General features: G+C 39.3%; 2 protein-coding genes and 1 pseudogene across 6 annotated transcripts; all 3 read left to right on the top strand.

The window, feature by feature from the left end:
* The first annotated feature begins 13,797 nt into the window (after positions 1–13,797).
* LOC118563363 lies at positions 13,798–15,408 on the top strand (annotated as a pseudogene).
* An 854-nt stretch (positions 15,409–16,262) lies between these two features.
* On the top strand, positions 16,263–38,060 carry rb1cc1 (RB1-inducible coiled-coil 1). Its single transcript, XM_012876229.3, is given in 24 exon segments — positions 16,263–16,607; positions 19,776–19,908; positions 19,992–20,118; positions 20,224–20,394; positions 22,981–23,183; positions 23,334–23,733; positions 23,839–24,009; positions 24,107–24,291; positions 26,194–26,380; positions 27,085–27,166; positions 27,268–27,332; positions 27,459–27,562; positions 27,704–27,830; positions 28,987–29,889; positions 29,891–30,912; positions 31,521–31,707; positions 32,734–32,842; positions 33,018–33,306; positions 34,613–34,661; positions 34,755–34,802; positions 35,443–35,501; positions 35,714–35,841; positions 36,106–36,176; positions 37,159–38,060. Coding segments are annotated over 23 exon segments (4,836 nt in total). The 5' UTR covers positions 16,263–16,607; positions 19,776–19,837; the 3' UTR covers positions 37,237–38,060.
* Positions 38,061–48,699: 10,639 nt separating this feature from the next.
* Positions 48,700–99,510, top strand: st18 (ST18 C2H2C-type zinc finger transcription factor). 5 transcript variants are annotated; one of them, XM_036138277.1, is made up of 23 exons: positions 48,700–48,768; positions 49,821–49,995; positions 75,230–75,345; positions 77,872–77,923; positions 78,808–78,838; positions 79,012–79,199; positions 82,644–83,366; positions 84,047–84,181; positions 85,617–85,707; positions 85,812–85,904; positions 86,451–86,659; positions 86,802–87,001; positions 89,420–89,665; positions 91,364–91,476; positions 92,087–92,149; positions 92,423–92,491; positions 92,760–92,822; positions 94,061–94,141; positions 95,535–95,756; positions 96,667–96,755; positions 96,843–96,946; positions 97,072–97,215; positions 97,338–99,510. In XM_036138277.1, the coding sequence occupies exons 1-23, from the start codon at positions 48,715–48,717 to the stop codon at positions 97,476–97,478; spliced, it is 3,402 nt and encodes a 1,133-aa protein (XP_035994170.1). In that variant the 5' UTR covers positions 48,700–48,714; the 3' UTR covers positions 97,479–99,510. The 5 variants fall into 5 exon arrangements, with proteins under 5 accessions (XP_035994170.1, XP_035994169.1, XP_035994171.1 ...); XM_036138276.1 differs by having other exon boundaries at positions 97,069–97,215; XM_036138278.1 differs by lacking the exon at positions 84,047–84,181 and having other exon boundaries at positions 48,715–48,768; positions 97,069–97,215.
* Positions 99,511–105,407: the final 5,897 nt, after the last annotated feature.

Raw genomic sequence — 105,407 nt, 5'->3', positions numbered from 1 at the left:
CACATTCGTTATCTCATAAAATGTGTCTGAGTTTTGATTTTTCAGCATTCCCATTCAATTTTGGGTTTATTTGATGCTGTATTATATGTAGGCCTCTTAATATAATGTGTCAACACTGAGGGAATTTTTAACGTAACCATTTGGCTTCCATGTGACTTCATGCAGGTCTCTAACTGGTTACTTAAAGATCTCCTTGGGGTGCAACTTTCTGCACCCTTGGCCAATCAGTCATTTATGTGTCATTCCTCATCCAATCCGTATAAAGGAACTTTGACTGGACAAACCAGTCTTAAAAATCCAGCAGCTGGCCAGTAACCATGGACAGATATTCAAGTAGAGTATATTGTGTGTGGTAATCTCCAACCTCTAGTGCACGGGTTCCCAAAGTGGGGGTCAAGACCCCCCGGGGTTCGAGAGATAACATCTATGAAAATGTTTGAACACTTGCAATTAAGCAATATCTTAAAAAAAAATATTTTAGATTTCTGACTTTGCAATGTCAGAGATAACTCAGTTTTAACATAACAAATTTATGCCTTTAATCATGGAAAATAATACATATTTTCTCGAAAATGTATGACTTTTCAACATCAAGGCAAGTAAAATTTATTTGTATAGCACATTTCAGTACAGAGACAATGCAAAGTGCTTTACATGATTAAAATACAGGAAAAAAAGAAAAGAAAAAAAAAGACCAAAAAGCAAGTGGTAATAAAAAGTAGAAACAAAATAGAACATGGAAAAATAGAAACTAAAAGCAAGCATTAAAAACAGTTGGACTACAAAGTTAATGATGTTTCAGTAAAACAGTTTAACTAGAACAGTCAAAGGCAATCCTAAACTTAATTTAAAGGAACTCAGGCTTTCAGCACTTTTACAGTTTTCTGGAAGTTTTTTTCCAGATAAGTGGAGCATAGGAACTAAATGCTGCTCCTCCTTGTTTAATTCTGGTTCTAGGTATGCAGAGCAGGCTGGAGCCAGAAGACCTGAGTGGTCTGGAGGGTTGATACACTGATAACAAGTCTGTGATGTAATTAGGTGCTAAGCCATTTAGGGATTTATAGACTAACATAATTATTTTAAAGTCTATTCTCTGAGATACAGGGAGCCAGTGTAAGGACTTTAGAACTGGGGTGATGTGCTCTACTTTCTTAGTCTTAGTGAGGACGCAGGCAGCAGCGTTCTGGATCAGCTGCAGCTGTCTGATCCACTTTTTAGGCAGACCTGTATAAACACCGTTGCAGTAATCAATTTGACTAAAAATAAACGCATGGATTAGTTTTTCCAGATCCTGCTGAGACATCAGTCCTTTAATCCTGGAAATGTTCTTCAAGTGATAAAAGCCGACCTTGTAATTGTCTTTAGATGATTTGGAAGTTCATGTCTGAGTCCATCACTACTCCCAGATTTCAGTGGTTCCTAGCTAAAGCGACTGAAGCTGTGTGCTAACATTTGATCTCTCCTCTATTGGTCCAAAGGTTATTACTTCAGTTTTGTTTTTATTCAATTGAAGAAAATTTTGGCACATCCATGCATTGATTTCTTCTAGGCATTTACTCAGAGCTTGAACTGGTTCATAGTCACATGGTGACATGGTGATGTAGAGCTGCGTGTCGTCTGCATAGTTATATTGAACAGGAGGGGACCCACATGTGATTTGTTTTTGGAATCTATGATGTAAAGTTATCTACTGACACAAAAAATTCTTGGGTACTTGCATCCTTCTCAGAGTGCAAGCGTGCTGCTCTAACCACTCGGCCAGCAGTCCCCCGTCGAAGCGGCTGGTCATTGTTAAGAACAGGCCAGCTGACAGCTTTGCTAGGGCCTGGGACAACACAGTCTTTTTGCCCCCCCCTCTACACCTGCCGCTACCACACACACACACACACACACACATACAAACACACACACGTACAAACACATACAGCAAAAAAAGCTGCTGTAATTACAGAACTTCTGCTAGTATGAATTTTTACTTCAGTCAATGTTCAGTTTGACACCAGCCCTCATGTTTATCAGCGTGTAGCTAATGCTTGACTTTTCAGTCCAGACACAGCACTACAGGTTGCCGTATCTCACTGATAGTTTCCAGCCCAAACCAGCATAAAACCTGCCCAACTAATTAGAAAAAAAAACAAGTCCAAATCTCAAACTCTCTCATGTTAAAGGCACAGAACTATTAAACACATAAGACCATGCCATTAGCGCACAACTGCGCTGAAGCAAAAAAAAAAAAAACTTTGCGCATACGGGCTCCGCACAAAATGTGCAATCAGACAACCACATAACACACAAAACCACTTTAACAATCATATTTCAACCGGATAAAAAGAAAACTTTTATCAATAGCTTCCCAACATGAGTTGTAAATCTATCTTAATATAAACTTAATTTCTCTTACAGAATATAGCTCAATCAAACATTTCTCTTTCACACAGCCATGAGATATTTTTAAGTTGATCAGTAGAACTCAACCCCTCTTGGGCGTTTAAATTAACCAATACAATTTCATAGTGACCCTTGATTAACCATTATTCTTTTCTTGTTTTATTATAACAATCAGTATTATTCATTATTACTATTATTCGTTGATGATGTCAGATTCGACAGTTTCGACTTATTTAAAAAATAAATTGACCAGTAAAATGAGTTGAAGATTCTTTAAAAAATTCTCATCCAAACTAAGCCCTCTTTTAAAAAACGTATATACCGAAGCTTTGGAACGCAAGACTCTCCCCCCTACAATGACACAGGCCACTATTTCAGTCCTTCTGAAAAAAGGAAAGGACCCCCTGAAATGTGAGTCATTCAGGCCTGTGAGTCTACTCTGCTGTGACTACAAGATCTTGACTAAGGTTCTGGCTAGTAGATTAGAATCAGTTATGTGTACAGTGATTCATCCAGATCAGACTGGTTTTATTATAGGGCGGCAGCTTTATAGTAACGTACGGAGACTTTTTAATATTCTTTATTCCTCGGAAACCTCACCTATAGCAGAGGTTTTGCTCTCTCTTGATGCTTACAAGGCATTTGATCGGATTGAATACGAATATCTTTTTGCAGCTCTGGAAGCGTTTGGTTTTGGTCCGGCTTTCTGTTCGTGGGTAAGGATTCTATATGCTACACCACAGGCCTCTGTCCGTACCAATAAAATAACCTCGAACTATTTCCCTGTGTGTAGAGGGACAAGGCAGGGCTGCCCATTGAGCCCGCTTTTGTTTGACCTAGCCATAGAACCACTAGCGGTTGCACTGCGGGATGCGAAGGAGGTCGTGGGTGTTGTCAGAGGTGGTCAAACTCACAAATTGTCACTATATGCAGACGACTTGCTACTTTACTTGTCCGATCCTTGCACCTCTATTCCCAAGGCTTTAGATATAATCTCTAGTTTTGGTGAGATCTCAGGCTATAAGATCAATCTCTCTAAAAGTTTGCTCTTTCCTATTAACGACCAGGCTCAACAGATGTCTTTTGGGTCATACCCACTGAAAGTAACTCGCAACACTTTTACATACCTTGGCGTATCAGTAACCCAAAAATATAGTGACTTATTTAAACATAACTTTAAGCCTGCCCTGGAGAGGGCTAAACTAGACCTTACCCGTTGGTCAGTGCTGCCTATATCGCTGGCTGGCAGGGTCAACTCTGTGAAGATGATAATCATGCCCAGGTTCTTATTTTTGTTTCAAACAATACCTGTTTTTATCCCGAAATCTTTTTTCAGAGAGCTGGATAAATTTATATCAACATTTATCTGGAATAAGACCATCCCAAGAATAAGGAGAGCACATTTGGAGAAACAGAAAGAGGCTGGAGGCCTAGCTTTACCAAATTTTTTGCAATATTACTGGGCAGCTAATATTCATAAGTTAATATACTGGGTCTCTTCTTTTTACGAGGGGAATGGACCTGTATGGGTTGAAATGGAACAACATTGTGCTTATCCTGTGTCCTTACCTTCTTTAGTATGTGCACCATTGCCACTCAGTAAGCAGCGACGCACAAACAACCCTATTGTAAGTGACACACTTCGAATATGGTCCCAATTCAGAACCCACTTCAAATATAGACAGGCTATGCCTTCTATGCCGATCTCGGCCAATGCACTCTTCCCACCCTCACTCATGGATACAGCATTTAAACAATGGTCCAGGAATGGATTGAAACGGGTAAGGGATCTTTTTAAGGATGGTGTGTTCATGTCATTCGAGCAACTGTTAAAGGAGTATAATATCCCCAGTTCCCAATATTTCAGATATCAACAGGTGCGCGTCTTTATTCGGAAACATTTTCCTTCCTTTCCGTTACTCCCACCAAATGACTGGGTAGACAAGTGGTTGGATTTATCCAGATGTCGATCCGACCTGCTCTCGATGCTGTCAGGCTACAGCTACCCTCCACCATATGTTCTGGGCATGCCCAAAGCTGAGACAGTTCTGGTCTTTAATTTTTGACACATTTTCTTACATTTGTGACAGAGAGATAAGCCCTGCCCCTGAAATTGCCATATTTGGTGTGGCCCCCGCTGAGATGGTGATATCTGGTCCACAATCAGATGCCATTGCATTTTCATCCCTATTGGCCAGACGTCTCATTCTGTGTAATTGGAAGTCAGAGAGGCCTCCCACATATAGACGCTGGGTCGAGGATGTAATGGCTCATTTAAAACTCGAGAAAATCAAGCACAAGATCAGGGGATCAACCCGGAGATTCTACAAGGTCTGGCAGCCGTTTCTAAATTATTTTCACTTACAATTCCCTGCTGGAAACACTGGAACATAATTAAGTCATAGACTCTGTAACCCTACTGTAACATGTCGATATATTATTATTTATTTATTTTGTTATTTATTTATTTATTTTTACTTTTATTTTTATTTTTGCCAATGTTATTGGAGTTTGTTGTTAATATTGGGGTTATTGTTTGGCTGTTATTTTATGTGAAGAATTCAAAATCCAATAAAAATATTTGAATATATAAAATGAGTTGAAGGAGATGGCATTTTATTAAAATGCTTTTAGTTTTCTTCCAGACATTGACAACTATTTTGATATATTTTGTTAATAATTCTTTCTAAAAGCCCAACAAAAGTTGTGAAAAGCTTCCTAAGTCTTTACAACCTGCCCATAAGCTATTTTTGTTCCAGCTCAATGTATTCGAAAGAAGCCTAATTGGGTGGAAACCTGCCCAATTTGGCAACACTGACTACACCATTGCTTTTTGTTTGTTCGATTTGTTTAGATTTTGTGATTTTATCGATAGTTTATTTCTCAGCACTGTAGGAGTAGTCACAGAGCCACTGTTCAGCCTGAAGCATATAAAATGTTTTTCGAAAAAGTGTGCTCCCCTGAAAAAATGGAATGCCCCCCCCCCGTAATTTGTTTCTGCAGCTGGGTCTGGCACTGGATTTTATTTAGGTGAATCATATGAAGAAAGGCTTAATGCACTACTCTGTGTGTCCTTTTTCTACAACTTCCCAATCATGCACAACTTTGAGTTGGTGTATCACATACAACACATGAAAGTTTGTGGTTGTAAAGTGACAAAATGGGAAAAACTTCACGGTGTATGGATACCTTTGCTATGCAATGTACCTTCTTCTAGATCCCAAAAGGTTTTTGCTTAGAATATGATATTTCCAACCCCTTGCTGGCTAGTTTTCTTCACTTGATATGTTAAGTAAGCATTTTCCCTTTCCATCACCATGCTAATTCTAGAAACCTTGCAGACACTGACTTGACCATGAACTACATACCAAAATACTGCCAGATCAAACGAGAGGCCCTCTGTTTAACAGATGAAGTCTCACTAAAAATAGATTATCCAACAGAACAATGATCTTGCGCACATGTACAACGGAGCCAAAGGCTCCAGATGTTTGCAGCAATTGATTTGGTCCCCAGACTTGATTGAATTGCTGGGATAGGACCTCAACAGAGCTATGTATAAGCCATAGAAAGCTTCAGTAAAATGGTGCAACATTTTTAAAAGAATGGGGAAGTTGCTTCACAGCTTTCTAAAAAAAAAAAAAATCTTATGAGATCATATAGAAAACGATTTCATTGGATAATTGTGACTAGAAGTGGTTTTAAGGCACTAAAAGACATAGTGTACTTTGTTTACACACACTGTTTGTACATTTTAGCTTAGTTCTTTTTTTACATAAATGATTAAACTGTGTAATATGTCATGCGTTGTTGTGTATCTGAAGTTTTACAATTGTTATTTTTAGACCAACTAAGGCTAAAGTTATTTTTATTGTGCTTTGATATGAAAAACCATATATAATAGTTTTAAACATATTTAAATTTTTACCATGGGCAAAGAGTGACTTCAGCAGCACTTGTTTCTTTTTCCCCTGTGGCACACCAAGTGGAGTCAAGCAGTCCTACACACAGCGGAGGCGAGAAAAAAGAGACAAGAATAGAAGTGTTAATCCACTGAAACAGAACCCTTGCTTCTGGAACCCTCTAGTTGACAAATTAAGCACAAGGATTTCCCCTTCTGATGAAAAAAAATAAAATAATATATATATATATATATATATATATATATATATATATATATATATATATATATATATATATATATATATATATATATATATATATAGGCCATACTACAGTGGTGGTGACTGGCACTTTGTCTCCCTCACTGGAGCAGCATAACAGATTTCTTCACATCTGTCAAAGGAGAGTGGGAAGAGCTGCTGGCAAGCTGAAAAAAGTAGACCCAGATCCAATTTGCATCTTCAAAGTTCATCACATACTGAGTGAGGCGAAAATGTTAGGTATAAATGGGTTATTTCCAAGAAAAACAAGACCTTCCAAGAGGTTTAATCACACCCAGATTAAAAAAGAAAACACTCGGAAAAGCGTTTGAAGATTTACAAATTTATACATTTTTCCAATGAACGTGATATCACCATCATCATCATCATCATCATCATCATCATCATCATCATCATCATCATCATCATCACCATCATCATCATCATCATCAACAACAACAACTTTATTTATAAAGCGTTTTAAAAGCCACAGCTGACACAAAGTGCTGAACATCAAAAGCAATAATATGACACCAAGGGATAAAATGGAAAAACTAAGTATACAATAATAAATTACGATATGAGGAACTGGCTTTGTATGGCATTGTAATAAAGAATGTATTGTACCGTATGTTGGCTTTCCTTTCCACTGTTGCCACGTGAACGCTAAGTATGAGGGAGTGTTACAAACCGCATGCTCACCCATGAGGAAGTATCTGTGCAGTCAGTGATCAATGCAGTTGGTTGGGTTTCTTAAGATATAAAATATTTTAATCAACGGCATAAAAAAACTGAAAATGACTGCATTTTTATAGAAGTAGGGTTGAACTGAAATTTGTGTAATCAACTGAATTTGTTTATATGGCTGCATTGAATTGACTATATATTTCTGTATAAAATGGGATTTGTGGGGTTTCTATTCCAACAGAGGTTAGGTTGGAAAAAGGTCACTCACAGACAGTGGTGTCCAAAGTAAATCTTCAAGGGCCAGTGTGCTGCATGTCCTTGGTGCTTCTCTGGCTTATCAAACCTAAATCAAAGACACTATCCAGGCAACTGTCCACTGTGGCTCCCTGCTCTTTCAGGATGAGTAAATGCTGCAAGTCAAAAACTCAAAGACTGCACAATCTTCTGGGTTTCCTTAGAAGGGATATTTTTTAACCAATATGTCTCTATGATTTGATTGAATTGATTTTGTAAAGTCAATTTCATGTGTTGCGAATTGTTGCCATACGAATAAGCTGAACTGAAATTAAAACATGCAGGATAATGGTCCTTGAGGACTACACTTGGATACCACCGGCTATCAAATGAGAGAACTTGCCAAAAAGCTTTTCTGGGTTAGGGTTACAGAGCCACTATGATTTGTTGAAAAACAAAATCTCACTCAAAAACAGATGTCCGTCTCCGTCCGTCCGTCTTCTTCCACTTATCCGGGGTCGGGTCGCGGGGGTAGCAGCTTCAGTAGGGAGGCCCAGACGTCCCTCTCCCCGGCCACTTGGGCCAGCTCCTCAGGAGGAATCCCAAGGCGTTCCCAGGCCAGCCGAGAGACATAGTCCCTCCAGCGTGTCCTGGGTCTTCCCCTGGGCCTCCTCCCGGTGGGACGTGCCCGGAACACCTCACCAGGGAGGCGTCCAGGCAAAAAAAACAAACAAACAAACAGATGATTGGAACAAATAGTCGGGAAAAAAAATGAATAAAACATTTGACATCACTGAATCTCAAAAGAGTGATCCATCTTTTCTGATCTAGTCAATAAAGTTGTGTTCATGATAGATTTAAAAGTTATGTCTGGGTATTGGCATTTATGGTTAACAATAGATTATGTTAAAGCTTTCTGGATTTCCAAATTAAACAAACCTTAATGTAATTGATTTGTCTGATCTTTGTAGGAGGTTTTCATGTCTGTTGGCATATTCCATTTAAACAGATGAGGCAATGATTGCGAGTAAGGTTGTTTCATTGAATGTGACTCACTAACTGTGGGAGCGAGAGTTTATCTGGAATCCAAAGAGTCTGGTGAAGCCATTAACAGTGATCTGGAAAAAAGAGAGATCTTGTAGGTGGAAGGTCAACTCTGTTTGTGCACTGAGTGGATACTTTTATTCAATACTTCTAACTTAGCTTTGGTGCAACCAAGTATCACAATTTTTTAAACCTTGACAACTGTGAACTAATTTTTAACTGAGACAAAGGACACCTTTAGGACAGCTTAGACCTGTATAAAACTGGAAGATGAAAACTAGGCTATGAGGCAGAGTGGTGGATTGGCCACGTGGAAAAAGCCTGTGCAAAGAAACTTTTGCCGTGGAAAACAAGAACTAAATCACAGCAGGTATAGTGGACAATCTTTTTTCGGGCTCAAACTCCGGGGGATAATCTCATTTACACGTTAATCATTGTGACACACTAATCTAACGCCAATGTGCGCGCTTGTTCCTTGTTAGTTTCTTCTTGCTGGCAGCACATGCGCACTTCTACTGTTTACGTATCCAGTGATCTTCGGTGTTGGCCGTTCACTGTTGCTTTGCTGCTCTCACCATATACTTGAAAAATGGCCGAAAGTCGCAAGAAGCAAACTGTTGTACAATTTTATTAGAAGAAGAGGAAGGCCTCTAGATAGGCATTCTTTACATGACAGAAAAAGACCATTTAAGTGAACTTTGAGAAAACCTTCATTTTAAAAAGTATTTATGAGTTTTGTCATTAACTGTATATGGTCACATTGCAGAACGGTAAAAAAAATAATCCAGATCTTTGCTGAAATGGGTTTGTTTAGGTTTACCAAAAATTTTCTCTGAAAAAAATAAACTTTGAATTCTCCCTGACAAAACTGAAATGTGCTAAGGTTCATATGGATACGCTTGGTAAAAGCAAATGCATGCAATTTTCTTTCCAATGAACACTGCTTTTCTACTAAGTTCAAACCATAAAACAGTGCTACAATAAACTGAACATCAAAAGTTACCAATTAAAGTTCGCCTAATTTTCTCATAAAAAACAACATTCTAAATCAAACAGTAATCTCTTGTGAGCAGAATAAGGCAACCTTTAGATCTTGTTGTTCTCTATTAGGTAGATTATTGAGGAGGGCTAAATAAATGTTTTTAAAAGATCACTCAATACTTTGGAACAAGAAATTTCCAAAATTATGTCTAAGATAGTAAAGCTCAGAAACGTCTAAAGTGGACATCAGAAACGTGCGTAATCCAAAAGAAAGAAATAAGACCAGTGTGTATTTGGTAGATTCTTTCACACGATCCGCCTGAGGAGCGGAAGAGCAAGTAAGATGGTCTTGCGCCATTATTCAAAAAGGGACTTTCTAACCCACATTTCCGAAAAAAATCGTACACTATACCTTTAACATGATTCCAATTTATTGTGAGAATGTAACATGTTGTTTGAAGTAAATGTTCCTCGGGTACCAGTAAAGTAGTCCCAGTATAGGGAAAGAATGAGATATTGAAAATGTGGATAAATTCAAAGAGAAACCTTTCTGATATCTAAGAACACACAGAAAAATAAAAAGGTTGGACCATAACCTTCATGCTTACTTTTGGTGAAGGCTATCTTTCTAAAATAAATTATTAAAATAAAATAAAAGGCCTACCACCATGTTTCTTTAATTATTTTTATTTTTTGCATTATTTTGATATCTTAAAGGTTGAATTAAACAGATTAATATAATTTTTTAACAGACGGATAGAGCAAGAGACAATACCTTGATACAAATTGGGATTTTTTTTGTATATTGCCACTTTGTTAATATCTTACTATATCTCATGGTCTTTGTAGAAAACATGTAGAAAAAACATTTATTTTGCTAGTGTAATGCACACAAGTTGTTAATAACATTACTTAATAATTTTAATTGCCAAGCAATTTCTTTAACAGCACAATAGATAGACGGATGGAAAACTGGTTCTGATTCACATGATATTGAATCAGGAGCGTCATTAAAATTAATCTTGGAGTCCACATTAAAACACTGTGCTGAGGCTTCTGTCTGTAGGGAGCTAGAAATGACAGGGCGTTTCAAACTTACGTATGTTTTAGGGTTAGAAATATTTTTTTAAAATACTTGTGAAACAGTGCCATCTAGGGGATATTCGATTATAATAACAATTTCCTAAACTTAAAATGCATTTTAAATTTTAAAATGTCAAAGTGCTAAAGGAGGAAAAAAGTGAGTATAAGGCAAGGCAAGTTTATTTATAAAGCACTTTTCAGTAATGATGATTCAAAGTGATGTACATGAACAAAAAAAGAAAAAAAGCACTACAGAATAAAGAAAACATTACAGAGGGAGGAAAGCACATTGCACTGAAATAGTAACAGCAGAGATGTAAGACAAGTTGGACTACAAACTTCAACTTAAAGATGTGTTGTCTTATCATGTCCCTTTGGCTGACTGAGTCATTGGAAATGATGCTTTCAAAGGTAACAGAAAAGTGATCAGATAAGGCAACATAAGACCTCGGAAATGTTCAGACCTTTAGTGATGATCAAGTCAAAAATATGTCCCTGTGCATTGGTTGTTTAACATGTTGAGTTAAACCAAAGTTTCTAAGTGTGTCACACAGTTCTTTTTCACCTCTGTCTTCAGTATTGTCAATATGAATGTTGAAATCGACCACAATAATTAAACAATGATTAATGACCTGTCCAGGGTGTACCCCGCCACTTGCCCATTGACAGCTGGAGATAGGCACCAGCACCCCTCGCGAACCCAACAGGGATAACCGCGTAGGAAAGTGGATAGATGGATAATAATAATAATAATAATAATAATAATAATAATAATAATAATAATAATAATAATAATAATAACAATAATAATAATAATAATAATAATAATAATAATAATAATAATAATAATAATAATAATAATAGATACACACAACCTTTATCTATCTGGACATTTAGATTCTATAAACCACTTTTTAGCAAGATTAAGTATCCAGGTTTGAATTAGAAATAGGGATGACTGACAACAGCCTAAGGCTCCATCTTAATACCCTTAATAGCCTGTTTTCCATTAAAATCCCCAGGATTTAAAGCCCCAGACATTGGTTTCCCAGGGTAAACCAAAGTCTGGGCCTTTTTGGGTTTTCATGTTTACATTTGCTGGGGGCCATTTATGCAAAACAGCCCCAATGACGTAAAGAACGTTGTGAGGAAAAACTGTAGTATCACTCCGGTCCAGTGGGCCGCAGCAAGAAGACAGCAGTCAACCATAAAAATGCAGAGAAGTTGTGTCCATATCCTGCCACACAGGCTTCCACTCATGCGGACTCTAAAGAAACTGGAGGACAACGTGCAACTGACAGCGTTACATCTCCATAGCTTCTTTTACACTGGCCCCAACCCTATTTCTTACCGCCAGGCTCCATTCTATTCTACTTACTTTGGTATAAATATATTAAAATAAAGCATACCGGACCATAAGACACACCGGATTATAAGGGGCACTGTGAATTCAAAGATTCAGTGATTCTTTATTGTCATCCTGTGTTACGGTGGTGAAATTTATTTTTGGCCACTCCGGCTAGGAGTACACATAAGAGACAAAACAAACAAACAGGCGATGAACAAAGGTTACAGTGTTTCTTTTAATTAGTGTGTCTATGTGAGTCTTTGTCAACACATAAGCCACACCGGATTATAAGGCACACTAAATATTCTTCCCAAGTGTGTAATATCATTCCACCCCTTCACCTGCACAACTCTCTCCTAAGAGGGAGAGCTATCCGTCTCTGCCGGGGGGACAGAGTAGTTGGACGACACAGCCCTGTTTCTAGCGTAAGGCCAAAATAAACGTAACTTTTATATTGAATTAACTTACTAGGTTTATTGTTGCTAGCTTGTACTCAGGGTGCAAGCTGCCTAAAGGCTCCCACATACCTGGGTGTACTGTGCGCATACTCTGACTTGCGGCGACTCCACGCTGACTATCCGTGGACGTTTTACCTTTCATAGGCAAGCGTACTGTTGCCTATATTTCGGGGACAAAATGTACGGGACGAAGCTGCGTATTGGATGGTAAAATGCGTCTTTAGCTAGCTGAGCACCCAGATCTGTTTATTTTCCAGTAGGCCCATCACACATCCGTCAGTGAGAACAGAGAGGGACTGTGATGCCCCGTTTTCTTGCGACTGCCTGCTTGGAGCAGCTCAGTGTATCGAGCTCAGTGTCACATATAAAACCGTTCGATGTAAAGACTTCTTACCACCGAGAAGTTTATAGTGTGACACAGTGTATGCGGTCGTAAAAAATGAGCTCTACACGTACCTGTATCCGCGGAGTCTGCACAGATTCCGCTTTGAGTACACCTCAAGTATGCACGGATCTCCACGGAGTGAAGTACGCCCGAGTATGTGGGGGCCTTTACATGAATGCACTTCTAGTTTCGACATTACAGTCAGGCAGTCTTGTAGACAGCTCACTGTGGTGACACAGTGTACCGTAATGCTCCAAATATCCATTGAGAGGAGCGGCTTCATTGCTTACTAAAGTCATACTTACACATTTTAACAGATTTTTGACCACATTATACCACATAAAGTCGTCAGTAAACACAATGTAATGTAATGCCCTGGATTATAAGGCACACCATTAATTTTTGAGAAAAATTAACGATTTTAAGTGTGCCTTTGGGCCAAAAAATACGGTAGTTTCTTTCTACCTTGGCAGCATGGGATTGCAGTTGTGTTAGGTGTGTGACAGAAGTGGAAGGAAGACTAGACTGGTTTTATAGCTTTATAATAATCATTTTTCTTCAGCCATTCTTCTAGGATTTTTAAGTGAAGCATTGTAGACTTTTTATCACAGCAAAATTATTTTATATAGGTTAAAGGCTGTACACGCTGACAAGGTCTGCTACTCCTCTCTCTGTACCCACACACACACACACTATGTTTGTGATTAATTAAGGTTATAAAACTGATAGATTTGTAAACTCCTCATCTCCTTAGTGCTCCTTGCTCCAGCCTTGTGGCAGACAATTTTTATTGCTGCACGCAATCTTGCCCCTTCAACACCCCTAGGAAAGCAGAGCAAAGTACTGGGTCGCTTGAGGGACAAAAAGGAAAGTGAAATTAGCTGGGTGCATGTGTAGCAATGGAAAACGGGCTAACAATAGCTCCTGTTCCATAACCTTTCACAGGGTCAACGGTAAAAACTCTCTCATGGGGAGGAATGAAGCATTGGACTGCTGTGCTGATTTAAGACAGCATTTAATTCCGACATGGACCATATGAGTCAAATCCATGCCCACAGCCTTCTAAACATGAACTACAAAGTCTGTGCTCTCATCTCTCCTAACATTTTTCTTTATTTCCATGAGGGGGCTGTGCTTATACGTCATGTCACGCAAAGGATTGTGGGATACCTTAAGGCTTCTTAGCACCAGTAAGTGACATTGCAACATTTCTAGGCAAAACTAACCATTAGGGAAAGCTTATAGTATCATTTTCCCACCCCTTGTCTTCCAAGAGAAGACATTCCATGCCTATCTGGACCTCCCAAAATCCAAAAGGAAGGAACACCACTCAGACACATTGTGAGCAGCATTAATTCAGTGACTTACAACATTGCTAAACATCTCGCTGGTATCTTAGCCCCTCTGATGGGAAGCACATCACATCACAGAGAACTCCACAGATTGTGCAAACACAGTCAAACATCTAAGTATGACACCAGGAGAAACTTTTGTATGTTTTGATGTCACTTCACTTTTTCACTTGCATACCCATATCAGAGGCGATAGAAAGAGTCATGAAACGTCTTCAACAAGATGATAACAGGACTAATTTCACTCCGGACCAGATCTGTACCCTACTGGAACTTTCTCTTTTAACAACCTTCAAGTTCAATGACTTTTACAGACAGAAGCATGGTTGTGCTATGGGATCTCCAGTGTCACCGATTGTGGCCAATCTTTACGTGGAAGAAATGGAAAAGAGCCACTGGTTCAGATATGTGGACGACACGTGGGTCAAGTTCCAGGCAAAAGAAGTAGACGCTTTCATGAGGCACATCAACTCAGTGGACAACAACATCAGGTTTACCAGAGTGGATGCCAACAACAACAAGCTACCTTTTCTGGACTGCTTGGTGAGCATGGAAAGAGATGAAACCCTCAACATTGAAGTCTATAGGAAACGTACCAACACATACCAATATCTTCTTTTTGATTCTCACCATCCACTGGAACACAAACTTTCTGTCATCAGAACCTTACACCATCAAGCTGAACATGTCCCTACTAAAACAGAAGGGAAGAACAAGGAACAGGAACAAGTCAAAGATGCTCTCCAAACCTGTGGGTACCCTAACTGGGCCTTTATCAAATCGGCAAGGAAATCCAAAATATATGTTGCAGAACAGAACGTAGAGAAGAACAAGCACTAAAACACTGTCATCCCATACGTTGCTAGAGTCTCTGTAAAACTCAGGAGGACTTTCTCTTAACACAAGATCCCAGTACATTTCAAACCCAACATGACCCTCAGACAGAGGCTGGTCCATCCTAAGGACAAAACCCCCAAACCTAAGATGAGCAGAGTGGTGTATGCAGTTCAGTCCATTGAGGAATGTTCTGATCTTTATATTCGGGAAACCATACAACCTCTCCACAGAAGCTTGGGTCAATACAAGAGAGCTACTTCCTCAGGACAGGACTCAGCTGTCCACCTGCACCTCAAGGACAAAGGACACTCTTTTGAGGACCAAAATGTTCACATTTTGGGCAGAAATGACAGATGGTTTGAGAGAGGGCTAAAGGAAGCCATTTACGTAAAACGAGAAAAAAACAACTTTGAACAGAAGAGGACTCAGGTTTCAACTTTCGAAAACTTACAACACAGCAATAGGTTTGATTCCTGACAAGTTTCATACCAATTCACATCACCATGCATGTGACCACAACACTCCTCCTTTGGAGCCAGACAAATGATTAGCCTAACGACTCTCCATTGTGTGGGGCGATCAGTTCCAGGTGAATTTGACATTTTGAATGGGAAGCGATGGGAATCGAAACGTCTTCAGCTTCAGAATAGAAGTCCAGTTGGTTTATTTTTTAAACCCTTTTTGGACCCACTTCCTTCCTCACTGACAGCACTTATCATGATGACTGCTGACACACTTTTAGCCTTACATTGGCTAAAAAGTCCTTACTCAATAAGTGTATTCGAATGGAGCCTAAGTTCATCAACTGTGGTCAGCAGTCATCTAAGCATAACTGCAGTGAGAAACACTCAGGGATGAAGCATAAGTGTTTTTTTTTTAATAAGTAATTGGTTATCAAAGTCTTTATTTGTAGGATTATCTCTTTATTTTGTAAACAATAATTACCCATGTAGCATATGATAGTGAAGTCTAAATTTCACTTTTATGCAGTGCAATTGCACAAAACATACAATAAACACAATGCAAATATTTGTTAAAATATGCTCTGTTAAAAAGCACAAATACTCACTATTAAGCACGAGTAAATCTCCAAATAATATCGTTCAACCAAATGCCAAGAACGGCTAAACAGTACAAGCCCTAATCCACGATTAAACAAATTATTAATATTTTACGTTTATAAACGCAAATAACGTCAGTCTTTACAGAGTAAAACTGTGAAACTAATTGTTATGAAGTAAAAAAGAGGAGCGCTTCTTTAACAGTTTGGTTCCCCGTCAGTGCGTCTTTTCTGAGCGGATCGTTCGCGGACCGCACATCAGATGACAACAACAAAACAAGCCTACTGACAGAGGGTGTTAGCCTTAGTTAGCTACTTGGGGTGGTGGAGTCTCTGTGTTACTTAACCCACCGCGCGTGAAGTTTAATCACTTAGAAATTCACAAGAATATACGCAACCCGTACCACTAGCTATGTTTGTTAGTCGGTGCCTCGGTTAGTCAAGCTGACATTAGCTAAGTGGCTCTCCAGGCTACCTCTAAGTATGCCCAGCTTAAACGGGTTAGCCAGCTAGCTCTGGCGCTAGCTTGGTTAAGCTAGCCGCCTCGCCTTGGCGAAGACCAAAAAGAGAGATGCGAGCAAAGTGAGGTAAGAAGCAACACACCGTATGCTAAGTTGCTTTAGTGTTTAGCGTGATCTTTAAATGTGTAAAGTGACGTTAAATATCCAGGAAAGTCTAACAGTATTTCTCCGATTCGTCGACATTAGGCATTACTGCCCTGCATTAGCCACACAGTCTTGTTAGCCGTTAGCTAGTTAGTGCAGACAGCAGGTTATTAACGACTGTTTAGCTGCTAGCGGTAGCTGTTGGTGGCTTCTTCCCTGGCAACATCTTCACGACAAACTGGAGGTCGTCAGGTTGATTCAAAAACCCCTGAGTTCATTTGTCATAAACATCTACCCAACCCTAAGTTTAAATTGCGAGAGGCCCACAGAGACAGCCAAAGCGTAAACGGAATAACCGGGAGAGGGGGAATTATCAAACTATTGTTTATAAGCCGAAAGCTCACAATAAACCCGTAACAACATCCTTATAACAGCACGTTTGTTTTATTAGCAACGTATTCGGTCTCGCTGCTGTCTAGGTAAGTGTCAGCCAAACTTTAGTGTCTAGTTTAGCCTATTATTTTGGCAGATTGTCGGTCTGTCTCTAAGGAGACCAACGTTTTGTAACCACTGGGGATATCCTTGAGGCTTGACAGTAAACAGTAGTTTAACCCAATCTCCCCGTGACTCGGCTGGTGTTGTTTTCGAAAGAAACCAACAATTACAACTATTTTAAAAGTTTAAACAGACGATTTTATCTTTAAAGCGAAGTTCGGTTTAAGTAAAGAACCAAAATAAATACCCACAGAAGGTTGTTGTTGCTCTTTCGTTTAGGCATAAACAAAGCCTAGCCCAAGTTGTTGCACCATTTTACCATTTTAAGTCTTTTTGAGCTTAAGCTAAAAGAAATAAACCACCGTCCTACTAAAAATGATTATTACATTTTTGGTAATGTTGTCTTTTTAAAGCTGTAAATTGTGTTTTTTAGGAATATTTTAAGAAATATAGTAAAATATTTTAAGAAAGATCCACATATTCACAGATCCACATATTTCTGTCTAAAATCATATCTTTGATATAGTAATTGCTCATCATCACACCATACGCTGATAATAATATTCTTCAACTTACAAACACAACACTTGGAGGACATGGAGTTTGCCTCACCAGAGGTGCACTGTCCACAAGGATCAAGAATCCTTGTAGACAGGACGTCTAAAAGTGCAGATAGGTTGCTCCTTTGCTGTGGAAACGAAACTGTGTCGGAGTACACATAATCTCCGTGTATCAATTTTCTTTTTTTGGTTGTTATATGTTTTGATGAATTGTGGAGACAAGTATTCATAAAAATGTACAAATATATTTAAAACCCAAATTGTTGCTCTGAGACAGTTTTTTTTATATAAAAAAATATGCAATCGTTTTCCTTGAAGTCTTTATTTGAGTCATATACTCACATTTATATATACAGGAGACATGTTTTATGATCATCAACTACCAGCATGTAAAAAGTGACCCAAATGCTTGTACAAAAAGAGGCAATGGACAATAACCTCATTATCTTTAATACTTCAAGACTGTACTTTCTCTTGCATTAGAGCTTAGATCTTAAGTGTTTTGTCTTTCCAGTTGCTCAAGTTCATGAAATTTAGTAACATGCTTTTTTTAAACAACAACTTTTAGTGTCTAGTTCTGATGCATTTCATGAAAAGGAATACAAATTTAGTTTTGGTACTTAACCTTCCAATCCTTGCTCAGATTTAATCCAGAACCAAATTAGACTATTTCAATTGTTGCCCAATTGCTTGGTGCATCAGTAAATATATAATGGACATTTAAATGTCATTAATTAATTGACATGAATACCTAGAATAGATTATTTTTTTTTACACGTCATGTCAGTCTGACTGAAGTAGGTCTTTTCAGCTAATTATCAATGACGCAATGATAAAAAAAAAAAATCACAAATTTGTTTTTATAGATTCTTACTGTACATTTAAAAGCATACATTGAAGTTTAAGATAAAAAAAAAAAACTTGTAAAGAAGAGAAGGGATAAAGCCTCTACCAGATTATAAAACTCGCATTTCTTCTCAAACACAAAACATGTTCTGGCATAAAAAAGTTGGATGTTTTAGATGCTGTAACAGGCTGAATCTGAATAGTTGCAATATTTTTGCAGTCCCACCTCCAAGTGTTGAAAAGAGTGTTGTTGTTTTTTGGTTAATTTTGTTGAAATTATTAATGGACAACATTGCAAACCACTTTGATGTGAGCTGTGTTTTCTGTCATTAACGTTTCCTCTACAGGGCTGTAAATTATGTTCGCCAAAGCAACTGATGCTTTGGCTTCTGAACTTTATAACATTCTGGGTATCGTGTTCTGTCTTTGCTTGAAAGCGCCCAGCAGTGACTTTTTCGAAAAAGATCTGTAATACTGATTCTTCTCACCATCAGAAAATGATGTGATTATTTTAAATAATAATAATAATAAAATAAATGTTTTCTCAGTAGTAAATTCTAAATAAAGGTTGTCTCAATAAATTGTTTTCCTTTGTTGTTATAAAGTTTTGCTTCTTTGCTCTGTATGCACCTTTTTCCTTTAGCTTGATTAAATTGTTAAAATTGCACACTTTAGAGACCGAATTATAAAAATACCCTTTAATCTCTCTACTAAAAAAAACGTTTCTGAACAATTAAATGAGTTTTGTGACTAAATGTGGATCCTGAGTGCATTGCTTATCCCCATAGATTTGCACTTCTTGTGTATGCGCTTTAAAAAAATCTTTAGTTACTTTGCCAAAAATTGAGGAACTGATGGACATTAAGAAATAAAATGAACTTCAAAATGCAAACCAGTGTAATATTATGATCTAAATGCTAGTTTAAGTAAGATCCTGGAGTATTACACTGGATATCCTGCAGTAGCATCCAGTCGGTAGCTCTGTGGATGTCTGTTGGATCACAGAGAGATCATCAATGACTGAGTCCCATTCATGGAAAAATGGTAGAAATTCAGCCTTAATTGTTTAGCCAACTTCTGCTGTTCTGCAGAAGGCTCGCGCTGTGCCGCGTCCAGTCTAGATGTCCCCTTCTGTCCCCGTGGCCAACCATTGGTAGCCTTTGGCTCAGATTCTGGGACGCAAACACATGTCGGTAACTGAAGGACTTAATTGTTAATGACCCTCTTCCCGTCTGGTTTTATTTTGCAGGGGCCGTGGTGTATGACTAATGAACGAGAAAGGCAAGGTTGACGAACTCCGGGAGACTCACCATGAAGCTGTATGTGTTCCAGGTCAACAATGGCAGCACACTGACATTTGACACCGACCTTGCTGTCCAAACGTAAGAAGCTCGGATTTTACTGATGAAATTCAGAAACAGTGGCCTGTGCACCCTGCCCATTTAGACCCGCTTCTTTCTTTCAGCGTACTGGAGCTTAAACATGCCATCCAAGCCAAATATAAGATCGCAGTTCAGCATCAGGTCCTCGTTGTCAACGGAGGGGAATGTATGGCTGCAGACAGACGGGTCTGCAGTTACAGTGCTGGCACTGTAAGTGTATGCAAACTGCAATTTTTGCATATGTCCTTCAAGCATTTCCAATTTTCTTTTGTACGGCTGACATTTGAGAACCCCCGTCTTATTATACGTTTTCAGGAAACCAACCCCATATTCCTGTTCAACAAAGAGATGATCTTATCCGACCGGGATCCAACCATCCCAAAAACCACCTTCTCCATTGAGAGTGAGATTCAGGTTAAGGTGGAAGAGTCGCTACTGATGCCAGCTGTTTTTCACACCGTTGCCTCGCGAACACAACTTGCTCTGGTAGTTTTCCAATTTTTTGTTATTTAAATTATTTAAAAGTAATAATAAATAAATAAAAAGCTTTAGAGATGCACTAGTAAGTTACTGGTGTGCGAAGGATTTATGCTGTGTACGATGTAGCTTGCACATTCACATCAACTCTGGGACCGCTCGCCAGGGGTGTAAATCACCAGTTTTAGCACGAAACAATGTTGTATCGATTGGTTTGGATGACGATACGATATTTGCTGATATAACAAATTATTTTACAATTTCCAATTAATGCGATTGATATGATACAATATCATCTGCCCATCTAACACTATTATTTCATGAGATCAACTCATGAAAAGAACAAAATACAAATATGATTTGATAATTTCATTTTTAAGCTCATACAGGCATCAGGCATTTAAATCATAAACAGCATTTGTCTAATTTTGAAATAATAATAGGTGACCTGTTCACTATAGTATCATGCCTGAATTTAGAAAGGTATGTCTTAGAAATGACGATATGGGTCGATATTTTAATTTTGGGTCATTAGCCATTTAATCTGTCGATGTGGATAGATGTGTTATTACACCCCTACTCCTCGCACATAACTACTTCTAACACATGCACCTCCAAGAGTGTGTGTTTTATTAAAAAGTTTGTCTATTTCTGTAACTCAATAACTGTAACCCATTATATAGAATTATTAATTTATTTCTGTGAATTGTGATGATTTTACACATACAGCTAATGAAAACACGGCATTTAATCTTTAGAGTAAAATATTGCATCAGACCACATAATTTTTTTTTTTTAATACAGTAATGCTTTCTTAATCAAAATAATGATAAACACCTTCTTAAAGGAGCAATAACGATATTTCACCACTAGGTGGCGCTTAAGCACTGTCTGTAGACCAAAACAAGATGTGTATAAAGCCACTCGGCAACCATTTCCTTTCTCACACATAAGCTGGTGTGCCCGTATTTGCAAAGGATAAAAACACAGCAGAACAGCATCACCTTTTGGAGGAACATGTCTAGTGAAGAAGTAAGTAACTCAAAACTTTATAATGCTGTTAGCAAGAGAACAGTTTGAGCCGATGGGCGTGCTTCTCCGCCATTTTGTGCCTGGCGGTGCCATTTTATGGACTGGGAGTGGGTAAGCCCTGAGTGGCAGCTGTTCACGTACGTGGACGCATGGCCGGCCCGGCTACGTAAACAAAAGATTGGAGAACAACACTGAGAGATGGTTTGTGACGTTTAACCATAGTCCATCTAAAAAGATACCTTTAGTTCTTCACAAAACTGTTTTTTTTTTTAGTTCTTTATATCTAAAACAATGAAATTTCCCTTATTGCTCCTTTTTAAAGGTGGCTTATTTTCAAAAGGTACATCTAGGAGGACAAACGAGCCTCATTAGGATGGCGTAATCTAATTTACTGAGATGTACCAGTGAATGGTGTAACAATGACCTGATTACTTAATCTCAGGCTATGCTGCACAGATGGTATTTCTGCGCTTATGAAACATTCATCAATGCTGTCATCCAACTGATGGCTGTCTGTGCTGCTTAAAGAAACATAGATTGAATGTGCCTAGTCCCTTTTTTAAATGAACTAAACTTAATTTTTTGATCAATAAAGTTAATATTTATGTGACCACTTGGTGGCAACCATGAAGCCTTGAATCTTCTTTCCGAGTTGGTCAATTGATCCTAAATGGCAGAAAAATTAAAACTTCTGCACCCTTCATTTCTCTATGCATGTACCACACCAAGCAATGGCACACCAAGGGCTACACGCATGCCTCAAAGATCTGACAAAACCTGATTTTTCCATTAACCAACATGCAAGCAGTTTAATGTTTTTAATTTATTGTTGCCTGCTTTATACACGAGCCTCCGGAGTGTTTGACCTCATCACACAGAGTAATAAACAAAGGTCTGCGATAATGTTGCTGTGAAAGGTTCTCACTCCAATGGATTTAGCATGGCAAACAATGGATTCCAGAGATATGGCAAATGGCAGCGTGCAAGTGTAACGGTGTTAGTGTTTAGAAATGGCTTTTACAAAGTAAGCAATGCTTACATATTTCGGCTTCCTCAGAAAGGACAGCGAGTCCGTACAAAAACAAGCCCTGCGCCCCTCGATAAGCGGGACATGATCAGTGTCAGCTGGAGTATATGAACTTATTCAAGCGTTCTATATGGACAGCCTCGTATGTTTATGGAAAATGTTTGAACAGTGTCTATTTTCAGCCTCAGCGAGGTCAACGCTAAACTCACAAAGTACTTTTTTACCAGCACAAGCTATCCTTTGAGCTAGACAAATAACACTGGTCTCGGTGACCCTGCAGCGACACACAGGTGTGCAGCGACAGTCTGCCACCGTGGAACACAAAAACAAGATACCTGTGCTGGCCGGACACATAAAAAAGGGATTTACCGCTTCCACTGCATCCGCCGTGCTGCTTTAATAACCTCACAGCATATTTCCTTTGCATCTGTGTCAAAAAGAATTATGGAAATCGTGTGTCTTGAAGTGTAGCGTAACATTATTTAATTTTACTACCGAACCCTGATCTTGAAATGTTTTTTTTTTTTTCTTTCTAGGAAATGTTCGAAGTTGCCAAAAAGCTTTGCTCTTTCTGTGAACGTTTGGTCCACGATGAGCATCTCCAGCATCAAGGCTGGGCAGCTATCATGGCTAATCTGGAGGACTGCACCCTGTCTTATCAGAAGTTACTCGTCAAGTTCAACACTGCGTACGCAAATTACCAACAGGACTTGGAGGAAATCAAGATCAAACTTTCAAAGTGAGTATAAAGGCTTGGTGTCTTCCAGTTAAAAGGAAAATGGACCTGTCAATAGATTACCCGCTGTAGTTCGTTTATAGGTCACAAACCTTTTTAAATGAGCGTTTAATTGAAGACGACGTTTCGGTTAACATGATTGCGTGACTGCAGGTTAGGGACTTCGGTTTCCGTGATGGCCAGGATCCCTCTGCTGGAGTGTCTGACGAGACACAGTTACAGAGAGAGCGTCGAGAAGTCCAGCTCGACCCCGGAGAAGGATTCGGATGAGACGGAGGAAGAAAAATCCACCGACTCTGTGCTCTGCTCCCAGACGGCCTCCAAATCGCCGTCGTCTGCTTCGGGGGCGGCCGCCCGTCAGCCTGGGTCAGGCGAGGAGACAGACGAGATGACCGAGAGCGGCGGCTTGAGAGCTGCGCTTTTAGACGATGACACTCCAGAACTCGCCTGCCAGTCTTCCTTCAACGTGACACTACTGGACTGGATCAACGTGCAAGACAGACCTAACGACGTGGAGTCGGTTGTGAGGAAATGCTTCGACTCCATCAACAGGGTGAGCAGCGGGTCTACAGACGTCTTGAGATTGCGTATCTAAACGCTAGCAACAGATAACGTCAGCGGGGAGACGTGGATCTATGGGTGTGCTTGTCTGTTTCAGCTCGACTCTCGGATCATCCAGCCCTTCCTGGCAGATTGTCGGGACACGATCGCAAAGTTAGATAATCAGAACATGAAATCCATCAAAGGGCTTGAAGACAGGTTGTATGCTCTAGACCAAATGATTGCAAGCTGTAAGAAGTTGGTGAACGAGCAGAAAGAACTCGCTCAGGTATTTACAAAAAAAGGCTTTTATGAACAAAACATTTTCTTTTGGTACTGATTTAAGTCTATTTTTATTAACTGTGCTTACACGCTTTTGCTTTCAGGGTTTTTTGGCCAATCAGAAGCGAGCTGAAAACCTGAAAGATACGTCCGTTTTGCCTGACTTGTGTCTGAGTCACACCAACCAGCTGATGATTATGCTGAACAACCACAGGAAGCTGCTAGAAATTAAGAAGAAGTGCACCACTGCCAAACAGGAGCTAGCAAACAACCTTCAAGTCAGACTCAAGTAAAAATCGACATTTTCTTCTCCCTAATATTTGTAATACGGTTCTGGTGAAAGGTTTATGCATGCCCACTCACTGTGGGCTTGCACATCTTCAATTTAGGACTTTTAATACTGTACATGTCAATACATTCGTCATTTGGGATGACATGATTGTGATGCAAAAAACTTTTGTGAAATTGAAAATCAAGAATAGGGTGCTTATTTAAATTGTTTTCTTGTTAAGATCGTATCTTATAAACATGATCCATATGTTTTCAAGTTGGTTCAGAACTGGGAACAGAAATATTGTTTTGCTTTTATTCATTCCAAACCGGTATGGATATCGGGTTAGGACCTTTTTCCTGTCAGAACGTCCTGTTCTGTCCATGCTTACACTATTTAGGTGTTGATTGCGGTGGTAGATGAAGAACTGGGAGGCCATCGTCCATCCTCGTTATTCTATTATTGTTGATCAATGCCAGAATACCTCTGATAGTTTAACAGGTCCACATTGTAACTCAACAACCAACGTCCCTCACAGCTGCTACAGGTTTGAAATTTCACCTTTACTTCCCCAAAATGTACTTCTCACTACTGTTGTCAGATGACTTGGTCTTTATTACCGCCGACCATCAAACCTTTTCTCAGAAAGGCACTTGGCCTCTCCATGTGCAAATGTTGAGCTTCAATGTTCTCCTGGTCTGTACCCTCCCAGACTTTGAGGATGTAAAACCTGCTTCACAACCACTATCGGGCATTTTTCTTATGGATAAACCTTACGTACACAAGCGCACTCTCACAAACACCTACAGGTGCTTACAGATTCACTTCTATACAGAAAACCCCTGTTATTATCTTCAGCTGTCCCTTTACACATATTGTATTAAACAATACTGTATACTCTTCAGTGATAGTATCAAGGCATTGGTTGTTTGTACCTGTGATACTTTTTTGGTTGGTTTTGCTGTTATCTTTGTCTCTGTCTGCAGGTGTAGAAGCAAACTCCAAGGTTGTTATCTTGTTTTCTCTTTTTCCTCTCGTCGTCACCTTTTTCTCTCTTTTAGAATTTTGTTTAATCTTTTTCTCTTCCTTGCTTTCTCTTTTACGTTCCCGTTTTGGTGTCCATTGGATGGGCAATTCAATGGATTCAATAAAATCTAATAAAGCTTTTTGCATATCTATATCAAGTGGAGCACTGTGGAGAAAGCAGTAATGCTCCACTTGTTAAAGTAAAATCTGTTGGGCTCTCTTTGGCATTAAGACAGCAATTCTTAATGCTAGACTGCCAGACAGGGCATGTAAAAAAATAAAAACTACAATTAATTGTTATAACAATGATTCCAAAGACACATCAAAAGCAGTTTCCTAATGGACAAATAAAGCTTCTGATTAGGCCTTCAAAAAGACCTCATCTCCACTATATTAAGACTTGTGCATTAGGCTTAAAACTCAGTTCTGTCACAGAAAAAACAACAAATTTAAATTAACTTCACCAGTGTAGCCAAAAACAAGGTACATTTTCAGGCCATATAAGTGCCAGAAGCTTGCTGATGGCTACAAAATGAAGGGGTCAAGGTGAAACTCTGATATATATTATATATAATATACATAGGTCAGTGTGTATATTTGAGCCTTTATTTATATATGTGGTCATTTCTGGATTTGGAAAAAATGTAAACTAAATTTAAATAATTTTTGTTTTTGAAATCCATTGTTGTTGTTTGATCTTTGCACCCAGAATGGTTCAAATATGTCCCTGAAGGGATCAACATTAATGACGTTAATACCCATGCTAAGACTTTTGCATTATAACTCTGTGCAGTTCCTTTTTTCCATGCCTGTTACTGTGATGCTTTCTGTTGAATATAAGATCACTGGTTTAGAGGATCGTTGTTGAAACTTGAATTTTGCTTGCGGTCGCAGATGGTGCTGCTACGTGATGCTTCACGCAGATCAGGATGGGGAGAAGCTCCAGGCTCTGCTCCGCCTTCTGACGGAGCTGATAGAGAGGGTGAGGGTGGTGGACGCCCTCAGTACCGTGCCCCAGATGTACTGCTTGGCGGTTGTGGAAGTTGTCAGGAGGAAAATGTTTATGCAACACTACAGAGAGGTCAGTGCTCATTATGGCGTGGTCGTTTCAATCGGTGTTTGTCGACGCTTTCTGCCGTCAGACACAGTTTAGTTTATGTATACCCTTTCTGTAACTCAGATTGAGTTTTTCACATCATTTGTTGCATTAATATAAGTTAATCCCATTTAAAGATGCGCCAGTTACAGTTCACTGTGTTTTATTTGCACATCTTTAATGTAGTCTGAGACTTTTAGCCCTACACTGCAAAAACAGAACTAGAAATAAGTAAAATATTCTTTAAAATGAATGTATTTGTCCTTGATTTGAGCAGGTAAATAAGATGATTTGCCAATGGAATAAGATGTTTGCACTTAAAATAGGAACAATTCATCTTGATCATCTTATTTCAAGTGCATGATGTCTAAATATCTTATTTTAGGGGTCAAAATACTCATTCCATTGGCAAATAGTCTTATTTACCTGCTCAAATCAAGGATAAATACAGTAATCTTAAGAACATTTTACTTATTTTTAGATCCGTTTTTGCAGTGTAGCTAATTTAATTAAATGAACAAAACCCAACATTCCCCGGACTTTCTTAACAAAAAAAACGCTAGAGGAAGTTTAGGTGTCTAAAGAGTTTTATTTTTCATGTCTGCACAACTAGACTACCGCTTTACTGTCAGCTCAGAAGGTTAATATTTCTTGATTTAATTTCTTGATCATGTTGTCATTCTTGTCAGTGGGCCAACGCACTCGTTAAGGACGGGAAACGAATGTATGAGGCAGAAAAGTTCAAAAGGGAATCCTTTGGAAAGCTCTTCAGTAAGTCCAAAATTCATCAGCTGATGTTTACCTCTGAATATCATGTACCTCTAAAGTCGTGCTAACTCTTTACTGCTCTCCTTTTTTTTTTCACTTTCAAGGGAAGTCCTTCCTCCGAAATCGATTGTTTAGAGGACTTGAGTCTTGGCCTCCAACTTCATTTTGTGTATGTTTTAACTACAGCATATTTTTTGTTCTTTTATTCCCCGCCAATAGTATTCATTGTATTTTAAGGGTTATGCATTTGTTCTCTCTGCACAGTGACCTTAACCTAATTGCTTCACTGTTACAGACGCGAAAACCCAGAAGGTTTGATGATGAACTTCCCGACATCTCCGTTGATGACCTGCAGTACTTGAAATCCTGTTGTCCTGTTGAGGTGCAGCCTTTCCTAATGTGAGTCACCGTCGTCGTCAGGCGCCTAAACTGTTCTCGCTATAAGCACGCCTGTTGCAGAAAGTTTGTGGAAGAGCCAAAATGGGTAAAATGACACGCTTTGGGTCTGTTTTGTTTGTTTTGTCTTTTTGTTCTCTGCAGGATTCCCGCCATGTGTGACTTTGAGCCCTTAAATCACCACGTAGAAACACTTCATAAGCTGGTCCAAGCTGCACAGAGTGTGGACGAAATGTCTCGAACTATCACTGACCTACTGAGTGAACAAAGGGTAATGTCTTTTTTTATCAGTATTAGATTTGAAACTGGAAACACAGCTGTCAGAAATGAATTCTGGTTTCCTGTTTTGGCCAGTTATGACTATTTCTTTAGGACTTTAGAAATATGAGCATTCATGTTTTTTCCGGCCTTCCTGCCATGAGCACTCATCAATCACTTTTATTAGATAAGCTGATGTTGCGCCACGTAGGACAGAGAGCAGAATTTTACTATTTTAAAACAAAGACAGAATGATTACCTTTACATTTCAAAGTGTCTTGATCGTCTTGAATTAGAGATTTGCGTAACTAGTGTGGCAGAGACAGCAGTAGCCCTGGGTGTGCCTGGGAGATTGTAGATTCTTACCTAAAGTCTGAGATTTCCAAAGGATGGCAACTTTTCTAAATTTATGATGTTCCTGACAGACAGAGGTTGAAAGCTCAAAAGCATAAAGTATCATATCTGGTGTAATACAATCCTTTTAGCTGCTGAAAGTCTTGGTTTTTCTCACTTTCTCACAACCTGACCTGTTGTAAAACCTGTTTACAGTTTACTTTTAGATTGCTTCTCTTACTTTTTTTTGTTGAGGACCTCACCGATGCTAAAAATAGCTAAAGAGTTCTTAGCGCCAGGGCCGGACGATAATTCAGTGACTATATTTTGATCGATAGACATTTCATCAGGCTCCTCCCCTTCAGATTTCAGAGAGCACGAGCTTTTTTCTTTAAAAAAAAAAATAGCAGTTGTGGTAAACAGTTGAGTTTGAATCCAGTGTTTGTGTGTGCCTTATCTAACACCAGGTCATTAAGCAACATCATAAAATGGTCAGGGCTGCACTAAAAATGTATGTTTAGAATTTGTTTGCTAATTATCGATATCGATCATTATGATTTATATTTTATCAGTATGTTTTTTTAAAATATTTTGTCAGCCCCTGGTTAGCGCTACCTGTTAGGGTTAGGGTATGCTGCGTTCACTTGTTGGAAAAACAGAAAGGTTTTTGGGTTTTCAACCCACCGGTCTGAAAATTGTCCAAATCTGGTCAACAGCCAATTTCGTTGTGCCTTTCTTCGCTTAACAAATTTATTTTACAGTCACAGCTTTTTGTGTTTCTCCCCTTTGTCTGTCTGCTGCACGTAAAACATTTACATGCGTTCCGTTTTCTCCAGGCATCCTACAGTCAGAGCTCCCAAAGATCAACGGCGCAAACTCCGACGTCCGAGAGCAAGCCTGGGAGCGCGACTCCGGCGCCCTCCAAAACGCCCCTCTCTCTTAGCCTTCAGGGACCCGGCTGCCAGCCCCTCCACGTACCCGTCCCGGCTCCTTTAGAGGACCTGTCCCCAGACAGCATTGATGCACAGACATTTGACTTTGAAACCATAGGCCATCCCAACATGGATCCGGTGCTGCAGCAGGGCTCCCTGGACTTGGATTCCCTCGCCGAGAGCCCCGAATCCGACTTCATGTCCGCCGTCAACGAGTTTGTGATCGAGGAGAACCTGGCCTCCCCCAATCCCATCAGTGACCCCACTAGCCCCGAAATGATGGTGGAGTCGCTATACTCCTCGGTCATCAACGCCATCGACAACAAGCGAATGCAGGACACCACGACGCTGGAGAAGGAGAGCTCGAGGATCGCTGACCTCAAAGAGGTTCTGGAGAAGTACCGGTGTGCTGCCGAAGAGTCCCACTCCGACCTAAGGAGCGTGAAGGATGACCTCCATTACCTGAGAGGTTTAGTCTTAAAAGAACAGCAGGATTTCGGGCTGGCTCTGCGCGGCATGAGCACAGAAGTGCGCAGCACCGTCGAAGCGATCCTCCAGAGCCACAAAGCGGAGTTAAAAGAGCAGCACAAAGGGGAGCTTCTCGGCGTCCGGCAGGAGCTGGAGGAGCAGGTTCAGGCGCTGACCGAAGAAAACCAGGTCAACCGGAACATCGTGAGAGACGTCCAACGCGCCATGCTGGAGCTGGAGGGGCTCATGGAGCGCAAGGAGAAGGAACTCACCCAGCTGGAGAATGAGAGAGAGCGGTGGGTGGAAAGGGAGAGAAACCTGGCGGAAAAGATCCAGAACGCTCGAGCAGGTCAACTGTGATCAGACGGAGGAAATCAAGACGCTCGCGTCCTCAAAGGACTCTTTGACAGATCAGCTGGAAAACCTGCATTTCGAGATCGAACGCAGTCAGCAGAAGATCCGGCAGGAGCTGGAGGCTGTGTCTCAGGGCCATCTGAAGGAGCTGGAGGAGAAACTGAAGCAGGAGCACAAAACGGAACTGGATAGCCTGAATAAGAGTAACGCGGAGGCGCTGGAGCGTCTGGCTGTCGAAAACGGTACAAAACTAACCGAGGCGGCCGATCGCTACGCCAGCGCCATCAGCGAGAAGGACGCTGAAATGAAAGAAATGGAGACTCGGCTCACGGAGCTCGCAGAACTGCGTTGTAGGCTGGAGGTAGAGCTGGCCCTCAAGGAGTCGGAGACGGAGGAGGTTAGGGTCTTGTTCGAAGAAGCCAAGACGCAGCAGGCGGAGGCTGTGAAGACCCAGGTGGAGGCGGAGACCGAAGTCCTTAGACATGAGCTGACGGACCTGAAGAGGCAGCTTCAAGCTAAAAACGAGGAGTACGAGGTGGACCTGGCCGAGCTGAGGACTCTGATGAGGATAGAAAAGGACCACTGCATCTCAGAGCTGGTGGACAGGCACGAGGAGGAGACCATCATGTTGCACGGCAAAATCTCAGCCCTGCAACAGCACTCCCAGGACGTCGAGAGAAACCACGCGGAACAACAGGAGAGGCTTAGGGAGGAGTTGCATCAGCAGCTCGCCGCTCTGAGGGAAGACAAAGACGAGCAGCTGAGGAGTCTCCAGGAACTGGAGCTGGAGCTGAGGACTGTTATCAACAACTTGCAGGCAGAAAATGACCTGCTCTCTAAAAACCTAGAGCGGGAACGACATGCAGCTCAGGAGCAGGAAGCCTCCAAGGTTGTAGCGCCAGATGTCTTTAAGGAGCTGGAGAAGCAGAAGGAGGAGATGGAGAAGAGACTTTTAGAACAAATCAGGCAACTGGAGAAGGAGCTTCTAAAGAAACAGTCTTCTCAAAGGTAAAAGCTGGCTCTTACTGATCACAAATCTTAACTTGTTCAACAGACGCCGGCCAGGGTGAGTATAATTTTTAGTCAAAGTACCGTGGTTTGCATAATAACAAATGAGTTAAGTTACCGGCTCCTTTAAATCCTGCTGAGCTTCCCTATCTGACATTCAATTGGTGTATTTTTAGTGCAACTTGTGGCGTGAAGAAAAGAAAACCCCTTCTTTTGTTTTCACAACATACCTGACACTTTTTCATGACCAGAAATGTTCTCAATGATGTGAAATCACATTTTTTGTAAGCAAGTGAAAGGTGCAATAACCTCCTTTCAGTCAGCTGGCCGGCAGTGCTCAGTAATATGTGGAAAATCTGTGATCTCAAGTCACCGTGGCTCTTTCTCTGATAACTCATTAAAAGAGTAAAAAAAAAAAAAACTTGGTTTGCCACGATACTTGTAACTGACCCATACATGATATATAATAAAACTAACAGCTTTTTCTCAAATGTAATACTTCTGTATTAACTGTGCTATACATTTAGAACAATATATCCTCTTTTATGCATTTACCCTCGTAGCCACACGGTTGTTTCACCAGGAGTGACTGTGGCCGTGTTTTTCAGCGGTGGAGGGCTGTCGCCGCCTGCTGAGGGCCGTGCAGATGCTGCAGCACCTTTGTCCCTGGACTCAGCCTTACAGGAGCGCCTGCAGCAGGAGAGGGCGTCTCTGCAGGCCCAGATTGAGCTTTTGGAGACGAAGAAAAACGAAGAGATGCAGAACCTCAAAACATCACTGATCGCAGAGCAGCAGGTTTGTGTTTGAACTTGAAACGGGCTTTAACAGCTTTGTGGTTGGGATACTTTTTGAAATGCACCGATTTGTGGCTGTCTTCCAATCTCCTGTTTGTTTTAAAGCTTTGACCTGCTGATTTCAATTTTCTTTTGAAAAACTAAAAGAAATAAGGACAGCAATAATATATTTTTCTTTATATTGGCGGCAGAGATAACGTCACATCATGTGTGGGACAACAGTCTCTGTCAAGCAGGACTTTTTTCCCCTTATATTTTAAACCAAAGACTAATTTATCACAGAGATTAGCATCTTATGAGAGAGTTACTAAAGCTGCAGTCTCTGTGTCTGCTCCCTAGAGATTGTAAATCTTTAAGGGTTTGTCAGTGTTTCCAAATCCATTGTGATCCATATTAGATGTCGAAAACTGAACACGCATTAAATGAAACAGGTTCCTGTACTCTATTCTGCCTTCCTGTTATACGCTCAAAATCTTGCTCTCTCTTAGCTAACTGCAGCCATGTTAGTAGTTTCTTTAAAAAAATGCTTTTGACATCACTCCCCTTCCCCTAATTTCATTTTTAAACACCTCACTGACACTGAAAAAAGTCAAGCTTTGCATTTCCTCATTCAGTAACAGTGTCAACACTGAAGAGTGTTATTGTCAGTGTAACCCGGCATGATGTGTTTACTGGTTCTAACATGGTTGGATTTTCCATTGCTGACTGATTAGGGCTGATAAAGCTGGAACTGGGATAACTCTGGTCACCAGTCTTTTTTTTTATTTATTTGGTACATCTCTATTAGTTGTGTTTTATTTGTGAGAGGAGTTTGAGTACGTTTTGGTTCCCAGCGTGCTAAATAATAAAACTATTTAATATGATAGGATTTAAAGAACATTTGACACATATGTCTCCAAGCTGATAGATATCCTTCAACCTAGCAGCCAAATATCCTGTTGTAAGCTCAAATGTATGTTATCATTTCACGTTTCTTTGTTGTGCCTAAATTTACTAATTTAAATCCTAACCTTTTGTTTATGTCCAGACAAACTTCAACACCGTTCTAACAAGAGAAAAGTTGAAGAAGGAGCAGATTATCAACGACCTCACAGAGAAGCTACGAGAAGTTACCCAGCAGCAGGAAAAGGACAAAGGTGAGAGCCCAACATATTGTTGGGTTCAGGAAGCCTGTAAATATATTTTGTGTACTGAAAAAAAAGAAAAATATTGAAGAGTTTCAATATTGTAAGAGTTTCTGCCGCTCATCTTTACATTTACGGGTTGCTTTTTTTAGAAGCCGCTGTTTCATAATCAGTTTCTCTATTCCAGCCCTGATAGAGACTCTCTCTGAGGACCGAGCAAGTGTGATGCAGGAGAAAAAACAATTGGAGGAAGAGCTGAACCGGCTGCGCAGCTCTGCGCTGGTCTCTTCAGCCTTCTTCCCCTCCAACTCGGCTCAAGATCTCTCAGAGGCTGGAGCAGCAGCGAGGGCGCTGCCTGTTGCAGGGGCTTGTTCTCCTGAGACCCCGGCTGAATCCGACCGGCTAGCCTCCGTAGCGGCCTTCAGAGACGACGAACACGTCGAGTCAGCAGTGGAAGCCAGCTTGGTGGCTGCTGAGTAAGTTCGTCTCGAATAAAACCTTCTTTGAAACACGACACAAGTTCCATCTGACATTGTTGACAGGGGAGTTTCAGGTTTTCCGCCTTGTGAAGCCGTGTTGGTTGCAGGAAATCAGATTAATGCCACGCACTTGTGTTGCCAAGCTACAAAAATTGCGAACCCGATATGATACCCTGGAAAATATTCCATACTATTTTCAATAAAAAAAAAGACAAATATTTAATGGTATAAAAAATATTTTCTCAACATAAAAAAGATCTCAGCATGGACCATGCTTTCTCAACAGAATCACAGATGCTAGTTAAATAAGTGTGCAGAGAAATGCTAAATAAATAACCCAAATATAACACATGCCTAGTAGCATGCTAGCCCCAGCTAATCACACTGATCAACATTGATGCGGACCACCGGTCGCACTAACGTCAGTAATACGTTTAGTGTATTAAATAAAATTATGAACGTGAACTTTAATTTACTAACCTGTCGGAAATCACCATGAAGGCCAGGGAGTCGGCCCTGGAGATGTTTGGCCAAGTTTGTTGTGCTGTTTGACTTTGTTGGCGCTTTAAAGCGCTGTTTGCACTCAAGCTTGCCAAGATCTTTGGGGTTCCCTTCTTCGTTTGCCCCGTATTCAAAATGTTTAGTATCGATACCATGCCAAGTTAGTTATTTTTGACAACCCTAGTACACACTGACAGAAAAAAAGTTGAGTGTAGTTAGCTATACACTCCTTCAAACACTTTATCCTACATGTCCTTATGTGCCCTATCTTAAAATTAAGCCCTAACATGGTTTAAATGAAATTACCAGAGGAAAACGTGGTTTTAAAAGTGATAAATGGTGTTTACTTTGGTGTTTGCGTCGGTGCGACTGTTCCACTGTAATGTCAGGTTTATTAAGGTTGCAGTTCCAGCAGAAGTTGGCCTTTGAATTATTTACTTATAGAGACATCCTCTTATAAGTGGTAGGAGATTTTGATTTCACCAGCCTGGTGGTCTTGCATTTCTTTCGTCGTCGTATGCCTGAAGAAGCCTTAGGTTTTATCAGAAGGTCAGCAGAAGTAGGGCCCTCCGTAGAATCCGTTGCGGTACTGAAGGATTGCCAGCGTTAACCAGCCAGATTCAGACGGACAGAGACACATTTGACAGCGGACAGAAGGTAGGGTAGGATGAGACCGAGCAAGAAGTTTTGTTTTTAATAGCACCAAGTAGGAACAAGATAAAACGTTATGCACATTTATTGATCTTTCTGTTTTCCCTCCTCTATCATTCATAAAGTAAAACATCTTTCCTTTTACTCACAGTGACTCGATGATGTCGGAAGAGAAACAGCGGATAATGTTACTCGAGAGGGTAAATATGCACGTTCTTTCCACATTATTGTTCCTAAATGCATCGAGAGCTATTTCTTTTTACGATGTTTAATTCATGTATTGCATGTCGCAGACTTTGCACATGAAGGAAGAAGAAAACAAGCGCCTCAGCCAGCGACTGGTGAGTTGATTTGTCGCGCAGCATAACGATTTCCTGTTGCAGGGTTCCTGCACAGTCCTGAAAAGTAGAATTTAAACTTATTCCAGGTCTGGAGAAGTGTGTGAAAGGAGAATAGAAAAATACTATTATTTTCATACTTTATTTCCTGTTTCATTATCAACATGGCAAATATCTGAAAGTAAAAATAAATAGCTTTAACTAGTGTCTTTTTTATGTTAGATATTTAATAGGATGCATTTAGAAATTGAGCTTTCCTGGAAGGAACCTTGCCATAAGGATTGTCATAAGCTGTCCACTAGGTGGCAGTAGCATCAAAGAATAAAACGTGCAAAGGCTGAAGCCTTTCATAGGTTGGAGAAATAAATGGTTTAAACATTAATGCCATTTATTTATTTATTTTAGTATAAATGGTTATTGCGTTATCAAAATTGTCAAACCAAAACTCAGACTTAGCGTTTTGAGAGTAGCCTAAAAGTAATACTATAATGATTAAGCTAATTTTAATTGAACGTGTTTTGATGGCTTGAAGGACAACTCCTTTTCTGACGTGTTCCGCCAAAAACAGCCCAAACATTCACCGTTATTAAATGAACGCGGGATTTTAATGGTTGGTCTCATCATTGTTGGTCTTTCTTTGCAGATGTCTCAAAGCATGTCCTCTGTGTCATCGAGGCATTCAGACAAAATCGCCATCAGAGAGTAAGTGAATACTAATAAAACGCCGCATGGCATTAGCATGTCCTTACTACCACGACTTTTAGCAGTTTCAATATTGGCTAAAACCGACCCCGGTTGCATTCAGGATAATTATACACATTATTGTATAATTACCGTAACGGTGTTGTTTGCACTTTGCTGAAGTCTGGGACATCATCTCTTTGTCTCTTGGTCCATCTTCTTTGTGTTTTCAGTTTTCAGGTCGGCGATTTGGTTCTAATCATCCTGGATGAAAGGCATGACAACTACGTGCTGTTCACAGTTGGTCCCACCCTCTACTTTCTGCACTCAGAGTCTCTCGCTGCACTGGACCTTAAACCAGGTCAGCTCCCGTTAAAACCTCCTAAAATCACATGCAAACCTGTAGCTTTCAGATTAAATTTTTTTTTTTTTCAAACAATTCATCGTAATAATAAGTAAGACATCTAAAGAAATGATTAAATAACAGTAATGGCTATTTTAGTTTTTATGTGCTCTGGTAAGCTTCACAGAGTAAAATTCTTGTGGAATCTTGCTACTTTTCATTTTCATGACCAGTTTTCCTACGCGTTCGCTGCTAATCATAAGTCTTTGTTTCTATGTTAAGCCTCAGGGACCTCAAGACGGCCATGGGTGCTTGGAAAAGTGATGGAGAAGGAATATTGCCAGGCAAAGAAGGTGCTTTGAACTTTTAACATGTCTTGTTTTTGTATTAAGTGTAAAATATTCCTTATTCAGCTGACGTTTATTTTATTTTTTTTAGAGACAATAAATTACTAAAGTACTGTTACTTTCGACATTCAAGCTCTCTGTGCATAACTGAAATCTACTAATACAGAAAATTCACCAGATTATTGGACACAGATATTTTGTAATAAAATTCCCCTAAAAAGAAAGTCAACACATATCCTTTACAGATATTTTTACCACCTGTGAAAGATACATTTAAAAACAAATAACAGCTCAGTCCAAGAGGACAAAAGCTTTGATTTAAGGATTTGTGTTAGATGGTCATTCTTTCGTTTATAATATTTATATAGTGGCCTTAAGAAGCTTGCCATGATCAGCCATGGATTATTTATGTGAGCAGAGGCAATGTCACACGGTGTATAAGAGCCTTTTTTTACTTAATTACCAGTTAGCAAGATTATTGGAGTTAGCTTTGCAGATATTACCCTCTGTGTGTGTCCCTGTAGAGCAAGTGGACCCTTATCTTAACTTTTCTTTTTACGTACAGAAGTTCTATGTTTAATTTTCCTTAGAGAAAATTATTTTCCCTTTCTAGAAAACCTATTTTTCTTTTTCTAACTTCTGTTATAAACACCTTACTGTTAGCACACGATCACACCTAGCTAATACTAGCTAACCAAATTTTTTTCACTCAGTTATCACTTCCACTAGGAGTCTGACCTAGGATCACTTGCACATGGTGCATTCAGGGATCCGAAACAGATTGGACATTTGAGTTTCTAACTGACCGATCACCCGTCAGGGCCAGTCGAGCACGAAATCAGCCGATTTTTTTTTTTTTTTTGTCACCAGCCAATTCCTCGCCGCTTCTCTAATTCCCTAACTTAACTTGAGACGTGTTTGTTTTGCTGTTTCAGTCCTGAGAACTTCATTTGTTTCTCACAAAACTCTCTGTGTTCTTCTCCTGCAGGCCCAGAACAGGTTCAAGGTTCCTTTAGGAACCAAGTTCTACCGAGTGAAAGCTGTTCCATGGAACAGAAAAGTCTAATAGCCAAGTAATGAGCTAAAATGTATATTTATTTTAAGTTTTGAACAGAAACATCTTAATTGATAACTTTAACATCAGAAGACGAATTGAGGATCGCCTTGCAACATACATTTCTCTGTGTGTTTCAGTTCAGAATCCTGTATGTTATCATATTTTCCTTATTTTAAATCCAGATTTTTATTTTATTGTGGACCAAATGCTATTAACCTAATTAGGGCGCTGCCCTAAACACTGTGGCATTATGCCCTCTGACTTGTGTGTGAAAAATGAACAAAATTTGGATGTTAAATATTAGTTCTCATTGTCAGCATTTGTCCTCTTGTGGAAAATACTGTCATTATCAACACAATTAAATAAAAGATATACATTTATAATTAATGTTAATGGAGGAATGTTCATGGCATGCATATTGAAATATTTTTCTTTGATTTACCTAACAGATAAATGTTGTAGTTGGAAATGTAGTTAATGCTGTATGTTACTCACAGTCAGTATGGCTCTCTGTCAGCACTGACATGTACATTATGACTGCGCGACTGACTGAAGGAAGCAGTCCTCTTTGCAATCCTCGAAAATGCACTTTGAAAAACAATGCTTTTGTTAATTTGAAAAGGGAAGTTAATTGAGCTGTCAGAACTAAGTAAATATATCAGCACAAACTTCTCATTATCATAGAATATGAATATGTAGAAAGGAAAACATTGTGACCATGTTTCATTATCGGGAGACATTGTATATGACCCATAAAAATCACATGTAACAATAACTGACTGTATTGTAAAGGATAGAGTTTTGAAACAATAAAGGATTGATCCCCAATTAAATTGGATGCTTTTCCTCTTTTTTTTTTTTGTTTTTCGTGTTTGGTGATCCCCTAATATGCTGTCACATTTTAGGAGTTGCCTTGTTGATTGAAGAAGGAAGAAAAAAATGATTGTTGGGTAATAACAAAAAAAAAAAAAAAAGGTTTGGGAAGCCGACTGTTATATATATATTTTTTTACTTGCTGATAATTAGAATAGCTTTAGTGTCTGGGAAATGACATTTTGCTTGACATGTGTCATTCCACACAGAAAATAGCTTGTTTTTGTGTAATTAGTGCATATCTTGTAAAATAATTGCCATTATGATTTTCAGAGCGTTCAGGAAATCATTGTGAATAAGCACAATATAGTGTCCTCTCTTGATTTAGCTTTTTTTTTTTTTTTTTTTTTTTTTTTTGCTTTTGTGGAAACATAAATGTTGGCACGCTGCGGCAGGAAACAGACTTCAAAAAGGCTTCATATCGTGGCCCAAGAACGATGCGGCCCTCATGGAGGAGGAAGCCCACCAACATCACTTTCCCAGTTCACAGCGGGGAGCATAGCAGCTCGCCGTCGAGCGCTCTCTACCATGTGGGTCTAGGGGTGTTTTAACAATGTTTAGCTCTATTTTCTCCATTTAGCATAAGCCTGTTGTCACATTTGGATGGCTCCTTCATAAATTGATGGTGTGATTCCTACAATTTCGGGACAGGCCTGAACGACAAAATATGCAACACAACATTCGATACCGAGGTGGCTGGCAAGCAGCAGCCATGTGCACTGGACAGGCTCTTAGTGTAAATGTTTACAACCCCCCACTGAGCTCAGTGCTGCTGGGAGTCAGTCTCCTCAGGCTGAATGGGATTTAACATTGCCATTTGTAGTCTGGAGCTACTTATACCATTAAAACCGCCTGTCTGATTTAGTTTTCTAACAGCTGATCACCTATTTTCAGTGCTGAAACATCCAATGTAAAGACGGATAATGTCAAATGTTTTTCTTTCTTTTTTTTTCCCCTCAGGTAGCAGCGTTGTTTAAAAAAATGATTTAATAGTCGTGACTTTTTGGTAAAGGTTTTCATTAGAGTAATAAAATTAATTTCACATTGTAAAACTTTTCTGAAAAGAGAGGCAATATACAGATGGCCAAAGAATGGGGAAGATGCATTCATAAACATACATGCATCTTTCACACGGTCATATTTAGATTAGAATATGTGCTCCAATGAGGCTTGTTTCCCAGATTAAAATAACCTTTACGTAGGTATTAAACATACTTTTCCCTAAGTTCACATTTCTGTGTTTAAAAATGTTTTTTTTTAATTGATCTGATCAAATATTCTAATCGCAAATGTCACGTTTTAATTAGCTGTAAGCATAAAATCATCATAATTAGCAGAAAGAAAGGCTTGAAAACATTAGTCTGTGTGTAAATAATCTATATTAAATGCTTCACTTTGTGTGTTAAGACATTAAAACAAATTAACCTTTTAAATAATAAGCTAATTTAATGATCATGGCTGTATATTCCATACGCATGTAGGTGTCCATCTGCAGACAAATCAAAAAAGCTGCAAAATTCCCAAAGATAACTGCAAACAATTTTGCAATCTCATAAAGACAATCAGAGTGCTCATGCAGTTTTTTTGTAAGACATAATATTACATTTTAAAATAATGTCAGCTACTTATTGTCCACTTAATTAATTTAATTCTAATTAGCTTTAAAAGGTAAGTCACAATACATGCATTTAATGTCCATTATTTGGGCGTATAAGTGAGCATACATGGTACAATTAGGGAAAAATATTGAAAAGATGAATTAATTTATATATCATTTTATAATTTCATCACTGAGAACCCTTATAGATGCTTCAGTCATAGTTGTGGCAGAAAGGTTATTTAACTTGCTTACAAAACTAAGTTATATTTGGGATATAGAACAAAAAGAATGTAAATTAATTATCTTTAAATAAATGATTTGTTAAACAATATATATTGTCTTCTTAATTCTTTAAATAACCTTCACTCCCATACTAAAATACCCCATACTGCTCTGTTATCTGTTAAGCTCTTTGCATAAGCTGAATATTAATTGACTTTATTACCAACTTTAAAAAGTAAGTTGCATGAGCTATTTTTCTGAACAAAAGCAGAACAATCCCAAATGTATGTTAATTTTATAGTCATAAAAAAGTTCAAAGACAGACGTGAATATAAATATTGTTGTAATACAACCTGGACATAAATTCAATCAAACAATTTTACAGTATTTTCATTAGGGAAATTGTCCAAATAGCTGTGATCTTTTTATATGAACAATTCTTATCACAGTTTTAGAAGAAAAACAATTGGTCATTTAACATAGTTGGAACAAATATTTAAACTTTGATTGTACAGTAGGACTATAAAAGGAAAACAAGACTTTTTATTACCCTTAGGAAAAACCTAAAATACCCTTCAAATGCAAAAGTTTAACATTAATTTATTTTGTAGCAAACTTTAAACAGTAATTATCATGAAACATATTCCCGTAAAGTGACCAAATTCTGACAAAATACTGAAAATATAGCTAGATTTATTTTTTAATCTGATTTATCAAAAGATCTTACCGATTTTGCTAGTTCATCATGAAGGACATTCTACTATCCATTAGGTTTTATAGTCTCATAAACAGTTGCAGCAAAACATTTTTAACTTAACATATTTAGAAAAAATATTTATCTATGTGTATAAAATAAACAATGAAGAGAATCAGAATTAATATTACATCTGAAAAAAGTTTCATAAAAAAAACATTAAAAAAGGTATTGTCTACAAAATTCTCAAAATAGACTTGACACCAGTAAAATTAATAACTAGTATCATACTGAAATAATATTATTGTAGATTCATGCTAAAGCAGATTTTTCTTTTTCAATTCTAAATTCAAAGTGATATGAATTGTTTTAGTAGGGATTTAAAATAAAAATACAAGCAGATATTCAACAAAACTAAGTATTTTAAGTAACAAATAATAAGTAATACCTTAAGAAAGCAAACAATTCTGAGATTTCAAAGTGAAGGACATTTTTCTGCTGTCCAGGTAGTTTTATAGTCTTGTTGCAATTGTAGCAGAAATGCCGTTTTTATTTTACACGCTAAAGGAAAAATAGTTTAGGTTCAGCGTTTAGTTCCATATAGAAAGTTGACCTGTTAAGAGAGTGTTATCTTGAAAATCTTTTTTTAAAAACACTAAACTTGTGTTATTTATCTCCTGATTATTGACCTAAAAATATCATAATAGTGACTTAATATCAAAAAAGTTTAATGTGAAATCTGAATATTAATTTATTTTGATAACTAACTTCAGAAAGTAAGTCACCTGAAGCATTTAAATTCTTGGGGGAAGGGGAAATGAGCAGATCTATCACAAACATACTTTATGATATTATGACAGGTCCTCTCAGGCAGCTTTCAGACATCTTCAGATGAAACACAAAGACACAATGGAAAGCCTTCCTCTTTGCTTGTCAATGCAACCTGAAGGCACTAAATTAAGATTTAGATGAGCAAATGCGAAATTCAAAAAACAGATGTCAGACTATTCGCAGAGCGCCTCCTCCAGTCTGAGATGGTGGCCTTTGTCGCCGATAAATTCTCCGTTGGAAGATAATGCACAAGTTGGAATTCGATATTCCGGTATCAGCGACGGTATTTACAGATAGACGGCGCCGCGAATAAACAGGCATTATTCGTGCCGCAAATGTATGCGCGAACTTCAAATGATGGATAAATGAAAAAATAAATAGGAAAGCCTTAACATAACAGTTATATTTTTGAAATCTAAATGGAGCGAGTGTGTTGAAGAAGAGCCAGGAGGCATTAAGGCTGAAACTGCAAACCAAGGAGTAAATCGACTTAATGCCATCACATTTCCACCCCATTCATGCCTAAGAAAAGGGTTCGGGAAAGAGATTAGGTTATATATCTGCTGTCAGGGACTGAAGAGACCAAGTAGAGAACTTCACCTAAACAGGCCGATGATCAAACAGACATGCTTTAACAGACATGCTTCATAATCTCATCCGTTATTGTCCCCCCCCCCTCTCTTCTTCTCGCTGCCTCGACAACAGGTTCAGTGGCAAATCTGAGACAGGGGCAGATTAAACGTGTGATGAAATGTCTGAGAAATATGTGAGAATGCGCAATGCAAGAACGCTTGATTTTCTACCCACATGACGAACATAATCACTATTAGTAACACATATCTACATAAATATGATAATTCAAAATTTAGACACATTCATTGGGTTCAGATTGGAAATCAGAAGCATCTGATGGCATAGTTTTATGGATAATTACTGCCACAGAGATAATGCAGCATGTGAAAGGAAGGCTTTGAGGTATCTCCACTCGCTGGGAAGAGGAGAGTGCGTAGGTTTCAGTTGTGCGTCTGAGCTGTACCCAAAAGGCAAATGTGTGGAAAGTTTGGTGACAAGCATCCAGGCGTGCGGTTAACAAGATTGCATCTGGTGAGCAGAAAGTGGAGGATATAGCCGCTACTGTGTGCTTAAAGAGCAAATTATTTTCACATTAAGTTCAATGGCGTCAGTAATCCGCCCAAATATAGACACAACTATTTCATTTCCAGTGAGAAAAATAATTATTCAAATACCCTGTAGTGCAAATCCCCTTAATTTAGTGCATGACACAGTTTTTTTTTTTTTTTGATTTCCCACCGCCGAACAAAACGCAAAAGAATCCCGGCACAACATTAAAATCTGTTGTTTTATTCGGTAATCTGGCTGCTTACTGACAAGAAAATAATCAATACAAATAGTTCTGAAGTGTCTGAAAATAGACGGGCGATTTAAACTGTAACTAACAGCCATGCATTTTCCAGCTGCATTGCAGTGTTGAGGAAATGACACCAGCTTTGATGGGCTGTATAGCTTTTGAGATGAGCCTCTTTATGCCGCTTGCAGTTCCATTATGGCTTTGTTCGAAAGCTTGTTTACCTGCTGATAACATACACTGGTGGATTCAGGAGCACCGATCCAAAATCTGCTGCCAAAGTCACTCAAGTCTCATTGTACTGCGGGAGGGGAAGAATGAAATGTTTATGCGGAGGGGAATGCAAATGCTAAATGTGAAATCAAACTATGGGACCAATAAGGGATCAGAATAACTTTGCCAGGTTTTATTTTTAGCCCGGTTGCAAGAGTCGCTTTGTGGAACACTCTTCACTTTAGCCTCTGTGCATCTGCGCGCTTTGGTTTCTCACTCAGACGTAGAAACGTTATTCAAGCGAGCGCTAAAACTGTGTGATTATTTCCAAAAAAACACACACACACACATAAAAAAAACAAAAAAAAAACTGGTTCGGCAGAACAATCTTCCACCCCGCTTTGGATTAGACAAAAAAAGATCCAAACCGACTGAAGACAGCCTGAATACGGTCCTGTTTTTCTGTGATAGCGCTTGATATCAAATCACCAGCAGATCAAAAACCGGTCATCCAGTCTCATTATTGTACATCACTGAAATATTTTTGGATTTCACTGTTAGGGGGAGAGAGAAAAAAAAAACTATGGTCTCAGGTCAGAGGAATATCCCTTTAGTTTGCATATTAAAGGGGAGCCGATAGACCCCTGTTAGCCACGCATCCCCGTGCAGGCAGGTCTCCAGGGGGCCAGCACGGCCCCACAGACGGGAAACTAGGGGGCCAGGTGACCCTGTCTCTGAGGTTAGCAGGAAACACTAAAGAGGGATGGGCAGGGAGCTGAGGAGCCACTGAGTGCGACTGTGCAAGGCTGGTGATGGCAGCTGTCAATGGTTTGGAAGGAGAAGCAGACAGATTGTGCGTTCTGTTGGTGCAGCCAGTTCGCCACCTGGCAGGCTTTTCCTTGTTAGAACTTCTTGCTGTTTCTGTTCTCATCAGAGGAATGATTTTCCTCTTATCCTCTGTGTTCAGGGGAAGTTAAATTTGTTAAAATGTTTAAAGATGTTTAGTTAAATTGTTCAAAGTGCGTTCTGTGCGTTGCATCAAGCTGCTGCTGCTCATCGCGCCGTGTTCCAAATGCTATACGCAAGGTTCCCAGGCATACCTTTCTTTGTCTAATTAACTAATTAACTGCTCATTCAAGGGATCCCACTGTAGTCTTGACCCCGCATTACATTATCTATGAGTTTTTTTTGAAGGGGTAGGATTTGCTTAGAAAATAATCTTTAACTTTCCAATCCCATCATAGCCCTAAATACTGCTCCATGTTGTTTGGTTGTTATGACAAAAAAAAAATGCAAGCAGAAAGCATGAATAGCTTAAAAGTACATTTCAAAAATCACATTTGGCAGTCAGTCCATGTTCCAACAGGATTAAAAAAAAAAAAAGTCTTTCATTTGATATAAATATATGCAAAGAGAGTGGTGTGGTGATCTGGGTGCCAGAGGTGGCGCTTTACTCTGGATATTCTGGCTTGGGCCTGTAAGGGACATAAATTAACATGAATTAACACATGCATGCAATAAGAAAATAATTAATTCAAGTTATCAGTCACCTTTTCCATTCCAGGAATCTGATTGACAAGATAAAGTAATGTGCAAACTGCTTTTCAAAGCTAACAGCCTGGAGCACCCCTCCTATTAGTTAGTCATTCCCTCAGTATCACACCCGGAATCTGTCATTTCACAATTTTCTCCTATAATGCATATGTGCCGCTCTCACCACTCCACTACAGCAACTGCCATCTAACAAGTTGACACAGAGAATGATACAATTCACGTCCAGTATTCAGTTCCATATACAGCAAGCATCTGAGGCAGACGGGTCAAGAATATGGTACATTCTGTTCCCTCTCAAAATTGCTTTTCAGGACTCTCGAGGAGCTGGTTAAACATCCCGTTTTTTCCTCTAAATGCGTAAGAAAGATTTTAAACTCCTTTGACTTGAGTTGGTTGTGTTGAAATCGTGTAATGTTATCTTTAACAAGCTTTAACTCCGTCTAGTCTTTTTTTTTTAAATATTTACATAAATCTCCCTCTCCCTCTATTGTAAACAGCCTTACAATAGATACACGTTTTTTTTTTTTTTTTTTATGTCGGACGCAAAATCTCATACTAAGATACGCAGAAAAATACAGCCTTTACTAGGGCTGCGGCACATTTATTCTGTAGGGAAAATATTCCCACATTAAGGAACAAATGTTTTTGACCAAAAACACAGTTGTTGCAAATATCAGCATCTCTTACAATTACTTTGAAATTGAATAACTGGAAATATTTCTAATTTATCATTTACATTTTTAGATCTATCAGCGTTAAGGGGAGTGGCGGCCTTGTGGTTAGAGAGCAGGATGCTTGCATCCCGCAGAGCTCCGAGGTTCCTGGTTTGACTCCCTCAGACTGCCACTCTGTGTCCATGAGCAAGGCGGAGGATGCTCCCCGGGGATCACGCAGGGGCAGCCCACTGCTCACTAAGGTACGGGGGGGTCAGGAGAAACCACGTCGGGGTTCCAAGATGATGCAAATTTCTGACTTTATAATGTCAGAGAAATACTTGTTTGAATATAACAAAATTTGCCTTTAATAATGTAAAATAAAAATAATTTTTTTCTTGCCAATATATAAAATTAATCTCAAAATTGCAGTTTTATTTTGTTAAGACTTACTTTTCCATGGCCAATGATTTATTTTCTTCAATATACAATGGTCCCAATCCAAATTTTCTTGTGAATAATGTAATAATATTAGGTGTACAACAATAAAGAACATTATGAGAATTAGGTCATTATATTATGAGAATAAAGTTGGAATATTACAAGACTAAAGTCATGCAGTCGTTTGCACAATCGTTTCAAAGTCCCAACACTAACAATACATGGATTCTGATGTGATAAAACGATTTAGTATTTTCTTATTTGTGAAACTGATACCGAAGTATAACTTTACAAGATGGTATACATTCGTCATACTAACATGGTGAGGAAGAGTGCGCTTTGTTGTAAGAGTTCTCATAAAATTAATACTTTATTAATTTGTTCATGTAATTTCCAAAAACAAAAAAACAAAAAAACAAAAGAAAAAGCCTGCACTAAAAGGGGGTCTCCGGTCTCTGGCACTGGTATTTTGGGGGTTGCAGGTTGAAAACTTTGGTAATGCCTGGAATGTATGTTGCAATGACAATAGAGATGATTATCATAAGTATAATAAGTATTCCACAACTTCCAGTTTCACAAGCAAATAAACAGGTCATAATACTTTTTCAAAACAGGAATGACTAAAGAACATGCCAGTCAATTGAGCCAGATGTATGTTGATCACAATGAGGAAATAAATGGATACAAAAAACTTTCTGACTAAACGCAATAATAAGCTATTTAAAACAAGCAGAACTTTGACAAACACGGCTGGATGAGGAACCAACTTTTATGTGACCATCACACACAGCGAGGACTTCAGGTCACCAATTCAAAGCTGTTTCTTTTAGGATGTTGCACACATCTTTGTAAGTGTTGCCAATAACTGGTGCATACCAAAAACAATTTTTTTATTGTCTGGTTTAGATCTTCTGCCAAGCATCTCTTCTCCCAAGGAGTCCTGGTCATGAAGACAGCATTGCTATAAAAGTCTAAAAGTAGAAGAAAAGATTATATATATATATATATATATATATATATATATATATATATATATATATATATATATATATATATATATATATATATATATATATATATTATTCTTTTAATCTCTTATTTGTTTTTCTTCTCAAGAGTAAATGTTCATACTTAATGTCTGATGGCTGTGAGCATGTGAAGCCATAGTCACATTCCTTTCCTTTGTGCAAACAATCTTGGCCAATGAAGCTGATTCTGAACAAGAATAATAATGAAGAAACAAAGCATTTACAGAAATTAATCCTAAATAAAAAGAATAGGTATAGGCTCAGTATTTAAAACCGTCGCAACTAATCCAACATAATTCATTAACAATAAAAGACCAAAATAACACATTTGTGTCTTTCTTTAAGGAGACCCTTAGAAATCTGAAGAGGGGGAAGTGTCCAAAGATGGATTACTTTAAAATAAGGGGCCACTAACATTACCGATACTTTTAAATGCTAGTTTGGCATCATAAATGCTAGTCTGATATGAGAACATGTCTGAAATAAAAGTCGGTAAATTACCTAATGAATGTAAAATGCCTTCAACGTCCACACATCAGTTATGACAGGAGGTGAACATGACTAATTTTTCAAACTTTTACTTTTCCCTGAAACTGGTTCTTAATGTTGGATTTGAATACCTAATGGGGAGGGGGGAGGGGGGGGGGGGGTCTTGTGTGAGTTTGGACACAAACCTTTAGCGCACAAATTAGTCCTGCCAGGTTTCACAGCTTTACGGAGATCCAGCAGGTACAGAACGAGGTGTGATTATTGAAGTCTTTTTGGTATATTTTCATGAATTGGCATGTTTTTTAATGTAAACACATTACTTCTCTCTCCTAAAATATACCAAGCTGTTTGGTGTGTAGAAACAATTTGTTGTCAGATGTTTTCATCTTCTATCAGTGTTACTTGCTTATTTAAGTCGTAAACACTCGATCACGGGGGGAATTATGTCCAAAAAGTTGGATGTTACCAACAGTGTGGCTTTATCTAAAACACTGAAATATATACATGTATTAGCTGCTGATATGCCTATATATATGAAGCTTTCAGAATACGGGTGAGGTGGTGGATGGAGAGTCTGGAACAACAGCCGTGCAACAGCAAACAAAAGACTAATTACATTTAATGGACAGTGTAGGGGCAACCAGATAAACACAAATAAAATTCAGATGGCACAACGTGTCATCAGCACAACATTAGCCGAATCAACTTATTTACAAAATCATCATCAGTGTATGGTGCACAGCATGTTTTGTATCCCGGTTATTATTATTATTGTCATTATATATTTTAACGGTCCTTCTACAGCTAATATTCAATAAAAGATGTAAAAAAAAAAAAAAAAAATGTGATCACCAGAACTGCTGGGAATGAAAATGAAAGTTGAAGTTAGTTGTTAACTTGGTGAGTCATTTACCATGATGCATTTTGTCAGGCAGATTCGGTTTGGTTTATTTCAAGCCTCTTCGGGTTTAGTTGACTTCAGGTGAAGTAGTCGGCTTAGATAGTTAGTAGCAAGGTAGTTATTTTATGTCAGGCTGTGTTTAGCTCTATACAAATGAAAATAGGCTTTAGTTTTTCATAAAGTGACTGTTTTATTTAATTTTTTTAAATTTTTTTTTAGATGTTTCAACATCTGAGGTAGAAAAAGGCTTTCACTCAACGCAGCAGACATGTCTGACGATGGGAATAAATGGGACAAAAATTCTCCAGAAGAGGACAGAGTGCACAACAGTGGCTCTGTTGCCTGAATGTGGTGTCAGCCGGTCCCAGTCCCCGCGGCTCTCACCGCGCGCTGTTCAGGCCCGACGGGAAGCTGACTGCAGCTCAGGACATGGCCTCGTTTGTTCACGGTTCCCCCCCCCACCCCACCCCTCCCGCCTCCCCAACCCCACCCGTCTGAAAAGAGTTATGCTGTCAGTTTTGAATGGACAGCGTTTTTCTTTGTGTGGCCGATCAAAACAGAGGGCAAAGTTAGTCAGCAAGTTGCATAGCTCCTGCATTCTGGTTCTTCGAGCCTCTTTTGTATGAAGTTTAGCACAATGTTTTACACTGTGTTCGACCTGAATGGCACGCTGGAGGTAGGAGCACTTTTGCAACCTACAAAACAGAAAAGGGTAGAAAGCGTTTTTGTGTTATCTGATTGTTCTCAGTCATGTTTCTGTGGTACGGCGGAATAAATGTAATGACTAAAGGGGAGGAGGGGGGGTGGGGAGGGTGGTGGCGGGTGGGGGGGTTAAAAATCTGGGCTATAATGCAGAACATTACAAAGTGCAGGATTTCTGAAATATTTATATGCTTTTATCTGATCTATTTCCTAACCACAAGGTATTTGCCTGAGAATTCCTGGCACTTTTCATATTACCTGAAGGCAAATGGTGTATAGATTTATACAAGTTATTTACAACAACAGCCAGCCATTTCTCTGGAAACTAGGCTGCAGATCAAAGGATTGTTTTGATCTCTACTTAGCATATTTGTTTAACCTAGCCAGTGATTCTGAAAAGTGCACAAGCTTTTTGGTGATATGCAGAGCACCCTTTATCCGTCTTTTTCTTCTGTTAGCTGCGGATTTAAGTACTTTCTGTATTTAGGAGACAACTGGATTTGCCAGCTTTTGAAATTTAGTTGCCCACTGCTAGCAGTCTTGGCACTCAGAAATAGATAACTAGGTATGTTCCTCTGCTAATCCTGATCGGCCTTGTAATAGTATTTGTGGACTGTAGAGCACTCAATTAGGGCATAATGTGCTATTTTTATTTCCTTTAAGTTGGATTAAATGTGAAAACATGTTGGGTATTTTTTTTTCTATTTCCATCCACTGTTTACTGTGTTTTTGTACTTTGCAAAGTATTGTTTCATACAGTTTCAATCAGCACGAGCCTCTCAGCACTGAATTGAAAAATGTCAGGAGAGGAAAACAATGTCCAAGCGCTCTCTAACAAAAAGATGCCAGGGCAATCAGGAAATTTTCTGGAATGCTTAAGAGAATGCATATGCACACAATGCCCTAATTCTCTTTTACTTTGGGTTTGGGAAAGATGAGCCCAGGTTTACGGGGAGCCAAAAAAGGGGGCAGATGGCTCACAAGAGGGATAAACCTGGGAAGTCATGCTGTAAATGTGTTTTACAGAAAACAATGAAAGGAGCGGACAAAGCGATTGTGGCAAAGTCCTTTGGAAAATGGAAAAGCAGCTCTCTAAGGTCCAGGACCATGGAGAAGCCGGATGAGCCGTCCGAGGAGAGTAAGGAGGCGAGCCTTTCCAACTGCACCTGTGAAGACCCCCAACTCGCCAAGAAACCAGTTGGTAAAGAGAACCTCATTTCTTATTTCCAGTTCAGCTACACTACCGAATCACCTGGCTTTTTTTTTTTTTCTCTTTCCCTGGCAATTTCAATTATTACTGTGGTGACTTGTTTTTTTTTTTTATATATATATTTATTTTTTGCTTTGACTCTTTGGCCTGCCATATCCGGTGAACAAACAAACCACATTGTTGGGCAGGAGAATTCCTTTTGAGAGAAAGTGTGTCTCCGATGATACAGTGTTGCCAGAAAAAGACAAAGCGAAAAATAGCAAACACAAAAACAGTCACAGGTGCATGGGAAAAAGAGAGGAGCGAGTGAATGGTCACTGCGGTCCCCAGGAGGTCTTTCAGTGTTAGCCAGTGCGGTGGGTGGACTTCTGACAAGGACGCTGGTTTGCAGCCAGGTGGAGTGTGTAACTGAGAATGCTCCTGTTTATTCCTTTCACATGCTAATGTGGCTCCTGTGCGACTTAGAAGCGGCAAAAAGTTTTTCTTGGAGCGAGCATTTTTGTTGCTCTTGTATCACAGCAGTGGTCTGATTCAAAGACTCAGCACTCCTTTTTATATGCGTTTGGGACTGTGCCAGGGAGGGAGAGAGATACACTAACTGTGGTGTACATAAAGGCATAAAAATGCATTGGTTGAATATTCGAAAAGTGCCAACAGGTGCAACCATTTAACCTTTCAAACAAGATCATGGCATAATTGTGTTAAAAGTATAATTAAATAGTGCAGGACTTTACGCCATAGGCGTTGCCAGACCTATTATTGAGGCACATGACTCAGGATATATCTTCTGTGTCCCTGTAAAATTTAAAAGTTAACAAAAATCTGCACCTGTCTGCAGCAATGTGCCAAAGGTTTGTCCAGGAATAAGGAAACATTAAAGAAAAAATGCACAATACTGCTCCCCAAGTTAAGACTTCATTATGAAGCAAGGAGTATTTATAAAAAAGGCTTTATAAAAGTGCTGAACATATAGGAAGTTCTGCTTTCACATGTCCAAACCTGTTGTCAGAGATAACCAATAATTTTGTTTTACCTGTAAATGGGAATTATATTTTACAAAACCTCCTGTTGTAGTAAAGACGAATTGGAGCTTTTTATTTAGATCAGGAATTCATTAGGAAAGAAGGTAAATTATAATGTTAATAGTATTGCTCTGTTCCACTGTCATGTTTGGAACACATCGATAATACCAGACTATTACACAAAATGTTTGCTAGTGAAATATGATTGGGAATTTTCTGTTGTAGGCATGGAAAGAGCAGGCTGTCTCATGCTCTGCTGAATTCTTGTTTATTATAGAAGGATCTGTGTATAGTTGTTTAGTTTTTTCTCTGGTGGTCGGTTAAGGTGCGACAACATTGTGAGGTAAGGGTCCATCCCCTAATGAGCTCCTAGTTTATGTAATAAAAGAACACATGGAGGGCTTGTGATAGATGGAAAATAATAGATGGGTTATCTATCTATCTATCTATCTATCTATCTATCTATCTATCTATCTATCTATCTATCTATCTATCTATCTATCTATCTATCTATCTATCTATCTATCTATCTATCTATCTATCTATCTATCTATCTATCTATCTATCTATCTATCTATCTATCTATCTATCTATCTATCTCTATATATATATATAGATAAATAGATAGATATAAATAAATAGATATAAATAGATAGATACATAGATATATAATGGATTTTATATATAAATCCAAATGTATACACAGAGACCAAAGTTCTTTACGAAACAACCCACAAATATAAATAGCATCAAGTTCAGTAATATTGTTAAAAACGGTGTAGGTAAATAACCAGAAAAAATATCAACAAACAGCAACATCCACTTGAGAAATAAAAAAACACAGACAGACAGACAGACAGACAGACAGACAGACAGATAGATAGATAGATAGATAGATAGATAGATAGATAGATAGATAGATAGATAGATAGATAGATAGATAGATAGATAGATAGATAGATAGTGATATTCAATAAATTACAATAATATTGTATTTATTTCAGCAACTTGATTTACTAACTGAAATACATTGTTATGTTATGAAATACATTGTTGTAATTAATCTACACACTGTAGATTGATTACACAAGCCTTTATTTCCATTAGTTATTATGACATTTAAAATTACTCAGCTGACCTAATTAAAAAACAATTCAAACAGAAATCTGGGCTTGATGGAAAGTATGTCAAATACCCTAATAAAGGTTTTTCTTTCCAAAAAGTATTTTAATCTCACAAATGAGCCTCACTGGAATGTATATTCTAGTTAACTGTATATGACCTTAAACATATACAGTGCAATTAGGCATGGGTCGGTTTTAGAATGTATTGGTATGATCAAATACACAATCTGGCAACTTCAAAACACTCTCGCGACCAGCACAATCCCCAAGCTGTCTGCCTCAGTAACACAGTGATAGAAATGTTTCACTAATGCCTGACGCTAATGCCAGCTCTAACTTTACCTCGAACTTTTAGCAAATATCAATGGGTGGTGCTCCCATAGACGCGATGAGTCTGTTGCCTCCTCTGCCTGCCACAGTCTGCAAGCACATTCAGCATGTAGGGGAATCTTCTTCCTCCAAGCTGTTGTTGTCCGTCTTTTTATGGTGGTAGAAGTATAATTTTAAATGGGGGAATGGTTTGGGATGCTCACCTCCTTAAGCCATAATAGAACCTCAGCAGGGGGGGGGGTGTGTGTGTATATATATATATATATATATATATATATATATAAAACAGGCTAGCCTCTTTTTGTCCAGGCCTTCTAAATCATTCTAAATGTGACAACAGCACCCCCTGCTGTTTAGTCTATACCTGCGGATAGTAGTATGACGAATAATCTTAATAAACTGAAAATATTTTCTTATTCAAAGGGGCCCATATCAGCAAACATTTAAAAACCACTGCTTCATAGTAAGTTTATTTAGAAATTCATCTTTATTAAGTCTGTGTTAATTTTAACTTATGCTTCATTCTCACATTCTTACACTACCCAGTACTATTGAAATCACAAAAACAAATATTTCAAAATGATGTTTTAGCTTAAACTGACTGTAAAACTTAGTTTTAGTTTAGTATTTAGTTTGTTTGTTGTTTAGTTATTCTTGGGTTAAAGAGACGTTCTACTGATTCTGTACACAGTGTAATTTTATCTCCTGGGTAAATACGTCAAAAGAACAAAAACACCTGGCCTTTCGCAGGTAGTACTGAAAAACCGCATGTGAACCAGAGGAAATGCTCCCCTATGTGGACAAAATCAGTATAGTGGGCTATCTGAGTGAAATAAAAATGCGATGTAATGCTTAAAGGTTAAAGGTGAATCCATACAAATTTGCCAATACAATTGTTTGTCATGATGTGGTGTCTGTATCCCTGTATCCTTACAGTACATACGCTGCATTGTTAGTATACGGTATAATTGAGAAGCACACTAAAGTAATATGGCCTCACACCAGGGGTCTTTCCGTACCTTGTTGTGCACAATCTGTAAACAGCTTCAAAGGCATTGCATCTGCCATCTGCACTTCTAGGAACTCTTCTGCATAGCCATTAAAACAAGCTGTCTCAAAGGACATCATTCGTATTTCAGCCTCAACCCTGAATTACTGTGTGTTCATTATAATTATAAGGGAGGAGTGTTGCCAGGCTAGTCCACAGAATGCCAGGTGCACACTTCCATAATCTACCATTTTAAACAACTCCGAGCATCAACAACAGTATCTCCATGCTATTCAGCCATTAGTCCTCACTGGCTTTTATGCTGAAACTCCACATCAGTCAGTTGAGCAAATATTTTTTTTTGTCTGTGTGTGTGTGTGTGTGTGTGTTTGTGTGTGTGCAGTAAAAAGACATGCGGGGAAGAAAGTGCAACACTTTGTTGTGTTCCATTTTCCTAAGCCTGCTTAGGTTATGTGACTGAGCCATGCTGCTGTGTGAAATTTTTATCCCGATACTGGCACTGGATCCTTGTGAGGGAGTCTTGTAAAATAGGTTTACTTAGCGCCTTTGCTGGCATTTTCCGAAGATAGCAAATGCACACACACTGTCCATGATCGGATTAACTGTTCTACAAAAATGATGTAACTCTTTGTCTTTCTTGTGTGGCATAGGTTTCTCTGCTTAAGTTTAGTGGTCATCCGCAGGAGAATAGACACACTTGAAATCCAGTCACAGCATTATAATCCACATATTACAAATATAACAGTTGACAGGCTTGGTTAATCGCTCTTTGTCACACAAATGTGATGTGTGGCTGCCCAAAGTGAATCACTCTCCCCCCAAAAATTTGATTTTTTTTTTTTTCTTCAGATGTACTCCCTGAAACAAAACCAACAACCCGTAATTAACACAAATTCTGATTTGTAAGGCATTTAATTTTGAACTTTGCCTGGTGTTTCTCTGTCATGTCGTGATTTAAATCGCATGTGATAAGTGTGAAATATTTTTTTTTAAGCATCCGATATAGTATAAAACATGCAATGCCAAGTACACAGAGAGGAGGCATTTGCACCTGAGGACATGTAAGCTATTCATTCAGAGCCACAAGGTGTGTCAAGACTAAATGTAAATTGCGCAAATTATGAGAGAAATCAGTTGAAAAATCTCCCCGAATCTCACTTATTTACATTTTAATTACGACTATTACTTATTCTTATTTTTCTTTGGATGTGACCAAAGCGAGCCCAGTCCCCCCCCCCCCCCCCCCCCCTCTCTACACTAGAAAGAAGAGGCAAAATGACTGCTTTTCCACTGGAGGTTTAGATGCTTGTTTATCACTTTTAAATACCATCATCTTTGCTGAAATCCCCTCTCAAAAGAACCTTTCACTTGCTGGAATAAATTCAAATTAAAATTTAAATCCCTCTTTGCATTTCTTCAGCCTTTTTTAAAATAGCTCCCTCCTTTTAGAAAGCTGTTTATGTAGTGATCTGCTCATAATCCAGTTTGTTTCTCAACAGCGCAAAAAACACAGAAATCGTATTATCACTATCTTGGAGAGATGATGCGAGAAATCGGGAAGTATAAATGTCTGGATCTGTGGAAGTTTTCAAAGTTTGAAAGCTGGAGGAAGAAAAAAAAAATCCTCTCAATAATCTGGTCTGTAACACTGCAATTTGACTTGCAAATATACAGAAATATGCATGAAAAGTGCATTGTGCTGCGGTACCCCAACAAACATTTCCCCTCACCTTTTGCTTGTGCGAAAATCACTCTGAGCTCACTCTGTGAACACTTTTTGGCATGTTTCACCCGACAAGGAGACTGCGTTTGGCATCATGAAAGATGATGTATGACTGGGGGATTAACTCTTATCACAGACAAGTCAAGCAGGATCTCGGCAAACAAGTACTCTGATTCTTAAAAAGGGCCCCACCTTCCAATACACTGAGAAAAACAATATCTAATCAGAAAGGCAACAAATATAAACAGAAACAGCAGACAGCACGCCGTGCCTTTTGATAACAACCAATTTCAGATGTAAAACAACACAGAAGAGGCCATACGGAAGTTTAACACGCTCAAGCCAAATTAGATTTATTGTTTGGAAACAAATTATAATTGTGTATCTAGAAAGTTAACCAAGATCCTAAACAAAAGCAAATCAATGACCCGCCCCCATTAATCACTCAACGGCGGCTACTTGTGCCGGAGAAACTTACTTCATAATCAATTTCTTTGTTTTGTTCAAAGGCCATTTGCATTTTGGTTTATGTCACAAAGCTTCCTGTATCTGGTGCAATCAGAAATGGCAAGCCATCCACATTAATGGTGTTTTTATTTATTTATTCAAGTGCATATCTCCAAATACTTCAGATAATTTGAGCTTATTATACAAATATTTTGAGTGATAGGCTTAACTTTTTTTTGATGCCCCTTGTGCTTGTAGTATCATAGAAAATCATATTTCCTTGAAGACATTAGGCTAAGACTAGTTTCATTTCATTTTCTTTAATTTTTATTTTTAAGGACTAAGAATCTCCTCCCATGTCTGAGCGTTTTTGCAGCGAGGACCCCAGACTGAAATGCTTACATTTAGTTGTGTCTAGACATACTATTATGGCCACCAAGGTCATTATCAAAGCACACATTACACACACCTGTTACCATTGTTTAAATGCTCGTTTTTGGCCAAGCACCCAAGCTCCTATCTCCTCGCTCATAGGCGTGTCCGCTGCATTCTTAGACTGAATGGGTTAGGGGGAGGTGGGGACCCCCAGAGACACCCAGATCTGCACCACACCTCTCAATGACACAACAAAGTCAGCCCCTCGCTCATAAAGGGGAAGACACTGACTGACCAGTCAAGCATCGATTTGTTTATTGTAACCAATCAGATGCTCTCGGTTGAAGACAGTAATTTCAGGAAACCAGCTGTGACCCACTGCGGCTCGGATTCTTAAAAGTAAGACCTGCAGCCAGAAGCCTTTGTTGGCATTCAATGTAGTCCAAGTTTAAAAATATAGTTATCTGATTAGACGAATTAGACTTGAAGTTTCTCTTCTGTGCATTCAGTATGTATCTTTTTCTAAGATTTTTTTCAGTCACAATCCTTCCTCAAAAACCTCCTCTTTTGGAACTTCGGACACTTAGGCTCAGCCGAAGCAATTTTCAAAGAACTTTTGCCTTGTAATGGAACTTAAAGGGCAAATATCTTACACCCACACATTGGTTCACATAGTCACATATATCTTGTTTTAGGATTTCACAAGTATAATTTCTAATCATGGTCGGGTTTGGAGAGATGTGGACACTTAGTTTAGACCCCGCTGTTATTCTCCAGTTTCTTTTACACATGGAAATTCCAGTACATTAATAAGAAGATTTGTTTTTTAAAAAAAATAATGTATTCAACATTTCTTAAAGAAGTCCCATTAACACAATTTTAATTCTAGAAACTTCCTCACCCATGCAAAACAAAACCCTAAATTGTTACCCCTCACAGCTACATAGGCATGCATCCCTTTGGTAACTTAGAGAATATCATGTTTGCAAAACATCAATTAGTATAGAGGGGGGGGGGGGGACACTATGTCAGAGCCCTCAAAATCTTTGCTAACACTGTTGCTAAAGTCTTGGCAAGTATGCAATATGTTGCTTTTTTTTTTGCTGTACAGCTCTCAACGTTTGCTCGATGTTGCATGTTTTATAAAACTTGATCTGTGTCTTGTCGGTTCCAATGCAACGTTAATATCTGAGAGCATCTACTAAATAATAGAACCATGTATTTATAGTTTTAAGGACCGCTGGTCATTTATTCCTCTTAATCATTTTGTACCTTAGTAGTTTTGCTCTGAAATAGATTGCTCTGCCCAAAAACATCTTTTGTACTGACCATTCATCAAAATGTAACCAACGGGGGGGATGTTTCGTAATATCAACGTGCAGGACATCGCTTAGAGTAATTTGCGTTTGATGAGGGTTAGCTATTGGCGTGCCGTTGGTATCAAGATAATCAATGATTTTTTTAAAAAAGTTCCGCAATAGTTAGAATATTCCTTCATACTGTTTCTGCTGTTCAAAGTCTTTCTAATAAGATGCTAACAGATGGGATTGATCCTTGGCTGTTTAAAACATAGACTGCGAAAACTGATTCTCCTCCACCTGTTTCTGTGCACTGGCCGAAGGCCTCTATGCGTAGCCTTTACTCACAGGGACGACAAATTCTGACGTTTGAAAATATACCCACTCATACGGTGGAGACTAAAGGAGCGCCATCCATAATAGTTGATAAACATTTTTACAAATTGTTTTACAGGTACAGTTAAGCCCCTTTTAAACTGGCTTGGTTTGGCCGAGCTCTACTCAGCTCTTCCCACTTGCGAGCATTACAGTAACAATTTATTTATTTCCTTCCCTGCTCAAGAATGGGGTCGATCAGAGCAGATTAGAGCCAAGATGTTAAGTGAACACACTGCAGTTCACTAATAATGTTTTTCTTTAAACTTTATTTCTACTGAGGTTTTTTTTTTTTTTACCAGTATCTTCCAACTATACTGATATAATGAAAAAGAACACAAAAACTAGAGGAGATTCAAGAAGTTGGCCCAGACATCACATTTAAAGGTAAGTAGATTCAACATTAAGCAAATCAAATTCAGGGTCTCCAGGTAGGTCAGTGAAAGTCTCATGTGTGCTTGCCATATAAGTGATATGGATATATACCCAGTTATCAATTCCAAGTTGCTTTTCTTCAACATCGCAGCCGCCTGTCCAGTAGTGGTGCTGGTTTTAGTAGATGACCTGAGCCCTTTGGGTGGAGAGATCAATGCCATTAAAAGGGTGTGCCACCAAGCACACACATATCTACTTCCTCCCTTCTGTCAAAAGACCTCATTTCACCTTAACATCAAGTTTTGGATATTATCAATCAATCAATCAATCAATCAACTTTATTGTCAATTTCTTCATATGCTCCAGACATACAAAGAGATTGAAATTACGTTTCTCACTTTCCCACGGTGAAGACAAGACATATTTACCAGACTAAGTACACAGACAACATAACATTAAGATAAAAGTAAATAAGAGGGCACATGCAGTTAAGAAATAAATAAAAGCAGCAAAATTTGGTTTTTAAGTTGTACATGGACAGTCAATAAAATATTAGTGCAAAAATGAAATATTAGTGCAAAAGTTCTGTTTTTAGTATTAATAGGAGTCATTATGTAAGAGCAGCAGAAGTGCTGTGTTTTCTGGACAAAAACAACAAGTTTCAAAGTGCACAAGTGTGCAGGTGGAGTAACGCAAGGCAAGGCAGCCATCTGTGGGTTCAATGTTAACTACTGCCTGTCATGGTGCCCCAGTGTTCAAAATTGTTTTCTCATTCCCTCCAGTATTTTTTTTAACTGTTCAGGTTCAAGACAAAGTTAATCTCTCCATTTTAAATATTTCCTTTACTATTTCTTTACTATTTCTTAATACACATTTTTTTCACTGGAGTTTTTTTTTTTTTTTTACCAGCTGCCAACAAAATACTAATTTAGTATCGGTCACTGGAGGAAACCGATGTCGGAATAATTCCCAAGTAAATAGTACTAAAATCGTATTTCAAACTAAAACGTATCACATGCGTAATTACTGTTACAGCTTCACTCCAATATGGCTGAATAGCAGGGCAACCCCAGATAATGTGAAAATGATCATCCACTAGTTCTCCATACGATCCAATAATCGTACTTAGCTCGACCCTTCTGCTTTTCATACATAATGTTTTAAGAAAATGGGTACAGGAAAATTTGTTTAGTGATATGAAACAGAATTAGGAAGGGATATAAGGACTATGCCTGGATATGAAATAGTTCAGCAAAGGGAGAACTTGACCTGTAGTCTGTTCTTAAATAGTTATAGGCTGTAGTATTTTAGGATGGTAAAAGTAAGGAGAGTCCCTCACTAAAAAGGGTTATATTTTTACCAACCAAAACCTTTTTATTCTGGTTTTTCGTAGTCCGGTTTGAAAAGTAGAGTTGAAAAAAGCAAATAACCCACATTTGTCCAAAATTGCATTAAAGCATCTTCAAGGAAAATTAAATAAATACGCTGTAAGTTTGCCTATGGTCGCATGCAGTTTTCCTCCCAAGGGGATTCCTGCTAACAAATCGCTTCTGTTTTTAAGATGAAACAAGCTGACAGATAATGATCCCCATGAAAAATGTACTGTATTTTCAAAAGGAAATGTCCCATCTTTTGACAAATAGCAAAAATGTAGTACTACATCCTGGAGCCATATCAACATCAACGTGTACTTATGTTGGGCTCATATTTGCATATGCAAATAGGTATTCTCTTAGATGTAATTCAGCCCCTTTTTACGTGACTTTGTGGGATGAACAAGCAGGCATCAAGTGGTTACACAATGAGGGTTCAGCACCACCAAGAAGAATCTGTCATTTCAGACCAAGGCTTGAAGCATCATAGCGGAAATTAACCACAGTTTGATGGAGATTTGTACACATCTGTCTCATTGAATGGCAGGGTGGATGTGCATTGTTTTTTTGGCTGCACGGGCTGCCATGTGAAATTAGTCATGTTTGCTTTGTCGAAATTACCGGGCAGCGTGTTTGGAGTGAGAGGGTTTGCTGAAGTTACGCCGCTGACATTTTGATCCCGTCGTGCATTAGAAGAATCGAGTTAAACCTATTTGTGTAGGTTTCACAGGAGGAAGGTATAGTGCTCAAAAACAACAGGGTGCCGTGACACTTCGCTCTGCTTACATAATTTGCAGCAGAATGCAAAAAGCTTTTAGACACAGATGTGACCCATTGTAATACCTTTCTAAATGCAATCAAACACTTTCTACAAATATGAGCAGGACTTTTTAAATGTGAACCCTTGTTTGACATGTAATTTTGTCCAACCCACTCCTCTTTCATTTCTCCATCAGCTCTCTCCAGTTATGCCCACATTTTCAGTGGATGAAATAGCTCGACAAAACACTAGTTTATGTTGTGCGTCGGCTCTGAATGAGTTTTTCCGCTCTCTCTCTCTTTCTCCCTCTCTCTCTCTCTCTCTGTCTCTCTTTTTAGATTTGAACAGATGTTGGGGCTAAAAGAAAATGTAACATTTTGTAATGGTGTTGTTGTGTAGTCCTCAATATGTAATTCTCTTCCAATGTGTCATGATTGCTTAACATAAGTTGATTTCTTTTGCCTCAAACAGTCCAGAACATGAAATAATCATCCCTCGAACAAGCTGCTTGTGAGATTGTCTGCGTTCGCAAACAAAGAACATGCTATTTGATAAGATTCTTGGATAGATTATTCCTCACTTTGATGTGTTTGTACAGTTACAAGACACAAACGGTGGGAAAAGAGGGTAAACCAGAGCGCGTCTGCTCTCTTTGTATGCCTGTTTCGCGGTGTAGCATGGATTGGCTCTCGAAGACAGTTAAAAATTAGACTTTCAAATGAGGCATTAAACAAGGTGATGATCAACTGCCAAACCTTAAGTAATGATATTCTCTGTCCTCAAGTCCCCGGCCTTGCATAACCAAGTGCACAAATCACAGAAAAAAAAAAGAACTGAAAATTCATTATTATTACATATTGTGTTCTCACGTCAGTCCCCTGAGGACAAGGGGTGGCGATGGTGGTGACGAGGGGCAGGGGGGGTGGGGGCATCCCCAATAGAAATTCATGTTTGGGTGGCCCCTCACCATCAGCTGGGGGATCTTGATAAGGGGGGGTATCACTCATTTAAAACTCTGAGCCGCCCCTCCTTTGCCCCCACCCCCATCCGCCACCCCCAGGCTCCACCCAGAAGTGTGGTTGCCTTTGTCATTGTAATCTGGCCCTGTTTGCTAAACGCTTCCACTGTTTACTCTGCGCCGTGGGGGTTTGTATGAACAGGAGTCAGCAGGACGCAGGGTGACATCACTTTTGGGTTGGGAGGTGTTTTTAAAAAAAAAAAGATATCTGCATTTGTGTTTTTTGCTTGTGCTTTTTAGTCTTCCCTGTTCAGGCCTGTCGAAGGCATGTAGGGGGGTGGGTGGGGGGCTAATGTGGCTTATGGGGAGGAATAACACCCAATTACTTGTATAAGGGCTGGGCAGGAGGGTTTGTGTCATCACCAAACAACTCCTGATTTTTAGTTGAACTTATAAGGTAAACATTTTACACCTGCTCGACTTGCAGTAATAATAAGAATATCCACATATATGCAGGTCATTTTGCTGATTTAACAGTTACCACTAAAGTTTATTTCATGTCATGTAATGTATGTGGTCAGATTTAGGAAGATGCTCAAGTGTTTCCAAGACAATCTCCGTCTTTTCTAGAAAAGATTTCCCCGTTTTTAAAAAGTTAAGTTAAAAACACGGCATCTGTCTTTCTTTATACTATTTTCTTTTAACGGGGGAGGGGGGAGGGGGGTTGTTACCCAAAATGCTGCAATGCCTATGCCTGGCCTGTATGTGAGGATGTGAATCACTGAAATGCACAAAGAAGTAGTTGGATTATGGCCTTGCTCAGTAGTGTTTGGAAATACTTTTATTTTTAAGGTGACTAGCTTTAGTTACATGTAGTATGTAGATGTGACTTTCTTGACTCACATTTAAATGCTGTTTTTCTGCAAAGAGTGGAAATAACGTTACGGAGCTGAAACCTTCAAATCAGAAGAATGATGTTGACGTCCAACTGTTAAATAGAGCAACAGTTACAAGGTTCGCCATGCTTGTTTCATCCAATGGTTACATCTGAGTTAGCCCTTTCCCGTCTCTTTCACACGCGATTCACATCTGGCCCAATTTCGCCTGCAGTGTGAATATAGCCTTAGAGCTGTTTATTTTTATTTATCAGCAGACTCAAATGGGTATCAGAACCAAAATTGATTGGAATTGAGTGCAATGCAAAGTCTTTAGACAATAGTATACCATTGACTTAAACTACATGTGAGCTTTAAGCATTTTGTGGTAATTTGACTCCATAGGTCATGAAGAAATATCTGACTTCAACAAAAATTACACTGATTGGTTTTAGTACATGCACATGAATGGGTTTGTTTACAGGTACAAAATGGAATTAGGGAGGGGTGAAATGTTAATGCGTGGCTGCAAATCAGAGGTACCAATTGGCAAAGGGGTGAATTGACCCAGAGTCTGTCAAAGTCCCGCCCAGTAGGTAAAATCCCAGGAGGCTTAATGCTGCGGTCACCAAAAATCATTTCCAGGTCACTTTACACGCGCCCGGCAACTTCTTAAAACAGAAAATCTTCTTCTTGATGTTTAGCCATGACCAAGTGTGAAAGAGTTTTAAATATGAAAAAGGAGGGAGCTCTTTCACAACGCTGAATCCCACTTTTCATGCCATCTATTTTTGTTGTTGTCGTAGCGATAAAGTCATAGACACTGAAACTGGTCTGTTGAGCCATTGTTATCGTCCCTGGCCATCTGCTGCTGAGGAGTGACATTCCCTCTCATTTGCATGATGAGTGATGTATGAGGAGCATGGGAGGGCATATGCCCCGGTCTTACCACAAAGCAAGTGAAAGTTTACTCGTTTTCAGCACACAATAGGAACTGATGTACATAGGGAAAGCTGATAGAGTTGGAGGAAGTGGAAAAAGAATCACCTGTGCGCGCTAGCCTGGGTGTAAGTTTTGCCTTCAGTAAGTTCACATAAAAAAAACCCAAAAAAACGGTGGTGTCTGTGGAAGCGTCCGCGCGCCTGAGTGGAGGCTAGTGCGCGCATCTGCCTCCTTGTGTGCCTGTTTGTGTGTTGGGTGTTTTTTTTTTTTTTTTGCGGATGTGGGAGTAGAGCGAGGAGGGACGGGAGGGGAGGGTTAGGGGGAGGAGGGGGGGTTTGGTGGCTGTTGATGTGCAAATGTGCATCATGTTGAAGGGCTGTGAATGGGGAGGTGTGACGTAAAAAGGGACCCGAACGCAGGTGCTTATCTCGAGGCTGTCAAAGGCACAGTATGTCATATTCCTGGGGACTACCTTTCAAAGCCGCAGCACCAGCTCAGCTATCAAGAGACTGGGAGAAAATCTAACTTTTTGGATCACAGCAATAGGTTGGTGTCAAAGTTCTTTTTTATTTATTATACTGTCAGTTTGGTCAGCGTTTAATATCACTGATCCGCCGTATCGCGCGTGTAAAATGACAAGGCATTTAGCTCACGCTGTTGTAGACGCTGTCTGGTCAAATCTAAAGCGGGAGCTGATATATAAAAGTGTTGGGAACTTATTCAGATTCGCAGTTAGATTTTAGCCATCTGCTTAACTTGTGCTTTGAAAATTCCAAAAATAAATAAAAAAGGAGAAAAAGAGAATAGAGCTGGCAATTGTTTTGAACCATGTCAGGGGGTATTTAAGAAATCTTGCACTGATGGTGAGAGCTGCATGTCTGCTGAAAACCGGCATCCTCAAAATCTTTGCTGGAAAGCAAGCGCAGCTTCTGTTCAGGTTTCAGACAGTTTGAGAGGAGATTAAATGGCTCAAACTGCTTTTTGAGAGGCATGACCTATTTTTGATCATCCAGATAGCATGAGATACTGTCTCCCCAGATTAGATCCGCAGCGTTTGTGCGGAGAATAAGCTTGTCTTAGAAGAACACATGTTCGTATTGTGTGTGGAGACAAAGCGTTGTCAGGTTGCCTGTGGCTTTGACAGTGACAGCTGTACATACAAGACCACTGAGCCTAATGCACTTAAACATTTACTCTCTGTTCCAATAACATGTTTGAGCAGTCAGGCAAGTGTTTTATTGCCTCTTGTTCTGCCTTTCAAATAATTTGTGTTGTAAGTTTGAAAACTATCCAAATTGTGACAGAAAAATAAATCACAAATCAGCTTTTCTGACATGTTCCAAACTACTCAGCTGGGGGCGAAGCAATGCAGAATTTCTGCAATTATTTGCTTTGTAACTGTTGTAAAATTGGGGAAAATGAGATATGCTAATGCTTAACCTCTAGTGGGGATAATTGTTGTCCAGAGGTTAACTTTTAATGTCAGACATGGGCAACACCTAGCTTTAAACAGGAGGGGTCGAAGCACTCAGTAGTCTCCAGAGCAACTATTGATTCAGGAGGCTGGATGCTAGCAAGAAAAGTTCATGATTTACCAGTAACTCGCAGCTCCCTAATGGCTCCTAATCTACCCCATATGTACCATCTTTAAGTGGACTCTTGTTTAGCAAAAAGAGGAGTTTTTGAAAAAACAAACAAAAAAAAAAACAAGACAAAAACAAGAAATTATTTAGTTTGTAACTTTAAAATTCACCAGAGGTTGTCGCCTCTATTTCTACCTTTCACACGCACACTTTTCGGCTATGGATATTCAACATTCGGTAAATTCCAGTTCTTTTGATATTTTATTGGTTTCAAATTGTTTCCAAATTCAAACCAACATTCACTAATACAGCTTGCGTAAAAGCTCACATCTGAAGCAATTCTTGAAAAAGTTCAGCCAGTTATTCAAGAAACATAAAGAAAGTGCTTTCAAAGTTACACCTCAACACTTTGTTTTAATTATGAAAGCAGCTAAAGGCTGTGGCAGGTCTGTGTGCTCCAGCAGTGATAAGTAAGAGACATTATTCCTCTCTCATCCATACCCCTTCTTCTTCAAAGCACAGGGATGTTGGTTGCTACACAACACATTAATGTAACCAGTGTTTGCCGTCCAGGAACTGTCCATGGTACCTGCTGTAAAAGGAAAATTGATTTAGAAACTTACAAACTCCTCCACACTCTTGGACAACACACCGCAACTGTGTTGGAAATTTAAAAAAGGCTCTTAACATAAAAAGCCATTTGAGGTATATTTCCTTATTGTGCTACATATGTTAAGTGATGTGTCTTCAGGGCAGCCTAACCAAACCGCACAATAAGAACCGATTCATCACACATCCAGTTACCTGTTTTCGCCCCCAACTCAAACTTCAGCGAGTTAATCCCGAAAAATGAATTATATGGATTTGATTCAACTAAGGTTTTCAGAAACGATCCATCTGCTGTTGAGCAGCTGGTGATCTGAATAAATGTAATTAATTGCTCAACTTTTGCAAAAGCACTGCAGTAAAAACAGTGTTGTTTGTGCAACAGAAAAAAATAACTCCTGCTTTTTTTTTATTATTATTATTCTAACAGTACGGTTATGCTGACATTTTAGGTAGTGATCCAAAGTAGTTGAGGTTCTGTGTAAAACTGGTGATATCACATAATACTTGCTAAATACATATTTACAAAAACAGCTACAAAGAAACCAGCATGGTAAATAATATAGATCTTAATAACATCCTCCACATCAATAATAAATGTAATTAAAAGTTGTGTCATCCCAACGAGATACTCCGAATTAAGTATTTCATTATTAATGTAAGATTGTTAAAAACGTGAAAAAATGTTTAGGTTGTGCGAACATAAACTATATTTTCAATCTGTTTAGTTGTGATGTAAAAATGTTAGAGTGATTAATGAAATGGGATTCTCCTCAAAACATCATATAATAAAAACAAATCCTTTTCCTTGATACATAAATTTGCTTCACACGGCAAGACTGTAAAAGCCTTCCAATTAATAACACTCAGGATTTTTTTTTTATCAGGATTTCTTTTTAAATTCTAAATATATTTCAGAATTTACCTTGATTGTAATGTACCTCATTGGCTGCGGTTTTGCTTGTTGGCCTAACTATAAAGGATCTGCTTATACCCTCGTGGGTTGGGAAGAATTAGGATTTATGAATTTATTTCCTCTGTTGTATTGTTTAAACAGCTTTGGTTTAGTTTTGATCCCTTCCTCTTGCCTTTGAGGCTGTTCCACGGTGTCAGCTGTTGACTGATAGTAAGAGAACTGCCTCACAGTGTGAATGAAAGAAAACTAGCGGTTGGTAAACACTGATAAGGGATAAATAGAAAGCGGTCAGGCAGAGATAGTTCTGTGGGAGCCCAGATTGTGTGCGGTCTGTTAAAATGAGATTCTGAGCCTGTCCTTTTTATTCTTCCTCCCCTCCCCTCCTCTGTGCGGCGTTTGTCTGGAAAATCTCCAGTGACCCGGCTCGGCAGTCCCAGGCTGCAGTATTCTCTTTTTGTATTTGTTTTGTTTTCTAACAAGGGTCAAGTTGGCCAATAGACATGTCCCTTATGCTTATAGACAGCTGTCATGACTTCAAGTTCTTACAATGGCTACATTTTCTAGACGTTCTGCACCAACAGGCACAGCAAAAATAAATAAATGATTTAAAAAAATAAATAAATCTGTGCACAAACTATATGGACACATTTTATACTTATTTTCATCTAATTCATTTTTAAAAAAAATCCTGGAACCTAACTTTAACATCCTGCTATTCTCTCTGTGTTATTTAAGAATTTTCATCTCAGGATTGCATGTGAATGCTAATTTGTTTTAATAAATTTATATACTTACACTTATGAATTTTTAACAGGGAAATTGCTTAAGTAAAAGCGGTGATAATAACTGTTGCACTAAATTCCTTGTTGGGTGAAACGGGGCTTATTCTTATTTCTGATACGAATCTGTGTTTTATGTCATTAAAAAGACCTTCAGAGGTTTTACCTTCAGGATCACCGAGTGGTGTATTTACACCGAAAATAATTCAGCCCATTGTAGCCCAGCAGCTAATGAGATTGGTTGTTAAGTGACACAAAGGCTGCCCCCTGAAAAAAAAGAACGACAAAAAAAAAAAAAAGAAAGCTTCGCATTTTGGGGGAATATCACAGTGTCTCTGCACACACACACGCATGTACACACACGTACACGCCACAACCAAACGCGCTCTCGCAGCAGCGACACCGTGGACTACCCCGTAACCCCACCTCGATATCCTTCTGCTCCGTCTCCTCCCTGATGTCCTCGAGAGATGAAAAACAAAGGCTAAAAGGGGCATGGTAAGTCAAGCTTGTGATTCTGCCCCTTTCGGACATGTTAACACGAGAGCGTTCAGACGTAGGGGAGACAAGTGATTCTGTTTGTCTGCGTAAGGATGTGCTGTGCTGTGTAAGCCTCAGGCTCAGATAAGTAGATTAATGACTGGGTCAATAACTGATGCTTTTTTTATTTATTTATTCATTTTAAGAGACTCGGGGGTAAGACCACCGCATTTTAGTGGAACATTTTTAACTTCCTGATTGCCTCTTAAACTTAAACTTTACTGTTAACTTTATTTTCTTGAGTAAGAGACTTGCTTTCTATTCACAGAACAATACTGGTTAATGCTAAAGAGGTGCTCTAAGGTGTTTTAGTTTAGTGATTTTTAAAAAAATGTTTTTAAGATTTAGCCAAAAAAGTGTTTAGGAGAGAAAAGGATGGCTGTTCAAAAGAGGACCTTGTTAAGCACTCAAGCTCAGGTTAAATCAATTACCGAAGTGCTCAGTTGCTCACTTAGAAATATAAGATGCCTATCCTGCATATACAGGCAAATTTAAAAGAATGTGTGGATGTACTTTACTGACTGTCTGGCTCAGTTTTTCAAATCCCTAGAATAGTAGCACTAGACTAGTACATCAGTGGATGAAATTCAAGTGCTTTAGCATATCGTGCTCTTGTGTCAAGCTGGAAAGTGGGTAAAGTCCATGGTGTATATTAAAGCTTGGACTTAAGTCAAATTTACATTTTGTCAAAGATTACTCCCTTTATTGATGCATATAATCATATTCATGGACCATCTGCTGATTTGGCAAGCACAGATCAAACTCACAAAACAGCCCTGCTAACCTTTTAAGTACAAAATAGTCTGGCTTAACTCAGAAGTGTGTGCGTGTGTCTCTGTGGGTGTGTGTGCGAGTGTTAGAGATTGGATAATACTTAATTTAGATCCTCCAGGCTGCTTTTGCCATGTTTTATTTTATCGTGATCGCTTTGGTTGCAGACCAGGATTTAGGTTCAAACAAATATAAATGTTAGGGTTCATTTAACAATGACAATTTTATGGTCAGTTAAGGAGAAAAAGGAGTTTCTTTTGTTGTTGGGCTGTTTTGAGGCAAAGTCAAAAGGATGATGAAAAGGATAACATGTCAATAAAAAAAATCTAAATAGTTTTGGGAATAAAAAAAAATTAAATGACAAAAAAATTAAAAAATATTTTTCAAGAACTTAAAGAAAATTTCAAAGTATTTTTATAAAGAAGAGTAAAAATTACAAGAATCAAGTCAAAATACTTTTAAACCAACAGTCAAAATAAAAAAAGAAAAGTTCGACTGACAAGAAAAAAGTATCTGTTACTTAAGCCAGAACTGCAAGATAAAAGTCAAAAACCTTCTTGCATAAAGTGGCAATGTTAAGGAATACAGCTGGAACACTGAAAAAAAATGTTATTTTGAGATCGTATTCACGAAACAGAGCAAAAAGACGATAGCGATAATTGCGCCTTGTGCAAATGAACATCTTTGACTGAACTATTTTTCCCCATTACTTTCAACACTTTGTTGATGAAATAGTATTTTAACTTTTGTCTAAATATGTAGCCTTTAATCTTGAAATAAAAATGTCCCTTTATTATTAACATTTTAACTTAATGCTGATCGGACATCCAGAGGAGAAAAAAAAAAAAAAACATCCTTCCCAAAATTTCCTTAAGTGACCCTAATAAACCTTTGTGGTTCAAACTCTGTGTACCCTTTCTGAGTTTATACTGGTTGCCATGGTTGCATGGCTTTGACAGTGCAGTGTTGCACACTTCCACCTGGACATGAAAGGCCGCAACGGTGTCGCATATCGACTGTAGTTGAACTCCGCCTGAGCTTTCTCAAGTTGTTCTAATAACTAGTCCTGAACCATCTCCCGAGTGTGCGTTTCATCGCAAAATGGGAAAAAAATAAATAAATAAAAATCACCACCGGGCATCCTTAACCGCATGAAATACTTATGTTCGACTCATTCCAGACAAAGCTTACGCAGATTGAGAATTCATATGCCAGAGGTAAATCCGAGTTAACACGGATTTATACTGGCATGAGTTAAAGGACTAGAGTTTGTAATCCAGGTGGCCAAGGGATTTTAACATACAGTGGCAAAATTCACTTAAAACTCCCCCAACATCCTGAGCTGCTGAGCTCTGCGAGCAGACAGATTGTTAGGCATTGATGACAGAACATCTATGTTTCGAGCTGGACCGTGCGTGTGTTGGTGTATGCGCATATGCTAGTGTTTGCATGTGCACATATGTGAGCATGTTTGCTCCTTTATGTGTTCCATTAGTACAACGGGGGGCCGTTTACAATGAGACCCCGACAGACTGGTAGTATTGTTCTGTATTGGTGTATATGGGAGGTGTACTGGGACCGGTGCCTCCCGTATGCATAAAGCTCAGTGGCGCAAATCAAAATACACCGACCGGAAACCGATCTCCAAAGGACGCCGAGGGGTACGCAAATCGATCAAAGTCCTCCCGTTAATCGAATAATTGATATTTTAAACAGCCTTTGATCGCTATACCGAACACGTTTCAAATAATGCCTGCTAGTGCGTGCTCACATGTGCACATGTGTGAAGAGGACACAAGAGCGGAGATAGAGTGGAGTTGTTTAATGACAGGAACAGCTGACTCATTTAGAGAGAGCAGTGAAAGGTAATTAACCCTGGGAAAACTACAGCTGCCATGCGAGCTGTTCACTTCAGCGCAATCTGATTAGGAATCACCGCTCGAGTCCCTGACTCCTTTCAGACCCTCTGTGAGCATTGTAAACTTTTCCCTTTTGCCCCCCCGAGAGCCTCCCTGAGCACTGGAGACCTGGCTTTTGTGACGAAGGGGGGTGGGGGGGGGGATTAGCCGGAGCGGTTACTACGTTTCTCCAAATTGCAGACCACCTGGTAGCATTCATGTGACCTCCTCCATGAAAAGGGGCTCCTTGGGCAGGGACAATGAGCGGGATTACTCTCCTCATTGTCGCACCAGAGCTGGAAGTTCTTTTTTTTTTTTCACCCAAACACCTGTCCCCTAAATTAGACAGGTTTGGAAAAGCACGCTCACGATAGAATCCAAAGATTCGGGCTAACACACGAGCCGTTTGACAAGCTGGAGACTTGCCAGTGGATGAATTGCGCTCCGCTCAATTTATTACGCTATTGATGAATGGCTTAGAGGAGGATGCGAATTTGTTTCAATATTTTGGTGTCCCTAATTGGATTGAAATTTACAAAATAAAATAGCATATCATCTAGGCCCCTTGTTATAAGATAAGGGGACTAAAAGCGGCAGAAAGGCGGTCAAAAACGGAAATTGGCTCTTTGATGTCAGAAGAAACAATCTGGACTTGGGGCCTCTGTGTGGTCCGGCTCCAGATGAACTCAATTTAGAGGGAAAGGCTTTGGGATGACTTTGGAACGCGATTACAAGATTCATAAATCACCTCGGCAAAGGTGTCACCATCTAACTCTTTCATGGGACTTCTGCTAACTCCGTCCAACAACAAGTTTCCCCTGTAGTTTTGCCATCATAGCAAATCATTGAAGCAATAGCTTCTAGCCAGCCTCCTAATTGTCTGTTAAGAATTCTGTGAGCTGTGCTCCTTTATTGAAGCATCTCTGTCTTGGAGAAGTGATAAGATGCCAATACGCTTCTCTATAAAAGTACACTTTGGCAAAAGGCACAAACACTTTGCTTGGCCGTCAGGATAGCTGTGAGGCTGTTATATCTGAAATCACAGTTGACTTCAGGATTTTGCCTGTGTCTGCATGAAACCACCAAACTCCTTTACACAGAGGAATGCTCATAAATTGTTGGCAGGGTTTTTCTTAAGATGAAGCTTTTTTTTTTCATTCTTTTCTCTGAAGCACGCATATAAAGATCTTTACTTTCATTTTACCACTGAAACAAATCTTAAAAAGTTCAAGTCTGCTCAGCATCTTTTTTGCACGGGCCAACTGAAAAAAGCCAAGATAAGATAAATTGGGTTGTTTTAATGAATTATCAATTGCGCTGTACCAGATATGGGGCAAAACGACATTGTCATGGAATATACTGCAGTGAAATTGTTATTGTTTTACGACGTTACAGTAGTTAGACTGAAATCATGTATTACATGATCTAATTGCTTTTATTAAGACAGAAAAGCAGCAATTCTTCCAATTGCTGCCATAATCATAAAACATATTGATTAACACAGCTATAATAACATAAATCCTGGTTCGATGTGTAATGTTATTTTGATTTCACTACATAGACTGAAGATTAATTACAAACAACTGTTTAATTTGGGAGCTATTTTCTGATGCTTATTGCCGAGTATAACATTGGTCAGGCTTTCTGCTCATGTAGCCAGCCTGCAGTGAGCTCCTTTGCTTTAAAACAGAATTACCTCAATAAGAGCAATAGGTGGAACTTCTTTTAATCTCCACAATATAACTGTTTATGGGTTTATTTTTGTTTTTTTGCTTCCGGAAATATTGCCATGCACCCAAATTTGTCCTTCTTGTAAGAGAGGGATACATGTAGTACCCACCTTTCAGCTAACGAACCGGTGGTGTGTAGGAAATGGTGGGAGAGGGGCAGAGATTTGCTTTTCTATGCTTCAAACTGATGGAGAAAACTTGATTTCTTTCTCCTGGAGGCGAGGGAAATGTAAAGAAGCACTTGTTCAGCAGGTGGGTGAGGCACAGCGCTGTGCTACTCTCTAACAGCTACAAGGAAAAAACGACTCTCCGGTAAATCCAAAAATCAAGTTTAAAAAACCCCAAAACAACTGGACTTCTATTCTGAAGCGGAAGACGTTTCTTTTCTATCCAGGAAGATTTTTCAATCCAAAATGTTTGGAGTAGTGTGGACTTCCAAGCTTTATAGAGCTGCCGGCAAGGCCTTATTAGAGCTTAGATTCACATGTAGATTTGTTTTTTTTACCTTTTTTTTTTTTGATTAATCATGCCCAGGATGATCTTTAAGTCAGTCAGGGTGTAGACATGTGGGGAGGGTCAAGGCATCACCTCAGACGGCTAATTTGCCCGGGTAGGTGTGGTGGCCTCCTTTCAGCTAGCCAAATGACATTGTGCAGCAACAAGTCGAGGAGGGACAAAGCTGCGCTACGCTTCGTACAGAAAGAGAAAGCTTCCATCACTCCAACTTATTCTCCAGCTTTTCACAGGGCTGTAAACCACAAAAGCAATTTTCAATCCATAACTTTTTTAAATCTTTGTCTACCAGGACAACGGCAACCAGCCCACACCTGTATAATATACATGTAATGATCAATTTACTTGTTGTGAAATTCAAGAGGGGGAACAACCTAAAATTAAACACAGACATTTTCTGACCCGTCTTCCCTCCTAATTTATTTTTCAGTTATTGGACTGTCCAGCTGGTATTTAGGCACAGAATGTCTGATGGCTTCGTGGCCACACAAAAGAAGATAACAAAAATCCACACATACGCGCACGCACACACTAACACACACACACACACAACAAAGTTGTTTATCTAAATACTCTCTGAGCAGAAGTTGATTTCACTGTCTGACCGAGGCTTAATTTACTTTCCATGAATCTATTTGCATCTCAATGAAAAATGGCAAAAGCAATCACCAGCTTGCCCAGGAAGAGGTGTGAGCACTATCCAAACAGGTACATTGCAGCTATAGCGCACCTTACAGCTTGAGCTAAAATAGACTTAGCCCACTTCCTTTACACTAAAAACCACCTATGGTGTAAGCATGAATTGCGATCAGTCTAACGTATCCCCCAGACCTTCATTACAAGGAAATATGAAAGTAAAAGGTCCTATCTCCTGCCGTTTGCTCTTTATGATACATAAACAGAAAACACTTAGCATGTAAAATTAATGTGAAAATTATTCCCGGGGTAAACTATAAACACAAAAAGTTACCCCGCACATTTACCCTTTTTTCTCCTTTCCCTAGATCAGAGTGTAATTGCCAGTAATCAGGTCTGTTTGCTGCTGATAAAACCACTCTGAATGCGAGGAACCCTCTTTGTGTGATGACTCAATTATGCCAGAAGTGGCTCATCAAACCTGGCCCATCAGCTGCTTTAATAAATAAGGAGGAAAACTTGCTGCAGGCGCATTATAATTCCATTCATTCCATAATTAAATCCATTCCAGTTTTAACCCTTCGCTCAGTGTGCTTCTGGAAGAGGAAACAAAAACAAGCCAGGAGGAAGGGGGGGGGCTGAGTGCACACCAGACAGTGACCTTGTGCAGAGCACCCATCCGTTCCCTATAATTCAAAATGATACTGTTGAAGAAAGGTTAAGAGAAAAAGACTCAGAGAAAAAAAAGGATGGGTTGGGGGGGGGGGATTCAGTTAATACGGGGCTGCTGTTTTTTATGTATGCATTGTTTCCACACACACAGCCTTAGACAGTAATTATATTAAAAGAGTAATCTAATCATAACAGTTGGTTGGTTGGGAGTGCAGCTCTGACATTTTGAAATCTTATTTTGTGTAATCTCATTTGCCTCCATCATATCGCCTGTACCCCCTTATCTAAAGGAAATGTAAATAATGTAATTAATTTTGTGCTCTCCAGAATCTTACTTTGCTACTCTGGCATGCTTTATTGGTTTCAAGATGAGGTATCAGCACAGAGTTGCTGTTGTTTTTTTTTTTTTTTTGTTTTTTTTGTTTTTTTTTACTCCATCACAATAATGTTTGTGTTAATTACACGAGAGCATCCCAAGTGGACGGATAAGCTAGGAACTGAGGCGGGACACACACACACACTCATACACACAGACACACACACACACACACACACACTCAAGGTCAGTGATGAATATCCACAGCAGCTGCAGAGTATTAATAAGGCATTATATGAAAATAATAATAATAGCATCACTAACAACCAAAATGTGAGTGCGATGTCCAGATCGTCCAGGGTACCGCACACGTTTGCTCTCTCTACCATCTCCAGCTCGGATCCAGGCTCCCCTGATAATGGTGCAAGGCAATGGTTATTCATGATTGCTGGACTGGGAAGGTCTCTCTTTTTTTTCTTTTTGCACCCCCCCCCCCCCAACCCAACCACCCACCCACCCAGTTGCAGCCCATTCTCTTCCTCTGCGGTGGGAATGCTGGCAGATGGGGTTAGGGGGAAAATGGGTTGGGCTCAAGGACAGTTAGCAGCCAGATTAGCACACGGAAAGTCTCGTAGACCCTCAGCATCAGGCTGCTTCAGTCACCCCACCCCACGCCCCCCAGCGAAATCTGCCCTCTGAGAAACATTACTTATGTTGGGGCGGCAGTGTGTGTTTGCGTGTGTGTGTGTTTGGGGGGGGGGGGGGTTAAATATGATTCAGCAGATGACGAACCAGCCAGAATAGTAGTAGTCTTTTTTCATATGCAAATCAAACTGAGTGAATAACCCCCCTCCTCGCTACACCCCTCTTCTTTTTTTTTCCCCCCAATTTTGTTTTTCTGAGGAAACGCTCTCTGAGCTATAATTAAGAGGACGTGTGCTTTTTCTTTTTTTTTTTTCTTTCTCCAAAGCTAACAGAAATAAATAATTCTATAATAAGATCTGTGAAGTGAAGAGGCTTAATGTACTCATTGTGTTCATCCTTGTTTTCCCTCTTGGATATTTTGTATTAATTAGAAGCAAGCAATTTGATCTCTGTCAAGCAATCAATTTGCATTCTCTTTCCTTATGCCTTTGGAGATATGGATGTGGGTGTTTCCATACCATGAAATGAAAGACGCAATTTCGCAAAGTCCCTTCCAAATCTCGTTCGGGTTTCTTGTGGAAAAGTTGCAGCATACAGCTCAGAAGTGTCTAATCTTGTGTCTTCTCTGTCACAGATAATGAATTACACGATCCCATCCTGAGAGAAAACAAGCGTGAAAACAGCAGCCGGGGAGAACAGTGCGAGTCTGGCATCTTACCCTTCACCGTGCTTGGAAAACCACAATCAAAGGTGAATGGTCTGTTGCGGAGCAAAGTTTCGCATGTGGATTTGTTAGGCGATAAGAAGGAAACAGATAATTATGTAACTGTCTGAATAAGCAGCAGTGCTCCGTAAGTGGAGGAGAGTCAGCGCTCTTTCGACTGCACTGATCACAGATAGTAGATAGATAGTCTGAGATGGCTTTTTGCTTTTGAAGAGGGCTGTGGGAGGCTGGCAGATGACAAAGTCTTTAATATAGCTGAACCCACTTTTTTTGATGTGATGAAGGGCTGTAGCATCGTTGTTGGCTCAGATGGATTCTGCTTTCTGATGAAAGAAACAGGTTAGTATAAAGAAATGCGATAACAAATCGGCCAGAGATCAGAATCGGCCAATGCTTCCTTGATTGGCAGCTCCAACACTGGAAAATCTGACTTTTTTCCCCTTCATTAAATGTATCAAAATTAAGAATTATGACAATTTTCATTCTGCGAACACATCATATACTTTGATTTTCTTTTCTGACCACATCAATCATATTCATTTTCTGCTTGATTTAAAACTACTTCCTCCATCAAAGAACCTCCAGATTTTTTTATAGTCCTGAAGAAACGATACTAGAATGGGTGAGAACTTTGGAAATAGATTTAATTTATTTTCCTCTTCATACCAGATACTAAACAACAAAAATCTAACACCGGGGTTAATCATCAAGATCAGTTCTATTTACATGCTTGAAATCAATCTAGATCCTGACATCTGCAGGTTCTTTTTCTAAATAGACTGTGTAGGTTTTTGGAAATGGCACAATATCAAACAGACAAATAAAGACACGTTTACACTCTTTTATTGTTACAAACATATACAGTAAAAAGAATTAGGAAAACAAGCCATTGTCGTTGAAGCATACATGTTTGGCCTTTTTTTTTTATCCCCATTTGTTAAACTACAGCAGGCTTCTCCTGATGGGTGCTTACCCACGAAGTGAACGTTGTGGGCAATGAAAGAAATGAAAGGAGATGATTTACTTAGGTTAAGAAAAGAAAACAGCAAAACTGTTAAATATCTAAATAAATAAATACATAACAATGTAAATGTTATGATTTGTTCTATAATAATTTATTTTATATTACTAGAGGAGTATCACCAGAAGAAAGAAAAAAATAAATAATTCCGTCTTGATATTTATCTAAATTGATAACGTCAGTTGAACCTTGACTTACCTCCATGGTGAAAATCACAGGCTGGATGATGTGAAGAAAACATTTTGTTTTTGGAACAACACATTTATACAAAATATCGAGGCGTGTCTGTTTGGGAAAGTGTTATAACCTAATGAGCTACACTCATTTTTACAGAACGTAATCTATAGTGTTTTGGAGTTGTTTGTCTCAATAGGCTGTAGTAATCAAAAGTAATGAACCTATTATGAGCAGGACCTCTGAGGGCCCGGCGTGGCATTAAGAGTGTGGCACATAAAAGGTTTATTAAAGGAAATTAAGGTCCATCACTGCCACACCTGCTCCCCTATTATAAATGTATGACAGGTCAGTGCCTTCAATCACAACAGCAAACGAGAGAGAGGAGTCATGTTTCCCATTACCAGAGAAAAGTAACAGCATATCCTCTGACTCACAGATTTCACTGGCCTGTGACCACTATACACCGCCACCATCCCGGAATAATTATGTTTAATAGGTTTTATTTGGGATCCACAAGCAACAGCCAGTGAGAGTGGATGGTTTTTAGCAACTATTTTTGTCTAAACACACACTATGAGGTCCCGTCTGTACTTAAGTGTCATAATTTTGTGTCATTATGATTTTCTCACTCTTAGAGAACTTTTTTCTTTTTTTTTTTTTTCCTAATGCTGGGTAGTGTGTTTACATGTTACCAGTGTTTTAGAAGTTGTTTGTGGCGTTGTGCACAAATATGGATTCTAAGTGGCCCCGGGGCTCCCAGTTCATCAGCTAAACCCTCCCAAAAATCTGTTTTGTAATTTAAATTAATAAATACTTGTCTCTTAACTAGCACCAAAAAGCATTGATACACAACTCCAGTCCTGAAAGTGCTCCATCGGCTTCCGTTTTTGTGCTGATTTAAAAAATATTAGTATGAATTTGTGTTTTAAACGGTATTGTTGGTCCCAATCTAATCTTCTCATAACTCACACATCTTTGAAAGCTTTTAAATCAATCAGCCAGTTTCAGCTTTGTTCCGTCTAAAATATAGAGAAATATAGAGATGATAAACCTTTTGGTTAATACTGCAATTACCTACCTTTATATATCCATACATCAGTTAAAAACTAATTTATTATCTCTGCCTTTCAACTTGAGTTGATTATGAGAACCTTAATAGTTTTGAGTGCTATTTTAGCTAATTTTGTCATTTAATTGTACTTTACCTATTATTTTATTGTTTATTATTTTGTTTGTTTGACTAAATTGTAGAATACTTAGGTAAATTGATTTGACACTATAGTTGACTAACTCACTAATTAAATCAGCATGTCATCTGCATATATGATGATGTTTTTTTTTTTTTTTTTTACAGATGGATTCTGACGGTGAGGAGCAAACCTTCAAAACATGCAACAGTAGCCCAGGTGAGTTTAGACTTCTGCTTTAGGCACTTACTAGCAAACACACACACACACACACACACACACACACACACACACACACACACACACACACACACACCACTTACGATCACAGGTTAGGGGTATCAGTTCAACAATCCAACTTTATAACTGTCAGTTTTATCTATTATCTTCACAGTCTGAAGAGCACTGCACTGCCATTTCATTATTCAGAGGGGAATAACTTCATTAAATTCAAACACGGGCTTCAAATTAGTGAAGGAGTGTGTGTATATATTGTGTGATTGAAAACCTCTAAACTGGATATGCCATCATGCAAGTGTGCAAAGCTTGCAGAGCCTTCCTGATCACGAGGGGACTATTATCACAACTGCAAAAAAAATAAAATAAAAAATAAAATAGAATAGAATAAAAAATAAATCATGAAGAGTGTCATTATTATTGGTTGTGCTTCATGGCAGTAGCGGAGCAACTGGTGAATGAGATTTACGCAGGGCTCCCTCTGGGGAAACGGATTTAGCCTTTTAGATCATGTCGTCAATGCTGTCAAAGGATGAGCTACGTTCACGTTTCCAGAGAGTGAGCAGGCTGAATGAGATGTTTCTTCAGATCAATGAGGAGTCCACTCCTACACCCGTCTGCTGATTATACTGATACACTGGCATTGTAAAACCTATGGTGAAAAGGGCAGCTTCATATCACCCCTGAGACATTATCTGCAGAACAAATATTTACAGGACGTTGTAAAATTTCATTAGCAAGAGTCCAAAAGTTCTGAGTGCGCCTGGAGCCTTGCTGAAAAAAAATATGTTGACAGATGCCACGCCGTTGTGGTGGAAACGTAAACACGGCTTTACGTCTAATACTTCCTCGTCTTTGTTTCACAGTCCTGGTCGATTGCGTCACTGAGAGCCACAGGTGAGATTTTACGATTTAAACACTTGATTAACCTTCGCACCATTCATAAAAGAGATTTTTTTTCTTTATACAATATAGATTAAAGTTTAGAATTTGCGGAGCTTAAAATGAGCATCCTGACGCCTCCTTCTCCTCTGCTTCCCCCCCCCCCCCCCCCCACCCCTTTTTTCCAGCCCATATGGGTCCGCGGTGAGGAAGAGGAGCGCCCAGGATGGGGTGCAGGGCGCCCCTGTCAATAAGCGAAAGTCCCTGCTGATGAAACCCCGCCACTACAGCCCCAGCGACGCGTGTGAAGAGGAGAGCGAGGACCTGGCAGCGCCACAGGACAAAGAAGAGCTGAGGAACATTGACACTCCAGCAGGTAAACAGATGTCCTGTTGTTTTGTCTGTTTTGATGAACAATTGACGCTGAATTTTAAAATCCCATCTGTTGCATTCATATTTCCCCTCCCTCTGCCATCAGCCAGCAGCCGCAGTCATTGTGCAGTGGAAGTGAAAGACTACACTGCTGGGCCCACATTAGTTGTGTCTCACATCCGCAAATTGAAGTTTTGACAGCTGATCTGCCATGATATTTTTGGCGTGGCTTTACCCTCTCTTGATGAGGCCAGATTTCAGACCCCTCATCTGTCCTTTTTTAATAGCCAGCCCAAACCCATTGATTCCATACAATGAAATACTGAATGGAGGCGTGCACCAGTTCACTTTGATTTAAATTGAAACTTCCTTGTCCCTTTTTCTTTTGCTGGTACCACATTTTATTACTTTAATTAATTTTAAAAAATTACAGTTCGAATACATCAATTATGCTCCCATGTATTGCAAAAGAATGTTTTTTTTTTTTTGTTTTTTTTTTCCAGATTAACAGAATTTTGTGCGTTTGGCAACAACGCTCGTGGCGTACATGTGCATTCTCGCCCACTATAATCTGCACTGATTCTGTATATTTTTAACGATGTAACTAAGCAACAAACGTAATTGTCCCTTTCAAAAGCTTTTGTTAGGCCCTCTAACACAGTCTAATACATAATTAGGCATAATGTCTTCGGCTCATTATAGTACACATGTGTGTAGTTAAATGGACCGGGAGAGTGGCTCCCCAAAATTGTGTGGATTTATTGGAAATGGAATTTATTTGTTTCCTGGGTTCATATTACGTTACAGTTATTTAAGTACTTCACCCTTTATAATCAGGTTACTGCTGTTTATTTTACCTTAAACAAACGTGTCATTAACTGGAATTGATTTAAAACAAACCAAAAAAAAATTTAATACCAAAAACTAACAAAATTAATCTGATATGTGTCGAAAACAGCAACAGCAAGAATACTGATAAACATATTCACGGCATATTTTGCAGTTATCGTCATATTCATGGGGCTATTTTCTGTGCAAAAACAAAAATTGGAAAAGTGGACTGGAAGCTATAAAAAAAAATTTTTTGTTGTTTTTGTGGCGGGAAGCTGGTCATATCTGCATTTTAACAAAAAGGGAGGAAAAAATAAGCCTCTTGTTTTGTTGAGCCACACTGCGTTCAGCTCCAGCCAACTGCAGCCCTGCTGCAGAGTGCTGGTAATGGCTATTCTGGAGTACAAACTGTTCACCTGTTCCAACACACAAACCAGCGGAGGGATCCAAGTTTTTTTCCTCCATCCTTTTTTTTTTCCACTACACTTCAATGTGTGTGTGCGTGTGTGTGTGTGTGTGTGTTTGTCTGACTGCATGCGGCTGTGTCAGGCCTGGGAGTCCATCTGGATGAAAAACAAAAACCCTAGCCTCATAAATGTAAATACGTGTTACTGACTTTAATTTTTCATTCAACATGGTTTGCCTTTAGATATTCTTTTTTTTTTTTACCCCCTTACTCTCAGTGGGGAATATTGACCCACTGAAATGCTGCCTCAGCCAGACAAGCAAAAGTCCCGCATACTTAACAAAGCCTCAAATCCTGTATTTGCACTAATAGTTAGTTTTGTTTTATGAGTGCCACATAATGCTAGCGATTTGAAAGCTCTTTTGGTCAGGATTAAGTTTTTTTTCGTTATTAAGTTGCAGCTTTCTGCTAATGCCTGTATCCATATCGTCACAATCCATCTCTATCAATCTTCTCAATCTATTGAATCCCACTTTCAGTTTGGACTACTACTTAACGTCTGGCTACTTAAGTGGATATACAGACCTCCAGTCCAGCCTGCTGAAAGTAAAAAAAATATATTAAAAAAACTCAGTCTGAAGGGCTTTAATAACACATATGTTTAAATGGTTTGAGGATCAGGAGAGATTTTGAATCAATCCAGATGATAGCTTTCCTTTGTTAATCACTGACCATGATTTAACATGATCAGCAGTGTTAATAAAGTGTTGTCTGCGATGCATTTTCAGGGATAACCCTAACCCTCTTTGTCTCTTTACCGGATCGACGTTTTCCCAAAATCTTCTGGCGCTGTGGACATGTGACTGGGATTTATTCTAAATGATAAAGGATCTGTGGGGGAATGCAAATCAAATTATAAAGACCACTTAGCAAAATAACCCGGAGGAAACAGATTTAGTTTTATAACGATTTTAATGTGGCTCTAAAATTCAAGAAAATTTAAAAAAATATGCAATAATGCCACTAAATGTGTCATGCATGGTATCTTTTCACAACAGAGAGGTTTTACAACATAAATATGAATTTGACAAAAGTACTTTGAAAAGTTTTTTTTTTTTTTTACATTAAAATGATATTAGGAGTTTAACTACATGCTGATTTTTATTCAAACAGACATGATGAAAACCAGACCCCAAACTGCTCATTACATCCACAAATTCTGACATTTACTGGCAAATAAAACAGAAAAGTTGCTTATACTAGACACTAGCCAATATTCTGCTGTATTATGATTTAAATCTTATCACATAAAAAAAATGTTGTTTTAATTTAGTTTGCAGTCAAATTGAACAAGTTGGATAATTGTTTTTTATTACACATTTTAGCATTTTGGCAGGTCCTTATTTTCTGCGTAAAAATGCCAAGTAGCACCAATTTTATGAACTGAGTGTTTAAAAATTAAAGCATAATCAAACTAAAAACTACATAGTTCATATTTTCAGCACTTTTTGGCTTCAAATGCAATTGAAACGACACCAGAGCTGCTGACTAATTTCCTTGTTTAATGTTCCTCACACTTGTTTCTGCTCAGTTTGAACCATGCTTGATATTTTCTACCTTTAATTTGAGAAAATTCTTCACCTGGTGTTTTAATGAACTCGCCTTTTTTTCTGTGGTTTTACACCTAGAAACAACAGTTATTTGCCCCTGAAATCAGATTTGACAGACAACATGTTGCTCCTCGGCTTGCACTTCGAAAGACAGATCATAAATAAGAATAAAAATTGCGTTTTCTGCCCATGCACCGCAAATCCTTTCATAATCTTGATCTAAATCTTATTTGAGTTGTTGCTCCAGATGGAGACAACAACAACGTGGAAAGCAATTGTGCTCCTTATGTCCTAGGTTTCATGCTGAACTAGCAGAAGGAAGGTTTTACATATGTTTTCAAAAATATGCCTGTATTGCTTGGAAATCTCGCAACCTTATGACTGTTGATTATCATTCCCCTGCTGCATGTACTCTTACAAATCCCCGCTGATGCTTATGAAAACATGTTTTTCTCAGGATGTGACTCTGTTAGAGAAGTGAGAGGAAACCTAAAACCTTTAAAGGATTTGCTAAAGATTACTAAAGAAATAATATGCGAGGGGTAAAAACATAAAAGTTCTGTTGTGCAACCCAATAACGAGTGTTGTCCTGTTGTTTTAGATGGGAATTTTAAAGCGCTGAATGGCGGGGCTAACAAAAACGGCTGCCTGGACGCCGCTCCAAAGTCCTGCGGTTTGCTCGGATGGCCTGAAGTTACATCTAACAGCTCACCCCAGTGCGAGCCGGACACATCTGAGCAGCTAATGATGGAGGAGGAGGAGGAGGAGGAGGAGGAGGAATTCCATAACAATGAGGAAGAGGACCAATGTCAAGATAGGATGAGCGGCAGCTCATCGCCGCAGAGTCCGTACAGAGACATGAGGGAGGCTGAGTGGGAGCCCCTGTCTCTGTCTGCCAAAGACAACAGCTCAAACTGCAGCCCTTCCCGAGCCTCCGAAGACCTTTCAGGGAGGAGCGGCCACACCAAGGAAGAGTCCGAACTGAGCAGCCCGATGGGCAGAGCCAGTATTTTCCAGGCCGAAGCTTTAAGGTACAGGCTGCTCCCCACCGAGGAGGACAGCGAGGGGGAGGGGGAGGCAGAAAGGCTGCCCAGGCTGGACGGCTGGGCTCTGGGCCTCCACGAGAGAGGCCTCGACATGAGCAGGGAGAGAGTAAACCTGAGCCTGTTGGAGCAGGCCATCGCCCTGCAGACGGAGCAGAGGCAGGCCCTGCACCACGCCTACAGAGAGATGGACCGATTTCTGCTGGAGCAGATGACCAGCGAGAGGCGGCACCACAGGATGATGGACATAGAGAGCAGGCTCAACTACCATGGGGGAAAAGGTATTGCTTCTAAGAAAACAATCTGGGACATTCTAATGTTGTAATAAATCCGATTGAACACTTGTTATTTAGAAGATTTTGTGCTCCAAAAAAAAAAAAAAAAAAAAAAACATTTGAAAGGAATAAAAGAAGCATATGCAGGGGGTTGCGGGGGAATCAGAGGATGGAAATCCTCTTAAGGACTAAAAACATTTTGGCAACAAGTGAGGTAATAAATAAACAGACTAAAATCTAAAGAAGAACATTTTTTTTTTAATATGGAATTGGTGCTACTCAGAATATTGGATTTTGATAGGAATCAACTGGATATTTAACCATGACCATAAGTCTTAAATCCTCCTAAAGTACCTCTCGTGTTTCCCTCGGATTCTTCAAATGACTGCAGATAAATGTGTAATCCTGGATGTAATCTTTCGATGTATGGGCATTAGGAAGTGAACACTCTGTGTTAAACTGTAGTCTTAACTAAAACGGCAGCTTAATAGACGCATGTAGTGGGGAAGGGTTTTGCCTGTGCATGATATTTCAATCTGTTGGTTTTTATCTGTTTTATACGTTCAGGAGATTGCAAAATCTTCACATGTGATTTACATTTTGTCATATTTGAAACAAAAAAAACAATTCAGTTTTATTTGTTGTGAGAAAAAAAAAAAAACCCCGCTCTCCCCCTGTGTCTGTAGACTCTCCCAGGACAGATAAAAAGGATATAAAGTGTCCAACCCCCGGCTGTGATGGCACCGGTCATGTGACGGGCCTGTACCCACATCACAGGAGTCTGTCTGGATGTCCCCACAAAGTCCGAGTCCCCCCAGAGAGTGAGTCGCTGAAACAACGCCGTTTAGTGGGCTGATTTTCACTTACAAAAAAAAAAAAAGAGCCGCAGTTTTGCCGTTTACAATCAGCCGCGGTAATTGAAAACCTCTTAGCTCCAGCCCAAAGACAAGAAAAGCCTGCTTATACATTTAGCTCAATTCAAAGATGAGCGACGAAAAACTTTACACAGAAACTTGAAGGATTTTCTCTCTTTTACTCATGTTTGAATATTGAATTCTCCTTTTTTTTTTTTTTTTTTTCCCCCCACATTGGCGATTGTTAAGTCATTTCAATATAACTCAACAAACATTGGACATTAAACGGCAATGTTACAAAAGGGAACGGAAAAAGTAATTAAGTTTTTCAAAAACGCACATGCTCTTAGACGGCACGCTGTATTTGCAAATCAAAGGGCTTCCAGACGCAAGAATTCAAAAATAAATAGACAAGTCCAACAAACTAATTGGCGGATATGTACAGAGACGAACTTTCTAAGGATGCAGAGCGGACCTTTAACAACGCGCTTGGTTTGAAGAATGTAATCTGTCTTGTTTTCGCTCCTCTCTCTGCTAAGCTGTTTACATTTCAGCCACATTACAACGTTCTGCTCAATAAGCAAACCGCTTTTTGCTTCTTCTTCCTCCTCATTCTCTCCTCCTGTGGGTACTTTCTTCTTAATGTAAATCATCAATTAATTGCCCAGAAATCTATGCTTTATTTTAACATTACATACAATGCGGTGCCTTTCAAAAGTATTAATAACTCTCGAATGTTGTTGATGGGAACAGCATTGGAGGGAAAGACAGAGCAATCCTAGAAGAAAACCTGTTAGAGGCTACAAAAGACCTGAGACTGGAGCAGAGGTTCACCGTCGAACCGGGAGGGAAAAAACCTAAACATCTACAAAAGAATGGTTTAAATTAAAGTTGGAGCACTGAAATGGCCTAGTCAAAGTCCAAACCTAAATCTACTGAAGAATTTGAGGCAAGTATTGGAATTTAATGTTTTTAGATCCATCCATTCTGGCTGAAATTGGACTATTTTGCAAATAAGAATGGGTTTAACTTTGGGTCTGTTGATGTGCAAAGCAGGTGGAGAAATAGGACAAATAAATAGCAGTGAAAGGTGGTTATACAAACTATTTTTCTATTTGTATAGGTCTTTTAATAGAACTTGAAAACTAGGTGTTATTTTCCTTCCACTTCAATGTTATGGTCTGCGTCACACTGGTCCATCACCTAAGAAGCCTTAAATACACAAAAGTTTGCGGCTGCTATATGACAAAAACGATGAAGGGGAGGAAATACTTTTGCAAGGCGCTGTGGTTGGGGGGGGCGGTCATAATCTTAAAAACTAACTGTTCCTCGGATGTCGAATCCTTTTGTAAATCTTGTATATGAGCTCATGTCGTCTGTCTGTTCTTTGTTGTCTACGCAGTCCTGGCAATGCATGAAAACGTCCTCAAGTGCCCTACACCTGGGTGCACAGGAAGGGGCCATGTCAACAGCAACCGTAGCACCCACCGGAGGTACATCCACAGATATGAGCCATTAGAAAAACCTGCACCCTGTTTGACGATGACTTACAGTGTTAGCCTAATGTGTTTAATCCCCCCCCCCCACTTCCAACCAGTCTCTCAGGCTGCCCTATTGCCGCCGCAGTGAAAGTCTCCAAACCTCAGGATGAGAGCCTGAAGTGCAGACAAACACCTGACCGCTCGCCGAGGTATGGCGCCAGATCATGTTTTTTGGACTTTCAGCGCTCCCAGTGTGAGCACATGCAGACAAACAATGACATTTCAGCTCAGCACTGGACTCGGTTCTTTACACACAGCTGAGATCATCTGAAAAAAAAAAAAAAAAACCCCCGATGAAGACTATTATTACTGAGGAAAAGTGGAATATGTTCATTCCCTGATCCCAGCTGAACACACAGCCTAAATCTGAGCTTTCCAAGCAAACATAAGTGACGGTTGCTGCTCCTGTGAGTTCCTCTCTATTAGGAATGATAAAAGAGCAGAACTCTTTGTTCCCTGTGGATATATCATGGGCAGGATGCCCACTCCTTCTATATTAATTAGTCTGGCAACCTGACTGTGGATCTACAACACACATTAGATTCCAGGCTCCATGTGTACAAAAGCACTGGCATCCCTCACTGATTAAACACAATGTCTACAATTTTACTGCTTTTATTAACTTTTTTTCGGCCACCTTTGTTCGGAAACGATTTAATACAATAAGGCACGCTCCTCTGTTCTCCCACTTTTAGGGCAATCAGCTTGATAAAGAAGTTCGAAATGAACCAGCTGAACTACAGACTCTCTCATCCAGTAGCAGCCCTGCAAACCAGCCTCACAAAAGAAATGGACAAGTACAGCCGGATCCGCTTTGATTATGCCAGCTTTGATGCACAGGTCTTCGGCAAGCAGCCACTGCTGGGGACCAACCAAGACCAGGAAATGTCCCAGTACCCCGACTGTAAGTTTCGCGCTTTTTTCTTAATGCAAATTCTGAATCTTTTGTTCATTTATTTGAAATATTTCTAAGGGTTTTTCGATGTGTTTGAGTTTAACACCTTGTGCCGCGGTGACTAAACGGCAGGCCCGTTGTTTGTCTTTAGCACCTCAGCAGTATTCTGGCATCTTTGGGGCCCCCGGTGGCCGCGTGCCCATCTCTGGTCAACACAGTCCACCGAGTCAATTCAAAAAAGAGGACAGTCTCCAGGCCACGGCAGCGACAGCCGCCATCCTTAACCTCTCCACCCGCTACCGGAAGAGCATGGAGACCATCAGTAGCCAGGCCTTGGCAACCTCGACCAAGGTAATGCAATTAGTCCGTTTGAAAGGTCTTTAATGTGGTCCTTTAAAGGATCTGTGACATGCGGGGGAAAAAGACGGGGGAAACAAAAGAGCAAAGATCAAGGAGTTCAAGCTTGTCACAAGGGTGACGGGAAAATGTGGAGGTTTTTATCCCCTTACGCCCAGTCGGTATTTTTGACGACACGGGGGATGCGGCTCCTCACTGAGGGTGCCGCTGTGTCAGGGGGCAGCATGGGCACTCCAAAAAAAAAAAAACAAATCAGAAAAAGAAAAACATTAGTTGCACCAAGCAAGGTTTCTGGTGCTTGTAGGTACGTCCCTTCAAAGAGGAGTCAAAGCAATGTCTGACAATATGTCTGCCTCCCACAGCCAATTCATGACGATGTCTTTTCAAGGTTCATTATCATTGCTACGTATGCGGCCATCTCATAGCTTTTATTTAAAAAAAAAAAAAGCTAGACGGAATTCATTAGTCTTTGCTTAGCGATCTAAAATATAAAGACTGGAGAAATGTGAAGTGAATTATTCTGACCGCATTACAGATTATTAACACGTGGAGAAATTTAGTTTTCCCAAAACTAAATAAAATAAAAATCCTAATAGTTACATCTCTCGTCTCCCTTTTGGGTGCAAAGAACAGCCGTCGATGCAGCGCATCAAGGAAGAGATCTAAAATCTGCTGGCTTTTCCTGCTTCCACTACTTGTTTTTTTTTTTTTTTTTTTTTTTGGGTGAAACATGTGGCATCGCGTTTCGTTTTGGAATCAGCTGGCACGTAAAACCCTTGAACTGTTGTCTGAAGATGCATCTTGCCCAGTGCAGATGGCAGAGGATATTTTGCTTAGTTATATGATCCAGCATAGGCTGTTTGTCTACACCAGATCGTCTTTAGAAGCCTTCAAACGGATTAGGCCAATTAGCAAAAGGAGTTAACATATCAAAAGTTTAATTCACACCAAATCCAAACTCTTTGTCTGAAAACGTGCACAGATCAAAATGTCTTCTGCTCGCGGCAAATGCCCAACATGGCATTGTGTTCAACTTCTTCCCAACTCGCGTCATGATTAATATTGATCACATTCTGTGGGTTACATACGTGCACTGTGTACTGTAGATGATTCAAGGTTTCCACACCTACACAGCACAGATCCTTGTCTCCCAGCTTGTTGAGCTGAGAATGTGGCCCTGTACCAGGTACCGGCCCACTGAATGAATAAAACAGTGTTAGCAAGTTAATCATCTGTTCTCGTTTACAGCTTAGTTGTCTTGGACAGACACACAAAATGAAGAACAGCTTTCGCGTCTGAAAAAGAGGGGGCCATATTTAGAGTGTTATGTGTCGCTGGATGCTTTAACTTATATGCATATGTAAATATATTACAATTTGAAATATACCAGAAAGACATCCAACCAGAAGCTTAAACAACAGGGGAAAAGTGTGAAACGGCAGTTCTAATTATTCAGTAAAACAAAAGAAAAAGAAAATCGAATGTTTTTTGTTTTTTTTCGCTTTTGAGATTCCTGCTGACATTAAATCACAATAAATCAATCGGAGAGAATTAAATTTCACACAGATACCATTTTCGGTGCAGGGTAATTAAACTAGACAGTCACATTTGACAAAATGATTCTTTTAATGAATCAAAGTGCCGTTAAAAAGTGACCCCATAACCATAGATAGGGTTTAATGAAACATATGGATTGAATAATTGGTTTCGTTTATGGAAAAAGGATTTTCGCTTTTAATGAGGTCCAACTTTTAATACCCTAAAACAGCCATAAGTCATCACGCCAGTACGTTTCAGACGGAGGGGAGGGGGAAAAAAAAAACCCGATACACGCACGACAAACACATCTGTCAGCAGGGGAAACTTATGCCACATTAAGCTTTTTTAATTTTTGCTTTAATAATGATGACCTAAAACCAACAAACCCCCCCAGCCCATCTCACACACGCACACACACACACACACACCCTGACTCCCAGCTGCCATCTTGGTTGTGTGTCCTAGAAAACAGATGACACAGCTGTCACCAAAAAAAAAAAAAGAAAAAAAAAACTACACACCAGTGATTATTTTTTTTGTGTTCAGCAGAATTAATGCTGGCTTAGTTTGGTATTTTGTCTGGTGTGAGATAACCGCTGTATGAATTATTTAAATACGTTGTTTGCTCCGCGTTTCAAGTCACTTTATTGGTGTTTACAGAGGAGCGGGGTGAAAGTTTTTACAGCATGTCTGCTGGCTTATTGTAATCAGAAAATACTTCTTATTTTCACACTGTGTTCCCCCTCCTACATTTCAGCCCTCGCAGCAAAAATAAAAGTCCTCTCTACAGCATGTTGTCACATGTCTTAAACTTCAAAACGTGGGATTCTTTAACTGATTTTTTTTTTTTTTTATTATTATTCTTTTCTTTAGGATATGCTTATCGAGGTGGATGAAAATGGGACCTTGGACCTGAGCATGAAAAAGTGCAAAGAGAACGGAAAAGCCCAGGCCAAGGCGCCTTTGGAGGAACACCTGCCTCCTCCCGAGTCGGCCATGATGAAAGGTGGGAGTCTGCTCATCGGCCCCGCCTTCTACCAGCCGCTGTGTGACAGAGACACCTGGGAGAACGCCATCCCTGTCAACTTCAGCAAAGCACATGTCTTACAGGACAAAGAGGTAAAATATGCATAGGTTACCATGAAAGGTGCAAATGGGCCAGAAAGAGAATGCATTGTCTGTGTACAAAGCATAAACAAACTTTATTTGTTTGATTTTTTTTTTTTTCATTTTTCATTCAGTTATAAATAACAAACAAAAATGCTACAAATTCACCTTAAAAGCAAAGAAAGAACAGAGAAATGCTGATAGACAACCAAAGTATTACTTGAGTTATTCCTAAAGAGGATCTGGCCAACAGATTTGTTTTTGCAGTCTCCAAACTTTTACCAAACTGCCTAACATATTTATAGTTTCATAAATGATTGAACAGTTTCACTTATTTTTTTAGACACATCTGTTTAGGGCAAATGTATAATTTAAAATGTCGGTTAAGTTTAAAAACAAGCAGCAGTATGCTGATTTATTATCAGATTATAGATTTCATAGAGGGGAACTCAAGTAATTTAAGGGGCAAAAATAACATGAATGTTGTCCTACAGCTTTTGATACAGTCAGAAGAATTAGGACCACTGGAAATAAAAGTTGTTCATTCACTGGTCCACCTGTCAGTGTGAACATTTTAAGATTTAGAGTCCAGGGGGGAAAAATACTTAGAAAAAATATGTTTTTAAAGTACAAAGTGCAACCCCACACCACCCCCCCCACCCCCCACCCTCAAAAAAAAAATAATAAAAAAACATTTAATTTTATACATAAAGCTTTAGTCTTACATTTTATTAAAAAAATATGCTGAGTTGTTTTAAATGTTCTATTTTATTTATCTATAAATTTAAATAATTTCCTTTGAAAACAAAATTAAAAGGTTTCGATAAACCAAACTTTTACTTGAATAATTTCTGAGTAAGAAAAAGAAATATATCTTTCTACACCTTTGTTTTGTTTGGTCTGGGTTAACTAAAAGGCTTTGTGTTAAAGTTAAAAAAAAAAAAAGGAATTAATTGTGAGATTTAAACTGCTTCACTTATTGGTTTAATGAGGTCTTTTCTATGTAAAATGCCTTTCTGATTTTACAATATTAAAACAAAAATATCATCTCATAATTACTTAAATTATTATTATTAGACTAAACAACAAATACATAAAAAAAAATAGGATTTTGTTTACATTGTCTTCATTTAATTTTAGCGGGGTAGGAATACCTGAGTTTATACTTTTTAGGAAGTTGTTTACAATTAACAAAGAAAAAAAAATCAAAACACTGAGATTTAGTCAGAAATTTCATTTATATATACACATACACACACACACACACACACATATATATGTATATATATATATATATATATATATATATATATATATATATATATATATATATATATATGATGCATACATGTATTAAACATAATGACACTGAGAACCAAGTCACTCTATGCGTCACATTGTTGTTCAGGGGGTCTGAATGAACCATAGTATGGCTCCTTTTGTTTCAAAGACAGGACTTATTTATTGTAGCTGTGAGATTTTGAGTACATACGTCCGAACCTTGTGGCTTTGCATCATAAACACTTTGTGGATTACTCTAAATGGATGTATGGTTTACTTCCACCGTGTCCTCAGGCCTAATCTCTTTCTGCTGCTCTCTAACCATCCACAAATGTTTTAAGAGTATTACACAGGGATTCTCTTAATTATTCACTTTTAGGTCAGCGAAAGAGAGAGTTTTTAACCATGTTGTTGTTTTGTCTTTCTCAGCAGGAGGATTACGATCAGGCGTCCTTGGAGGACCAGCACTATCCAGGGGACGGCAGTATGTTAAGCCCCAAGGCCAAGCTGCTGCTGCGGGATTCAAAGAAGGAGCTTTTGAGGTAGGCCGCGCGGGGTCAAAGGCCGAAACATCTTGCAGCATCTTTATTCACTCAGATACGTTTAAACTGATCCTCCCCTTTTGGTCGGCAGATGGCCAGCATTCATCATGAAAAAGTGTAACTCCCAACCCTAAAGCAGATTGATTTAAGTGGGTCAAATGAAACTCGCTGTGTCACATGTGGCTGTAACTGATATGTCTGCAGGTTCATATGGAGAAGAATTGTGTCTGTTTGAAAGTGAGTTTTCTCCCTGTATGTCCCCCGTAAAAGCTTCTCGCAACTCTTGACTCTTGTAGTTAGAGTGCATGCTCTACTCTACTGGGTCTTCCCGCCAGAGAAGTAGGACCCTCTAGTTTTGTCACAGCACAACTTCCTCTGAGCTGCCCTGAACGACGCTCAGAGACGTCATCGCACTGAAGCCTGAGCACTGTAACCAAAAAATGAAAATAAAATAAACACCTACTAAACTTCTCGCTGTACTAACTCTTGTTTCTCCGTAACGTCAACGGAAAAGGCTCTCAGTGTCAGATAGAAGATTCGGTCTCAGCTTGGCAGTCTGTGGGAAGTGGAGTAATCTGTGCATTAAATGCTTTGTGTTCCCCCCGTGCAGCTGTCCGACCCCAGGCTGTGACGGCAGCGGCCATGTGACGGGGAATTATGCATCGCATCGGAGGTACCGCAATTAATTACAGTCTCATTAGCGGCGGCTCAAAGTTACGCAGACAAGGGAAACACTGCTTGTTGTTTAAAGTTGTCACGAGCTGTAGCTTGTACAGTTCATAATATCAAATGACAGGTTCATGAAAAGGCTTTCTTTTCATTGAAGAAGAAGTTGTGTTTTCAAATAACATTGTTGTTTTTTTTTTCTCCTATGTATTGAGATTATTTAATCCCACAGTGATCAAAGCGTGAATTAAAGTGACTCTTAGCTCTTTATCCTCTCCAGTGTGTCTGGATGTCCCCTGGCTGACAAAACTCTCAAATCGCTGATGGCAGCCAACTCTCAGGAACTAAAGTATGTGTTCTAAAAACATTTATTTTTCATTTGTTGAAGGATTTTATTCACATAAAACTAGGCAGTTTGTTCTCTTTTTCCGCTCTGTGCTTCCCCCCCAACCAATCCGCTCTCTGTTTATCCCTCTCGTTCCCATTTACACACCATGCAAGATCTCCATGTCCTTAACATGAACCCGTTTAGCTATTTGTGCAGCTTTCCTGCATATTAGCATGGATCCACTTTATGCTGTAAAAAACACCTGGTGTCTGTGTCTCTCAACCTGCAGGTGCCCAACACCTGGCTGTGATGGATCTGGACATGTGACTGGGAACTATGCTTCGCACAGAAGGTAGAGAGAGACAGGAAAAAAAGACGGCATCACCACTGAGCACGAAATATATTTGTCAGATGCATGATATTCAAACAGATGGTGAAAGTCTCACTTTATACAGCAAACATGCTGCACTTTTTGAAGTCTTGTTTTTAAAGATTAACTTAGTATCTATCTATCTATCTATCTATCTATCTATCTATCTATCTATCTATCTATCTATCTATCTATCTATCTATTTACAACTACTAAATTACCATTATTAAGGAGTCTTCTCATCTTTATTTGTTAAAAGGACGTTTTTTTCATCAAATTAATTGAAATAAATCTATACTTTCATATGCTTATATTACATTATTATTATTATTATTATTATTATTATTATTATTATTATTATTATTATTATTATTATTATTATTATTATTATTATTATTATTATTATTATTATCAGAAAATGGATGGGTGGATTATTATTATTATATTTACTTACTGACATCCTTTCACATCAAACAAATTCAATTGTATTAGGATTTTAGTTCATAGACAGAATACGAACTTTTACAATTGCAAAGGGTGAAAATATTATATGGTTTTCAAAAAGTATTTTTTTCCCCAGAAAAACCCAAGATTGTGCTGTTTGTATTCAACCCTTTACTGCAATTCTCCTATGTAGAGTCAAACAAACCACCATTGGAAGTGGTCACCACCTTAAAAGTGTACTTTCTGTCTTATGGGGGTTCTTATTGGCAGACAGCTGCCGCGGGTTACCCTGAACACAGCATCCACATAGCAAAGCACGGTGGCGTCAACATCATGCTGTGGGGTTTCTTTTCTTAAGCAAAGGCATGGAAGCTGATCTATGGCGCTAAGTACAGTGCAATCTTGAAAGAAAATTGTGTTTTTTTAGTTAGAAAGAAACAAATACTTTAAAAACATGTTCCCTTTGACTTTTACTACACATTTCTGTAGTGTCGATTTCACAAATTAAGTGATAATAAATCAGAAAAAGATCAAATACTATAAATAATCTATCTATCTATCTATCTATCTATCTATCTATCTATCTATCTATCTATCTATCTATCTATCTATCTATCTATCTATCTGTCTGTCTGTCTGTCTGTCTGTCTGTCTGTCTGTCTGTCTGTCTGTCTGTCTGTCTGTCTGTGCGTCTTTCATGCATTCTGTCCCTTTTTAGCCTTTAATGGAAGCTCTCAGTAGGTTGATGTTATTTCACCTTCTCCAACTGTTTTCAGCCTGTCAGGGTGTCCACGCGCCAGAAAAGGAGGTTTGAAGCTCACACCAAACAAGGATGACAAAGACGAGCAGGAGCTTAAGTAAGATTTTGTCGTCGTCGTGCAACCCCCCCCCCCCTCCCCCCACCCCAACGTCCTCGTCCTGCCGTCATGTCAGTAGTAAAAAATAAAACAAGATAACGGAGCGAAACCGTGTCTGTGCGTTGTATACCTGCAGGCCGTGGAGTTGAACAAAGAAAACAATACTTCTGTTGTCCCCAACATTAGTGAATTATTTTCAGCAGGGATTAGCGGGATGTTTTGGAAGGATTTTATTCTCCCTGGGGTTTTGTGTTGGTCCTATTCCCTGAATGGGATATCTGGCTTATCACTTTTCGCCGAGTGCTTTCTTCATAATTATATTACATTAAGAAAATGTCGAACTGATGATGGCACGACACTCGTTTGCTCTAATCACTGTTGTCTGTGAAAGTGTTATTAGAGGGGGGGGGGGGGGAAGAATAATGTAATTGATTTGGAGTTTAAATCCAAAGTCATGTATATGAGCCCCTGTTTACTTTTACATCTGGACCCAGATTTTTTTGTTTTTAATTACTAATGCAAGGCCATGAGCTTAGGAATTAGACCGGAGCAGATCTCATACACATTAAGAGAGAAAGAGAGAGAAAGGGGGTAGAGTAACAAATATCCCCTAGATTATTGCAAACAGTGAGCCATATGGCATGCATCCATTGTCTGGTTGCCGTGCACCAAGCTACCTACCTGTGGTGGATGTAAGTAATAGGGCCTCATGTTGTTTTGTCCTAGAAGAGCGGCCGTGCTGTGTGGTAACAAAATGCTGAAACAGGCTTTTTGCAGGCAGCACTCCACGGCGTGCGTGCCATTTGGATCATCTCAGGCAACCTTTCACCTTTATCAATAAGGGAATGGGTTAGCCACCTCCAAATTACATTCTTTCGCATGGGGGGGGGGGGCATGACAATTATCTGTAATTCATGTCACTCCATTACTGACCTGCAGAAAACAGGCCTGTAAATGCAACTGACAAACTCTTAATGACATTCAGCATGAGTTGTGCTGATGTTTTTTTTTAATTTTTTTCAGACACAAATAGTACTCACAGCAGAATGCACGCACCAACCCGAGCAGAGCGCTAATTCCAATCCAAGTTTTAGTGGATTAATAACTTACAGCTAATGTGATTATTATTTGAGTCCATCTCGAGTTTTTCAACTTCATTTTTAATCAGCATTTGGATGGATTAATCAAGGTAATGGTTAACAAATCTTCCGGTCTAGTTATTGAAAGTGATTTTTTTTTAATACTCGTTTTTTTTTATAGTTTAACAATAAAGCTGCTATGGGCTTTTGTTTTCTTGCAGCACAAAACTGCAGCTAAATGCAAGCTTGCTGGATTTTTTTTTTTTTTCAGTAGTGTGTGCAGCTTTTCAGCGTATGCGTCTCTGGCCCTGTAGGTGTCCTGTAATTGGATGTGACGGACAAGGCCACATATCGGGGAAATACACATCCCACCGCAGTGCAGGCAGTTGTCCGCTAGCTGCTAAAAGACAGAAGGAGTCGCCCATCAACGGTCTGCCCTTTGCCTGGAAGGCCAACAAGCAAGAACTGCCCCATTGTCCCCTGCCTGGCTGCAATGGCCTGGGACATGCCAATAATGTATTTGCCACTCACCGAAGGTAAGATCACTCATTTACGATTTCCTCCATGAGCAAAACTGTAGCCTCTGACGCTGGATCTTTACTGTATAATGGGGCCTTCAGTAGAGGTGCAACGATCCAAATTGGGTGGCCAATCTCCAATCTCCGATTTTTATAAAATATACCCTTCTTTGGCCAATTTTGATTTCTATTTATTACCTACAACATATGAAGATATAAGAACAGCAAATACTTTTCTAGTCTTGCTAGTAGAAAGTCCCCAGAAAGTGTGTCTGATGTAAAGCATCACTGCCCTCATGCTTTAAACGTGTTTTAAGGGACCAATGTTGCCACTAGCTTCCAAATTCAGCAGAAAGTTTCAGGCAAAAGAAAACATTGCCAAAAGCGGCGGACATCTTGATGATGTACAGTCTCAGAAAGAGATGCAGTGGACGAAGGTGGCCTGTGCTACATAAGGATGGAGAGGTTCCAACATTTCTGTCGTCATCTTCGAGCAGACAGAATGCTCCGTCTGTATTCGTCTGCATATTTGTTGAGCATAAACCGGCCTTTTATTCTAAGTTCTCCCAAAGCCTGCCGGCATCTCTTAAATCCAGGATGTTACGTGAAATAGACAAAACGGCCAAACAGACCCTTTATCAAACAACTCGATGACACTGAAGTTTTCTAACTTCAAGTGTTCCTCGCTCAGTAATAGCATCGACATCGAAGAGGGGTTGATGTCGGCGCAACACGATAATGCTCACATATGGTGACTTCACAGATGGGGGGGGAAAGATCGGACTTTTAGGTTGCTGACCGGCCGATCATCAGCCAGGGCCGATCAAGCTAAAATGACAATTTGCTGTTGCATCTCCAAGCTTCACTGTGCTTTGTGAATTTGGTGATGTCTCCCAAAAAAGCTAAGCTGTCTTTTCTGCATTACTAGCCTGTCAGGGTGCCCGCTGAACGCACAGAGCATCAAGAAAAAGCACTCGGAGGAGGAGATGATGACTATCAAGCTGAAAACCAGCAGTGGTGAGTTGATGCAAAGCTGATTTCAAAAAAGGAAAATTACCAACTGATTGAGACTAGAAAAACGGAGGTCATCGTCTAAAAACGCAGGTGTTGAAAACAAAGAAGACATTCATCATCTGGACCACGAAATCAAGGAACTGAGCAATTCCAATATGAAAATAGAAGAAGACATGATGCAGCTCCAAACACAGGTAAGTATTCACTCCCACGAAAGCTCGTCTTCAAAAAAAAAAAAAAAAAAAAAAAGCGACGTTTTTGGAGGATTGTCGCTCGCTTCATTTAATGAACCTCTCCTCGCTTTTGAACCCGAAAGCAGATCTCATCGATGGAATGTAACCTGAAGACAATTGAGGAGGAAAACAAGATGATCGAACAGCACAATAACAGCCTTCTGAAGGAGCTCGCGCGGCTCAGCCAAGCTCTCATTAACAGCCTGACAGACATTCAGCTGCCTCAAATGGTACAGTAAGCCTTGACCACAGACTGCATCTGTCCAACCTGTCGATGAAAACTAGTTTCCTTCAAACTGTCATTCGCTGCCGTGCTGTTTTCACTAATGGTCAAACATGTTTTTTGTTCCAGGGACCCATCAGCGAGCATAATTTCGAAGCCTATGTGAACACATTAACTGATATGTACAACAACTCGGAGCATGAATACTCCCCGGAGTGCAAGGCCCTCTTGGATAATATCAAACAGGCTATTAAGGGCATCCATGTTTAAGCTGCAGAGCTACCAAGAGGTTCCTTTGACTTGGGATAATGGCACTAGATAGCTCTATTTCACTGAAGAGTGCTGGCTCGGCTGCATGTATAAGACAAGGCTTTTGGAAATGTGTTCGGCATTTCCCCCGGTAAACATGCTGCACTGAGAAAATTACCAGCCAGATTTGTAATGCTTTTACTGTTTCTCCATTTATACTGGTGAGATTTTTTTTTTTTTTATTATCATTATTTTTATTTTTACCCCTTCTTGCACTTAATTATTTTGTATGGTTTGCTTGATTTTAACCTGTATGTGTTCATGTCATTCTTATATTATTGCTATTTATTACTATATATGTTCCTCAGTGTATTTATTTCCTCAGATTTTATTTATTTCTTGAACTGTAAATGCTTAATATTTGAGAAATCTCTCGGTTTTTCTGCACATTGTAAATTACACAGAAGCACATTCCAGTTTTTGATGGCATACCTTCGCCATCTAGTGTTGAAAAAGCTAGTCTATTATTACTCTTCTTATTCGTTCATGAGTTTTAATCTCCCTGCAAAGAAAAAAAAAAAACTACCAAAACTAAATATCATCAGTTTTAGGCATTGCTTTTACTTTTGTTATTGGGAACTGAATGTATTAGACAAAGTGAGATAAAAAAAAACCCAGATGATAATAATAAAATAAAATGCAATGCAAGAGTACTGTACCTTTTTATACTCCAGGCGAAGGGGCGAGAATGCAGCATCATTTTGGGACGCGAATGTGAGTTCATGCCACAAAAGGAGCGAACTGGAAAAGAAGAAAAAAAAAAAATCAAAAATTCACTTTGTCACAACGTCTTTCTTTTTTTAACAGAATTATAGATATTAAACTGCCTTCTGTGCACACCCGCTGAAGTGTGCATATAGTATGTGCCTAAATGTATATGAATCCATGAAAATATACAAGTACTATGTTTTGTGGTAGGACAGTATTACGTGGATGATGTCTAATTTATTCTACAGTACAGTTATTTTCATAGGAGGACGCGTTCCTGATGACTGTTTGAATACTGGTGTTTCAGTAGCTGTAATCTCTGAGTCAGGTTCCTAAAATATGACTGAGACTGAAATTAGTTTTTTGTTTTTTTCTTTATTCTTTTATTTTTTTTCATCCCATGGATAAGGGGGACACAAGATATGATCTGCTTCTGTTTTTACTTTTCACTCCTCCTAGCATTTCAAGAGCTATGAAGGATTAAATATCCTGTTGGTACAGTATGTTTGAATAACAGCTATTTGGAAACAGAGCCGCTACGACTGGCTGTGCAGTTTCCTTCTTTCATGAAACATGAACTCTAGTTAAAGGCCAATCAGCTGTTCCTTTTAATCAAATGCACTTTTGTACAAATATATTTTGTGTTTCCGTTTGTTCAACAAATACAAGAAACGGCGTCATTGCATTTACTTTACACTACCCTACATTTCAGTCCCTCAGTTTGGAATAGGTATAGTCCAAGGGTTGGAAATGTGTAATTTTCAGTTGAGCAATATGTTTTAAATTTTTTAGTCCAATGTAGCCTTGAAGGTTTTAAAATCAAACGTTATAACAGCAAAGGAACCAAATTGCAGAAAATTGATACCCTATTTTATCCAAATACTCAATCATTTTAACTTTTTTTTTTTTTTTTTTTTTAAACCCACTTGCGTTCTTTAAACTTAAACCTTCATAAGTTATATTTAATTCCTAAACCACACGTTGTTTGCTCAGGAAGTTTTGTGAATAATATTTATTTTTTCTTCTCCCTGTTAGTATTTGATGTTTTGTAATGTGAAAATGCTCTTTTTGTGGAACGATATTAGTATGAAATTGTACTGTATTTTTTTTTTTTTTTCGTTTGTTTTGTTTTGGTTTGTTTGTTTTACAATAAAATGTAATGGTTATTTTCAGTTGGGGTAGTTTGTAAAATGGAAACTTCCTATTACTTTTACTATTTCATAATGAACAGATATGCGCTGTGTTGTACAGTTTCAGTATGGTAGAAATAAACTTTTGAAATGGTTGTGTTTGTTTTTGAAAGGTTTCGGGTCCACTGTTAATCAAACAGGAACAGCGAAGACAGATGGGGCTAAATTTCCACGGGGGAACACTGACATCTAGTGGCGAATTTACAGGATTACACCCAGGGCAGGGATTGCTGCGTTCCAGTTACAGTCAGAACTCGGAAATCCTGACGATCAGAAGAATCAACTAAAACGACCAATAAAATCGGAGTTTTCCCCTCGGACAACCAGAGACAATTTTAAAGGCAGATTGTCGGCAGCTCCTAGCATGAACAGCAGTAAACTGTGAAGAAAACATGTTTATTTTGCAAGACACAGTTGTAAGAGTTCGTCTAAAAATCAATGTAACATGTAGCAGCTGCAACTCTGAACCAAACAAATTAAAAGTGGTTTCTGCATGTGGAAAGTACAGCTTTGAGCAAGGTTCGTAGGAGGTAGCCTCCAATGAACAAAGCAACAGCTTTCCTGGCCGTCACCATATTGGAATACAACCTTTTTGTTTTTTAACTTTGGAATCCCGACTTCTTCAACTATGTTAACTGGAACGCTGTTCACTCAGCTGTCGCTCCATTCCCTGCTCCTAGATTGGATTTCCGAGGTAAACGGAACAAGCAGCTGTTGTGGTAGAATTTAAAATCACCGAACAGGATACCCATGGAGCACTGTGATCACAGTTTGAGACCAAACTGGTTCACTTTACCCAACCAACAAGTAAAAAAAAAAAACCTGACCTAACAAACTATCATTCTGTTCCATTTTAATTAATCTACAGGTTATTATTTTTATCAATACAGCCTTTTAATGGCATGTCAGCTACATCTAAGTAGTGGTGTAGAAAATACAGTATATCCAACCAATTAACTTTGACATCTATCTATCTATTTATTATTATTATTATTATTATTATTATTATTATTATTATTATTATTATTATTATTATTATTATTATTGTCTGAATCTAGTTTTCTTTCTCAGGACTATTTGTTTAATTTTTTTTTTTAATAAAAGTAAAGAAAAATAAAACATTGACCATACAACATAAAAAATATGCGTTGAGTCAACGCATAGGTCCCTGACTTTGTTTTGCTTTTTAAACTAAATTGTGCAACAAACAACATGGTTTGTTGATGCACTTAAAGCTCTGCCCCAGCCCAAAAATAGAGAGGATTGTAAAATAAAAACTGACATTTTATCCCGTTACAACTACAAAGTTCAATGTATTTTATTATGATGCTAAGCAGTAAACCAACAAACCAATATTTGAAGCAGAAGGAAAGTTATGTGCCCAGGGTGTACCCCGCCTCTTGCCCATTGACAGCTGGAGATAGGCACCAGCACCCCTCGCGATCCCAGAAGGGATAGACGTGTTAGAAAATAGATGGATAGATGGAAAGTTATGCACGGTCCTCAAAGTCATTCCAAAATAAGAATCTGAAAAGTGTGGTGTGCAAATGTTTAGGTTGTCATTCCTCTAGAAGTGAAACCTCCACCTCGGTTGCAGATGTTTTGCAATCCTCCGACAGAGTTTATTTCCAGGTCCCCCTGTATTAAGCTCCATCCAACACAGAATCTCCTGTACATGCAAAGCTCCCGAAGAACAGCATTCCCGTGGCATGATGTCGCCACGTTTCACCATAGGAGATAGTTTTCTTCCACAAATAGACAGGGTGAAGGAACATTTCAGTCTTGAGCCCGTACGATCAGAGCCCCTGCTTCCCCATATTTGCTGCGCCTCCAACTGGCTTGTGGCAAGCTGCAAATGAGACTTCTTTTAGCTTTTTTTTTCTACAATGGCTTTCTTGTCTCTCCTCTATAAATGCTAGGTTTGTGGAGGGCTTGACTGACATTTGCCAAAATCTGTCAACAGGTACTCCCACCTGAGTGTTGGATCTCTGCAGCTCCTCCAGAGCTACCATGTGACTCTTAGCTGCTTCGATGATTAAAGGTCTCCCTGCTCAGCCTGGCAATTTAGGAAGGCTGCCATGTCTGTGAGACGTTTCAAGCTTGGGATATTGTTCTCGAAGCTAACCACACAAGCTTCCCGTCCTGTCTGCTGTGCTCTTTGGTCTTCATGATGCTGTTTGTTCAGTGATGTTCTCTGACTGACCTCTGAGGCCTTCGGAAGACAGCTGGATTTATCCCGAGGCTAATTTACACACAGGTAGACTCTTTTTTTTTTTTACAAATTAGATGATGACAGAAGGCAGCTGGTTGTACTGGATTTTATTTTGGGTAAATGAGGCTGAAAACACACACACACCCCACTTTTTCAGATTTTTATTTGTAAAAATAAAAACATAAATACATGAGTTGGTGCATCATTCAAGTTTGTAAAGGTAATATGACGGAATGTGACAAATCGAGGATTGAATATCACAACCTTTCACTGCCAAATAGTTAACTAAACAGAAGGTGAACTAATCGACAAAAGCCAAAGATGACATTTTTCATCATTCTCTTTATTTTTATATATGTTTTTATTTCTAAATTGGAAAAAACAACTCCAATCAGAAATCTTTGCACACAAAAGATCCGAGCCCTGACAAGTCCAGCTACCTTGTGCGGACAATAGCTGGCTCTGGGTTATTGTTAGGAAAAGCCGGATGATGTTATGCCATGACCCAATTAGGGGATTTCTGCCTCATAAACCAGGTGAAATCTACAAGAGGACAGAAAAGCAGACCAAGACTGTCAAAGTTTGTTAGCTAATAGCCTATGTTGAGTTACAGCACTGGAGGAAGCAAAGATCAAAGACAGATGTGTGTTGGAAGATTTAAAAAAAAGAGGCGAGATCTCCGCTACACAAAGCAACTTCCTGGAACGTCACATGAGACGCTCCTCCTGTGCTTTTCGCTGCAGCAGAGAGGAGCCGGTGGCAGAGGGCTTAAAGTGGCTTGATGGCTACATTCAAGCTTCTGTTTTTAATCTTGCCTAAAAGCAAGGGTAAAAAAGCAATGTAATGGTTACCCAATAGATGTAATCTAAAAGTACTGCAGTGTAAGTAGCGTTGGATCCTTTTTAGAATACTGCAGAAGATATTCACTTATGGACTCACATGTGGCTTCGCCGGAGACATCGGCTAGATTTTCAGTCTTTGGGATGTGCCGCAGTTGACCCACTGCCACATCATCAAGACTGTGGCAAAAAATAAAAAAGCATTTAAATAAAGTTTCAGACAGGAATAAACATGAAAAGCTGCAGATAAAAAAATATAATCATAGCTAAAGGGGATATGAGTAAATTACTGCACCCTGCTGCCGCTCGTTTTCGGCCAGGCTGCCTGTACATTCCTAATTATCAGATGATTTAGAACAGCTCTGCACATGGGCTAAAATGTGATGTGTACGAGTAGGTGATTTAAACGAGGTGTCAAAGTGCGGCCCACGGTATCTCTACCCTCCTCTCTCCATCCCTCACTTCAGTTCTCATGAGACTCTAATTAAAACGCTAAAAACAACAAACCCTCCTAGTACAGAGGTGTTGATTTGTTCGATTCGGGGTTTCTGAGAGTGGACCGTGAGTGACATTACTAATGATCCTGGATGAGCAGCTATTCAGTTACGAGAGACACTCAAATAGGCGCCAGGGTGTATTTTGAATAAATAGTGTTTTTTTTTTTTTTTTTTTGGATCACCCCAGTGGATCTCGGCACCTCTGTCGCGCAATTACACCGCCGGGGTAGGCAGTAAATAAACTCTTCAGACACAGGGGGAAAACAACTCACAGAAATACAGCTGTTTGTGTAAATGCATTTAAGAAAATCTCTGAGAGACAGAAGTCAAAGAAAAGAAGTACAAAATGTCTGATTTATTCTGTTTATTCTAAACTGACCAGTTCAGAGTCAAAGCGCAGGAGATGACCACAGCTTCTTCCACATGGAACCAGGTGATCATCTATTCCCACTCCACCGCTAAATATAGGTCTCTAATTATGGGAGCTGTGTGAGGTTAGAAGGTGCACGAAACTTTCTACAACCTTTTTAGTTTTTTAATTCTCTTGTCGAAGGGCCGAAAATTACGCATGCTTATCTCGTGGCACACATCTACTGTATTTCCCTATTCCCTGATTTCTCTGCTCCATAGATAGAGATTGCTGACGGTTGATGTGTCGACAGAAACAGCGAGGGCTTCGTCAGACATTGAAGTGCAATGTACAAAAAAACCCCAAAAAACTGGGTTTTCCACAGTGTGTGTTTTTTTCCATCGTATTGCCCACCCCTTTGCGCTCCAAGCAGACCCCACACTGGAGCGTCCCCAGATGCGAGGGCGCATCTTCAGCAGGGAAGCTCCTGCTGCGTGGTGCGTGTGTGAACGGCAACTTTGGAGAAAGTGTGGACGTCATTTCACAGACAATCTCCTGGGATCGCGTGAGAAAAAACACAAAACAAAAACATAGAACAGAAGCTCCCTTCTATGGCCCTGACAAGGAGGTCACATTTCTGGATTTTTCCACACACAAACACACACACAAACACACACACACACACACACACACACACACACACACACACACACACACACACACACACACACACTGTCTTTTAAAAAAGCAGTTACACCAAATGAACCTTTATGCATTTAGTCACATAACGGCAAACTTCATTGTTTTGTATGGATCGCATGTGAGGAAAATGACACATGGTTTGTTTAAAATTAAAAAAGTGCCGTGCTGTAGGCCATCTTTTTTGTCAGCGGGGTAAGTGGAAGTGGTCAGACTTGACGGACATGTAGGTCGAGCTAAACGTAAGGCAATCCTGGAAGGAAACACTGTTTGGGGTGGCAACGGACTGGAACACCTTCCAGCAGAACAACAATCAATGTGTATTCAGCCCCCTTTTACTCGGACACTCCCACATTAGACACTGTGCAGCCTTCAGAGGTTGCCTAATTAGCAAATAGGGTGCAGATGTGTTTGCTCTGTGAAGACCTCAGAAGTTCGCTAGAGCTCATATTGTGAGCAAACAGCATCAAGAAGAGGACCGAACAGGGGTCTTACCAAGACCTTTACTTCAACCGATGGTCAGGTGGAGCTTCATAATCAGAGAAGCAGCCAAGAGAGATATGTTGACTCTGGAGGAGCTGCAGAAATCCCTTAATCAGGAAGGAGAACCTGCTGACGAGGCAGATCTTTGTCGTGCATCCAAGAAATCAGGCCAGTGAGACAAGAATAAAGCCATAAAGACGTCCTGTTACAGTCTACCACAAGCAGAGGACGACGTATGGACATATGGATGTAAATGCCAAATACGACCAAACCTTCGTGACCTACGGGTAACCATGTTCCCCACGGTGGCTGGAAGGCCAACGGGAGATGATGGGGCGATGAATGGAGCCAACATTATCAGCAGCACTGTTCTGCAAAAGTGATAAAACTGGGATTAAGGTTCACCTTCCAGCAGGACAATGACCCTAAGATTACAGCCAGAAGGTTCAAAGTATATTTGTGTGTCAGGATGGCCAAGTCCACCTCAAGATCTAAATGCAGTTGAGAATTGGTGACAAAAAAAAAAAAGAAAGACAATTGCTGTTCTCCACAAAAGTGCAATTTTGCAAAACACAATGGGCAATAAATGACCCCCGAATTATTTAGATTGCAGCAAATCAAGGTTCTACAAAGTCAGGGAGAGAGGAAAAATAAACACCCGCTTTTTTTGTTTTTGTTCTTTTTTTTTATAAATTTTTTGTCAAAAGGTTGTGAAAACCATTACTTCCCTTCCGTTTGACAGTTATGGCCCTCTGTAAGTTAGCCTGAGGCTTTCGCTAAGACATACAAAAAAAATAAAATAAAAAATAAACTATTAAAACGCATAGGAGTCTTTGGTGTAAGCCGGATGACAATACGTTTAAAAAAAAGTGCAGTGTGCATGAATATTTTGACGCACATCTGCACATTGGAA

Source organism: Fundulus heteroclitus, chromosome 6 (genome assembly GCF_011125445.2).
Source record: "Fundulus heteroclitus isolate FHET01 chromosome 6, MU-UCD_Fhet_4.1, whole genome shotgun sequence".
NCBI lineage: Eukaryota > Metazoa > Chordata > Actinopteri > Cyprinodontiformes > Fundulidae > Fundulus > Fundulus heteroclitus.
The sequence above is the reverse complement of the archived record's forward strand: the minus strand, read 5'-3'. Positions and strand labels throughout refer to the sequence as shown.

Coding starts and splice junctions, on each gene's coding strand:
- st18 (XM_036138276.1), top strand. CDS start 48,715: ATGAAGTTTAGCACAATGTTTTACACTGTGTTCGACCTGAATGGCACG. Junction 89,666..91,363: donor ATGTCTTACAGGACAAAGAG/GTAAAATATGCA, acceptor TGTCTTTCTCAG/CAGGAGGATTACGATCAGGC. Junction 96,756..96,842: donor CAAGCTGAAAACCAGCAGTG/GTGAGTTGATGC, acceptor CTAAAAACGCAG/GTGTTGAAAACAAAGAAGAC.